At 42.4% G+C, this 144,179-nt stretch overlaps 2 protein-coding genes and 1 long non-coding RNA gene across 3 annotated transcripts; all 3 read left to right on the forward strand.

Moving 5' to 3' along the window:
* The first annotated feature begins 409 nt into the window (after window positions 1–409).
* On the forward strand, window positions 410–14,305 carry LOC130290433 (uncharacterized). The gene is made up of 3 exons (XR_008847600.1): window positions 410–576; window positions 4,655–4,675; window positions 14,044–14,305. It is a non-coding gene; the product is annotated as an uncharacterized LOC130290433 (long non-coding RNA).
* A 3,670-nt stretch (window positions 14,306–17,975) lies between these two features.
* Window positions 17,976–60,186, forward strand: LOC130291985 (serine-rich adhesin for platelets-like). Its single transcript, XM_056541417.1, has 11 exons — window positions 17,976–21,533; window positions 24,303–33,345; window positions 33,956–34,024; window positions 35,150–35,226; window positions 36,829–36,960; window positions 37,002–37,415; window positions 49,945–50,130; window positions 50,294–50,445; window positions 53,426–53,478; window positions 56,970–58,831; window positions 58,930–60,186. Exons 1-11 carry the CDS (start codon window positions 17,976–17,978, stop codon window positions 60,184–60,186), a joined length of 16,803 nt encoding a protein of 5,600 aa, XP_056397392.1.
* A 38,829-nt stretch (window positions 60,187–99,015) lies between these two features.
* Window positions 99,016–107,268, forward strand: LOC130291986 (mucin-2-like; the record flags this gene model as incomplete). The annotated part of the gene is made up of 4 exons (XM_056541418.1): window positions 99,016–101,995; window positions 103,720–103,788; window positions 105,482–105,558; window positions 105,929–107,268. Coding segments are annotated over 4 exons (3,333 nt in total), but the record flags the coding sequence as incomplete, so codon positions are not given.
* Window positions 107,269–144,179: the final 36,911 nt, after the last annotated feature.

The following is a 144,179-nucleotide window of genomic DNA, read 5'->3' on the forward strand; positions in this document are numbered from 1 at the left end:
AAACTGTATACGGGAACCGTAGGGGGAAAACGTAATGTGAACCCAGCCTGATACATACAGTGATAGGTGATGGCAGTTACCCATTTTGTCCAGCAGGGGGTTTACACTGTGTATAATGCAGATTATTAGGAAGACGCTTGGCTCTGAGCTGTACCTCACCTTCCTATAGTCACACACACTGACCGACAGCAGGGAAACCATGACAGTCTGTGTCAGAGGAGGCGAATTATCAAAACCCGTCCAGAGGAAAAGTTGCTGAGTTGCCCATAGCAACCAATCAGATTGCTTCTTTCATTTTCGAAAAGGCCTCTGAAAAATGAAAGGAGTGATCTGATTGGTTGCTATGGGCAACTCAGCAACTTCTCCTCTGGACGGGTTTTGATAAGTCTCCCCCTGCAATAATCTGCAGGCCTGCTGAGATAGAGGGTTTGGCTATGCTCACACGGCAATGTCCGCGTTAGGACCGCTCAGGAATGCGCCGTCTCATAGACAGCAGTGCATTCCGTGCAGAGTCCGCAGAAAGAATAGACATTACTCCAGAATTTTGAATTAGTGACATGTGAACATAGTCTAAGGGTACGTTCACACTGCGGTATCTCTGCTCGCTGAATTCCGCGAACCAAGATTTCGTTTGGCGGCCCGCCGAGAAAAATACTTTGGCGGTAGGACCGTGCGGCACTCTGCCGTCACCATTGACGGCCATGCAGTGCTTGCGGACTTCCGCGCAAAGAATGAACATGTTCTTTGTTTGTGTGCGACGCTGAAATTCCTCAGTGTGAACGGGTCTCGCGGAAGATCCATTCACACTGATGGTAATGTTCACTGCGCGAAATTCCATGGGAATTCCGCAGTGTGAACTTACCCTAAGGGTTCCTGCTGCCATGTTTTTAGCATGAAGTTTACCTGCAGACAGAAGTGCTCAGACCCTGTTCACACTGTAGATAACTTAATGCAGTGTTTCCCAACACGGGTGCTTCCAGCTGTTGCAAAACTACAACTCCCAGCATGCCCGGACAGCCGTTGGCTGTCCGGGCATGCTGGGAGTTGTAGTTTTGCAACAGCTGAAGGCACCCTGGTTGGAAAACACGGACTTAATGACTGGAGTTTCTTCCTTTGCGTTTTCCTGTGTGTGAGTGGGTTGGGACCATCTATGTACCATCTAGCTCTGCACATGCTGAGACTTGTGGTTCCATTGTACATTAGTTGCCGTGCCGACCATATATGCAGCCGCCATCCTCCCTCATCTGCAGCAGAGGCCTCTTTGTAATGAAAAACTAAAGTTACAATTTTCCTGGCAAAATTGTGTGGACATTGGTCAACACTTTGTGGACTTTAGCCACTTTATCTCAACCATGGGGCACACCTCAGAAAAAGCGTTTACAGTGGGAACACGACCATCCCCTATCCCCCCCACCCCCACCCCCTGTATGGAGTTTGCCACCTGTAGGCAGTTTGCCCACAGTATATAGGATCCCCTCTAGGTAGTTTGTTCCTGTAGGTAGGACCCCATTGTAGATAGTTTGTTCCTGTAGGTAGGACCCCATTGTAGGTAGGACCCCACTGTAGGTAGGACCCCACTGTAGGTAGTTTGTCCCTGTAGGTAGGACCCTACTGTAGGTAGGAGCCAGCTAGGTAGGACCCCACTGTAGGTAGTTTGTTCCTGTAGACAGGACCCCACCGTATGCAGGACCCCGCTGTATGTCGCCGCTGATCTCTAGTGAATGGATAGGCTGTATTCTCAGTGATGTCGCCGCTGATCTCTAGTGAATGGATAGGCTGTATTCTCAGTGATGTCACCGCTGATCTCTAGTGAATGTATAGGCTGTATTCTCAGTGATGTCGCCGCTGATCTCTAGTGAATGGATAGGCTGTATTCTCAGTGATGTCACTGCTGATCTCTAGTGATGGATAGGCTGTATTCTCAGTGATGTCACTGCTGATCTCTAGTGAATGGATAGGATGTATTCTCAGTGATGTCACCGCTGATCTCTAGTGAATGGACAGGCTGTATTCTCGGTGATGTCACCGCTGATCTCTAGTGAATGGATAGGCTGTATTCTCAGTGATGTCACCGCTGATCTCTAGTGAATGGATAGGCTGTATTCTCAGTGATGTCACCGCTGAACTCTAGTGATGGATAGGCTGTATTCTCAGTGATGTCACCGCTGATCTCTAGGGAATGGATAGGCTGTATTCTCAGTGATGTCACCGCTGATCTCTAGTGATGGATAAGCTGTATTCTCAGTGATGTCACCGCTGATCTCTAGTGAATGGATAGGCTGTATTCTCAGTGATGTCACTGCTGATCTCTAGTGATGGATAGGCTGTATTCTCAGTGATGTCACCGATGATCTCTAGTGATGGATAGGCTGTATTCTCAGTGATGTCACCGCTGATCTCTAGTGAATGGATAGGCTGTATTCTCAGTGATGTCACTGCTGATCTCTAGTGAATGGATAGGATGTATTATCAGGGATGTCACCGCTGATCTCTAGTGAATGGATAGGCTGTATTCTCAGTGATGTCCCCGCTGATCTCTAGTGATGGATAGGCTGTATTCTCAGTGATGTCACTGCTGATCTATAGTGAATGGATAGGCTGTATTCTCAGTTATGTCACCGCTGATCTCTAGTGAATGTATAGGCTGTATTCTTAGTGAAGTCGCCGCTGATCTCTAGTGAATGGATAGACTGTATTCTCAGGGATGTCACTGCTGATCTCTAGTGATGGATAGGCTGTATTCTCAGTGATGTCACCGCTGATCTCTAGTGAATGGATAGGCTGTATTCTCAGTGATGTCACCGCTGATCTCTAGTGATGGATAAGCTGTATTCTCAGTGATGTCACCGCTGATCTCTAGTGAATGGATAGGCTGTATTCTCAGTGATGTCACTGCTGATCTCTAGTGATGGATAGGCTGTATTGTCAGTGATGTCACCGATGATCTCTAGTGAATGGATAGACTGTATTCTCAGTGATGTCACCGCTGATCTCTAGTGATGGATAGGCTGTATTCTCAGTGATGTCACCGCTGATCTCCAGTGAATGGATAGGATGTATTATCAGGGATGTCACCGCTGATCTCTAGTGAATGGATAGGCTGTATTCTCAGTGATGTCCCCGCTGATCTCTAGTGATGGATAGGCTGTATTCTCAGTGATGTCACTGCTGATCTATAGTGAATGGATAGGCTGTATTCTCAGTTATGTCACCGCTGATCTCTAGTGAATGTATAGGCTGTATTCTTAGTGAAGTCGCCGCTGATCTCTAGTGAATGGATAGACTGTATTCTCAGGGATGTCACTGCTGATCTCTAGTGATGGATAGACTGTATTCTCAGTGATGTCACCGCTGATCTCTAGTGATGGATAAGCTGTATTCTCAGGGATGTCACCGCTGATCTCTACTGATGGATAGGCTGTATTCTCAGTGATGTCACTGCTGATCTCTAGTGATGGATAGGCTGTATTCTCAGTGATGTCACCGCTGATCTCTAGTGAATGGATAGGCTGTATTCTCAGTGATGCCGCTGCTGATCTCTAGTGAATGGATAGGATGTATTATAAGGGATGTCACCGCTGATCTCTAGTGAATGGATAGGCTGTATTCTCAGTGATGTCCCCGCTGATCTCTAGTGATGGATAGGCTGTATTCTCAGTGATGTCACCGCTGATCTCTAGTGAATGGATAGGCTGTATTCTCAGTGATGTCACCGCTGATCTCTAGTGAATGGATAGGCTGTATTCTCAGTGATGTCACCGCTGATCTCTAGTGAATGGATAGGCTGTATTCTCAGTGATGTCACTGCTGATCTCTAGTGATGGATAGGCTGTATTCTCAGTGATGTCACTGCTGATCTCTAGTGAATGGATAGACTGTATTCTCAGTGATGTCACCGCTGATCTCTAGTGATGGATAGGCTGTATTCTCAGTGATGTCACTGCTGATCTTTAGTGAATGGATAGGTTGTATTCTCAGTGATGTTGCCGCTTATCTCTAGTGAATGGATAGGCTGTATTCTCAGTGATGTCACTGCTGATCTCTAGTGATGGATAAGCTGTATTCTCAGTGATGTTGCCGCTTATCTCTAGTGAATGGATAGGCTGTATTCTCAGTGATGTCACTGCTGATCTCTAGTGATGGATAGACTGTATTCTCAGTGATGTCACCGCTGATCTCTAGTGAATGGATAGGCTGTATTCTCAGTGATGTCACCGCTGATCTCTACTGATGGATAGGCTGTATTCTCAGTAATGATGCAGCTGATCTCTTTAGTAAACGTGTACCATGAAAGTCAATGGGGCTTGAAATTTCATCGAAATTCTGCAATTCCCCAATTTTCTGAAACTCTGCCGTGTATATCAGGCTGACCTAATGAATAAAATTCTAAGGTTATTTTTACTGCACGTTGAATGGCATAAATTAAATATACAAAAAAAGTTATAGCTATTAGAATGCGACAATGAAAATGAAAAAGATGGTTTGAGCAGTATGGCCCAAATTGGCTTGGTCACTAAGGGGTTAAATTCTTAGTTTAAAAACAAACTGAGGCTTTTTATATCTATTTCATTTTACAGTGTGTGAACCCAGCCTGAGTGAGACAAAACAATTTTATGATGCTAATAATGTTTTTTTTTCTCTCTTTGTCTTCCAGGTGCACAGACTTCTACAGCAGGTACAGCAGCTCGTTTCATGTCATTATATTCCTCCTCATTCTCTTCCTTACAGATTGTTCTGGTTTTCTTTGTTTTGTTTTCTGTGATATGTTTGGCCGCCCTTCTATATATATATATATATATGCATACAATAATAGAAGAAAAGATAATACCGGCGCACTCACGTGGTAACATGTTGCCAAGGCTGGAGGGTGAACTTCCGACGCATTCTTCGGTTAGGCTGCGTTCACCCGGCCATCTAGACCCGTTCCGTTCTTCTCCCGTCAAAATGAAAAACGGACTTTAAAAAAAATGGACAATAACGTATGTTATTTGTTTGTATCCGTTTTTGTTCAGTTAATAAACAAATAAAAAATAATTTATTTTGTTCTGAGCATGCTCAAAAGTAAAAACGGATCAAAAAACGGATTGAAAAAAACGGATGCAAACGGATGACATTAAAGGCTCATCCGTTTTCCATAGACTTCAATCTTCAATTTACTGTATCCGTTTTTTCTTTCGTTTTTTGGATGGAAGAAAAAAATACTGCATGTGCCGTTTTTCTGCTGTAAAAAAAATAAAAATAAAAGTGGAAATGAGTGCAGACGGGTGCAAACAGATTGTAAAATAAAATCCCATTGACATGAATGGGGATTAAAAAAAACGGGGACAGACGGCCGTGTGACCGCACCCTTAGCGGGGAGGCGGTTGATGGAATGGGGGGAGTCTCAGACGCCGGCCACGGACTGTATCACGCCCTCTGGCGCTTCGTCAGGCCGTGTGTGAACACACGGCCTGACGAAGTGCCAGAGGGCGTGATACGGTCCGTGGCCGGCGTCTGAGACTCCCCCCGTTCCATCAACCGCCTCCCCGCTAATGGAAGAATCTGTCGGAAGTTCACCCTCCAGCCTTGGCATCATGTCACCGCGTGAGTGCTCCGTTATTTTCTTTTCTTCTTTTCTTACCGTATGCAGTTGCCATTGTGTTACAGCGCGAGCATCTCCAGGCATCTCAGCTTCCTCTACCTTATCCACACATGCGGTACTTGCAGTAGCCGTTTTCTAGGGTTTACGGTCTTATATACATATATTCTTTTAGTGATGCCAGTGCCGATTCACACGTCCTTCTTTCAGATAAGTTTTATATACACACACACATATATATATATATATATATATATATATATTAGGCTAGGTTCACACTGCCGCCAGATAAAATCAGTCTGGAGATTCTGAGTGCGGCTCAATCAGTCAGCGCTAGGACCGCACGTACATTGCCGTCCCCATAGACCGTCCCAATAACCTGTAATATATTCCAAGCGAATTCCACCTAAAGAATAACTGAGATCCTTCTTTCAGCGGTGGAAACTCTGTCACAGAAATTCCGCAATGCGCACTGTGGGCTAAGTAGTGCATTCTTAATGTGGCCGCCCCCAGGTGACTGTCACAGAAGATTACACACTGTAACAAACTCTTCTCATGGAATTAACACCCTGATAATACACACAAACCTCTTATGCCATTTCCATCACGATAACGTCCTGTAACAAACCCCCTTGTCATGAAATTATTTCACTACTGGGGTCACACATTGATAACCCATTGTAACAAACCTCCTCCTCATGTAATTACCTTACTACTGGGGTCACACATTGATAACCCACTGTAACAAACCTCCTCCTCATGTAATTACCTTACTACTGGGGTCACACATTGATAACACATTGTAACAAACATCCTCCTCATGTAATTACCTTACTACTGAAGTGACACACTGTAACAACCCCCCTCCTCATGTAATCTCCTTACTACTGGGGTGACACACTGTAACAACCACCCTCCTCATGTAATCTCCTTACTACTGGGGTGACACACTGTAACAAACCTCCTCATCATGTAATCTCCTTACTACTAGGGTGACACACTGTAACAACCCCCCTCCTCATGTAATCTCCTTACTACTGGGGTGACACACTGTAACAAACCTCCTCATCATGTAATCTCCTTACTACTAGGGTGACACACTGTAACAAACCTCCTCCTCATGAAATTACCTTACTACTGGGGTGACACACTGTAACAACCCTCCTCCTCATGTAATCTTCTTACTACTGGGGTGACACACTGTAACAAACCTCCTCCTCATGTAATCTCCTTACTACTGGGGTGACACACTGTAACAAACCCTCTCCTCATGTAATCTCCTTACTACTGGGGTGACATACTGTAACAAACCTCCTCCTCATGTAATCTCCTTACTACTGGGGTGACACACTGTAACAAACCCTCTCCTCATGTAATCTCCTTACTACTGGGGATACACACTGTAACAAACCCCCTCCTCATGTAATCTCCTTACTACTGGGGTGACACACTGTAACAAACCTCCTCCTCATGTAATTACCTTACTACTGTGGTGACACACTGTAACAACCCTCCTCCTCATGTAATCTCCTTACTACTGGGGTGACACACTGTAACAAACCTTCTCCTCATGTAATCTCCTTACTACTGGGGTGACACACTGTAACAAACCTCCTCCTCATGTAATTTCCTTACTACTGGGGTGACACACTGTAACAAACCTCCTCTTCATGTAATTACCTTACTACTGGGGTGACACACTGTAACAAACCTCCTCCAGATGTAATCTCCTTACTTCTGGGGTGACACACTGTAACAAACCTCCTCCTCATGTAATCACCTTACTACTGGGGTGACACACTGTAACAAACCTCCTCCTCATGTAATCTTCTTACTACTGGGGTGACCACTGTAACAAACCTCCTCCTCATGTAATCTCCTTACTACTGGGGTGACACACTGTAACAAACCTCCTTCAGATGTAATCTCCTTATTTCTGGGGTGACACACTGTAACAAACCTCCTCCTCATGTAATTACCTTACTACTGGGGTGACACACTGTAACAAACCTCCTTCAGATGTAATCTCCTTATTTCTGGGGTGACACACTGTAACAAACCTCCTCCTCATGTAATCACCTTACTTCTGGGGTGACACACTGTAACAAACCTCCTCCTCATGTAATTACCTTACTACTGGGGTGACACACTGTAACAAACCTCCTCCTCATGTAATCTCCTTACTACTTGGGTGACACACTGTAACAAACCTCTCCATATAATCACCTTACTACTGGGGTGACACACAGTAACAAACCTCCTTCTTATGTGATTTCCTTACTACTGGGGTGACACACTGTAACAAACCTCCTCCTCATGTAATCTCCTTACGACTGGGGTGACACACTGTAACAAATCTCCTCCTCCTCATGTACTCTCCTTACTACTGAGGTGACACACTGTAACAAACCTCCTTCTCATGTGATTTCCTTACTATTGAGGTGACACACTGTACCAAACCTCCTCCTCATGAAAGTACCTTACTACTGGGGTGACACACTGTAACAAACCTCCTCCTCCTCATGTAATCACCTTAATACTGGGGTGACACACTGTAACAAACCTACTCCCCATGTAATCTCCTTACTACTGGGGTGACACACTGTAACAAACCTCCTCCTCATATAATTTCTTTACTTCTGTGGTGACACACTGTAACAAACCTCCTCCACATGTAATCTCCTTACTACTGGGATGACACACTGTAACAAACCTCCTCCTCATATAATTACCTTACTACTGGGGTGACACACTGTAACAAACCTCCTCCTCATGTAATTACCTTGTGACTGAGGTGACACAGTGTAACAAAACTCCTCCTTATGTAATTAGCTTACTACTAGGGTGACACACTGATAACACACTGTAACATACCTCCTCCTCATGTACTGTAATTATGTTACTACTGGGGTGACCCTGAGGAGCAGAGATCTCCACACACATCAGCAGTGACTGTACAGGAAACATGTGACCTCCACTCCAGCTCAGCCCCGCCTCCTCTATGTCACCCACAGGTCCTTCGGCCACCATCTCTCCTATCCTGCACAGCTGAGCTCCGCCCCCAACATGTGATGATGACATCATCACAGGTCCTACACCTCCAGCATCTAGAAGGCCAGGTAGGGGGAGGAGGTGCTCCCTTCTGTTCTCTGCTGCAGCTGCTATGCTCTGTGTGCAGGGAGGGAAGTGAGATAAGTCCAAAGGGAGGGTAAGTGTAATTCAAGGGGCGGTCCTGCAGGAATGCCCTTCCCTTGTGTTCCTGCAGGGTTTGAGCCCTGGTTAAAATACAATACAGTGACCCCCCGACCTACGATGGCCCCGACATACGATCATTTCCCCATACGGTCACTCTCAGAGGCCATCACATGTTGAAGGCAGCATCAACATACGATGCTTTTGTATGTCGGGGCCATCGCATAAACGGCTATCCAACAGCGCAGACTGCTTCAGCTGCCCCCGGATAGCCGTTTTACGGTGCCCCGTGTTGTCCACTGACGATCACTTACCTGTCCTCGGGGCTCCGGCGCGTCCTCTTCGGGATCCTCTGCATCGTCGGCGCTCTCCATCGTCGTCATCACGTCGCCGCGCACGCCGTCCCGTCATCCAATAGGAGCGGCGTGCGTAGCGACGTGATGGCGGCGACGGAAAGCGAGGATGCCGGGGAAGCAGAGGCCTTGCCGGAGCGTCGGGGACACCCCATGGACGCGGCGACAGCGATGGAAGACGACATCCAGGTAGTGCTGGGCGGTATGACCTAATATGTATATCACGGTATTTTTTCAAGTTATGGCGGTATCACGGTATTACCGTGATACCATGGGGGAAACAGTGTATAAGCGCAGCAGTTAACCCCTTCCCCACCATGGGGACTGTGCGCACGGCCCCCATGGCGGAGAAGGGGTTAACTGTCAGCCGCAGCGCTATCCTGATTTCCCCCATGGGCGCACTGACGGCTATTCACTTACATTTTCTCCGCTGCACAGCCTATAATCCCGGTCCCCAGCTGCGGCCGCTGCAGAGCTGTCTCCACCCTGCAAGCGCTGAATGTGCAGACGCAGCGCTTTTGATCTTCGTCCCCCGCTCCGTTCTCTGATCCCCGAGCAGGGATGGGAATGTAAGGATCAGCAGAGCCTTCTCCTCCTGCAAGCGCTGAATGTACGGGGGCGGCAGAGCTTCTGATCCCCGTCCCTGCTCGGGGATCAGAGAACAGAGCGGGGAGGAAGATCAGATGTCCTGTGCCTGCCTGTCACATTTAGTGCTTGCAGGGGGAAGGAGGTCCTGCAGAGCCCGCGCCTGGGGACGGGCATGATAAACAAATAGCCTGCAGGAAGGGGAGAGGGGGGCTGAGCAGGGAGCAGGGTCGGGGCTGAGGGAAAGATCAGAGCCAGGGGATGAAGTTTCTGCGCTTTCCCCGGGCTCTGATCACTGAGAACAAGCGGCAGCTGCAGGGGGAGCGGGGATGTGTACCGCACGTGAGCTCAGCGGCTCCCGCTCCTGCACATCCCGCGGCTCCGCCACAAGTAATTCATTTAGGGGTGGGGGGAGGGGCCCGGCGGTTTGCCGGTATGGGCAAAAACTGATATCGTGCGACAAAAAAAATAAACGGTATCCGGTATGAACCGGTATACCGCTCAGCCCTACATCCAGGGCAGCGGGGACACGTGAGTATAACCTTCAATACCAGTGGTCTTCAACCTGCGGACCTCCAGATGTTGCAAAACTACAACTCCCAGCATGCCCGGACAGCCGTTGGCTGTCCGGGCATGCTGGGTGTTGTAGTTTTGCAACATCTGGAGGTCCGCAGGTTGTAGACCACTGTCCTATACTTTACATTGCACGGATCCCTCAACATACGATGGTTTCAACACACAGCGGATGGAAAGATAAAAAAAAAAGTTATATGAGTAAAACATTAAAACATAAAAAAACAAACAAGAATAGTTCATAAATAGTGTAGATATAAGTGAATTTCAATGTGCGCTCAAGTCAAGAGTGGGATTGCGCAAAACTTTTCAAGAAAAAGACGCAAAAAGTTTGCACATATTGCTGTTTGTGCAAAAATATATAAAAATGCCATGTAAACACAACGATAAATACTTCCCTATATCTCTTTATAACCTATATACGGTAATAATCAATATTGCAAATAAATTATGTAATTGTAGTGTATTGTATTGTTGTAGGTATTTTCTACACCAGAACTGCATTTACATTTTTGCTGGTTGAAGTTGGAAACAGTCTTCTGGTTAAAAACACCCCTATGGCCGTGTTCACACGAGGGAATTTCCCAGCAGAATCCGGTGAAAAAAACATTTGCTCGGAAATTCCGTTGCAGCAGAGTCCCATTGTTTTCCATGGGATTCTGCTGCACGGTGCACACAGCTGCTGCTGAAATCCAAATGCTGGTGCCCGCGATTTACAGAATGTCCACCAGAAATGTTCCGAGCTGACCTTCCACCAAAATTCCACCTTAAAGGGGTACTCCTCCCTTAGACATTTTATCCCCTATCCAAAGTGTAGGGAATAAGATGTCTGATCACGGGGTTTCCAGCACGAAGCGGACATGGCTTAAATGGGTACTCCACCCCTAGACATCTTATCCCCTATCAAAAGGATAAGATGTCTGATCGCGGGGGTCCCGACGCTGGGGACCCCCGCAATATAGCGTGCGGCACCCACCTGTTTCTGCTCCGGAAGCGCTGGAGGGTCTGGGTTCCGACCACGGGAAAGGAAGTCCGTGACGTCATGACTCCGCCCCCGTATGCCGTCACGCCCCCTCCCATAGACTTGCATTGAGGGGACGGGGCGTGACGTCACACGGGGGCAGAGTCGTGATGTCACGGACTTCCGTTCCGGTGGTCGGGACCCAGACCCTTCAGCGCTTCCTGAGCAGAAACAGGTGGGTGCCGCATGCTTTATTGCGTGGGGTCCCCAGCGGCGGGACCCCCGCGATCAGACATCTTATCCCCTATCCTTTGGATAAGGGATAAGCTGTCTAGGGGTGGAGTACCCCTTTAAGTGCTTATCAGAGCTTATACAATGCAGTGGAATAGTAACTGTATCATATCATTGTTCCTAGTGGGAAGACTACATGTCTCAAAAATGTAAATGACCGGAACAATCCAAGGGATAGGGGGAGACAAAGGAAGCTCGTCGTCTTTAAGAATATGATGCCGAACCAATCCAGTTGCCCAAACCAGAACTCAGTTTGAATTTTATTAATGAAAGAGGCGCAGATGCTTGGTGGTCACTAGGGATGAGCAAATCGAATCTGATGAATCCGAATTCATTACAAATTTCAGGAAAAATTCGATTTGCAACAACTGCGAATATCGACGCGATTCGATCGCGCAAATCACTTCATTAAACTTCATTTAGTGTGGTCCAGGCTCCAGGGCATATAAATTGGCGAATCCCCATGTGAGGACATGGGGCAAGGAATCCTGGGAAGGCGAGAACAAGGGAAGGCAGGATGACCCTGAATCACATGCAGGATGCAGCCTATCAGTAGCCAGTCACCCCTTGAATGTCACAGCCCTATATAATCGGCAGCCATCTTGCAGCCAGTCACTTCAGTCTTTTATTGTAGAGAGAAAGAGAGGGACAGAGAGCAGTGTGTGTGTTGCACAGAAAAACATTTTTACAGCAGCGATTCACCTCCCAGTCACATCAGCGTTCTATTACAGAGAGGGACAGATAGCAGTGTGTGTGTTGCACAGAAAAGCGTTTTTACAGCAGCGATTCACCTCCCAGTCACATCAGCGTTCTATTACAGAGAGGGACAGAGAGCTGTGTGGCAGTCATAACAGGATGCGCCCACTCGTCCAACGGTGCAGAAGCTGAATGTGCTCCTGTCCAAGTTGCTGGTGTTGCAGTCCCTTCCTTTTCCAACTGGTGGACTCTGCAGCTTTCAGAGAAATGATGGCTTGTGCCGAGCCGAGGTGGAGAGTCCCAAGCCGTCATTTCTTTGCGAAGAAGGCAGTACAAGCCCTGCATAAGTTTGTCCAAGAGAAGGTGGGCCAGTCCTTGAGCCTGTCGGTGTGTTCAAAAGTGCACGGCAGCGCCGACGTGTGGAGCTGTAACTACTGGCAGGGACAATACTTGTCTTTTACGGCCCGCTGGGTAAATGTGGCTCCTGCACAGCCACAACAGCAACTTGGACAGGTCACACCGCTTTCGCCTCCATGCTCTCTGGCCGTTGGTCCTGTGACAGTGTGCGACTCCGCATCCTCATCCTCCACCATGTCATAGGCCTCCACTGCCCAGACAAGTCTCAGTAGGCCAGAAATAGCGGTTTTTAATAGTGATTCGCCGCAAATAAATTCGGACCAAAACAAATTTTTCAAAAATTTGCTCATTTCTAGTGGTCATATAAGACAGAAGTCCCATCCCAGTCCTCAATACCACAAACAGGATTTGTATTTATCCCTGATTTATTTCAATGGAGTAACTGGAAAAACCCCTGAATGTTGATGGGCTTGAGGACTGTGTTGGGGACCACCGATGTAATATACAAGCAACAGTCTCTTGAACAATTCATTCCAGGTTCCCAGCATTGATTGACAGATCTCTAACTATTTGTGTTTAGGGCAGTGGTTTCAAACTGTGGCCCTTCAGATTATGCACAACTGCAACTCCCAGCATGCCCGGACAACATTTGGAGGGTACCAGTTTGAGACCACTGGTTTAGAGGGAGATCTTTTAGGCAGGGCCGGCAGTCCACCCGAATGTCCTGGTGACCTGTACTATGAATCATGGATCGTTGTCGTAACAAAACCTGTGAGTGTTTCATGCTGCCTGTGACATGGGCAGCATAAAACTAGTGACAGGTTCCTGTTAACTTTAGGAGGTGGGAAGAGGTAAAAGGTTCTTTCACAGATACCCCATTATAAGGGAACTACAATTTGTAAAAATGGTTTCCCTTATCACTACCTTCTGAGACAAACTGGTTTCGGGAGTGACGGCCCACTCTGCCAATAACCGGCTGAGGCGGGACATCACTGCAGCTGGTGATTGACCCATCACCACCAAGACCAGTTCATCTTGGAAGATGTGGTCTGGAGCGCTCAGGGAGGTGAGTCAGCTGGAGATCGCTAGTGAGACGGGGTGCCGCCAGAGGTCCCAGTGGTAGGACCCTCTGTGATCAGACACTTATCCCCCATCCACTGGATAGGGAATAAGTATATACAAACTGGAGTCCCCTTTTTAGACCGTTCTCCACTAAAATAGAAGGTTCAAGCAATGCAAACGCTACTCCCTCGCTGGGCCAAGTGGAAAGTCCAGTCACCTTTGAGGTTCTTCCATGATCAGGAACCACCTTTATGACTCTTTGAAGCTGTTGTGATACCTGTCGGTGTTTGTCGCTAGTAGTAATGTCTGCACAAAAAGTCTCTAAGAATTAGATTTTACTGATGGATTTGTTGAATTTACCCCTGCAGTAATAAAACCTCCTTAAATCACTACAGGAAGTACAAATGACCTTGTTACTAGTGAGACTACATCCACTGATTTCACTACCATTACAACATTGGTTGAAACATCAATGGCATCCACTGCAAGTACTGAAACAGATACATCTGTAATGTCCATTACAACTCCTAGTGAATTTACCAGTACAGTATCCACCGGTCAAGAAACAACATCAACTGCAGCTTTAACTACTTCTGAGGGGACAAGTACCAGTGATGAAACAACACAAACGTCTCAAACAAGTACTTTATCTCTTACAACTACAGAAACTAGTACTTCAGTTACGTTAGAGACAACACAACCTATCACTAGTGACACTACAACCGCTTCACAATCCACTGATACAACAACACAGACTTCACCTGAAACAACAAGTACATCATCTCTAACAACTACAGAAAATAGTACTTCAGTACCATCAGAGACAACACAACCTATCAACAGTGACACTACAACAACTTCACAATCCACAGATACAACACAGAGTTCACCTGAAACGAGTACATCATCTCTAACAACTACAGAAACTAGTACTTCAGTTTCGTTAGAGACAACACAACCTATCACTAGTGACACCACAACTGCTTCACAATCCACTGATACAACTACACAGACTTCACCTGAAACAACAAGTACATCATCTCTAACAACTACAGAAACTAATACTTCAGTAATAACCGAAGCAACACAACCTATCACTAGTGACACTACAACTACTTCACAATCCACTGATACAACAACACAGACTTTACCTGAAACAAGTACATCATCTCTAACAACTACAGAAACTAGTACTTCAGTGACGTTAGAGACAACACAACCTATCACTAGTGACTCTACAACTGCTTCACAATCTACTGATACAACAAGACAGACTTCACCCAAAACAACAAGAACATCATCTCTAACAAATACAGAAACAAATACTTCAGTAACATCAGAGATTACACAACCTATCACTAGTTACACTACAACCGCTTCTCAATCCACTGATACAACAACACAGACTTTACCTGAAACAACAAGTACATCATCTCTAACAACTACAGTAACTAGTACTTCAGTTTCGTTAGAGACAACACAACCTATCACTAGTGACACTACAACCGCTTCACAATACACTGATACAACAACACAGACTTCACCAGAAACAACAAGTACATCATCTCTAACACCTATAGAAACTAGAACTTCAGTAACATCAGAGACAACACAACCTATCACTAGTGACACTACAACCGCTTCACAATCCACTGATACAACGACACAGACTTCACCTGAAACAACAAGTACATCATCTCTAACAACTACAGAAACTAGTACTTCAGTAACATCAGAGACAACACAACCTATCACTAGTGACTCTACAACTGCTTCACAATACACTGATACAACAACACAGACTTCACCAGAAACAAGTACATCATCTCTAGCAACTACAGAAACTAGTAGTTCAGTAACATCCGAAACAATACAACCTATCACTAGTGACTCTACAACTGCTTCACAATTCACTGATACAACAACACAGACTTCACCTGAAACAACAAGTACATCTCTAACAACTACAGAAACTAGTACTTCAGTTACGTTAGAGACAACACAACCTATCAGTAGTGACACTACAACTGCTTCACAATCCACTGATACAACAACAAAGACTTCACCTGAAACAACAAGTACATCATCTCTAACAACTACAGAAACTAGTACTTCAGTAACATCAGAGACCACAGAGCCTATCACTAGTGACACTACAACTGCTTCACAATTCACTGATACAATAACACAGACCCTAACAACTACAGAAACTAGTACTTCAGTTTTATTAGAGACAACACAACCTATCACTAGTGACATTACAACTGCTTCACAATCCACTGATACAACACAGACTTCACCTGAAACAACAAGTACATCATCTCTAACAACTACAGAAACTAGTACTTCAGTTACGTTAGAGACAACACAACCTATCACTAGTGACACTACAACTGCTTCACAATCCACTGATACAACAACACAGACTTCACCTGAAACAACAAGTACGTCATCTCTTACAACTACAGAAACTAGTACTTTAGTAACATCAGAGACAACACAACCTATCACTAGTGACACTACAACTGCTTCACAATCCACTGATACAACAACACAGACTTCACCTGAAATAACAAGTACATCATCTCTAACAACTACAGAAACTAGTACTTCAGTTTCGTTTGAGACAACACAACCTATCACTAGTGACACTACAACTGCTTCACAATCCACTGATACAACAACACAGACTTCACCCGAAACAACAAGTACAACATCTCTAACAACTACAGAAACTAGTACTTCTGTTACGTTAGAGACAACACAACCTATCACTATTGACACTACAACTGCTTCACAATCCACTGATACAACACAGACTTCACCTGAAACAACAAGTACATCATTTCTAACAACTACAGAAACTAGTACTTCAGTTACGTTAGAAACAACACAACCTATCACTAGTGACACTACAACTACTTCACAATCCACTGATACAACAACACAAAGTTCACCTGAAATAACAAGTACATCATCTCTAACAACTACAGAAACTAGTACTTCAGTTTCGTTAGAGACAACACAACCTATCACTAGTGACACTACAACTGCTTCACAATCCACTGATACAACAACACAGACTTCACCCGAAACAACAAGTACAACATCTCTAACAACTACAGAAACTAGTACTTCTGTTACGTTAGAGACAACACAACCTATCACTAGTGACACTACAACTGCTTCACAATCCACTGATACAACAACACAGACTTCACCTGAAACAACAAGTTCATCATCTCTAACAACTACAGAAACTAGTACTTCAGTAACATCAGAGACAACACAACCTATCACTAGTGACACTACAACTGCTTCACAATCCACTGATACAACAACACAGACTTCACCTGAAACAACAAGTACATCATCTCTTACAACTACAGAAACTAGTACTTCATTAACATCAGAGACAACACAACCTATCACTAGTGACACTAAAACTGCTTCACAATCCACTGATACAACAACACAGACTTCACCTGAAACAACAAGTACATCATCTCTAACACCTATAGAAACTAGTACTTCAGTAATATCAGAGACAACACAACCTATCACTAGTGACACTACAACCGCTTCACAATCCACTGATACAACAACACAGACTTCACCTGAAACAACAAGTACAACATCTCTAACAACTACAGAAACTAGTACTTCAGTAACATCAGAGACAGCACAACCTATCACTAGTGACTCTACAACTGCTTCACAATCCACTGATACAACAACACAAACTTCACCCGAAACAACAAGTACATCATCTCTAACAACTACAGAAACTAGTACTTCAGTTACGTTAGAGACAACACAACCTATCACTAGTGACGCTACAACTGCTTCACAATCCACTGATACAACACAGACTTCACCTGAAACAACAAGTACATCATCTCTAAAAACTACAGAAACTAGTACTTCAGTTACGTTAGAGACAACACAACCTATCACTAGTGACACTACAACCGCTTCACAATCCACTGATACAACAACACAGACTTCACCTGAAACAACAAGTACATCATCTCTAACAACTACAGAAACTAGTACTTCTGTTACGTCAGAGACAACACAACCTATCACTAGTGACACTAAAACTGCTTCACAATCCACTGATACAACAACACAGACTTCACCTGAAACAACAAGTACATCATCTCTAACACCTATAGAAACTAGTACTTCAGTAACATCAGAGACAACACAACCTATCACTAGTGACACTACAACCGCTTCACAATCCACTGATACTACAACACAGACTTCACCTGAAACAACAAGTACAACATCTCTAACAACTACAGAAACTAGTACTTCTGTTATGTTAGAGACAACACAACCTATCACTAGTGACATTAAAACTGCTTCACAATCCACTGATACAACTACACAGACTTCACCCGAAACAACAAGTATATCATCTCTAACAAATACAGAAACTAGTACTTCAGTTTCGTTAGAGACAACACAGCCTATCACTAGTGACACCACAACTGCTTCAAAATCCACAGGTGCAACAACACAGAGTTCACCTGAAACAACTAGTACATCATCTCTAACAAATACAGAAACTAGTATTTCAGTTTCGTTAGAGACAACACAACCTATCACTAGTGACACCACAACTGCTTCAAAATCCACTGATAAAACAACAGAGAGTGCTCCTGAAACAACAAGTATATCATCTCTAACAAATACAGAAATTAGTACTTTAGTTTCGTTAGAGACATCACAACCTATCACTAGTGACACCACAACTGCTTCAAAATCCACTGATACAACAACACAGAGTTCACCTGAAACAACTAGTACATCATCTCTAACAAATACAGAAACTAGTACTTCAGTTTCGTTAGAGTCAACACAACCTATCACTAGTGACACTACAACTGCTTCACAATCCACTGATACAACAACACAGACTTCACCCGAAACAACAAGTACATCATCTCTAACAACTACAGAAACTAGTAGCTCAGTAACATCCGAAACAACACAACCTATCACTAGTGACACTACAACCGCTTCACAATCCACTAATACAACAACAGAGACTTCACCCGAAACAACAAGTACATCATCTCTAACAACTGCAGAAACTAGTACTTCAGTAACATCCGAAATAACACAATCTATCACTAGTGACTCTACAACTGCTTCACAATCCACTGATACAACAACACAGACTTCACCCGAAACAACAAGTACATCATCTCTAACAACTACAGAAACTAGTAGTTCAGTAACATCCAAAACAACACAACCTATCACTAGTGACACTACAACTGCTTCACAATCCACTAATACAACAACAGAGACTTCACCCGAAACAACAAGTACATCATCTCTAACAACTGCAGAAACTAGTACTTCAGTAACATCAGAGACAGCACAACCTATCACTAGTGACTCTACAACTGCTTCACAATCCACTGATACAACAACACAGACTTCACCCGAAACAACAAGTACATCATCTCTAACAACTACAGAAACTAGTAGTTCAGTAACATCCGAAACAACACAACCTATCACTAGTGACACTACAACTGCTTCACAATCCACTAATACAACAACAGAGACTTCACCCGAAACAACAAGTACATCATCTCTAACAACTGCAGAAACTAGTACTTCAGTAACATCAGAGACAGCACAACCTATCACTAGTGACTCTACAACTGCTTCACAATCCACTGATACAACAACACAGACTTCACCCGAAACAACAAGTACATCATCTCTAACAACTACAGAAACTAGTAGTTCAGTAACATCCGAAACAACACAACCTATCACTAGTGACACTACAACTGCTTCACAATCCACTAATACAACAACAGAGACTTCACCCGAAACAACAAGTACATCATCTCTAACAACTGCAGAAACTAGTACTTCAGTAATATCAGAGACAACACAACCTATCACTAGTGACTCTACAACTGCTTCACAATCCACTGATACAACAACACAGACTTCACCCGAAACAACAAGTACATCATCTCTAACAACTACAGAAACTAGTAGTTCAGTAACATCCGAAACAACACAACCTATCACTAGTGACACTACAACTGCTTCACAATCCACTAATACAACAACAGAGACTTCACCCGAAACAACAAGTACATCATCTCTAACAACTGCAGAAACTAGTACTTCAGTAACATCCGAAACAACACAACCTATCACTAGTGACTCTACAACTGCTTCACAATCCACTGATACAACAACACAGACTTCACCCGAAACAACAAGTACATCATCTCTAACAACTACAGAAACTAGTACTTCTGTTATGTTAGAGACAACACAACCTATCACTAGTGACACTAAAACTGCTTCACAATCCACTGATACAACTACACAGACTTCACCCGAAACAACAAGTATATCATCTCTAACAAATACAGAAACTGGTACTTCAGTTTCGTTAGAGACAACACAGCCTATGACTAGTGACACCACAACTGCTTCAAAATCCACAGATACAACAACACAGAGTTCACCTGAAACAACTAGTACGTCATCTCTAACAAATACAGAAACTAGTATTTCAGTTTCGTTAGAGACAACACAACCTATCACTAGTGACACCACAACTGCTTCAAAATCCACTGATACAACAACACAGAGTTCACCTGAAACAACTAGTACATCATCTCTAACAAATACAGAAACTAGTACTTCAGTTTCGTTAGAGTCAACACAACCTATCACTAGTGACACTACAACTGCTTCACAATCCACTGATACAACAACACAGACTTCACCCGAAACAACAAGTACATCATCTCTATCCACTACAGAAACTAGTAGTTCAGTAACATCCGAAACAACACAACCTATCACTAGTGACACTACAACTGCTTCACAATCCACTAATACAACAACAGAGACTTCACCCGAAACAACAAGTACATCATCTCTAACAACTGCAGATACTAGTACTTCAGTAACATCCGAAACAACACAACCTATCACTAGTGACTCTACAACTGCTTCACAATCCACTGATACAACAACACAGAGTTCCCCTGAAACAACAAGTACATCATCTCTAACAACTACAGAAACTAGTACTTCAGTTTCGTTAGAGACAACAAAACCTATCTCTAGTGACACTACAACTGCTTCACAATCCACTGATACAACACAGATGTCACCTGAAACAACAAGTACATCATCTCTTACAACTACAGAAACTAGTACTTCAGTAACATTCGGAACAACACATCCTATCACTAGTGACACTACAACCGCTTCACAATCCACTGATACAACAACACAAACTTTACCTCAAACAACAAGTACATCATCTCTAACAACTACAGAAACTAGTACTTCGGTTACGTTAGAGACAACACAACCTATCACTAGTGACACTACAACTGCTTCACAATCTACTGATACAACAACACAGACTTCACCTGAAACAACAAGTACATCATCTCTTACAACTACAGAAACTAGTACTTCAGTAACATCAGAGACAACACAACCTGTCACTAGTGACACTACAACCGCTTCACAATCCACTGATACAACAACACAGACTTCACCTGAAACAACAAGTACAACATCTCTAACAACTACAGAAACTAGTACTTCAGTAACATCAGAGACAACACAACCTATCACTAGTGACTCTACAACTGCTTCACAATCCACTGATACAACAACACAGACTTCACCTGAAACAACAAGTACAACATCTCTAACAACTACAGAAACTAGTACTTCAGTAACATCAGAGACAACACAACGTATCACTAGTGACTCTACAACTGCTTCACAATCCACTGATACAACAACACAGACTTCACCCGAAACAACAAGTACATCATCTCTAACAACTACAGAAACTAGTACTTCAGTTTCGTTAGACACAACACAACCTATCACTAGTGACGCTACAACTGCTTCACAATCCACTGAAACAACAACACAGATTTCACCCGAAACAACAAGTATATCATCTCTAACAAATACAGAAACTAGTACTTCAGTTTCGTTAGACACAACACAACCTATCACTAATGACACTACAACTGCTTCACAATCCACTAATACAACAACAGAGACTTCACCCGAAACAACAAGTACATCATCTCTAACAACTACAGAAACTAGTACTTCAGTTTCGTTAGACACAACACAACCTATCACTAGTGACGCTACAACTGCTTCACAATCCACCGATACAACAACACAGACTTCACCCGAAACAACAAGTATATCATCTCTAACAAATACAGAAACTAGTGCTTCAGTTTCGTTAGAGACAACACAACCTATCACTAGTGACACCACAACTGCTTCAAAATCCACTGATACAACAACACAGAGTTCACCTGAAACAACTAGTACATCATCTCTAACAAATACAGAAACTAGTACTTCAGTTTCGTTAGAGACAACACAACCTATCACTAGTGACACTACAACTGCTTCACAATCCACTGATACAACACAGATGTCACCTGAAACAACAAGTACATCATTTCTAACAAATACAGAAACTAGTACTTCAGTTTCGTTAGAGACAACACAACCTATCACTAGTGACACTACAACTGCTTCAAAATCCACTGATACAACACAGAGTTCACTTGAAAAAACTAGTACATCATCTCCAGCAAATACAGAAACTAGTACTTCAGTTTCGTTAGAGACAACACAACCTATCACTAGTGACACTACAACTGCTTCACAATCCACTGATACAACACAGATGTCACCTATAACAACAAGTACATCATCTCTAACAAATACAGAAACTAGTACTTCAGTTTCGTTAGAGACAACACAACCTATCACTAATGACACTACAACTGCTTCACAATCCACTAATACAACAACAGAGACTTCACCCGAAACAACAAGTACATCATCTCTAACAACTGCAGAAACTAGTACTTCAGTAACATCCGAAACAACACAACCTATCACTAGTGACACTACAACTACTTCACAATACACTGATACAACAACACAGAGTTCCCCTGAAACAACAAGTACATCATCTCTAACAACTACAGAAACTAGTACTTCAGTTTCGTTAGAGACAACACAACCTATCTCTAGTGACACTGCAACTGCTTCACAATCCACTGATACAACACAGATGTCAACTGAAACAACAAGTACATCATTTCTAACAACTACAGAAACTAGTACTTCGGTTACGTTAGAGACAACACAACCTATCACTAGTGACGCTACAACTGCTTCACAATTCACTGATACAACAACACAGACTTCACCCGAAACAACAAGTACATCATCTATAACAACTACAGAAACTAATACTTCAGTAACATCAGAGACGACACAACCTATCACTAGTGACACTACAACTACTTCACAATCCACTGATACAACAACACAGACTTCACCAGAATCAACAAGTACATCATCTCTAACAACTACAGAAACTAGTAGTTCAGTAACATCCGAAACAACACAACCTATCACTAGTGACACTACAACCGCTTCACAATCCACTAATACAACAACACAGACTTCACCTGAAACAACAAGTACATCATCTCTAACAACTGCAGAATCTAGTACTTCAGTAACATCCGAAACAACACAACATATCACTAGTGACACTACAACTGCTTCACAATCCACTGATACAACAACACAGAGTTCCCCTGAAACAACAAGTACATCATCTCTAACAACTACAGAAACTAGTACTTCAGTTTCATTAGAGAAAACACAACCTATCACTAGTGACACTACAACTGCTTCACAATCCACTGATACAACACAGATGTCACCTGAAACAACAAGTACATCATCTCTAACAACTACAGAAACTAGTACTTCAGTAACATCTGAAACAACACAGCCTATCACTAGTGACACTACAACCGCTTCACAATCCACTGATACAACAACACAGACTTTACCTGAAACAACAAGTACATCATCTCTAACAACTACAGAAACTAGTACTTCGGTTACGTTAGAGACAACGCAACCTATTACTAGTGACACTACAACTGCTTCACAATCCACTGATACAACACAGACTTCACCCGAAACAACAATTACATCATCTTTAAGAACTACAGAAACCAGTACTTCAGTTATGTTACAGACAATACATCCTATCACTAGTGACACTACAACTGCTTCACAATCCACTGATACAACACAGACTTCACCTGAAACAACAAGTACATCATCTCTAACAACTACAGAAACTAGTACTTCAGTAACATCCGAAACAACTCAACCTAATACTAGTGACACTACAACTGCTTCACAATTCACTGATCCAACAACACAGACTTCACCTGAAACAACAAGTTCATCATCTCTAACAACTATAGAAACTAGTACTTCAGTAACATCCGAAACAACACAACCTATCACTAGCGACACTACAACTGCTACACAATCCACTGATACAACAACACAGACTTTACCTGAAACAACAAGTACATCATCTCTAACAACTACAGAAACCAGTACTTCAGTTTCATTAGAGAAAACACAACCTATCACTAGTGACACTACAACTGCTTCACAATCCACTGATACAACACAGATGTCACCTGAAACAACAAGTACATCATCTCTAACAACTACAGAAACTAGTACTTCAGTAACATCTGAAACAACACAGCCTATCACTAGTGACACTACAACCGCTTCACAATCCACTGATACAACAACACAGACTTTACCTGAAACAACAAGTACATCATCTCTAACAACTACAGAAACTAGTACTTCGGTTACGTTAGAGACAACGCAACCTATTACTAGTGACACTACAACTGCTTCACAATCCACTGATACAACACAAACTTCACCTGAAACAACAAGTACATCATCTCTAACAACTACAGAAACTAGTACTTCAGTTTCGTTAGAGACAACACAACCTATCACTAGTGACGCTACAACTGCTTCACAATTCACTGATACAACAACACAGACTTCACCCGAAACAACAACTATATCATTTCTAACAACTACAGAAACTAGTACTTCAGTAACATCAGATACGACACAACCGATCACTAGTGACACTACAACTGCTTCAAAATCCACTGATACAACAACACAGAGTTCACCTGAAACAACTAGTACATCATCTCTAACAAATAGAGAAACTAGTACTTCAGTAACATCCGAAACAACACAACCTATCACTAGTGACACTACAACTGCTTCACAGTCCACTGATACAACAACACAGAGTTCACCTGAAACAACAAGTACATCATTTCTAACAACTATAGAAACTATTTCTTCAGTAACATCAGAGACAACACAACCTATCACTAGTGACACTACAACCGCTTCACAATCCACTGAGACAACAAAACAGACATCACCCGAAACAACTAGTATATCATCTCTAACAACTACAGAAACTAATACTTCAGTTTCGTTAGAGACAACACAACCTATCACTAGTGACTCTACAACTGCTTCACAATCCACTGATACAACAACACAGACTTCACCCGAAACAACAAGTACATCATCTATAACAACTACAGAAACTAGTACTTCAGTTTCGTTAGACTCAATACAACCTATCACTAGTGACGCTACAACTGCTTCACAATCCACTGATACAACAACACAGACTTCACCCGAAACAACAAGTACAACATCTCTAACAACTACAGAAACTAGTACTTCAGTTTCGTTAGACACAACACAACCTATCACTAGTGACGCTACAACTGCTTCACAATCCACCGATACAACAACACAGACTTCACCCGAAACAACAAGTATATCATCTCTAACAAATACAGAAACTAGTGCTTCAGTTTCGTTAGAGACAACACAACCTATCACTAGTGACACTACAACTGCTTCACAATCCACTGATACAACACAGATGTCACCTGAAACAACAAGTACATCATTTCTAACAAATACAGAAACTAGTACTTCAGTTACATCCGAAACAACACAACCTATCACTAGTGACACTACAACTGCTTCACAGTCCACTGATACAACAACACAGAGTTCACCTGAAACAACAAGTACATCATTTCTAACAACTATAGAAACTATTTCTTCAGTAACATCAGAGACAACACAACCTATCACTAGTGACACCACAACTGCTTCAAAATCCACTGATACAACAACACAGAGTTCACCTGAAACAACTAGTACATCATCTCTAACAAATACAGAAACTAGTACTTCAGTTTCGTTAGAGACAACACAACCTATCACTAGTGACACTACAACTGCTTCACAATCCACTGATACAACACAGATGTCACCTGAAACAACAAGTACATCATTTCTAACAAATACAGAAACTAGTACTTCAGTTTCGTTAGAGACAACACAACTTATCACTAATGACACTACAACTGCTTCACAATCCACTAATACAACAACAGAGACTTCACCCGAAACAACAAGTACATCATCTCTAACAACTGCAGAAACTAGTACTTCAGTAACATCCGAAACAACACAACCTATTACTAGTGTCACTACAACTACTTCACAATCCACTGATACAACAACACAGAGTTCCCCTGAAACAACAAGTACATCATCTCTAACAACTACAGAAACTAGTACTTCAGTTTCCTTAGAGACAACACAACCTATCACTAGTGACACTACAACTGCTTCACAATCCACTGATACAACAACACAGACTTCACCAGAAACAACAAGTACATCATCTCTAACAACTACAGAAACTAGTAGTTCAGTAACATCCGAAACAACACAACTTATCACTAGTGACACTACAACCTCTTCACAATCCACTGATACAACAACACAGACTTTACCTGAAACAACAAGTACATCATCTCTAACAACTACAGAAACTAGTACTTCAGTTATGTTACAGACAACACATCCTATCACTAGTGACACTACAACTGCTTCACAATCCACTGATACAACACAGACTTCACCTGAAACAACAAGTACATCATCTCTAACAACTACAGAAACTAGTACTTCAGTTTCGTTAGAGACAACACAACCTATCACTAGTGACACTAAAACTACTTCCCAATCCATTGATACAACACAGATGTCACCTGAAACAACAAGTTCATCATCTCTAACAACTACAGAAACTAGTACTTCAGTAACATCCGAAACATCACAACCTATCACTAGCGACACTACAACCGCTTCACAATCCACTGATACAACAACACAGACTTTACCTGAAACAACAAGTACATCATCTCTAACAACTACAGAAACCAGTACTTCAGTAACATCCGAAACAACACAACCTATCACTAGTGACACTACAACTACTTCACAATCCACTGATACAACTACACAGACTTCACCTGAAACCACAAGTACATCATCTCTAACAACTAAAGAAACTAGTACTTCAATTACGTTAGAGGCAACACAACCTATTACTAGTGACACTACAACTGCTTCACAATCCACTGATACAACACAGACTTCACCTGAAACAACAAGTACATCATCTCTAACAACTACAGAAACTAGTACTTCAGTAACATCCGAAACAACTCAACCTAATACTAGTGACACTACAACTGCTTCACAATTCACTGATACAACACAGACTTCACCTGAAACAACAAGTACATCATCTCTAACAACTACAGAAGCTAGTACTTCAGTAACATCCGAAACAACTCAACCTAATACTAGTGACACTACAACTGCTTCACAATTCACTGATCCAACAACACAGACTTCACCTGAAACAACAAGTTCATCATCTCTAACAACTACAGAAACTGGTACTTCAGTTATGTTAGGGACAACACAACTTATCACTAGTGACACTACAACTGCTTCCCAATCCAGTAAAACAACACCACAGACTTCACCCAAAACAACAAGTACATCATCTCTAACAACTAGAGAAACTACCACCTCAGTAACATCAAAGACAACACAACCCATCACTAGTGACACTACAACTGCTTCACAATCCAATGATACAACAACACAGACTTCACCCGAATCTAGTACTTCAGTAACACCAGATTATATTCAATCTATCACTAGTGATACAAAAACTACTCCAATCTCGGGTGATACAGCAACACAGACTTCACCCAAAGCAAAAAGTACATCATCTCTAACAACTACAGAAACTAGTACTTCAGTTATGTTAGAGACAACACAACTTATCACTAGTGACACTACAACCGCTTCACAATCCACTGATACAACACAGACTTCACCTGAAACAACAAGTACATCATCTCTAACAACTACAGAAACTAGTAGTTCAGTAACATCCGAAACAACACAACTTATCACTAGTGACACTACAACCTCTTCACAATCCACTGATACAACAACACAGACTTTACCTGAAACAACAAGTACATCATCTCTAACAACTACAGAAACTAGTACTTCAGTTATGTTACAGACAACACATCCTATCACTAGTGACACTACAACTGCTTCACAATCCACTGATACAACACAGACTTCACCTGAAACAACAAGTACATCATCTCTAACAACTACAGAAACTAGTACTTCAGTTTCGTTAGAGACAACACAACCTATCACTAGTGACACTAAAACTACTTCCCAATCCATTGATACAACACAGATGTCACCTGAAACAACAAGTTCATCATCTCTAACAACTACAGAAACTAGTACTTCAGTAACATCCGAAACATCACAACCTATCACTAGCGACACTACAACCGCTTCACAATCCACTGATACAACAACACAGACTTTACCTGAAACAACAAGTACATCATCTCTAACAACTACAGAAACCAGTACTTCAGTAACATCCGAAACAACACAACCTATCACTAGTGACACTACAACTACTTCACAATCCACTGATACAACTACACAGACTTCACCTGAAACCACAAGTACATCATCTCTAACAACTAAAGAAACTAGTACTTCAATTACGTTAGAGGCAACACAACCTATTACTAGTGACACTACAACTGCTTCACAATCCACTGATACAACACAGACTTCACCTGAAACAACAAGTACATCATCTCTAACAACTACAGAAACTAGTACTTCAGTAACATCCGAAACAACTCAACCTAATACTAGTGACACTACAACTGCTTCACAATTCACTGATACAACACAGACTTCACCTGAAACAACAAGTACATCATCTCTAACAACTACAGAAACTAGTACTTCAGTAACATCCGAAACAACTCAACCTAATACTAGTGACACTACAACTGCTTCACAATTCACTGATCCAACAACACAGACTTCACCTGAAACAACAAGTTCATCATCTCTAACAACTACAGAAACTGGTACTTCAGTTATGTTACGGACAACACAACTTATCACTAGTGACACTACAACTGCTTCCCAATCCAGTAAAACAACACCACAGACTTCACCCAAAACAACAAGTACATCATCTCTAACAACTAGAGAAACTACCACCTCAGTAACATCAAAGACAACACAACCCATCACTAGTGACACTACAACTGCTTCACAATCCAATGATACAACAACACAGACTTCACCCGAATCTAGTACTTCAGTAACACCAGATTATATTCAATCTATCACTAGTGATACAAAAACTACTCCAATCTCGGGTGATACAGCAACACAGACTTCACCCAAAGCAAAAAGTACATCATCTCTAACAACTACAGAAACTAGTACTTCAGTTATGTTAGAGACAACACAACTTATCACTAGTGACACTACAACCGCTTCACAATCCACTGATACAACACAGACTTCACCTGAAACAACAAGTACATCATCTTTAACAACTTTAGAGACTAGTACTTCAGGAAGATCAGGAACAACTCAACCTATCACTAGTGACACTACAACTATTCCATCCTCCAGTGACACAACTACACAGACATCACCCCTAACAACTACACATACTTCATTAATAACAACTACAGAAAGAAGTTCTTCAGTAGCATCAGGTAGAACACAACCTATCACTAGTGACTCTACAACTATTCCATCCTCCAGTGGTACAACAACTGAAACTTTGGCCAAGACAATAAGTACTTCAGTGATAGCAACTTCTGACATAAGTACTTTGGTGACATCAGATACTACTCATCCTATCACTATTGACGCTACAATTATTCAACCATCCACTGATACAACAACAGTATCTGAAACCAGTACTAACAGCACCATGTCTACTGCGGAATCTTCAGTTTCTGGGACTGTTAGCAGTACTATCACCACATCAGGAATTAGTACTACAAGCTCTGGTATGTCCTCAGATTTAACCTCTACAACAAAAAATATCACCACCACGTCCGGAACCAGTAGTTTTGTAACTCCTACTAGAACATCCTATTCTTCTGAGAGTGCTATTACTAACACCACAAGATCCACTGTTAGTGGGAGCACACTCTTTACTCCTACAACAGTACCTGGTACCAGCAATAACAGCACCATGACTACTACAAAATCCATGGTTTCTGGGACTATCAGTACTACTACTGCATCAGGACAAGATGCCACAAGCGTGGGTACTTTGTCAGATTTAACTGGTACCACAATAAATATCACCTCCTCATCTGGACCCCTTAGTTCCACAACTTCTATTGGAAGCTCCAGTTTCACTGTGAGTCCTGTTTCTAACACCACAGGTGCTACAATTAGTGGAAACTCATTTATTACTTCTGCAACAGTACCTGGTACCAGCAATAATGGCACCATGACTATTACAAAATCCATTGTTTTTGGGCCTATCAGTACTACTACAATATCAGGACAAAGTGCTACAAGCCCTGGTACTTCATCAGATTTAACTGGCACCACAATAAATATCACCTCCTCATCTGGACCCCATAGTCCCACAACTTCTATTGGAAGCTCCAGTTTCACCGGGAGTCCTGTTTCTAACACCACAAGTGCAACTATTAGTGGAAACCCACTTATTACGTCTATAACAGTACCTGATATTAGTAATAACAGCTCTATGACCACTACTGAATCCATGGTTTCTGGGACTATCAGTACTACTACTATATCAGGACCAAGTGCTACAACCGCAGGTACTTTATCAGATTCAACTGGCACCACAATAAATATCACCTCCTTATCTGGCCCCCGTAGTTCTACTACTACTATTAGCGGCTCCAGTTTCACCGAGAGTCCTTTTTCTAACACCACAAGTTCTACTATTAATGGAAACTTACTTATAACTCCTACAACCATACCTGGTACCAGCAATAACAGCTTTATCACTACTATTGAATCCATGGTGTCTGGGACTATCAGTACTACTATGATATCAGGACAAGGTGCAAAAAGCTCTAGTACTTTATCAGATTTAACTGGTACCACAATAAATATCACCTCCTCATCTGGACCCGGTAGATCCACTGCTTCAATTGGAATCTCCAGTTTCACCGGGAGTCCTTTTTCTAACACCACTATCGCTACTATTAGTGATAACCCACTTGTTACTTTTACAACAGTACCTAGTACCAGCAATAACAGTATCATGACTACTACCAAATCCATGGTTTCTGGGACTATCAGTAATACTACTGTATCAGGACAAAGTGCTACAAGCCCTGGTTCTTCATCAGATTTAACTGGTACCACAATAAATATCACCTCCTTAACTGGACCCAATAGTTCCACTTCTACTATTAGAAGCTCCAGTTTCACCGGGAGTCCTGTTTCTAACACCCCAGGTGCTACTATTAGTGGAAACTCACTTATTTCTTCTACAACAGTACCTGGATCCAGCAATAACAGCTCTACGACTACTATTGAATCCATGGTTTCTGGGACTATCAGTACTACTACGGTATCAGGAAAAAGTGCTACAAGCCCTGGTACTTCATCAGATTTAACTGGTACCACAATAAATATCACCTCCTCATCTGGACCCCATAGTTCCACAACTTCTATTGGAAGCTCCAATTTCACCCGGAGTCCTGTTTCCAACACCACAAGTGCAACTATTAGTGGAAACTCACTTATTACTTCTATAACAGTACCTGATATTAGTAATAACAGCTCTATGACTACTACTGAATCCATGGTTTCTGGGACTATCAGTACTACTACTATATCAGGAAAAAGTGCTACAACCGCAGGTACTTCATCAGATTCAACTGGCACCACAATAAGTATCACCTCCTTAACTGGCCCACATAGTTCCACTACTACTATTGGTGGCTCCAGTTTCACTGGGAGTCCTGTTTCTAACACCACAGGTGCTACAATTAGTGGAAACTCACTTATTACTTCTACAACAGTACCTGATACCAGCAATAACAGCACCATAACTACTACAAAATCTGTGGTTTCAGGTCAAAGTGCTACAAGCCCTGGTACTTCATCAGATTTAACTGGTACCACAATAAATATCACCTCCTCATCTGGCCCCAATAGTTCCACTACTACTATTAGTGGCTCCAGTTTCAACGAGAGTCCTTTTTCTAACACCACAAGTGCTTATATTGGTGGAAACTCACTTATTACTCCTACAACAGTACCCGGTACCAGCAATAACAGCTCTATGACTACTATTGAATCCATGGTGTCTGGGACTATCAGTACTACTACGGTATCAGGACAAGGTGCTAAAAGCTCTAGTACTTTATCAGATTTAACTGGTACCACAATAAATATCACCTCCTCATCTGGACCCCGTAGTTCCACTGCTTCTATTGGAATCTCCAGTTTCACCGGGAGTCCTTTTTCTAACACTACCGTTGCTACTGTTAGTGAAAACTCACTTATTACTTCTACAACAGAACCTAGTACCAGCAATAACAGTATCATGACTACTACCAAATCCATGGTTTCTGGGACTATCAGTACTACTACTGTATCAGGACAAAGTGCTACAAGCGTGGGTACTTCATCAGATTTAACTGGTACCACAATAAATATCACCTCCTCATCTGGACCCCTTAGTTCCACTTCTACTATTGGTGGCTCCAGATTCACTGGGAGTCCAGTTTCTAACACCCCAGGTGCTACTATTAGTGGAAACTCACTTACTACTTCTACAACAATACCTAGTACCAGCAATAACAGCTCCATGACTACTACTGAATCCATGATTTCCAGGACTATCAGTAATACTACTGTATCAGGACCAAGTGCTACAAGTGCAAGTACTTCATCAGATTTAACTGGTACCACAATAAATATCACCTCCTCATCTGGACCCCTTAGTTCCACTTCTACTATTGGAAGCTCTAGTTTCACCAGGAATCTTCTTTCTAACACCACAAGTACTACTTTTAGTGGAAACTCACTTACTACTTCTACAACAGTACCTGGTAGCATCTATAATAGTACCAAGGCTACTTCTGGATCCACAGTTTCTGGAACTGTTACCAGTACCACTAATTCATCAAAGCTAAGTCCTACAGGCACTAGTACTTTGGATATAACTACCACCAAAATAAATATTACCACTACAACTGGTGCAGGTACTTCTATGACTACCAGAATCAGCGATTCTACAGATTTGGCCTTTACTAGGTCCAGTTCTTCTGCAAACACCAACAATTCCATTACTACCACAAAATCTACTATCACTGAAACAAATGCAAATAATAATTCTACTGTGGTGACTTCTGGATCAGGCACAACCAGTGGTAATTCTACAGCTACAAGTTCTAAACCTGGTTCCAACACAACAACATCAAGTGCAAGCGCCTCAGCTTCAACCATCAGTAAGTTACAAAAACGTAAAGTCATTGAATGTTTTTGTGGGTGATTGGGTCATTAAAGGGGTACTCCGCCGACATCTTATCCCCTATCCAAAGAATAGGGGATAAGATGTCTGATCGCGGGGGTCCTGCCGCTGGGGACCCCCGCGATCTCGGCTGCGGCACCCCAGACATTCGGTGCACGGAGCAAACTTCGCTCCGTGCCGGAAGGCTGACATTACATGGTGGAGGCTCGTGATGTCTCGGCCATGCCCCGCTTGTGCCGTCATGACCACGCCCCCTCAATGCAAGTCTATGGGAGGGGGCGTGATGGATGTCACGCCCCCTCCCATAGACTTGCATTGAGAGGGTGTGGCCAACACATCACGAGTGGGGCGTGACCGTGAGGTTACGAGCCTCCGGCACTGCACCCGACACTCTAAACGAACGCCGGGTGCAGCAGGGAGATCGCGGAAGTCCGCAGTGGCGGGACCCCCACGATCAGACATCTTAACCCTTATCCTTTGAATAGGGGATAAGATGTCAAGGGGCGGAGTACCCCTTTAAATTATTGGTTGTTAAGAGTCAGCGTTATTGTATCCTAAAACATAACGCATTACTTTTATTTCTACAGCCCAGAATGGAGGAACATCAACCCTGAGTACGGTCATCTCCACCCAAACAACCTCTGACCCATCTAAAAGTAAATACTGTACACTAGTAATAAATATAATTCTAGAAATAAACTATAATAAACCTTAACATGTTTAAAAGGGTTAACAAGTGGAAAAAGTCAATTTACTTTTGTTCCCTGGTTGCCTGCAAAAATAATAAACACCTTAATTCACCTCCCTCCATTCCCTCGTAGCTCCAGTATTCGGGTGCCCCGCCTCCAGCCGGTCTCTGCTTACAATCTGCTTTAACAGAGCCGCCCAGAGCTGTAGATGTGACTTTACATCATCGGTCCACCAATGACTGGTCGCAATAGTGTCCTGCCTCGGCTAGAGATTGGTGAGCGCTGCTGTTCCCCCAGCAGTAGGTGCTATGCTCTGCAGCTTGAGGAAAAACAGTGTCACAGGCCTTGGGTAGGGTGCCCCAATATCAGAGCTATGAGGGAGCGGAGTTAAAGGGGTTATCCAGAAAAAAACTTTTTTTTTTAACTGGCTCCAGAAAGTTAAACAGATTTGTAAATTACTTCTATTTAAAAAAATCTTAATCCTTTCAGTACTTATGCGCTGCTGAAGTTGAGTTGTTCTGTTCTGTCTAAGTGCTCTCTGATGACACCTGTCTCGGGAACTGTCCAGAGTAGAAGCAAATCCCCAAAGCAAACCTCTTCTACTCTTTGCAGTTCCCGTGACAAGCAGAGATGTCAGAGAGCACTGTTTCCAGACCGAAAAAGAACAACTCAACTTCAGCAGCTGATAATTATTGGAAGGATTAAGATTTTTTAATAGAAGTAATTTACAAATCTGGAATACTCAGTCATAGCCCCGCCCCTTGTGACGTCACACCCCACCCCTTCAATGCAAGTCTATGGGAGGCGGCGTGATGGCTGTCACGCCCCCTCCCATAGACTTGCATTGAGGGGGTGGGGCATGACATCATGATGGGCGGGGTTATGACATCACAAGCTCCCGGCTCCAGCATTTGGAACAGTTTGTTCCAAACGCTGAGCAGCGGTGTACCCCTTTAACTTGCAATGAGGGTTGAATATTTTTGATTGATTTCTTGTGTGAAAGTCAATTGTACTTGATCAGTTGATTCATATATAGACTGAAACTTGTCAATATTTGTCTTATGCCTACATTTATTTCCGTTCTCTTTGCAGTCTCATACTGGGGAATCATTCTTCTAGGACTGGTTGCTGTCTTGGGTGTTATCTTACTAGCAGGATTGCTGTGTGGAGTAAGTACATTTCTTTGGAAAGCCAGTCCATGTAGCACTTAGATGGTAGACATCCGCAACAAAAGGACTCTAGGCAGGACAAGTGGCCTACAAGTTGTAGCCATTCACGGTTTAGCAAAAACGTCCCTCACCGTTGTGTAAAGCAATTGATAATTATGATGCATAGATACAAATGAATGTAGCCCATTACATGTGATCTAGTACCCAGTTTCTAATTCTTGGGTATGTGTATCCTAGGGGGTACATGCTATGTCCCAAGTGGGTCCTGTACCTAGCTTAGGAACAATGAAAACACTTCAGTAGACAGTGGAGAGTATTTTAAAGGAATAGTGCAGTGAAATATAACTTATCAGCAATTGAAGAAAGGAATAGTCCAGCAGTACCTTTAAAATGTTGAATTTTATTCTTTCCTTTAAAATGAAGAGCACACTCCAAACACTATCACCATGCCGGCAGGCAACTCCCATGGACGCGTTTCGAACGTATGCGCGTTCTTGATCACCAACGCGATGATCAAGAACGCACATGCGTTCGAAACGCGTCCATGTGAGTTGCCTTCCGGCATGGTGATGGTGTTTGGAGTGTGCTCTTCATTTTAAAGGAAAGAATAAAATTCAACATTTTAAAGGTACTGCTGGACTATTCCTTTCTTCAATTGCTGACACGTATGAAGCCAGGCCAGGCTTGAAGTCGGTGCAGACTGTGGCGGAGGTGAGCTGAAAGAAAATTTTTTTTCTGTAAACATAACTTATCGCCTATCCAAAGGATAGGGGATAAGTTATAGATCGCAGCGGGTCTGACCTCTGGGACTCACCATGAACTGGGCCTCAGCAGTCTGCTGGAAGGGGTGTGCCAACCCCCACATAGAGCAGCAGCCGACACGCCCCCTCTATGTATCCCATAGAGATACATGGATTGGGCGTGTCGGCCTTGGCTTCCTGCAGGGGTTGAAACGGCCACTTCTGACTGTCGGGGACCCATTCAGGAGATCGCGGGGGATTCTAGCGGTTGGACACCCCGTGATCTCTAACTCTTCCCCTATCCTTTTGATAGGGGATAAGTTATTTTTCACTGCACTTCTCCTGTACTTCACTTTTTCGCATATTCGATATATTCACGGTTATTTTCGCTTTGCGTAAGCCCATGCGGATAACTATCTACTTATCTATCTATATTGTCTATCCATCAATCTATCTATCTATCTTAACTATCTATCTATCCATCTATCTATCTCATATCTATCTATCTGTCTCCTAATATTCTTGGTCTATACAGAAGTGTTTATGGGTCTATGACATTTTTCATTTTGAATATTACCATGTCATATTCGCGAATATCGTCACTATCTATCTACCAATCTAATATTTGCGAATATTCGCATTCCACTCTAAAACAGTAAATAGTATAGGAGCCTTCTTTAGACCACAAGCTGGAAGCAGAGAGAGAGGAGATCACTGTGATGTGTTCTGTGGGGGGGGAAAAATTATGAATATTTGTAATTGCAAATATATAGCACTCAACACTATCCTTTAATAGTACGGAGCCCATTTGTATCTTTATCTTACTTAATTGACTTCCGATGTTACTTCCTTATTCTTGCAGATATTGGCTTGTTTTCGTTCTACTGCCGCAGTTGCGATAACCAGCACTCCGAGATATTTCACTCATTATCGTTGGTTCAATTCTGCAAGACCATCCATACCAACAGACCTGGAAAGAGGAGTACGACTGAGGTACTATTAGAGAAGACCATCCATACCAACAGACCTGGAAAGAGGAGTACGACTGAGGTAATATTAGAGAAGACCATCCATACCAACAGACCTGGAAAGAGGAGTACGACTGAGGTACTATTAGAGAAGACCATCCATACCAAAAGAACTGGAAAGAGGAATACGACTGAGGTACTATTAGAGAAGACTATCCATACCAACAGACCTGGAAAGAGGAATATGACTGAGCTACTATTAGAGAAGACCATCCATACCAACAGACCTGGTAAGAGGAGTACGACTGAGGTACTATTAAAGAAGACCATCCATACCAACAGACCTGGAAAGAGGAATATGACTGAGGTACTATTAGGGAAGACCATCCATACCAACAGACCTGAAAAGAGGAATACGATTGAGGTACTATTAGAGAAGACCATCCATACCAACAGACCTGGAAAGAGGAATACGACTGAGGTACTATTAAAGAAGACCATCAGCTGTATGAGAGGACGCTCCCAAGACTACAGACAATTCCCTATTGGGCCCATAGAAATACACAACGACTGGTCCCAGTCAACTGTGTATATGGGGATGATGTAAAGTCTTTGTGATGTCTCCTCCTATATAAAGACTAAAGAATGTATGAAGAAAAAATATTTAAAGGCATATTTATCCTTAAAGGCAACAATACTAACCACTGAGTCCCCATGATAAACATGAGGAGCATCACTTGTATATTTGTGTATTTACTAAAAAGTTCTATTTATTGACAATATTTATATTATTGACTATTTATATGCACAAAAATAAAGCTGCTTCTATTATGTTGTTTTTTCCATCATCATCCTTAAGAATAAGATCTGGTGACCACATCAGAGATAAGAATGACACATTGGAGAGATTATGAGGCACCATTTTAGCAGTGGTCGACACAACCCCCCACCCCCACCGGAACAGAAGAACTTGTTACATGTTTGATATAATCTCTTTCTCAGTAAATTCGAGATGAAGCCAACTTGGTATGGGTTCTATGTTACCAGGGGCTACATAACAGATGCATTTATAAGTATTTTTCTAAATTTATACTAAATGACCAAAAAATATATGTATATAGATTGTCTGTATATGCTTGTAGGCAGGGCTCGAGTCCTGCAGGAATGCACAGGAACGGTGTTTCTTTGCTTTTTCCCTCCCTCCGTCTCCTCCCCTGGCCCGGACTGCTAGATGCTGGAGATGTAGGACCTGTGATGATGTCACCATCACATGTTGGGGGCGGAGCTTAGCTGTGTACTTAGCTGGTACTGGACCTGAGGATGGGGGGAGCCCCTCTGAAACGTGTAGTACAACCCTGTATGTCACTTTTTATGATTTCCAATAAAAAGTACTACTACTTTACACCCGACTCCTGTGTCATCACACCGGTGTAGCTCTACAGTGCCACAGTCGGATCTTTACTGGAAGGAAATAGAAACTCCTGCCTGGATTTCCACCTCCCACATCTGTATTCTCCTGCATTCTAAAAACTTTTGATATGTAAGGCAGACAGACAGTTTTTTATTGGCTGAGGTCTCAATGCTGAAACGGCTTACCAATCCCTAAGTATAGGTGGAGGCACGGAAGCACGGCACGGAAGCACACTTCTCTTCTGGACTTGACGCTCAAACCAATTGGTAGCAGGAGATAGATTCCATTATTGTCTAAGGAGCTTCTCTCCCGCAGAGTGTTGGAGCGAGTGCCCAGCCAGGGAGTGATATAGCATCTCTTGGCTATATTTAGGGATCGGTAGGGATCTCAGCATTGAGACCCTGACCGATAAAAAAAACCTTTTCAGTTTTAAAGCTTTTAGAAATGACTGTAACGTTTTCACTTGAGCAATCAATGTCAGGGAGCTGCTGCCAAGACAAAGTTTATCACAGAATGCATTCTATAAATACTCATGACAAGAATATAGCATTATCCTTACGCAAACAAACCACTTGTCACTTTGTATGTGGATACTGTAATTCTGGCACCAGCGTATAAGAAGGAAATAGCTTAATATAAGCAGGTGCAGGAGGAGGGCAGCCAAAGTAACTAAGGACATGGGTGCAGTATCACTGAAGATTATTGAGCTTGTAACGTAGTTTAAGAAAGATCAGAATGAGTATAGGGATCTATTTTATGATCTAGAAGGTATCTAGACTAACATAGACATGGATCCTTAAAGGGGTACTCTGCCCCTAGACATCTTATCCCCTATCCAAAGGATAGGGGATAAGATGTCTGATCATGGAGGTCCCGCCACTGAGAACCCCCACGATCTCTCCTGCAGCCCCCCTATCATCTGGTGCACCGAGCAAACCGCTCCGTTCCTGATGACTGGCGATGCAGGGGCCGGAGGATCGTGACATCACACCCCACCCCCTTAATGCAAGTCTATGGGAGGGGGTGTGACAATCACCACGCCCCCTCCCATTGACTTGAATTATGGGGGTGAGGCATGACATCACGAGAGGGTGGGGCCGTGATGCCCCCTCCCATAGACTTGCATTAAGGGGGTGGGGCGTGATATCGCAAGGGGGCAGGCCGTGACATCACGATCCTCTGGCCCCTGCATCGCCAGTGATCAGGCACAGAGCAAAGTTTGGTCCGTGCACCAGATGACAGAGGGTGCTGCCGGAGAGATCGCGGGGGTTCCCAGTAGCGGGACCCCCACGATCAGACATCTTATCCCCTATCCTTTGGATAGGGGATAATATGTCTAGTGGCGGAGTATCCCTTTAAGTAGGGTATTGCTGAGTCTATAACAGCCGTGTAACTGCTACATCCCCCAACCTACCAATACTTTTTCCCATCCGTAATGAAACCATTCTACAAGCTGTTATTATTGGAATGAATGGCCACATGAGCCTCTAAGTGTTATTAAAATAACACGACATATAAGATATCTGTATATAAACATATGAACATGTCAACAAGGTGCAAACGCTTGGAAAGTCTAGCAGGGCACCTACTAAGCAGCGGAGGTAAAGTCCCCAGGCACACCATGCTGACTCGGGGTGACACATTTGTCCATGACACTGCATGCCATACACTATAGCCTCCAGGGACCTAACCCAGTGGAGGCAACACTCTTTATGGAATAGTCTGAGTTAAATTTACGTAACCCCTATCAATGGGAAAAGTGTGGGGGGCCTAAACACTGGGATCCCCCCACAATCTCCTTTGTTTTAAACAGCACAGTCCTCAGTTCTCTTCTGCAGCTCCATAGACAATAAATGGAGTGGTGTCCTGCATACGCAAGTCGCCACTCCATTCAAAACAAAGTAGTCAGAGCCTCGTTTTGGAGATTGTTGGAGGTCCCATTTGTTAGTCCCCTCTCTGATCTGACACTTATCTCCTGGTCACAGGAATAAGTACTTAACTCAGAATATGTAAGAACTATTTAACTCAGAAAATTTCCAACTTTAGAAGACTCCTGCAAGATCTCCCTACTGTCAGATTGTCAGGACAGACTGTAGCATCTGAAGCCCCTTCTTTCCACCAACACTGTCCCAATTGTTAGGGTGGCCACCCCCTTAATGCAAGTCTATGGAGGGGGATGTCACGACCCCACCCCTTCGTGACATCATGCCCCACCCCTTAATGCAAGTCTATGGGAGAGGGCGTGGTGGCTGCCACGCCCCCTCCTGTAGACTTGCATTAAGGGGGTGGGGCATGATGTCACGATCCTCCGGTCCCTGCTTGTGGTCCTCGTGGGAAGAACAGAGCTCCACCTCTTCCTGTTCCTCCCTAGGCCTGTTAAGTGACCTATGTTATCCCCATATCCCACCTTTACTGGTCCCTCCCATTACGCCCAGACCCTGTCCTATGCCCTTATGGTAATCTACCCTCTTACTTTCACCTCCACACTTATCATACAAGGCCTGCACCACACTGTGCTGTACTCTGTGCCCTCCCTTTACTCTCTAAAAAAAAAATCAAAAGTTATATGGACTAGATTACCTCACCCCCTATTTTGCTACTTTGCCAATGATACTTTATAGGTTCTACTACCCTATTAGGCACCATAAATGTCCCATTAATACTGTAGGAGTATAGCGTTTTTTATTCTGTAGTGGCTTGGTTGTATATATATATATATATATATATATATATATATATATATCCTTATTATACCATAAGGGATACAGTAGGGTTAAACTTTGCACAGCCCACATAGAGCAGATACGCAAACAGGTAGACTGTCTATAACAGTGGTCTCCAAACTGTGGACCTCTAGATGTTACAAATGGCCAGTGACTTTCTGGACACAGAGTTGTAGTTTTGCAACAGCTGGAGGTCCACAGTTTGTAGAGCAGACCACTGCTCTTATGGGAAAGAAATTTTTAATAGGGTACTCCACTACTTTAAAATGTATCTCTTATTTGCACAATAGGGGATAAGTGGGATAAGTGTCTGACTGCATGGGGACGAGCTGCTGACCCCCCCCCCCCCCCCCCTTGATCTCCCTGTGCATGGAGCGGCATGTCAGCTCATACTCCATGCATTCTTTATAAGAGAGCCAGAGATACACGAGCAATGTACTTAGATATCTCTGGTGCTCTCATAGACAGTACATTGATAGATAGATAGATATGAGATAGATAGATATCAGGTAGATAGATAGATAGATAGATATGAGATAGATAGATAGATATGAGATAGATAGATATATGTCAAGTAGATAGATATGAGATAGATAGATGGATAGATATGAAACAGATAGATATGAGATAGATAGATATGATATAGATATATATCAGGTAGATAGATATGAGATAGATAGATAGATACACAGAAGGAAATGCGAAGACAGCACAACCGGAGTAGTCCCACAGTGAGTGGGTGCAAGCCAAGATCAACAGTCCCAGTTGCAGACTGTATAGTCAATATCCAGAATAGGTATTAGGCAGCACACCAGGTAGTATTCAAATCAAGTGCGGTTTAATGTCCCATATCAAGATACAACGTTTCGGCAGTATCACACTGCCTTTCTCAAGCATAACATCAGAGTGACAATATATCAGGTCAACAATCAAGTGTGCTTCAATTACAATCAATCCATAATTATAAAAAAAAATTATCAAAATTCATATAAAACATAGTGATAAAATAAATACCAATCATATATAGTGTTAAAAATGATGTGCAGATAGTCATTAAAATACAAATGATAAACATCAGTGCATGTATATACTATATAAACCCATATTTAGTTAATTGCAGTGCAGGTGTAATAATTAAAAACATTATTGAGGGGGCGGGCTGTCGTGACTCACCATAGTCAAATTTCATCTTCAGTATAGAGTATATGCATTGATCACTGCCGCCATAGCGGCTTCCGGACGCCAAAATCACGTGACCCCTGCGCTCTCATGGCACAGGTGTCACATGATTGACGTGTCTCCGTCATTTAGTCATATGACGCATGTGCATTCCGGACCGGCGCATGCGCAAGCACAGCGTGAGTCCCAGCACTGTATCTGGGATAGACGCGTGCGCAATAACAGCACGGGTCCCGGGCGGACATCTTAAGTAAGGGAGTGGGGTTGGCAAAAATACTCCTGTAGATATATATGGATGTGTAAGTAAGTGAATACAGTAGGTGTGGAGCAAAAAAGGAATAAGAAATGAAAAGAGTAATATACTTAATAGAAGTAAGTGTATAATGAGTGAATGGGTAAGTGTATGAAATACAAGAAAATAATATAAAAAAATATAAAAAATATATAGTAGAATAAAATAAAGAGTAAAAATAAATATAGAACTGTGTTGGATGGCAAAATTTATTTGCCATGCCGTGTGAAAAGAACATAAAATTAAAATGGAAATTAAATAAAAATAAATAAATAAATGTAAATAAATAATAAATTATGTGATATATTTATGTCCATGCGTGCCCCACAAAATGTGTAGCGCACACATGTGCATAGCTATATCCACGAAATTTCCAAAGAATGTGAAATTGTGAAAAATATGTATTGTGTCAAATGTGTACCACCCTGTGTGGTGTACATATATGTGTATTATGCAATTGCTACACTACATAACAATAAATCATTCCGAATAGAGCTAATGTGTGGACCAGCACATACTTATGTACTGGGACACACATAACTCAATATAAAACCCCAACAAATGTCTGAATCTCAGTAAAGGGCAATAGTGTTTATTACATTAAAAAAAAGTATATTAATACAGTAGTGATTCAAATATCATAAAGCAAATATTAATATAGCCCGGAGAGTCATCACAGTGGTTCTCAAAAAGTTAAAATCGATCTAAAAGGCAAGAGAAACAAAAATTACTGATACGAATAATATACATTTAGTAATTTTAGACATTTATAACTGATATCCACTATCCGAGGTGACAATCATGTGTTGTAGATGGCTGGGGTAACAGTAAAGTCAATATTAAGACCCAATGGTCGCAGGGAGCCTAACTCGTAAATCTAATAAAGTTCTCGCCTTTTGAGGCGATTTTCCCTCTCGCCGCCTTTTTTTGGTACTGGGAACATGATCGATTAATGTGTATCTTAAATCGGATTCCGTGTGACCCGCCTCAATGAATGTTTCGACACCGGTAGGTCCATATGTCCTTTACGTATGGAGTACCAGTGTTGATTGAGGCGGGTCTGGAAATCCAATGTCGTCTCTCCAACATATAATAGTCTGCAAGGACAGGTCAAAACATATATTACATAGCTCGATTTACATGTTAGATAGAATTTTAGTTTGTACTCTTTCTTAGTTCTCGGGTGGCAGAAAACCGGCCCCTTATCCATGCGAGGACAATATATACATGTCCTGCATGGAAAGGACCCCTTTTGTGCCACTGTAAGATATTTCTTTCGGTCACCCTTATTACCAGACACATCCGCTTTAACCAACTTGTCGTGCAAGTTGGGAGATCTGCGGCATGACATCAAGGGGGGAATTTGGAATTCGGGGATATTGGTGTAACATTTTTGCACAATAGACCAGTGTTTTCTGATAATTCTAGCAATGTTGTTTGAAGCTGTATTGTAAGTAGAAATAAAACTGATACGAGGTGGTTTAGCAACTTTTTCTGTAGAGGAAATCAGGGTATCACGTTTGAGAGCAAGCGCTTTTTGTTTTTATAATGCACTTTCTTTTAATAATGCTGATGGATAACCTCTTTTAGAGAAGTTAGATGACATCTTACTGAGAGCCGGTTTTATCCTCTCCTCCAGTCCGACGACCCGATGTACTCTAGTCATCTGGCTGCAGGGGAGGGACCGGATCATGGGGCGGGGATGATGACTGTCGTACCTTAGAACTGAGTTTGAATCCGTTGGCTTGTTGTATAGATCTGTGACCAACCTTCCGCCATCGACCACGACCAGTGTATACAAAAAATTTATAGATGTGGTGGAAAAAGATAACGTAAATTTAATGTGCTCATGAATACTGTTAAGAAAAGTGGAGAAATCAAGTAATTGTTGTTACGCCGAGCGCTCCGGGTCCCCGTTCCTCCCCGGAGCGCTCGCCTCATCCTCGTTACTGCAGCGCCCCGGTCAGATCCACTGACCGGGTGCGCTGCGGTACCGCCTCCAGCCGGGATGCGATTCGCGATGCGGGTGGCGCCCGCTCGCGATGCGCACCCCGGCTCCCGTACCTGACTCGCTCTCCGTCGGTCCTGTCCCGGCGCGCGCGGCCCCGCTCCCTAGGGCGTGCGTGCGCCAGGTCTCTGTGATTTAAAGGGCCACTGCGCCGCTGATTGGCGCAGTGGTTCTAATTAGTGTGTTCACCTGTGCACTCCATATATATACCTCACTTCCCCTGCACTCCCTCGCCGGATCTTGTTGCCCTTGTGCCTAGTGAAAGCGTTCCCTTGTTTGTTCCTAGCCCGTGTTCCAGACCTCCTGCCGTTGCCCCTGACTACGATCCTTGCTGCCTGCCCTGACCTTCTGCTACGTCCGACCTTGCTTTTGCCTTTTCCCTTGTACCATGCCTATCTCAGCAGTCAGAGAGGTTGAGCCGTTGCCGGTGGATACGACCTGGTTGCTACCGCCGCTGCAAGACCATCTTGCTTTGCGGCGGGCTCTGGTGAAAACCAGTAGCGACTTAGAAACGGTCCACCGACACGGTCCTCGCCAAACCCTCTCTGACACAGAGGATCCACCTCCAGCCTGCCGATCCGTGACAGTAGATCCGGCCATGGATTCCGCTGAGGTGCCGCTGTCAAGTTTTGCCGACATTTCCACGGTGATCGCCCAGCAAGCCCTAAAGATCACCCAACGAAATCACCAGCTGGCTTACTTGACCCCCGTGACACTGCAACTTCAGTCACAGATACAGCAGCTTCAGTCACAATTTCAGTCACAGCTACAGCTGCAACAACCATCTCCTCCGCCGGCTCCTGCAACTCCTCCGCAGCAACCGGCCGCTCCTAACCCCTGCTTGTCCCTGCCGGACAAATTTGATGGGGACTCTAGACTCTGCCGTGGTCTCCTTTCTGGAAAGGCCTTGTCTTGGGCCACACCGCTCTGGGACCGCAATGATCCTGCCACAGCCACAGTCCAGTCCTTCTTCGCTGAGGTCCGTGGTGTCTTCGAGGAGCCTGCCCGAGCTTCTTCTGCCGAGACTGCCCTGCTGAACCTGGCCCAGGGTGTTTCTTCCGTTGGCGAGTACGCCATTCAGTTCCGTGCTCTTGCTTCCGAGTTGTCCTGGAATAGTGAGGTCCTGTGCGCGACCTTTAAAAAAGGCCTATCCAGCAACATTAAAGATGTTCTGGCCGCACGAGAAACTCCTGCTAACCTACATGAACTCATTCATCTTGCCACTCGCATTGACATGCGTTCTTCCGGATGGCGTCTGGAGCTCCGCCTGGATATGGACTTTGTTCGCACGAGGCGTTTTTTCCCCCCGGTTCCTCTCTCCTCTGGTCCTCTGCAATCCGTTCCTGTGCCTCCCGCCGTGGAGGCTATGCAAGTTGACCGGTCTCGCTTGACACCTCAAGAGAGGACACGACGCCGCATGGAGAATCTTTGCCTGTACTATGCCGGTACCGAACATTTCCTGAAGGATTGTCCTATCCGTCCTCCCCGCCTGGAAAGACGTACCCTGACTCCGCACAAAGGTGACACAGTTCTTGATGTCAACTCTGCTTCTCCACGCCTTACTGTGCCTGTGCGGATATCTGCCTCTACCTTCTCCTTCTCTACTATGGCCTTCTTGGATTCCGGATCTGCAGGAAATTTTTTTTTGGCCTCTCTTATCAACAGGTTCAACGTCCCTGTGACCAGTCTCGCCAGACCCCTCTACATCAATTGTGTTAACAATGAAAGATTGGACTGTGCCGTGCGTTACCGCACGGAACCCCTCCTAATGTGCCTCGGACCTCATCACGGAAAAATTTAGTTTTTGGTCCTCAGGTTCTCAGGCTCTAAGAAGAGGGGGAGACCCAAGGGGGGGGGTACTGTTACGCCGAGCGCTCCTGGTCCCCGCTCCTCCCCGGAGCGCTCGCTACACTCTCGCTACTGCAGCACCCAGGTCAGATCCACTGACCGGGTGCGCTGCGGTACCGCCTCCAGCCGGGATGCGATTCGCGATGCGGGTGGCGCCCGCTCGCGATGCGCACCCCGGCTCCCGTACCTGACTCGCTCTCCGTCGGTCCTGTCCCGGCGCGCGCGGCCCCGCTCCCTAGGGCGCGCGCGCGCCGGGTCTCTGCGATTTAAAGGGCCACTGCGCCGCTGATTGGCGCAGTGGTTCTAATTAGTGTGTTCACCTGTGCACTCCATATATATACCTCACTTCCCCTGCACTCCCTCGCCGGATCTTGTTGCCCTTGTGCCTAGTGAAAGCGTTCCCTTGTTTGTTCCTAGCCCGTGTTCCAGACCTCCTGCCGTTGCCCCTGACTACGATCCTTGCTGCCTGCCCTGACCTTCTGCTACGTCCGACCTTGCTTTTGCCTTATCCCTTGTACCATGCCTATGTCAGCAGTCAGAGAGGTTGAGCCGTTGCCGGTGGATACGACCTGGTTGCTACCGCCGCTGCAAGACCATCTCGCTTTGCGGCGGGCTCTGGTGAAAACCAGTAGCGACTTAGAAACGGTCCACCGACACGGTCCTCGCCAAACCCTCTCTGACACAGAGGATCCACCTCCAGCCTGCCGATCCGTGACAATTGTGAATCTGTACCTGTCCAGAAGAGGAAGATGTCATCGATGTAGCGCCACCACCCCAGCACATGGCTGAAGTGGTGGCACCCCTCCAGAGCCGCCATGAACACGTTAGCATACGTAGGTGCCACATTCGTTCCCATGGCGGTCCCGGTCAACTGTAAATAAAATTTGTCATTGAAAGAAAAGTAATTACAGGTAAGTATGATGTTAAGTAATGAAAGTATTAGGTCATATTTCTCTGGCGAAAGGTCGGGCACAATCGCTCTCTGCACTGCCTCCATTCCAGCATCATGTGGAATGGAGGTATACAGAGAGGTCACATCAAGTGTAGCCAAAATTACATTTTCAGGTATAGTGACAGTGTTGATCTTCTGCAGAAAATCGTCAGTGTCACGGATGAAGGAGCAAGAGTGTTCTGCATATGGCCTTAATATTTGATCCAGGAAGATTGATATATTGCTTGTTATAGAACCCCTCCCGGAAACGATTGGACGTCCGGGAGGGTCTATCAAAGACTTGTGAATTTTTGGCAATATGTACAGGAAAGGAGTAGTAGGATGCAATACAGTAAGATAGTCAAGTAATGGTTTATCAATCAAACCTGATTCAAAAGCATTGGTTAAGCAACCAGCAATCTTCCTGGCAATGTCATGTTTCGGATCCTGTCTCAGTTCAAGGTACGTACAGCCGTCATTTAGTTGTTGATTTACTTCCTGAAGGTATTTTGAACAGTCCATGACCACAACTGACTCACCTTTGTCGGCGGGTTTTAAGATTAAGTTGTGGTCACGGACAAGTTGGTTAAGTGCCGCTGCCTGCTTTTAACTCAAATTAGAACCATAGGGTCTACTATAGTTTTCTTAGACCTGTTCCAAGTCATTTTTGACAAGCTTTTACAGAAAGTATCAATTACACCAGACTCGACCTGGGGGTTAAAGCTACCGTGGATCCCAAGATTGAAATCCACAGCCCTGAAACCAGAGCAGGAGAAAATCCCCATAGCAAAAATATGCAGCTCTGGACAGTTCCTAAAATGGACAGCAGAGGTCAGCAGTGACCACTGTGGTCGTGACATCAGAGAAATCCCCCCAAAAAAGCATTTCCTCTGTAGTACACAGCCCATAAAATGTATTGGAAGGATTAAGATTTTTTAATAGAAGTAATTTACAAATCAGTTTAACTTTCTGGCACCAGTTGATTTAAAAAAAAAGTTTTCCACCGGAGTACCCGTTTAAATCCATCGGGGGACCAGGATGTTTGTTGATGCTGCGGCAGCTCAAGGAGGCCTAGGGTCTTCAAAGTAAATTAAAGCCATGGAATTAGAATGGAAGCACCATGAGAAGAGTCCCGTTATCACTTGTAGGCTCAAATCCATGTTCTCTGTAATGGAGGATCACATATACCAATGGGGGTCCCCCCCTTAAATGGCATAATAGAAAAGAAGGGCTTCAATGGAAGATCAGGCTCACACGGCGCTGACCTACCAGGACACGGTAGGGAGGATACAAATGGACTTTAATAACCAAGATGCAATGCGTTTCGCTGTGCATGTGCAGCGAAACGCGTTGCATCTTGGTTATTAAAGTCCATTTGTATCCTCCCTACCGTGTCCTGGTTGGTCAGTGCCATGTGAACTGGATCATTCCATTGAAGCCATTCTTTTCTATTCTACCTGTTGTAATTTACCGGAGGGCTTCAGATGACTCTTTTCTTATCTCACACTGGGTATTTTACATTACTACTCTATGGAGCACTTGTTTTTCTACTCCCCCTTAAGTGGACATGGTCATCTCAAAGTTGTCTATATGCACGGTCATCCCTGTTTCTCTTTTAAGGATCAGAGGAGAGCAGAGGGCCTCTGCCTTGCCTTCATTGACTATTGCAACATCAGTCAGGAAAAAGTTGCAGCAGACCTACTCGAATATTGATTTTGGAGTCCATAGGGACAAGATTCTTGGCTCCTTCAAGTCTATTTCTCTAGTATATCTCTGTGATGCTGCTACTCAGCAGCTTAAGTTTGTGCCTAAGCTTATGACCCTATCTTCTGCGGGACTTAGACCCATATGGCTCGAACCATGAGTGGCTGATAATTAATACCTCCAAATACAGTTTTTGCAGCCTCCCACTTGAGCCGGTCAGCCTTTTTGGGACTGAGTTGGAAAAGATCATGGAGGGTCATGCTACCAAAAAAGACAAGTCCCTCCATCAGTCCTTTCTAGGCAGAGGAAGACAGTCCAGAAGAGGAAGTTCCTCCTACTCCCAGTCCAGACCTCAGTAAGGTGCTGGCAATCAGCATAGGGGTTCCATTCGACGCCATCCCTCTAAGACGAAATCCTAGGACCTCTGACTCTTGGAGTCGCAGGTCCGTATCCCCTCCCATGTCCTCTGTAGGTCTCCTCAGTGCAGAGTTCCCATTCTTTCAAGTTGGAGGAACATTGTCCTTCTTCCAAGCTTTTATGAAGGATCTTTCTCAATGTAGTAACATACGGATACTCCGTGTCTCTTCTGTCATCTCCGCCAGACAAGTTTATTGTCACAGGCTCCTCTGACTTGCGTGAGGAAAGAATTTCTGGAGACCTTGGTCCAGGAAAAGCTTTCCATAGAAGCATTGGTAGGAGTTCCTCTTGCACAATGGGGGTTCAAGATATACTCTGGTCTTTCTGTTACAAAAATCCACAATACTGTAGATTAGAGGATGATTATCAACCTGTGCTACCTATATCGCTGTATAAGGAAAAAACTTTTTGTATGAAGACCAATCAATCTGTTATAATTATCACAAAGCCAGGAGATTTTATGGTAACATTAGACTTAAAGGATGCCTATCTTACAGGAGATGTTTGAGGATCGATGTACACCTCCAAGGGACTCTGGAGCACCTTCAATTTGCAGCTCTTCCCTTTGGTTTATCTTCTGCCCCTCACACTTTTACCAAGGTGTTGGTGGCCATGGTGAGAGCTATAAGACTCCAAAGCCTCAAATTGTCCCAGATCTGGATGACTGGTTCATAAAGACATCTGTAGATCCCACCCTCCTCCAACATCTTCATCTGGCTTGCTCCTGTCTCCAAAGTTTAGGCTGGTCAATAAACTGGCAGAAATCAAGCATCCAACTCTCAACATCCAAAAAGTTTCTAGGGTTCATTCTGCATTTGACTCAGATGACATTGTATCTGTCTTCAGAGGCAGAGTGATAGAAAAGTCAAGTATGTTTGCTTTCTGTATTGGGAAGACAATCTAATGGCATTGGATGCACTGTCCATACCATGGAGGTTCAGGCTGGCCTACATATTCCCTCCAATTACCTTAATACTGAGAGCATTGCTGAAAATCAGGCAAGGCCAGACCTCAGTGATCGCTGTCATTCCAGTCTGGCCAAAAATGTTGTGGTTCACCCAACTCATTCAGATGAGTTTCAGAAAAATTGGCTATGCCCGTCTTTGCACAGATTCAACTTGACAGCCTGGAGGCTGACCAGTCCCTCTGGTTGAAATTTGGTTCAGTGGCATGCAAGAAAAGGTTTTAGATCCTCCTCTCCCATCATTCCTTCAGTTCTAACAGGATGGCCTGAATCCTGGCCTTAGCATCTCTACCATGAATGTCCCATTGTTCCTTTTTTCAAAACTCTGCCTCAAAGGTACATCAAGACTGAAGCCTACCATGCTACTTCCAATTCCTCAATGGGATTTGTCCTTTGTGCTTAGGGGTTCAACCTCTCCCCCCCTTTGAGCTGTTGGAAAAATTTGACTTAAAATCTCTATCTTTAAAGTTAATATGTCTTCAGTTTCACCAACACGAACCTGTCGTACAAACAGGCAATGCAGGTGACACTCATGACAACCATACATACCTGATCTCGCTCAATGCTCCGGTTCTCCCACTATCTTTCGCTCTACCTTCCTTTCCAGGGTTGATTTGGAGCATGGGTGGAGCTTCGTGATGTCACCGCTCTTGCTTCCCTGCTGGGTCCAGCTACTAGCAAACAGCAGTGGTTACTTCACGAAGTTCCGCCCATGCTCCAAGTCGGAACGTTCCGCTGCTGAAGAAAAAAACGAGGAAGGTTTTGAAACGCGTCCAGCAATTCAGACATTGCGATATTGAGCCTGTTATTAAAGAACACTCTCCTGAGAGAATAAGCAATCATTCGCCAGATCCAAGGCATTCATCACAGTGAACCATCTCCCGAGCGCGCGAACTTTGCACGAGGAACGCCGCCGGGTTATTCACTCTGCTTATCGCATATAATAACTACCAGTGAGAAGCCAATTGGACCATCTGCAATAAGGACTTGAGGTCTATAGACCACCATCATTTCAAGTTGGTCAGACCAAGGGACTCCGCTTGACAGCGCTGCAGTCCCCCAAACGGTGCCCACCACCGAGTGCTGCGATTTTAGGAGTTGGCCGAGACTCCAGCAGCACGATCCCTGATAGAGGCAAGGCACCGGCCATAAGACGCTTAACAGCCGGCCCCCAGGACTATACTGAAGGGAGATCCGTGACATTTCGGAGTGGTGAGCATTATATGTAATATATTGCCAACTGGCTTCTTTGATGTATGTCATACGCAGAAATGCTTAAAGAGTGATTTTGAATGACTGTCCACTGTTCACAAAGTGCCACATTGTATCACTGTGTCGGTGAAATTAGTTGCCAAGATTTGGACGGATACAGCACTACCGCATCAATTGATTACTTGTAGCGGTTACATTTTATTTTTTCTATATTGAAGATCTCCGGAAACAAGAGTTTTTGAATGAACATTTATACTGTGCTGTTCCTCAAGATCAGGAGATCTTTATATTGATATTACAGGCTCAAATTGCATATCAATTTTATAGTTGTTATTAGTTTTTATATTGGGATTATTATATTTTATCGTTATTTAATTAATTAGGGAGGTACAAGGGCCCTGTACATCCCTATTTGGTTCTTTTTTACATTTTATATTAATAAATACTTATCAATTAAACCAGATATCTTTGACCCTTGAGCCCCATTTATTATTTTTAATATACAAATCTGTTTAACTTTCTGGCACCAGTTGATTTAAATTCTTTCATATATGAGTTATAGAAGTCAATGTTGTTTTGCTGAGCAACCATCCTTCCACTATTTGTACAAGCTCATTTTACACCACAAAACTCTTATTTTAGAGACAACGTACACACCCCATCTCATGTCGTATTCTCAGCATACCTGGTAAATCTGCCTCAGTGCAGCACGTCACTTTTCTGCTTTATTCACGTATTATTTGGTATGAATTGCATATCTGCACAATGTGTCACCGGATCAGACTGGGTGCATATCTTAACCACTTGAAGTAAGGTATAAATATTTTTCTTGAATAGAACAATTGATAAAAGTGTCATAGGGTGTCACCTCTCTACCTATCAGCAATGACACACATGGGCTGTCACCTCGTCAGCATAAAACCCCCAGCACAGAACCTTCAGGAGATACTAGTATTTGGCTGAGACTGACGGACAATAATACCAGACATCATGAAGACTTCACCGCTTCACCTTCTTGTGTTTCTTCTTGCGTTTTTTGACAGTACAGGTAAGAAAAATATGGATGACTAAAAAAAAAAACAATAAAAAACTTACTCATTGTTAACTCATAATAAATCATGGGGATGGGGTGGGGGACCCTTTTAATCTGGGCATATAAATTGTTTTATCTATTGTATCATAGTAAAACAAATATGAAACGTCTGGGTGAATCTAATGATAATACTGTAATAATAATAATAATAATGTTATAATTATAGTGGAGACTAACACAGTACAGTGGAGAGGGAGTCATTATACAGTCACAGTATAATGAATACTCTGCACAGTCATTCTGCTCACTTTATATATATATAGCTCCTAGACATGGTTATTTTGCTATATTCTGATTTTATCTTTGTTATATGTATATACTACATAAGAGAGTTTTTCAACAGTGGTGGTAGATACTGTGTGTTTTTGTTATATTACTACTACTACTACTACTACTACTACTACTACTACTAATAATAATAATAATAATAAATATTACTGTTATTGTTAATTATTATTTTGCTGTCTTCTAGTTTTAAATCTTTGTAACTATGTGAATATTAAGGAGCTTTACAACAGCTTTGGCAGATGTAGTGTATTTATATTTATTGGTATCATTTAATTACTAGATGTAGTGGTGGGACTGATTTGCTTCTATTAATCAGCATTAATTATTAGTTATAATACTAATAATAATAGAAGTAACAGTAGTTATAGAGATAAAAGTAGTAGAAGTACTGCTAGTAGTAGTCACAGTAATGGAAAAATAGTAGTTGTAGTAGACATAGCAGTAATAATGACAGTAGTAGTAGTAGTAGTAATAGTACTATATGTAGTAGAAGCAATAGTAGTAAAACAGTAGTGTTAATAGTAGTATAAATGGTAGTATAGTAGTATAAGTCATAGCAGACGTATTAATCTTAGTAGCAGTAGCAATAGGGGAAATAAAAGTAGAATAAGTAGTAATAAAATGTAGTAATAAAAATAGTATTAGTAGAAATACTAGTGGTAAAAGTAGTAGTAGAAGTAGTAGCAATAGTAACAGTAGTAGTAATAGAAGTTCTAGTAGAAGTAGTATTAGTGATGGTATTAGAAGTAGTAGTAGTAGTAATAGCAGTAATCATAAAGTAGTAGTAATTGTAGTAGAAGTTGTAGTCATAATAGTAGTAATAGTAGTAATAATAATTGTAGCAGTAGTAGTAGTATAAGTAGTTGTGACAGTAGTAATAGTAACAGTATTAGTAGTAGTAATGGTGTGATGTGAACAATGCCAACTTTTGTGCAGCCCTGCAGAACACATTCACAGAATTTGTTTAGAATGTACTTTATAAGCAACAAGAAGCATATATTTTAATGAGTTATAATTAATGTTATTAGCTGTAGTAGTAATAAAAACAGTACTGCTAGAAGTAGTAGTGTCAGTAGAAGTAGTACTATTAGAAGTGGCAGTAGTAGCAGAACTTGTAGTAGTAGTATTAATAATAATGGTTGCAGTAGATGTAGTAGTATTATCTGTTGAAGATGTAGTAGAAATAGAAGCAGCAATAGTAGTAGTACTAGTAGTAGGAGAAGTAGTTATATTACTAGAAGCAGTGACAGTAGTAGTAATAGAGTTAAAAAGTATTAGCAGTAGTAGAAGTCCTAGTAATATTAGGAGAAGTATTAGTTTTAGTAGTAGCAGTAGTTGAAGAATAAGTGGTATTAATAAGAGTAGTAATTGAAGCATAGTAACAAAAGTAGTAGATGTAGAAGTATTAGTAATAGTAGTAGTGTTAATAGCAGCAGTAGAAGTAGTAGTCATAGTAGTAGAAATAGTAGTAGTAGTAGCAATAGTAGAAGTCATAGTCATAGTAAAATAAGTAGTCACATTATTAGTAGTAAAATAGTAGCAATATTAGTAATAAAAGTAGTAGAAGAAGTGATAGTAGTAATGGCAATATTAGAAGTAGTAGTAATAATAGTACTAAAATAGTGGAGGCAGGAGTAGTAATAGTAATAGTAACACTAAAAGTAGTAGATAAGTGTTTGTGTAATTTTCAAATTCCCCGGGCTACGAGTACTGACACTTGCCTTTGTTTGTCTTCCAGGTGCCCAAACATCTATTACAACAGGTAAAGTAGATAGATACGGCTTAATCTTCTTCCTTCCATCAGTCACATCATTACAATAAATTAGGTGGTCTGCCCTCTGGGACCCCCATCAGGGATAACAATGAGGATCTCCAAATCCCTATTCTCCGCAGGATTAGCATGTGCTGCCCTGTCGATAAGTATGAATAGGAATGACAGAAATAGTCAGGCTGATCCCTATACTTCATTAGGCTCTATGGAGATATTAGATAATTTTTCTCTCTACTGAGAACGGAGACCCCCCATTCTAAATAATTGTGGGGGGTCTCAAAGGTTAGACACCTGCATACATCTTATGACCTGTTTGAATAACAGGTTATGAAAGTATATCTTGTGTTGAAATGTATAGGTACAGATGAGGTCGGCACTCACTGAGGGCGTGGTGCCTGAAGATACAGTATAATATCAAGAAAAATGTCCCTGAAGGTTCCAGGGAAAAGTTATCAATAACAACCTTTAAGAGGTTGCCCCTAGTGGGGAAAACCCTTACTAAGAACCCATCATAAAACTTAATTATTTTATTATAATTGCTTAAAAAAATCTTATCCCCCCCAAAAAAAGTTTCAAAATTATCAGTGGCAATTTCAGTGTTACGTTAAGGGAAATATATTCTGCTTTCCTCTCTGTAGGTCATTATGCAGACTGGGTCATTGCCCCTTGTCTGTGCGTGGAATGCATACTACGCGCGATCGCTCCGAGTACTACAATCCTACTTATATAATTATGCCACCCTTATGGCACTGTATTAAAACAGAGCACTGCTAGCCTCCCCGACGTTTTGCTGAACGAATCAGCTTTGTCAAGGGCTAGCCTATCAGCTTTGTCAAGGGCATTAGCCTCATAGCCCTTGACAAAGCTGATTCGTTCAGCGAAACGTCAGGGAGGCTAGCAGTGTTACATTTTAATATAGCATAACGGTGGCATAATTATATGAGTCGGGTTGCAGTACTGGGAGCGATCGTGCGTAGTATACATTTCAGGCACAGACAAGGTGCAATGACCCAGTCTGCGTAGTGACCCACAGAGAGGAAAACTAAATATATTTCCCTCAACTTACCACTGAAATAGTCACTGATAATTTTTAAACTTTTGTTGGGGGGTATGATTTTATAAAAAAAATTATAATAAAATAATTAAGTTTTATGGGGGGGGGGGGGTTCTTAGTAAGGGTTTTCCCCGCTAGGGGGCAACCCCTTAAAGGTTGTTATTGAAGATACAGTAATCCACAGGTAAGTAGAAAATTCTCGGCACTCACTGTTGCTTGAACAAACGTTTCTTCTCTGTTTATTCAACACATCGAGGAAAATCACGTACAATAGCATGCAGAGCGCGTTTCGGCAAAAGCCGTTAAACGGCTTTTGCCGCAACGCGTTCTGCATACTATCGTAAGTGTTTTTCCTCGATGTGTGAATAAATACGGAAGAAACGTTTGTGCATTCAACAGTGAGTGTCGAGAATTTTTTACTTACCTATCTTGAGTTCATAAAACAAAACTTGTCAGGCTATTACTAATTGTCTTCTCAAGGGGTTGTACCTTTCTCCTTTGTCCTTTGAGATTTAAGCTCGGGATAGCTGACAGGCTGTCTTCATTTTTCTGTCATCTGTTCATTGTACAGAACTTGTTGTTCTTTTTTCTGTTACATTTGGACAGACATCACGGCCACACCTGCTCTACTGTGCCAATTGTATTGTAGTCTCTCCCATTCCTGGGGCTTCAGTCCCCAACAAAAAGGCTGAGCCATTACAAGCCGAATTATAGACAGGGTGAAGTCTACTTTAAAATACAGAAAAATAGTTTCATGACTTCTATTACATTATTGTCATATGTGATGTCCTAACTTCAATGCTTCAATATGCTACAATATATATATATATATATATATATATATATATATATATGTATATATATATATATATGTCTAGTCCTGCCTTTCCTTAAATTTAGTTAGGGGCAATTCAACACATGTTTATGACAAACTATCCGAATACTCAAAAGGCTTCATATACATAATGATCACTGGGTGTCCGCACAGAAAAACACAGTATATACATCTCCCGACAGGGTCATCAACTCATGTTGTAGTGAAAATCTGGTAATCTTACACCATATATCTTTGAATCTATTGTGTTTAGTTAAGAAGGACAAATAAATTTTTTCCCTAATTACTGTTGCTTTTTCTATCAGGCAGCACTAATCCTACAACAACTAGTGCCTCTAGTTCTACAACTAGTACAACACCCACTTTAGCTACTTCTTCAGCAAGTTCAACCACGTCAAGTACTGTTTCAACTGCTTCAACAACATCAACCACTGGGGTAACGACATCCACTTCAGCCACTTCTTTAGGAAGTACAACCTCCCCAACAAGTACTAGTTCCACTGCTTCAACCACATCCACCACTGGTGTAACAACATCTACTTCAGCTACTACTTTGACAAGTACATCCACACCAACAAGTACTGATTCAACAACAACAACCATAACCACTCAACCTTCAACCACCACATCAACCACTGGTGTAACAACATCCACTTCAGCTACCACTTCGACAAGTACATCCACACCAACAAGTACTGATTCAACAACAACAACCATAACCACTCAACCTTCAACCACAACAGCAACCACTGGTGTAACAACATCCACTTCAGCTACCACTTCGACAAGCACACCCACACCAACAAGTACTGCTTCAACAACAACCACAACAACTCCACCCTCAACCACATTAACCACTGGTGTAACCACACCCACTTCAGCTACCTCTTTGACAAGTACACCCACACCAACAAGTACTGATTCAACAACAACAACCATTACCACTCAATCTTCAACCACCACATCAACCACTGGTGTAACGACACCCACTTCAGCTACCTCTTTGACTAGCACACCCTCACCAACAAGTACCGTTTTAACAACAACCATTACTACTCAACCTTTAACCACTACATCAACCACTGTTGTAACAACGCCCACTTCAACTACTTCTTCAATAAGTACAACTTTATCAACAAGTACTAGCTCAACTGCTTCAACAACCATTACAACTCCACCTTCAACCACCACATCAACCACTGGTGTAAAAACATCGACTTCAGCTACCTCTTCGACAAGCACACCAACAATTACTGTTTCAACAACTATTAATACCACTCAACCTTCAACCACTTCATCAACCACTGGTGTAACAACGCCCACATCAGCTACTACAGTAAGTACACCCTCCCCAACAAGTACTGGTTCAACTGCTTCAACAACATCAATATCAACTTCAACTAGTACTTTAGCAAGTACATCCACACCAACAAGTACTGGTACGACTGCTTTAACAACACCCATTAATACTCAGCCTTTAATCACAACATCAACCACTGGTGTGACACCGTCCACTTTAGCTGCTTCTTCAGGAAGTGCAACCTCATCAACAAGTACTGTTTCATCTGCTTCAGCTACATCAACCTCTGTGGTAATATCATCCACTCCAGCTACCTCTTCAGCAAGTACAGCACAAACAAGTACTGGTTCAACTGCTTTAACAACAACCATTACAACTCCATCTTCAACCACTGGTGTCACAACACCTACTTCAGCTACTTCTGCAGGAAGTACAATTTCACCAAGTACTGGTTCAACAACAACCCCTACTATTCAATCTATAAACTCAACATCAACCATAGGTGTAACAACACCCACTTCAGCTGGTTCTTCAGCAAGTACTACACCAATTACTGGTTCAACTGTTTCAACAACAACCACTACTATACAACCTTCCAACTCAACATCAACCACTGTGGTGACAACACCAACTTCAGCTAGTTCTCCAGTAAGTACAACACCAAGTACTGGATCAACTACTTCAACAACAGCCACTGCTATTCAACCTTCAAACTCAACATCAACCACAGGTGTAACAACAACCACTTTAGATAGTTCTTCAGCAAGTACAACACCAAGTACGGGTTCAACAACAACCACTACTATTCAACCTTCAAACTCAACATCAACTACTGTTGTGACAACACCCACTTCAGCTGGTTCTTCAGCAAGTACAACACCAAGTACGGGCTCAACAACAACCACTTCTATTCAACCTTCAAACTCAACATCAACTACTGTTGCGACAACACCCACTTTAGCTAGTTCTTCAGCAAGTACAACACCAAGTACGGGTACAACAACAACCACTTCTATTCAACCTTCAAACTCAACATCAACTACTGTTGCGACAACGCCCACTTCAGCTGGTTCTTCACCAAGTACAACACCAAGTACGGGTACAACAACAACCACTTCTATTCAACCTTCAAACTCAACATCAACTACTGTTGCGACAACGCCCACTTCAGCTGGTTCTTCACCAAGTACAACACCAAGTACGGGTTCAACAACAACCACTACTTTTCAACCTTCAAACTCAACATCAACTACTGTTGCGACAACACCCACTTCAGCTGGTTCTTCACCAAGTATAACACCAAGTACGGGTTCAACAACAACCACTTCTATTCAACCTTCAAACTCAACATCAACTACTGTTGCGACAACACCCACTTCAGCTGGTTCTTTAGCAAGTACAACACCAAGTACTGGTTCAACAACAACCACTACTATTCAACCTTCAAACTCAACATCAACTACTGTTGCGACAACACCCACTTCAGCTGGTTCTTCAGCAAGTACAACACCAAGTACTGGTTCAACCACTACTATTCAACCTTCAAACTCAACATCAACTACTGTTGCAACAACGCCCACTTCAGCTGGTTCTTCACCAAGTACAACACCAAGTACGGGTACAACAACAACCACTTCTATTCAACCTTCAAACTCAACATCAACTACTGTTGCGACAACGCCCACTTCAGCTGGTTCTTCACCAAGTACAACACCAAGTACGGGTTCAACAACAACCACTACTATTCAACCTTCAAACTCAACATCAACTACTGTTGCGACAACACCCACTTCAGCTGGTTCTTCACCAAGTATAACACCAAATACGGGTTCAACAACAACCACTTCTATTCAACCTTCAAACTCAACATCAACTACTGTTGCGACAACACCCACTTCAGCTGGTTCTTTAGCAAGTACAACACCAAGTACTGGTTCAACAACAACCACTACTATTCAACCTTCAAACTCAACATCAACTACTGTTGCGACAACACCCACTTCAGCTGGTTCTTCAGCAAGTACAACACCAAGTACTGGTTCAACCACTACTATTCAACCTTCAAACTCAACATCAACTACTGTTGCGACAACACTCACTTCAGCTGGTTCTTCAGCAAGTACAACACCAAGTACTGGTTCGACTGCTTCAACAACAACAACCACTACTATTCAACCTCCAAACTCAACATCGACCACTGTGGTGACACCAACTTCAGCTAGTTCTTCCTTAAGTACAACCACACCCAGTGGTTTTATAGCTACTGGTTCTAATCCAGGATCCAACACAGGCACAAGCTTTTCCACAACAGTCACAAGTAAGTTATCAAAGGATTTTATTAGATGTTGCAAAAAAACATTAATAAAATTTTTGGCTCCGTCCTCAGCATCCAATATATAAGGTAAAAAATTAAAATTGGCCCCCTCCCTTCTTACCTAAACTGGTGATTTGAAAGTGCAGGCATTGCTTACATATATCTCCAACTATGCTGCCCCCTTCTGCTATGGAAGGCTGCCAAATACAGCATATTTTCTGATTCAGTGAGGACCAATATATCTTTAAGGGGTACTCTGCCCCTATACATCTTATCCCCTATCCCAGTAGTGGGACCCCCATGACCTCCCTGCTGCACCCAGTATTCGTTTAGAGCATCAGGTGCAGGTCCGGAGGCTCGTGACATAACTGCCATGCCCTGCTTGTGACATCCCGCCACGCCCCTTCAATGCAAATCTATGGGAGTGGGCGTGACGGCCGTCACGCCACCTCCCATAGACTTGCATTGAGGGAGCATGGACGTGACGTTATGAGCCTCCGCCCCGCATCGCAAGTCATCCAGCATGGAGCAAAGTTCACTCCGTGCACCAGATGTCTGGGGTGCTGAAGCCAAGATCACGGGGCTCCCCAGCGGCGGGGCTCCCTGCGATCAGACAGTCTGGGGCAGAGTACCCCTTTAACTTATACTTCAGATGCATTAATATTTTAGATTCTCACTGAAGTCATTGCATATCATAAGTGGTAGCCGAACTATCATTTTTACCAATGCAATGTCTTTATTATTATAGCTTTTTTTTTTTTTTTTTTAAAACATTGCACATTTATTTTATCTCCATAGCATCCAATGGATACACATCAACCATGAGTACTATCTCCTCCACCCAAACAACCTCAGACCCATCTGCAAGTAAGTATTTCCTATTTAAATCTGTTTAATCTGTAGAATAGAAATGATGCATGAGTGACCATATTGCAGATACTCATGTCTTCCTTTCTGTATGACAGTGCGGTAGCGACGTAAGAGCTACATATGGGGCCTTATGTGTGTCTAGAGTGTTTGTCCAGAAGCACATCTGAGCTGTTAATAATTCATCCAACCTCTAATAATATTGAGATAACTCTGTTTATTCTGTCCCAGTCTGTACAGCAAAGCTTACTAGGGAGTTACAGAAAACAAGTGGCAGCCTATTGTGACTACTCTAGTAGCCTGAACTTTTGCCCAAAATACATAATTATATGGTATAGAATTTTTTTTTTTTTAAACAGACATTTATAACAGTTATAGTCAGTGTATAGAGCTCCCATAGCTCCTTGGCAAGCTGGAACATTCCATATTTTTTCATGAATTTTGCAAGAATCCCAGAAAAAAGCTCCATGTGCTTCTCTTCAGCAGATCATTATTGATATTGTAGATTGGTCTCTTCTTCATTGTCATGTTCCTCTATACCATGCCACCGAGTACGTATATAGGATTATCATATAATATAGATTGTTGTTAAGTGAATGGACTTCATAATATGGACATTAACAATACAGAATTCTTTTTTTTTTTTTGTAGTTCCATACTGGGGAATTATTCTTATTGGATTGGCCTCTTTATTGGGTGTAGGCCTCATAGCATGTCTATTGTATGGGGTAAGTACCTTTATTTCTGTTTAAAGTGTTTTTTCTCTAATTTATCTATATGCATAGTGAGGACGTGACTGATAAGATGCTTACCAGTAAATAAATAGGGTCTAAAACATAGTTTTTATTAAAACAATATATAAAAGATGGTTTCAAGAAATGAATAAACAAAAAAAAAATGTAAATTAATGGACCACTGTAGCTACAATTTTAAATGTAGGTGGGTGGTGTCAGTTGAGGAAGTAAAACCCACTGCTTGTCTTCACCCATTTTTCCCCTGACCCTGCCTCTTGGGGACCCGCAACTCCTTAACAGTCTATCATTGGTCTGCTTTTTTGGTCAAGGTATTTTCTGATTTTGACCTCTGACATCTATCATTGTTGGTTTTGAACCCTCCCTTATTTTATTTCCAACTTCCAGATTTTGTGATTTCTGTAGAAGATTGGAAACAACTGTTCCTTTCATATAGTGCCCATGCTCATATATGTCTCCATTATAGATGAGCAAACCAAACCTGTCAAACTTGGGTTCTGTCTGAACTTTGGTGTGAACAAGTGTTAGGAGAAGATCTCTGTGAGGGACAGTGAGCAGCAAACAACACAGATAGGAGTAGGAGCACAGATATAATTATTCATTGAAGTAAAGTGGTAAAAAGTGTTCTGTATCTGTTCTGTCAGTGCAAAATCTGTTTTATTGCAAGTTATGTGTGCCAGTTATTCTTTGTGGTACACAAATTGTAGTAGGAAAGCAGAGCATAGATGATTTTGTGTCACTTTTGTGCGCTACCTTGGATGCCAATCCTGTTTCTACTTCCCAAAATTAAAATCATTATTTCGTGGTTTAGCAGCACCACTTTTCCTCTACACTGGTTTTGATAAATCTCCCCCTATATAATTCTTCCTTATTGAAGTTGCCTTGGTGATATATATTAGGACCTCTGTTATGGTGATTGTGGTTTTGCCAATGTTCAGACCCCTATACATCATTTTATACTATTCAATACACAATACAATATAAGAATTTTTCATGTTTAACACGCTCTATCTTTTTCCTGTAGATAATATCAAGCTTTAAGTCTTCTTCTGCATATGCTGTGTCCAGTTATCCCAGTTATTTCACCCATCGTTGGGTAAATTCTGCGAGACCTTCCCTGGTGAGAGACTCTGAAAGAGGAATGGAACTGAGGGAACCTGAGAGGAGACCATCGGCTCCAGGGGCCAACATTTACTATAACTAAGAATTGTGCTAGTCATAAAAAGAGTAACATGCTGGTGTAAGCACATAATCATGGACCCTGAGAGTCAAAGCTTTTATTGTATTGCACATTCCACTCAAAATGTGCCATATAACAGTATTTAAAGGGATAGTCCGCTGCTCAGCGTTCAGAACAAAATGTTGTGATGTCACGGCCCCTCCACCTCGTGGCATCACGTACTGCCCCCTCATGATGAAGTCACGAGCCCCCGCCGCTGGCTGTAAGCGTTCAGAACGTGTTGTTCCGAACGCTGAGCAGTGGACCCAGAGGAAACTACACGCAAACAAGGGGAGAACGTACAAACTCATAGTAGGTCTTGCCTGTTGCCTGGTGGAGTCTGAACCCAGTGTTACCCACTGAGCCATCATGCCGCCCATGGTGTTGCTTCTGAAGTAAAAGCAAACCCTAAATTGTGTTTGTATTTCAGACCAGAAGCTTCAAGTTACTGTATATATTTGCTTATTACTACTGTTATTATACTTGTATATTTGCATTACTATATATTTTGTATTCTTATTTATGGATTTTGTTTACCGCATACTTTTAATGTTTGCATGAAAAATGACGCAACACTGTGGGCTACTGTTTTCTAAATTACCTTTTTTTATTTTTATTCGGCACCTAAATACTTTAACGGACGCACCCTTGTGCTTCGCCCACCGGGGGCCTGTTGTGCCCCGACGCTCTTCACCACTCGTAGATGTGCAATAGGTGACAGCGCTTCCTGCCCTGCACACAGCACTCATGTCTAGAATGAGACCCAGTGTAACGGCACAGGGTCTCTAGCGGGAGATGGGAACTATGGCGGTGGAGCGGGAAACTCTGTCACCTAATGCACAACTATGAGTGGTGGGGGCATATAGTCATTTCTCATAAAAACATTACAGGAACACTTACGGAAAAGGCAATTCTCTTATTGTACATTTGTATATATAGCAATTGTAATGTTTTGTATTTATTAAGATATCTGTTTTGTATTATATTTTATATACACAAACAAATGTTTGCTTAAGCAACATGAATAAATTATAAATAAAATATAGATTTTTAAACTATCAATAAAATTTTTCTTTTTTATTTCATTAAAGGGGTAAGATGTTAGGGTTATAAGATGTTAGATAACGGGGGTCCCGCAGCTAGGGACCCCGGGTTCTCCGGGTCGGCAGCAGCGGCGTCCAGAACACGGCAGCTTGCAGCTTCTGCGTTCGTGACGTTACGCCACACCCCCTCCATTCATGTCTATGGGAGGGGGCTTGATGGCTAGTACATAGCCGTAACACCTGCTCCCATAGACATGAATGGAGGGAGCGTGGAGGCTTGCATTGCCAGTCATCAGGCATAGAGCGGAGTTTGCTCCATGCACCGAATGACGGGGTGCCGCAAAGGAGATCGTAGGGGTCCCCAGTGGCGGGACCCCTGCGATTAGACATCTTATCCCATATCCTTTGGATAGGGGACAAGATGTTTTCAGTAGAGTATCCCTTTAAGATTATTTTTAATGAACTGGTATGAGGTACAAAAAACATTAAGAAATTAAAAACATATAAATAATTGAATTTGTAAATAAAATGATCCAGCAATGTAAAATGCAATAGTTGAAAACTTGGTCCCCAACAAACATGACCGACCATTTCAGTTTCATACAAGTTACAAACTATAAAAAAAATTCCACTAATAGAAGAAAATTGGCCCATACCTTACCCTACACATATCCGTGAGAAATAATTTTTGCCATGTTTCATTGACTTCCATAATGTGCCATTGTCAAGAACTGTCCGAGCCAGGGATTTGCTCCTGCTCTGGACAGTTGCTGACACGGACAGAGGTGGCAGCAGAGAGTACTGTAGTCAGATTGAATTAAAACCTTTATTTATTTCAAGCCACAGATATCAGTGCAGACTGATTATTATAATGATAATAATAATAATAATAATAAAATCCAAGTGGACAAACCACACAACAGGGAAATATGTAGGTACAAATGTGAAGATATGGAGTATAGGGAGGGAGAAGGGACCAGGGGACAGGGAAGGGCCTATTGGATGAGCAGCTCCTACTTGTAATGCCCTATAAATTACTTCTAAACCTAGGAAGGGTGGACGCCCTGATAAGGGCGGCCCTGCACTGGAACTTACCCCTACATACCCCATACCCTAGTTAACTCTTAGAAGAGGAAGGAAAGCTCTCTGTCTCTATTACTGCCTAGTTGGTTTGGAATGGAGATGGGAAGATTGTGGGCCTTTTGCCAATTACAGTAGGTAATAACCCCCTGACGGTGTTGATCCCTGATACAGTATATATATATATATATATATATATATATATATATATATATATATATATATATAAACCAAAATCTGATGTGTCAGAAAATTCTGAATAGATGGTTAGCTTCTTTTAGCATGAAGTCATTATAATAATCTTGTGGACAGGTAGTGGTGTCCACTGCCTAGTATAGACAACTCCCAAAAATAAACAAATGTATAACAGGGGGGAGAAAACTTTATAAGTGCTAATAAAACATAGCTTTTAATAAATCGTCTAAAACACACTGATTCAACAAAGTGATGTATGAATAGGTGACAAGGCAGATGTCAGCCCTGTGACCTAAGGATAGACACTAACAAGGCTGTTAAAATTGCATGTAAAGGGATTGTCCCACAAATGCAATAGCCCAATATAATTGTATGCTGCTAATAGATAATATAGATATAGCTACTAGCTATGCCCAACGCGTTTCAGCACATGGTTACATGTGACCTCATCAGGGGCTAACTGGCGTAGAACAATACAGTTATTGCATATGAAAATTATTATCGGGGTAACTAGATACAATAGCGACCCCTACAAAGAGCGTGCTGGATGTAATGCACAAATACTCTGTACAGCATATGAATGACAGGACCCGGACGCAACCTGCAAGGAAGCACATAAGAACAATGGTCCTCAGTAAGCATATCGTTACCATAAAGAGTAGGGTACCTGTAAAGCAAAAGAGATAGTTACTCACGGTTATGGCGTCTATCTGGGATAAATCCTGACGATGTGTGTGTAACCCGCAGTGGCGGGGAGCCTAGCATCCGAGCCGGCTACTCACACACATGTCAGAGAAGAGCGTCGTCTGACGACTTACCCGCTTCCGGTCTGGGTGGGCGTGGCCCGGCTAATGACGCCGTCTCCATGCCAGCGCCAAAACACTGGAGAGCGCGTCATCCGTCCCGCTGATATCGCGGGGCGGTAGCACAGGCGTAGTTAACCCTAGCCGACCCGAAGGTAAGTCAGTTACACGTGCTTCTTTTACAGCGTGAAGCACGTTGGATCTTTAATCTAGAAACTGTCACACCTAAAGGACTGAATAAGCTACTCTGCTATGGGAGTTTTCTCTAAGAGTGTCCGTAAGGGTATTCCAATTAGGGGTGTTTATTAGGCAGTTAGGGGTGGCTGTAGTCAGCCAATCAGCTAGTACACCCCCTAGTTAGGGATTACTAGGGTACACTAGGCTTAGGTTCCAGAGCGGGACTGCCCTTTTTAGGGCGGCCACCCCGCCTAGGCATAGGGCTCAGTATAGGGACGCCTAGGAATATCTATAGGCTCACTAGGCCCCTGCTTATCCCGCTCCACCTCTTATCTAGGGCTCCCCCTTGACCACAATACCCTTCGGACACCTTTGATACGGATACCCCAATTTGAGGGTATCGGGTTTCATTACCCTTTCTCATCCACCAGAGTTGCTATTGGTTATTATTATTTTTATCCGGTATCTTTCTCTGTTATATTCTGGGTCTCTGATCTCTAGCCTGTTTACTTTTATTTATTAAAATTCAAATATTTAATAATTCAACTCTATCTGTACTATCTGGATGTGCCAATCCATATGCTGTTCCCCTGTTATACATTATTCAATGTCTAATACCGGACTCAGTATATATAAATGTCTGGCTAGGTCCTCGCCTACCCTAATCCACATATCCAGAGTGTATTTTTGGGCTGCCATAAGAAGCTAATTTCTCCACCTGTCCTATCATTGGACAGTGTAACTGACTTACCTTCGGGTCGGCTAGGGTTAACTACGCCTGTGCTACCGCCCCGCGATATCAGCGGGACGGATGACGCGCTCTCCAGTGTTTTGGCGCTGGCATGGAGACGGCGTCATTAGCCGGGCCACGCCCACCCAGACCGGAAGCGGGTAAGTCGTCAGACGCCGCTCTTCTCTGACATGTGTGTGAGTAGCCGGCTCGGATGCTAGGCTCCCCGCCACTGCGGGTTACACACACATCGTCAGGATTTATCCCAGATAGACGCCATAACCGTGAGTAACTATCTCTTTTGCTTTACAGGTACCCTACTCTTTATGGTAACGATATGCTTACTGAGGACCATTGTTCTTATGTGCTTCCTTTCAGGTTGCGTCCGGGTCCTGTCATTCATATGCTGTACAGAGTATTTGTGCATTACATCCAGCACGCTCTTTGTAGGGGTCGCTATTGTATCTAGTTACCCCGATAATAATTTTCATATGCAATAACTGTATTGTTCTACGCCAGTTAGCCCCTGATGAGGTCACATGTAACCATGTGCTGAAACGCGTTGGGCATAGCTAGTAGCTATATCTATATTATCTATTAGCAGCATACAATTATATTGGGCTATTGCATTTGTGGGACAATCCCTTTACATGCAATTTTAACAGCCTTGTTAGTGTCTATCCTTAGGTCACAGGGCTGACATCTGCCTTGTCACCTATTCATACATCACTTTGTTGAATCAGTGTGTTTTAGACGATTTATTAAAAGCTATGTTTTATTAGCACTTATAAAGTTTTCTCCCCCCTGTTATACATTAGCATGAAGTCATTTCCATGCCACAAATGTACGACTACGACGACAAAGAACAATAAAGTATCCAACTACTGCTGCACAGCTGGAAATATTGAGACGCAATGTGGCAGAAAGATGATATGGGTGATCCCAGGGAGACTGACCAGATATGTATCATGATTAGTCTTCCATAGATCTGATTGATAGCCATGGAGCTTGCCCATATATACAATAGTCTCAACAGTGAACTGTATTAATGCACAGAACATGTAAGTTTATATTACTTATTTGTTTTCCTGTTGGGGATAACATCCCAATGTGTTTTGGCCCCTTGATCATCAGGGGGTCACATGTAGGGCTACAAAGATGAAGATAAGCAGGTATGGTGATGGTCAATGTACGTACAGTGACCCTGAAACTGCAGTGAGGACCATGATGATTATGATCATCCTCTCTGCAGTTCTCTTGGCTATCGCCATATTCCTGCGCCTACTGGTTTGGCTTATATGGGGTAACTGAGCCCTCTCCCTGATATTTAAAAGGCTAATGTGTGCATTGCTGGATCTTCACCCCTCTATCAATGCTTGGCATCTTCTAAAACGGTAGGATTCTTGTGTCCACCGTAAAGGTGTGCTATCCTGCATTTTTTGGATTCTAATGCTGCCTGACTCCTGTACTGTACTGACTCTCCTGTTGCTGACCCTGATTGCTGACCTGAATGAAATAGTGCCTCCTGCTGACTACACTTACCGTACTTGCCTAACTCCCTGGTACGACATAGTGGTTCCATTTTGTCTACTGGATCTTACCAGGTCAATGTTTCTCCAGTGACCTGGTATCCTCAAGCAGATGTGCACCTTCCACCTCCTGAAGCAAGATAGTGTAAAAACCTTGTGGGTACATAGACTCAGTATCCAGGTATGCTCCAAAGAAACCGGTTTGAAAGCACAGTGGGTCTACACCAGGGCTCAAGTCCTGAAGGAACACGTGGGAACTGAGTTCATGCACTATTTCCATATCAGGAACACTGTTCCCATTAGCAGGAGTCCTGCAGGACCAACCCTTATGAGTTCCCACACTTTTTTTTCCATGACGTGACCCCTGGCCTACACCCATTGCCCTTTCTGGCCCTGTTCTGGCTTATGATTCTATGGCTTAAGGTTGGACTTTATGGAGGAGATTTATTAAAACCTGTCCAGAGTAAAATTTGCTGAGTTGCCCATAGCAACCAATCAGATCGCTTCTTTCATTTTTGGAAATGCCTCTGAAAAATGAAAGAAGTGATCTGATTGGTTGGTATGGGCAACTCAGCAGCTTTTCCTCTGGACAGGTTTTAATAAATCTTCCCCCATGAGTATACATCTTTCCTATATTTTTCTGTGTTACTATTTTACTTTATAATATCCAAGTGATGTGTTAAGTTTTATTCTGGAAATGGGTGGCTCAAATATAAAATGGCCATTGTTGCCATGACCTTAAGGGTATAGTAGGGTCATAGCTTAAACTATAGGGCAGGGCACTTTTAGCTGTGACTCTCCATCATGGTTTAGGAGATCTCCATTAACACTTTGTCAAGTCTCTCTTGTCACCATTTCCAAATCTCTGAAGCTCGACATCATAAAATGTGTGTAATTCTTACGCTTCCCGTTCTGTCACTATGTTCTCTCGTTTTACAAGTTTATATTTGAGTCAACTCAGAGATTAAGAGATTTATTCCCTTTCAATCATTATCTACAAATCCTAGTACAAATATGTCACTGGTAGATTATCTAAAACCGTACAACATATATATGACCATTGTACAGCCCCTGATGTACAGAACCATGGGCCATAAAGTTGGATACTTTATCTTGCCCATTGACTACTATTGTAAAAAAAATTGTATATTGCAAAAATGTTCTATTTTTTTCTCTGCTCAACTCCTTTAAATTACTAGACACTTGACTGACCCCATTCAATTCAAAAAGATTGGTGGGGATCCAGTGGTGTCAGTTGAGCTCCAACCAGTCCAGGATCCGTTCAGCACGAAAAGAGCTAAACTGTCTCTGAACGGGTCGAAGCACACTGACCATGTGAACTTAGACTTTCTATTCAACATTATGGAAATTTAGAATCTTGTGTCAGAGGTTCCTCTTAGTGGATAAGACTATGAGAATAGTGCAAAAAAGGATTGCAAAAAAATTGGTCTGCGGTGGCGCTGCCTTGTAGAGATCAGAACGAAGGTTCAGTCTTATAATTAAAATCTCATTTTTTGTAACATAAACTGAGATATGGACATGCAAAACGCGTTTCGAGGGTAAGTTCCCCCTTTCTCAATTGCAGGAATTACAGTATAAGGTGCATACAGTGAGGCGCCATTTATACAGGAAAAAAGGGCACTAAAACCAAACTCAGTACTACCCACAAAGGGGCATTGCAAATAAAATAACATAAACTGTTAGAATTGCATATGAGCAATTCCCTAAGCATATTTTACAAAGACATGTATAAAAACAAAGACATGTATAAAAACCATGTAGTTAAACAGAATCATGTCTATATTGTGTAGGTTTATATAGTCTTTTTTGAGCGTACATATATTACAGTATACAGGTCCAAAAAACAGGGTTGGACTCTGGAATAACCAAGACGAGGCTTGGAGTCGGATGTGTACGTCATACTTGGTGCTGGTACACTAGTTCATTCACAAATTATAGTGACCAATCAGCGGAGAGCCGTCACTATTGCTAGTAGCCAATGGAGCATGTTATCGGCTGGGGGAATGTACGTCGTAGTAGTCGCTCTTTGCTTGGTAGGTACGACGACCAATCAATATGAAGTACTGGGCGAGGGGGCCAATCAGAATCACTTGTGTCATGTCAATGGAGAAGGACGCGAGTAATCGTGGAGATGCTGGTACGAGATCTCCTAGATGGTGCGAAATTCAAAAAAGCCCAGAGAGGGGCTATTGAGCCAATCAGATTTTGCGCCATAATCTGGCACAAAATCTGATTGGCTCAATAGCCCCTCTCTGGACTTTTTTGAATTTCGCACCATCTAGGAGATCTCGTACCGGCATCTCCACGATTGCTCGCGTCCTTCTCCATTGACATGACACAAGTGATTCTGATTGGCCGCCTCGCCCCGTACTTCATAGTGATTGGTCGTCGTACCTACCAAGCAAAGAGTGACTACTACGTCGTACATTCCCCCAGCCGATAACATGCTCCATTGGCTACTAGCAGTAGTGACGTTACGAGCGGCTCTCCGCTGATTGGTCACTGTAATTTGTGAATGAACTAGCGTACCTGCACCAAGTATGACGTACACATCCGACTCCAAGCCTCGTCTTGGTTAATCCAGAGTCCAACCCTGTTTTTTGGACCTGTATACTGTAATACATGTACGCTCAAAAAAGTCTATATAAACCTACACAATATATACATGATTCTGTTTAATTACATGGTTTTTATACATGTCTTTGTTTTTATACATGTCTTTGTAAAATATGCCCCTTTGTGGGCAGTACTGAGTTTGGTTTTAGCGCCCTTTTTTCCTGTATAAATGGCGCCTCACTGTATGCACCTTATACTGTAATTCCTGCAATTGATAAAGGGGGAACTTACCCTCAAAATGCATTTTGCATGTCCATATCTCAGTTTATGTTACAATAAATGAGATTTTAATTATAAGACTGAACCTTCATTACGATCTCTACAAGGCAGCGCCACCGCAGACCAATTTTTTTGCAATCCTTTTTGCTATATTCTCAAGTCTACTGCCGACCTCTTATCGAGTACCCGGCTGGATCCTGCAGGCTGCAGCCAGAGACCATCTGACCCCACACGGAGGGGTGATATGCACATACGAGCTATACCCCAGGTGAGTACCACTAGCATTGGGGTTGTGGACCGGGATTATCCCACTGAATTACGCGAGGCGCTATCCTCTCCCTGTCTCTTTTTCTCTTTTCTACATGGATAAGACTATGCCCTGCCTATTTGGAGCTCTTAAAGCAACACCTAAAAATCGATAGTCAGTGCTTATAGGTAATGTTTTATTTGCTTTTTATTACCTTTAGTTCTTGCTTCCCAGCTGATTTTTAGAAAAGCGCCATTAGGGTAGAGCTGTTATTCTGATCGCCCTATATGGAATTGGAAAGGATTTTTTCCCCCTATTATGGTGCAATTGGCATCAGCCTCATAAGGTTTTTTTTGGTTTTTTTGCCTCACTCTGGTTCAACTCAGTAGGGCCACAGTAGGGTTATAGGTTGAACTTCATGGACTCTGATCTTCTTTAAACCTTAACAACTATGTAATTATGAAACTATGTATCGATGCTTGACATCTTCTAGAAAAGTGTAATCCTTGTTCCACTACAAATGTAATCTAAGGAGGTAAATATTGTGTACTGGAAAGGCGCTAAATCCGCTTGGATCCCAAAGAGTATGCAGGACTCATGGATATTGGCAAAGCGTCAATATATTTATTGACATCAACAAAGTATACATACAGGACAATGAAGAAGGGGGACGGAACCCCGAAACGCGTTATTGTCCTGTATGTATACTTTGTTGGTGTCAATAAATATATTGACGCTTTGCCAATATCCATGAGTCCTGCATACTCTTTGGGATCCAAGTGGATTTAGCGCCATTCCAGTGCACATTTTTCCTTCTTGCATTTTATTACCTGCCTCTGTCTCATCCCTGGGTACCAATCTGACTCTCCAGTTTATGACCAGGCCTGTTGACTACATTTATCTGCCCGACTCCTTGGTACCATGTAGTGGTTCCATTTGGGCAATGTTTCTGGAGTGACCTGGTATCCTCTACCAGAATAAGTACACTTTCTGCATCCTGAAGCCAGATAACCAAGAGGACTCCAACAATGTAATCTGATGACAAGGATCCAAGGTAGTCACTAGATCTTTTTTGCTGGAGTTTTCCTTTACTAATCTGGTAGGGTTCATGATGTTTCAACATTCTAACCCATTTGGACAAAATGTTAGTCTTTCTCACTGTGGTAACTTTTAGATTCTGATTTTAAAAAACAATTAGGAAAATTCAGACTAGCCAAATTTGAGAAGCAAAATGATGAATTTCAAGCTATCCCCTTTGCTGCTGAGCCGCACCACTTGTCAAAGTGAGAAAGTGAAGACAAGCTGGGCACCGCTAAGTTCTATTTTTGATGAATTTGTTAAGAAATATTATTAAAAAATGTGGTGCAGCCATTTGTGCCATGAATGCACTCAATTATGCCCCGTTTTACATCAGTTTAGAAACAAAGACATAAGTATAGAGTTGTGTTTTGCTGGTGCAATGAATTGAGTACTGTGCGGGGTATCTGGACTACTACAATTTACCAGTTTTTAAGGAAAAAGCTTTTTCAGAAATCAGGGAATTTTTTGGAGATGTTTCTTAAAGATCTGCCTCAGTTGTCTATTTACAGTATCTGATAACACAATGGTGGACTGTATTCCAGTGATGTTGTATCTACTGTATCTAACATAGAAAACCAGAAATAGGTCAAACTGCAAATGGGGATCAAAAGCTAAATATCAATATTCTAAGTTACTTTTGGATTGGTACAATGGATAACAGCTGTGACTCCCAATCTTGTTACTGTGGAGGAATCCTGAACATTTTCCTGCTATTTGGGATCCATTTACAGGATTATGCATCCAAAAGGTTGTATGTTGCTGGAGCAGGGGGAAAAAAAACAACATATTACCTATCTCTGATCCCCTGCTGGCCTCCACCGCTCCCATTTTTCTCTGTCCATTCCCCTGCTCTTTTCCCTTATTTCTGCTATGAGCATTGGGTACAGGACCAGCCTACTCTGCCAAATACAGGTTGAGACAAGACACTGATGTGGCCAGTGATTGGCTGATTTGGCAGGTCCTGCTCAAAGTGCTTGTGTCATAAGCAGAAAGAAGAGAGATCAGCGGACTGGATAGAGGTGGGTGGGAGCTGTAGGGGGCCGGGGCTAGGTAAGTATGTTTTGTTGATAGTTTTTTTTTTTTTTTCATTCATCTCCCCCCCTCCCCAGCAGCATATTTAACCCCTTAAAACCTAAGCTATTTTTCATTTTTAATTCCTTGCCAACTAATAGCTATAACTCAAGCTTAAAGGGGTATTCCAGGCAAAACCTTTTTTTAAATATATATCAACTGGCTCTGGAACGTTAAACAGATTTGTAAATTACTTCTATTAAAAAATCTTAATCCTTCCAATAGTTATTAGCTTCTGAAGTTTTCTGTCTAACTGCTCAATGATGATGTCATGTCCCGGGAGCTGTGCATGATGGGAGAATATCCCCATAGGAACTGCACAGCTCCCGGGACGTGAGTCATCAGAGAGCAGTTAGACAGAAAACAACAACTCAACTTCAGAAGCTAATAACTATTAGAAGGATTAAGATTTTTTAATAGAAGTAATTTACAAATCTGTTTCATTTTCCGGAGCCAGTTGATATATAAAAAAAAGTTTTGGCCTGGAATACCCCTTTAATTTTCCACCTACAGACCCATATGAGGCTTGTTTTTTGTGCCACCAATTGTACTTTGTGATGACATCACTCATTTTATCACCAAATCTATGGCAAAACAAAAAAATAAAATGAGTGAGACAAAATTTAAAAAGACCCGCACAATTTAGAAAATTTTGGGTGTGATTGTTCCTACGCAGCTAATTTTTTGGAAAAATTAGACATTGGGGGTAATTTACTAACGTGTTCCCGACTCTTTTTTCTCGGGTTTTGTGCCCTAATTGTATCGCAATCGCAAGTATTTTTCCTTGATATTCACTATTGTATCTTGCATTTGGCCATTTTCCCTAGGTTTTGCAATTTTTACACATGCTCTGAGCTGTCGGGTTTTTCAGAGGTAAAATCCACAACATTTTATGTGGAAACATTAGTAAATTTGTAGGCTTCTTCAGAAAATGTATTTTTTTTTTTTTTTTGGGGGGGGGGGGGGAGACACGCCTCTTTTCTCTAATGACCACGCCCCTTTTTAGGGTTTTCTGAGTGAAGTGGAGAGTTAGTAAGGTTTTTAGGATTTTATGTCTGAAATTCTTGGAAAATTTAAACATATTTAATAAGGTTTAGTGATGGATTTGAGCTGGGAAAAACCCAACAGATCAGAACAGTTGTAAAAAAAAAAAAAAAAGCAAAACGTAGGGAAAGTAAAAAATTTAGGGAAAACTTTGTAAATACCTTGGGAAAATACCTGTGGGGAATCAAAACCCACTAAGAAAACAATACTCCACTAAGTAAATAACCCCCATTGGGGTTTATTTACTAAGAGTGGAGTGTAGTTTTCTTTGTGGGTTTTGATTTCCGACAGGAATTTTCCCAAGGTATTTACTAAGGTTTCCCTACATTTTGCACTTTACCCTATGTTTTGCTTTCTTTTACAATTGTTCTGATCTGTAAGGTTTTCCTCAGCTCAAATCCACCACATTTTCTGTGGAATCCTTAGTAAATATGTTCTACACCTCTATAGGGGTGTAGAACACTTTGCCTTGCCGTAACACGCATAGGGAGTAAGCTGTGTTAGTGAAATGATACTGTTATTCAGTATGACATGCAGATTAGAGGCATCGTTATTAGAATCACTGTCGCAGAGTGGCAAAATGACAGAGCCTGGAGGTGGCATCAGTATGAGGAGACCATATAGTGGCTGAATGACAGCGTGGCGGTGACGGCAGCATGAGTAGACCATATACTGCCTGAATGACACAGGGTGGAGGTGGCAGCAGCATGAGGAGACATATAGTGGCTGAATGACCCAGCCTGGAGGTGGCAACAGCCTGACGAGACCATAGGGCCTCGCAATTGAAAGGATTAAAGATATTTTTTACATTTAAATTGAAGATTTCAAATAGATGAACCTAAAAAGTTTTATTTAATGTGCCAGCAGCATGAGGAGACCACATGGTGGCACAGTGACACAGCCTGGTGGTGGCAGCAGCATGAGGAGACAATAATCTGGCAGAATGACACATCCAGAAGGTGGCAGAAGCATTAGGAGACCATATAATGACTAAATGACACAGCCTGGAGTTGGCGGCAGCAATAGGAGACCATATAGTGGCTGAATGACACAGCCTGGAGTTGGCGGCTGCATGGAGAGCCCATATAGTTGCTGAATGACATAGCCTGGAGGTGGTGGAAGCAAGAAGAGACCATATAGTGGCTGAATGACCCAGCCTGGAGCTGGCATCAGCATGAGGAGAACATATGGTGGCAGAATGAGACAGCCTGGAGCTGTCATCAGCATGAGGAGAACATATGGTGGCAGAATGAGACAACTTGGAGGTGGCATCAGCATGAGGAGAACATATGGTGGCAGAATGAGACAGCCTGGAGCTGGAATCAGCATGAGGAGAGCATATGGTGGCAGTATGAGACAGCGTGGAGGTGGCATCAGCATGAGGAGAACATATGGTGGCAGAATGAGACAGGCTGGAGCTGGCATCAGCATGAGGAGAGCATATGGTGGCAGTATGAGACAGCCTGGAGCTGGCATCAGCATGAGGAGAACATATGGTGGCAGAATGAGACAGCCTGGAGCTGGAATCAGCATGAGGAGAACATATGGTGGCAGAATGAGACAGCCTGGAGCTGGAATCAGCATGAGGAGAGCATATGGTGGCAGAATGAGACAGCCTGGAGCTGGAATCAGCATGAGGAGAGCATATGGTGGCAGAATGAGACAGCCTGGAGCTGGCATCAGCACGAGGAGAACATATGGTGGAAGAATGAGACAGCCTTGAGGTGGCATCAGCATGAGGAGAACATATGGTGGCAGTATGAGACAGCATGGAGCTGGCATCAGCATGAAGAGAACATATGGTGGCAGAATGAGACAGCCTGGAGCTGGCATCAGCATGAGGAGAACATGTACTGGCAGAATGAGACATCCTGGAGGTAGCATCAGCATGAGGAGAACATATGGTGGCAGTATGAGACAGCCTGGAGCTGGCATCAGCATCAGGAGAACATATGGTGGCAGTATGAGACAGCCTGGAGGTGGCAGAAGCAGCATCAGGAGTCCTGAAAGCGACCTGGTGATAGAGTGAGCGGTGGGTGGCAATACCAGTACCAGGTGACAAAGGTGGCTAAAAAAAAGGACTTGGCATCAGATGTGTGGCATCAGGCAGGTGGCAGAATCAGAACAGTAGCTGAGGCAGGTAGGCAGAAGAATACAGTCTCTTTTGTAAAAGTAAGTATTGAGGATATGCATTACGTAAAAATCTTATATTCTTAGGTAAAATATTTGTACCCAAAATGTTTATTTATATTTAACAAAAAAAAAGTTGTGCAAAAAACACCATGTGCCAAGTATTGATGTGATGCAAAGACTTCTAAAAGGTGGAAGGGACCAATGTAAGGTCCATATAACCAGTGGGGGTAAAAACTTCCCCTGTAAGGCCCTACTCTCGCACTATTAATTCCCTTCTTGGCAAGTGTTACTTGCCCTAAAAAGGGCGGCCCCACACAGGAACTTCTCCCTATTTCCACCTAAAAACTCTGGGAAATGGCAGTGTTTGTAGGTGGAAATAGGGAGAGGTTCCTGTGTGGGGCCACCCTTTTTAGGGCGAGTAACACTTGCCAAGAAGGGAATTAATAATGCGAGAGTAGGGCCTTACAGGGAAAGTTTTTAACCCCACAGTTTACAATGGACCAAAGGTTGTTCCCTTCCACCTTTTAGATGTCTTTGCATCACATCAATATTTGGTGGTGTAGGTGGCACATGATGTTTTTTGCTTTCCTTTTCTTAGACATTAAAAAAAATTGGGCTCCATATATTTTATCCTAAGAAAAGTTAAGTTTTAGCTAATTTATATCCTCAATGCTTATTTGTGGTCTGATGTGGAGGAATTTCTGTAACTGGGGAGCAGCACCTTAAATCTGTTTGGCACTATCCATATTTGTGAAGTGTCGGTGTGGCACCATGGTCAATCTACTCATCACCAATTCATCTGGCATTGGTGGGTGGCTGATCCATGCCTGATTCATCTTCACAAAGGTCGGTCACTCCACATTTTTCGTGGTCAGACGAGTTCTCCTTGGGGTTACTGTGGCCCCCGCTTCACTAAACACCCGCTCCGATGTCACAATACTGGCTGGGCAAGGTAGCTTTTACAGGGCAAACTCTGCTAGTTGTGGCCACAAATCAAATTTGGCTGCCCAGAAATCCAGTGGATCTTCAAAGTGTGTTGGCAGGTCATGCTCCAGGTCTACCTGCTACTGATGAGTTGCTTCACTATGCGGGTGAAGAAAACTACTCATCAGCGACTGTATACTCACTCTGCTGCTGATGGAGCTGGTACCGCTCCTGCCACCCCACCCCTCCCCAGAAGCCATGGCAGTGGAAGGTGAGCACACAGGGCCCCCCAAGTCAGACCTGCAAGAGGATGGACGATGGCCCAGATAGCCATCGGCCAACTGACAACATAGATTGTCTCTGTAGTAGGTCAGTTTGTCCTCCCTCTTGGTGGGCATAAAAAAGGCCCCCATTTTGTGCCGGTAGTGAGGGTCCAATAAGGTGGAGAGCGAGAAGTCATCCAGCTGCCGAATGGTGAGAAATCGGCAGTAACTATGCAAGCAAGCAAGCATGTATTGTGCCATTTGTGCAAGTGACTTGGAGGGACTCCCTGCCTCCATCTCCACTGCACACTGCCACGGTGTGTCTGGGTCCTCTGTTTCACATTCCTCATAACCCTCTAGCTCTTCTAGTTGCTCCTGCTTCTCCTCTTCTATCAGAAAAACCACCCATCTCGCAAAACCTTAACTGTGCTCCACTGTGCCCCTCCTCCTCCAGTTCAGCCCCCACAGGGCTCATGTGGCCATGAGATTTAGGCGCCACGTCTCCAGTGCCCCGACCAGCCATCGTTTCCAACACCTGTTGTAGTAAATGATGCAGTGGAATGATGTCTTTCATCCCGTAATCCTGGCAACTGACTAATAATGTGGCTTCCTCAAAGGGCCTGAGCAAACTGCATGTCATGTATGAGCTGCCACTGGTTGACATTAAAGTTACACAGGGGAGTCCCCTATCTGCTTGGATCATCAAGAAATAGGTGATGGCTTTTCTCTGTTCATATAGAGGGTGGAATTCCAATGTGTGGAGACGTCGCAAATCAGACAATGTTGGGGGATACCATTCTGACTCTGCCACTCAAGGAGGGTGTGCTTTGCGGTGTACGAGTGGCTGAAGTGCATGCACAGTTTCCTTCCCATTGTTAGGATGTCTTGCAGATGGGGGGAACACTTCAGGAACCACTTGATAACCACATTGAACACATGTGCCATTCAGGGCGCATATCTCAGGCTTCTTTGTCGCAGCACAGACAAGATGTTCTTGCCATTGTTGTCACCATGGTTCCCATTTCCAGTTTTTGCAGAGTAAGCCATGATTCGATTTCTTGATGAATGACTTTTAGCAGTTCCTCCCCTGTGTGACTCCGTTCGCCAGGGCAAACCATGTGAAGAACAGCATGACACCGCCGTGCCCTGCACACATGGCATGCTGGAGGGGCACTGACACTTGTCCGTGAAGTGGAGGCTGAGGACACGGTAGAGGATAAGGAGGCGGAGTCGCACACTGTCACAGGACCAATGGCCTGAGAGCGTGGAGGCGGAAGCGGCGTGACCTATAAAAGTTGCTATTGTGGCTGTGCAGAAACCACGTTCACCCAGTGGGCCATAAAGGATGTGTATTGTCCCTGACCATAATAACAGATCCACACGTCAGTGATGCCATGCACTTTGGTACACTGCGACATGCTCAAAGACTGGCCCACCTTCTGTTCCACAAAATTGTGCAGGGCTGGTACTGCCTTTTTCGCAAATAAATGACATCTTGGGACTCTCCACCTTGGCTCGGCACAAACCATCAGTTCTCTGAAAGGTGCAGTCCACCACTTGAAAAGGGAAGGATTGCAGAACCAGCAACTTGGGCAGGAGCCCATTCAGCGCATACTGTTGTCCCTTGGACATGGCTTCGCCGATGGATTGCTGGCGTAATTACTGACTCAAAGTAGGAGGAGCAGGAGCATCTGGAGTGACATAAGATGGGTATGACACACAGCTCCCTTTGGCTGAGGTGGTGGAGCCTTGGCTGGCTGAAACAGGGAGCGGCGTGCCACTGGGTGATGCAGCAGGCTGGACCCCTACATCGGAGCCACGGTTCTCCCAGGTCACTTTATGGTGACACTGCATATGTTGACACAGGGCCATGGTGCCAACATTGGGACCCTGGCCACGCTTCACCTTCTGCCGCAACATCTTGCATCTAGCCATGTTATCATCGTCCGGATGCTTGATGAAATATTGCCACACCGCCGAGTAGCTGATTTTCCCTCCAACAGTCCGCACTGATTGACTGCTACTGCCGCCGTCTCCAGTTCCACTACCTCCCGGGAAGGTAGGCTGCCGCAAAGCAGGTGGTCTACCCCGGGCACGTTTGGCTCCAGACTTCCCACTTCTGCCACCATGCTGACTGCCAACCGTGCTACCACCTTTCTGGCTCAGCTGCTGCCTCACGGACAACCTGCAACCTTCTTCTCTTAATGATGATGAAGCCCCTTCTGCACCCGGCACCCAATTGCGATCGGCTTCATCATCACCAAGGTGTGTCTGCACATCACTGATGTCCTCCTCAGGTTCCTCAACAGTGTCGGCTTCAGGAGCCTGAACGCTCATAACACCACCTCCCAAGTCACTCTAAACTCTACTTGCCTGCCTAGTGGAGGAAGCGGCAGATGTCTCCTCCACTTCTTGGCAGTAGTTGCTGACTGTCCTCTAGTAGATCATCCTCAATGAATGGTGGAGCTGAACCCACAGCATACGACACTTCTGTGGTGGAGGAAACAGCAATTGGAGGACAGGGACTGCTCCCGGGCCATGCCACTTGAGGGTTGTGTCTGATGAACCCACCGACTGTTGACTGGGGGTGTCAGATGTCACTTGTGATGAAGTGGACGACCGAGTTAACCAGTCGATGACGGCAGATGAGTTGCTGATTGAGACACGACTGCTAACTTATACCAGGAGCTCAGGCCTCTTGCTGCGACTCCTGCAGCCACTCGCCTCTAGTCTGCTTAAACTTGTGCCTGATGAATTTAGGCCTCTGCCACTCCTCTGTGCACGTCCTGGCACTTCTCTGCCTGACAAAATTGGTGTGTATATGAGAGGAGGACAATACGGTCCACTACGCTTAAAACAGTATTTGTCTAGAACAGCAGCAGGTGTGTACTTTTGGATGACCTTCCACAGTAAAAGGCCCGTAAGACTTTAATAGGAACAAAATGGTACACCACGTAGATGTACGACGTGGTATGCACTTTTGAGGGGAGTACAATATGCTCCACTACACTTAAAACAGTATTTGTCTACAACACCAGCAGGTGTGTACTTTTGGCTGGCCTTTCATAGTAATTAGGCCCTTAAGACTATAACTGGAATAAAATGGTACACCACGTAGATGTACGTACATAGTATGCACTTATGAGGGGAATACAATACGCTCCACTACACTTAAAACAGTATTTGTCTACAACACCAGCAGGTGTGTACTTTTGGCTGGCCTTTTAGAGTAACTAGGCCCTTCAGACTTTGACAGGAACAAAATGGTATACCACGTAGATGTACGTAAGTGGTATCTACTTATGAAGGGAGCACAATATGCTCAACTCTGCTTAAAAGAGTATTTGTCTACAACACCAGCAGGTGTGTACTTTTAGCTGGCCTTTCACAGCATCTAGGCCCTTAAAACTTTAACAGGAACAAAGTGGTGAACCCCGTAGATGTACGTATGTGGTATGCACTTATGAGGGGAGTACAATACGCTCCACTACACTGAAAACAGTATTTGTCTACAACACCAGCAGGTGTGTACTTTTGGCTGGCCTTTCACAGTAAATTGGCCCTTAATACTTTAACAGGAACAAAATGGTAAACCACCTACGTACGTACAGGTTACACTTAATAGTGGACAATACGCTCCACTACGCAACCTATATTAGGCACTAATAGAAGGTTATTATGGCTTTTAGTGCTCTGCTCACCCTAACTAGCTGGCTACTATTAGCTTTTCAGTTGTTGTACACACCAGTGCTGCAGCACACAGTCGCTGTTTAGTAAACCCAAAAGTGCACTCTCTCAATCTCTCTCCCTTCCCTATCAGTGCTGCCAGCACGGGGTCTTCTTCTCTGGTCTGCAATCAAGCAGACCAGAGAAGTAGATCTAAAGATTGCAATATATAGTCCCCTGTGGGGACTATAAAAGTGTTAAAAAAAGAAAAGTAAAAAAGTTTAAATAAAAGTGAATAAGCCCGTCGCCTAATTGAAAAAAAAAAATCCCCTCTTTTCCTATAAAAAAGTGTAAAAAATGTAAATAAAACATATTTGGTATCGCCAGGTGCGTTAATGTCTGGTTCATAAAAACATTATGTTAATGACCTTGACGGTGAATGATGTAAGCATAAATAAAATCTAAATGCAAAAATATGGATTTTGATCAAAAAATATTATTAAAAGTATTTAAAAATAAATAGAACTAGAATGGTACCAATAAAAACTACAGATCACAGCGCATAATATAAGCCCTCATATATCCCAGTATATGGAAAAATAAAAAAGTTCTATAAAAACTATCTTAAAAAAAAAAGTGGCCGGAGCAATGCATTTTCGGTTTCGGTTTTCGGCCAAGTACAGCCTAAACTTTCAGTTTTGGTTTCAGCCCAAAATTTTCCTTTCGGTGCATCCCTAATGATATTATAATACATATATATATATATATTTATATATATGCATACACAGTATATATATATATATATATATATATATATATATATACACATACACATACCGTATATATACAGTAACCCCCCGACCTACGATGGCCCCGACATATGATAAAATTGCATGTCGATGTCAGCATCGACATACGATGCTTTTATATGTCAGGGCCATCGCATTAACTGCTATCCGACAGCGCAAAATGCTTAAGCTCCTGTCGGATAGCAGTTTAAGCATCCCTGGCAGGTTCGCTTACCTATTCCCGCTCCGGGTCCACTTCGCGATCCTCCGGTGTCTTGCGCATCTTCTCCAGGGTCCGGGCCTCGCTTTCCGGCGTCGTTGTTACGTCACTGCGCCGGCGCAGCAGCGTAATAACGTCACCAGAAAGCGAGGCCCGGACCCTGCAGAAGATGCGCAAGAAGCTGGAGGATCGCGAAGAAGACACCGGAGCAGCGGGACAGCATCGGGAGCCCCTGGGACAGCATCGGGAGCGATGAGGACCTGGTCCGGAGCGGCGGGGACAGGTGAGTACAGCTTCCTATACTTTACATTGCACGGATCCCTCAACATACGATGGATTCGACAAACGATGGGTCGTTTGGAACGAATTACCCTCGTATGTTGAGGGACCACTGTATATATACATATATATATATATATATATATATATATATATATATATATTATATATAAATTATATATAAATATATAAATTAACAAAAACATGTACATAAATGTGTGTGTGTGTGTATATATATATATATATATATATATATATATGTGTGTGTGTGTGTGTGTGTTAGAGTAAAGTAGTCAATAAATAAATAAATAAATAAACTAATTTAAAAAATCACACATATATATATATATATATATATATATATATATATATATATTAACATTTCACTGTTTATTTTCCTTATACACTGTATACTGTATACTTTTATACCTATACACTTTTGATAATTTTTTCTATTATTTTGGAGGCAAAATGTGCAAAAAAATTAAATAAAATAAAAAATACCCTAATTTCGGAATGGCTTTTTTTTAAATTGTTTTATATGGTGTTTTCAGTGCAGTTTTATATGGTGTTTTCAGTGCAGTTTTATATGGTGTTTTCAGTGCAGTTTTATATGGTGTTTTCAGTGCAGTTTTATATGGTGTTTTCAGTGCAGTTTTATATGGTGTTTTCAGTGCAGTTTTATATGGTGTTTTCAGTGCAGTTTTATATGGTGTTTTCAGTGCAGTTTTATATGGTGTTTTCAGTGCAGTTTTATATGGTGTTTTCAGTGCAGTATAATTGTCACATTCACTCAACTCTGTGGCTCAGTATGATTGTTTATAATAATTTTTTTTTAAACTTTTTTTTTAACTTTTTTTTTGTTAACTTTTTTTTTTTTTAAAGACTTTTTCTTTGCATGCCATATTGTGATAGTCACATAACTTCAAGGATAAGCAAAGACCCCCCTGAAGCTTTTCGCAAATATAAATGTTCATGAATTTTAGAAGTCAATGTTATTTTCCTGAGCAACCATGATTTTTCTCATATTTGGAGAAGCTCCTTTACATCACAATATTCTTATTTTAGTGACAACGTACACACCCCGTCAGTATTCTTCACATACCTGGTAAATCTGCCTCGGTGCAGCACGTCACTTTTCTGCCTTATTCACGCATTTATTTGGCATGAAGTGCATATGTACACAATGTGTCATCAGACCCGACAGGTCGAATATCTAAACTACCTGAAGTAACGTATAAATATTTTTCTTCAACAGAACAAATGATATTAGAATCACAGGGTGTCACCTCAATGACACACATGGGCCGTCACCAGCTCAGCATAAAACCCCCCTCCACAGAACCTTCCGGAGATCTGATATGTGGCTGCTGTGTCCGGATATTATACCTCATATTGGATGATAGGAGACACCATGAAGACTGCCCGGATTTATTTGTTTCTGCTCCTTGTTACATTATTCAGCCATGCAGGTAAGCCACATAGGGATTCCGGAAATAATAGAAAATTTAATACCAAGTGCATTTTCATTTCCAGAAATAGAACACTAAGTCTGGGTTCACACAACATTAATTTTATATTGTGCATCTGTTTTTCTGCGCTGATTTTCTGTGACAATGTGGGCGCATTTTATTTTGCGAACAATTAGCGTCTAAAATAAAATTGCCACCAAATTTTACGCCGTGTGAACCAAGCCTAACTAATGATTTGCTAAAAAGTGTTAGCATCTTGTACGATGGGGTGTGGGGTTATCTAAACACATGTTTTACAAATATGATATGTCAGGGGGAATCGAAATCTACTACTATCACCATTACTACTACTAATACTACTATTACCACTACTACTACTACTAATTCTAATTCTAATACAACTACTACTGCCACTAATAATACTAGCAATATTACCACTACTACTACTACTACTAATTCTAATACAACTACTAATACTTCTACTACTACTGCCACTAAAAATGCTAGTACTATTACCACTACTACTACTACTAATTCTAATACAACAACTACTACTACTACTACTACTACTGCCACTAATACTACTAGTACTATTACCACTACTACTAATTCTAATACAACTACTAATACTTCTACTACTACTTCCACTAATAATACTAGTACTATTACCACTACTACTACTACTAATTCTAATACAACTACTAATACTTCTACTACTACTGCCACTAATAATACTAGTACTATTACCACTACTACTACTACTGATTCTAATACAACAACTACTACTACTATACTACTACTACTGCTGCCACTAATACTACTAGTACTATTATCACTATTACTACTAATTCTAATACAACTACTACTAATACTACTACTGCCATTAATACTACTAGTACTATTACCACTATTACTACTAATTCTAATACAACTACTACTAATACTACTGCCACTAATACTACTAGTACTATTACCACCACTACTACTACTACTACTAATTCTAATACAACCACTACAACTACTAATACTACTACTACTGCCACTAATACTACTAGTACTATTACCACCACTATTTCCCCTACTACTACTACTACTACTACTTCTAATACAACTACTACTACTATCACCATTATATACTAATACTACTGTTAAATCTACCACCATTACCACTACTACTACTACGACTACCAAGACTACTACTTCTACTATTACTAATACTACTATTCCTACTTCTACTACTATTAATACTACAATTACTTCTACTACTAATAATATAACTACTACTACTACTAATACCACTACTAATACTACTACTACTGCCACTATTACTAATAGTACTAGCACTACTACCACCACTATTACTACTACCACCACTATTACTAATACTTCTACTACTAATATTGATATAAAGGTAGAAACTTATTATATTAGCACACAAAATAACACAGTACAGAGAGTCATTATACAGTCACAGTATAATGAATACTCTGCACAGTCATTCTGCTCACTTTATATATAGCTCCTAGACATGGTTATTTTGCTATATTCTGATTTTAATCTTTGTTATATGTATATATTACATAAGAGAGTTCCTCAACAGTGGTGGTAGATACTGAGTTATATATGTTTGTTATATTACTACTACTACTACTACTACTAATTATTATTATTATCATTTTTAGTAGTAGTAGTAGTAATAGTAGTTATCAATAATAATAATGACAACAAAAACCATAATAATAATTTTAATAATTTTGGTGTCATTTATTATTCTTTTTTTTTTTTACTTTTTAATTTTTTATTGGTATTTCATCATATACAGTTAATTATTAACATTCTCCGTATACATATTATCATTAGTGTTGAGCGGCATAGGCCATATTCGAATTCGCGAATATTCGCGAATATATGGACGAATATTCGTCATATATTCGCGAATATTCGCATATTCGTTATACCCTCGCTTTATTTTCGCGTATGCGAAAATACGCGTATGCTAAAATGAACATATGTGAAATTTCGCATATGCGAATATTAACATATGCTAATTTTCGTATAGCGAATTTTCGCATATGCGAATTTTTGCGCGCCAGTCTCACACAGTAGTATTACATCCTTCTTTACACCACACAAGCTGGAAGCAGAGAGGGGTGATCACTGTGATGTGTACTGTGAAGAAAAAAACAAATAAAAAACGAATATTCGTAATTACGAATATATAGCGCTATATTCGCGAAATTCGCGAATTCGCGAATATGCGATATTCGCGAATAATATTCGAATTGCGAATATTCGCGAGCAACACTAATTATCATCATATACTTCCATACATATAAACCTCCTTCCATCCTCCCATTATCTCCATCCCCCTCCCCCCATGGCGTGTTTCGCTATTTGCTCTTTCTACCTTTTCTGTATTAGATGATAATTTTACTTTCCATCTTTTTCTCCCCTGAATGTCCTCCATGGCTCCCATTTTTTATAGAAAGATATACTTTCATCTCTTACTATAGCTATTATTTCCTCTAATTTATAACAATGATGTTATGTGATCATATTTAGTATTTCATCAATTTCCGGAGTTTCTGCTATAGCTTCCAGTATCTACAAAGAGCTAATTTCGCCATTTATTATTCGCCAATTTTGCTAATTTTGTCATTTATTATTCTAATAATTTATAATAGCACATGTTGAAGTATTTTGTATTATTATTATTATTATTATTATTATTATCAGTATTCTTTTACTAAGTTAATTGAATATATTTCTATTCAGATGTGTTACACTTTACAAAAGTTAAAAGAAATTGTACAATTTACACAAGTTTTACACATATGATATGTCAGGGTGAATCGAAATCTACTACTATCACCATTACTACTACTAATACTACTATTACAACTTCCACCACTATTACCACTACTACTACTACTAATTCTAATACAACTACTACTACTAGTACTACTGCCACTAATACTACTACTACTACTACTACTACTACTACTACTACTACTAATAATAATAATAATAATAATAATAATAATAATAGCGACAACGACAAAAACTATATTAATAATTTTAATAATTTGGGTGTCATTTATTATTCTAATCATTTATTTTTATTATTATTATTACCAGTATTATTTTACTAAGTTAATTGAATATATTTCTATTCAGATGTGTTACACTTTACAAAAGTTAAAAGAAATTGTTCAATTTGGTGATGATGTGTATAAATGGTAGGTCACACGTGAATAGGATAAGGATAAAGTCATTTATAAAGTATATACATCAATAATGATAATAAGTGGTAACCAGGAGAAACTGAATATATGTAGAAGGGATGTTACTAGTATGGTGGATACCATGAGGAAAATCTGATGAACCCCATTATTGGGTGTCCATGTGTTCATTGGAAGGTGTTGGTACCAGGGATGCAGAAGATCCACCACTTTTGTTATTTTCATTGTTCTTCCCCTATAACAATTCAGAAAACTGTAGAAGTTTAGTAGCAGTATGAATATAGCCTTATTTAGTTATTATTATGAATTTATTGTTATTGAAGTTATTTAGTTTTTATTATTATGAATATAATTATTTAGTTGTTATTATTAGAAATAGTATTATTAAGTGATATTACTTTTATTTATTATTGTTGTTGTTATTATTGTTGTTAATATTAATGTTACAATTAATATTACTATTACCAGTAGTAGTAGTAGTAGTAGTAGTATTGCTGCTATTGTTATTATTATTCTCCTTCTTATTTTTTATAATTCTTTATATAATTTGTAATTGTGTAACGTTATTCTTAATAGCTCTGTTTTATTATTACTAGGGATGTCCCGATATGATTTTTTTAAAGATTTTTTTCAAGTACTCACAGATACCAATTACCTTTTTTCTCTGTCAAGTGACAGCAAAGACCTAGATCTTGTGAAGCCTTAGTCAAAACTAACATAAGATATGCCCCCAGGAATTAAGTAGATACAGAATCCCCCCCCCACAATTATGTAGACGCTCCAAGTAGGAAGGTAGATAGGGAGTCCCCCCCTATTATGTAGAGGTCCCCAGTAGATAGGAAGGTATGGAATCCTCTATTTTATGAAGAAGCCCCCAGTAAATAGGTAGGGAATCCCCTTATTGTGAAGAAGCCCCCAGTGGGTAGGGAATCCTCCCCCCCCCCCTTATTATGTAGAACCCACCAATAGTTAGATAGATAGGGAATATAGGCAAGCAGAAAATCAGAAGATGTTAGAATTGACCAAGTCTTATCTTTGTACTCTATGTATAATTAAATGTTTTTCTTCCAGGTGCCCAGACAACTAGTGAAGCAGGTAAAGTAGATATTTTCTTCTTTTTAACGACAAATCATTAAAGTAAGCTAGAAGGGGGGGGGGGGGTGCCCTCTATTTTCCAAACCTCTATTTTCAACAGGGTTAGTATGTTCTATTCTATCTATAGACATGATGGGAACGACAATACAGTATTACTTGGCTATATCCCACGCTTTTAGTAATCTCTCTGAACATACTGGGTTTAAGTACTACCCTTTTCCGTTTTTTTCCCTTTTGGGTATTCATTTTTATTCACTTTCCCCTTATACACATAAAAGTGTTAAAAAAAAAAATAAATACACACACATATATATATATATATATATATATATATATCTCATGAAACGTTGGCAGTTAACATTTATTTCACTGAAAAATCACAGCCTCAATAGACGTCAAAAACAGGATGAACAATTTAATAAATTAATCAATAGTATATAGTAAATAAAGGGGAATGCGTTTTTAATGGAACTCCAATAGTAAGTGTAGACAACTTATCTTCTCTTGCTCTTAAAGGGGTACTCCCGTGGTAACCTTTTTTTTTTTTTTTTATCAACTGGTGCCAGAAAGTTAAACAGATTTGTAAATCACTTCTATGAAAAAATCGTAATCCTTCCAGTACTTTTTAGGGGCTGTATACTAAAGAGAAATCCAAAAAAGAAATGCATTTCCTCTGATGTCATGACCACAGTGCTCTCTGCTGACCTCTGCTGTCCATTTTAGAATCTGTCCAGAGCTGGAGAAAATCCTCATAGCAAACATATGCTGCTCTGGGCAGTTACTAAAATGGACAGCAGAGGTCAGCAGAGAGCACCGTGGTCATGACATCAGAGGAAATGCATTTATTTTTTGGATTTCTCTTTAGTATACAGCCCCTATAAAGTACTGGAAGGATTAAGATTTTTTAATAGAAGTGATTTAAAAATCTGTGTGACTTTCTGGCACCAGTTGATTTAAAAAAAAAAAAGTTTTCCACGGGAGTACCCCTTTAAGTGATATCAGGGGCTCCTCAGCAATGGTGGGAGTCTTAGAGAATTGTGACCCACCAAGCATACTGTTATGACCTGTCTGATTAATGGCATATAGTATAATCCCTTCTTTCGCCTCTATGACAGTTCATCCCTGGATATTTGACAAGTTGTCTTCATTCTCAGTCCTTAACCTGCTTATTGTACACAGCATCAAATTCTTTCTCTGTTACACTTGGACAGACATCACAGCCACACCTGTGCTACCGTGCCAATTTTATATTAGTCTCACTGCCACTCCTGATACTTCAATCCCCGATACATCACTAATACTGTACACAAAAAGACTGACGCACTGCAGTCAAAATGAATTATAGACTGGGTGAAATCTGGTTAAAACGTTTGTCATATGTGATGTCATCACTGTTAAGGTTCATTATGCTACAATACTCTAACATATTATTTTACACTTTTTCCATTTTTTTTTCCATAGCAGTAAGTACAGGTACTACTGTTTCAGAATTAACAATTACTACAACTGAACCTACAACAACATCAACTACTGAGTTAACAACAACCACTTCAGCTACTACTTCAGAAAGTACAACCTCTCCAACAAGTACTGTTTCCACTGACCCAACAACCATTACAACTGAGCCTTCAACAACATCAACCACTGAGGTAACAACATCCCCTTCAGCTTCTACTTCAGAAAGTACAACCATACCAACAAGTATTGATTCAACTGCTCCTACAGCAGCCATTACAACTGAACTTTCAACAACCACATCAACCACTGAGGTAACAACATCCACTTCAGCTACTAGTACAGAAAGTACAACCTCTCCAACAAGTACTCTTTCAACTGCTCCAACAACAACCATTACAACTGAACCTTCAACAACATCAACCACTGAGGTAACAACATCCACTTCAGCTACTACTTCAGAAAGTACAACCTCTCCAACAAGTACTGTTTCCACTGCTCCAACAACAACCATTACAACTGAACCTTCAACAATAACATCAACCACCACTGAGGTAAAAACATCCACTTTAGCTACTACTTCAGAAAGTACAACCTCTCCCGCAAGTACTGTTTCAACTACTCCAACAACAACCATTACAACTGAACCTTCAACAACAACATCAACCACTGAGGTAACAACATCAACTTCAACTACAACTGTAGATAGTACAACCCCACCAATAAGTACTGTTTCCACTGCCCCAACAACAACCGTTACAACTGAACCTTCAACAATATCAACCACTGAGGTAACAACATCCACTTTAGCTACTACTTCAGAAAGTACAACCTCTCCAACAAGTGCTGTTTCCACTGCTCCAACAACAACCTTTACAACTGAACCTTCAACAACAACATCAAACACTGAGGTAACAACGTCCACTTCAGCTACTACTTCAGAAAGTACAACCTCTCCAACAAGTACTGTTTCAATAACTCCTACAACAGCCATTACAACTGAACCTTCAACAACAACAACATCAACCTCTGAGGTAACAACATCCACTTCAGCTACTACTTCAGAAAGTACAACCTCTCCAACAAGTACTGTTTCCACTGCCCCAACAACAACCATTACAACTGAACCTTCAACAATAACATCAACCACCACTGAGGTAACAACGTCCACTTCAGCTACTACTTCAGAAAGTACAACCTCTCCAACAAGTACTGTTTCAACTACTCCAACAACAACCCTTACAACTGAACCTTCAACAACAACATCAACCACTGAGGTAATAACATCCACTTCAGCTACTACTTCAGAAAGTACAACCTCTCCAACAAGTACTGTTTCAATTACTCCTACAACAGCCATTACAACTGAACCTTCAACAACAACAACATCAACCACTGAGGTAACAACATCAACTTCAACTACAACTGTAGATAGTACAACCTCTCCAACAAGTACTGTTTCCACTGCTCCAACAACAACCATTACAACTGAACCTTCAACAACAACATCAGCCACCACTGAGGTAACAACATCAACTTCAACTACAACTGTAGATAGTACAACCTCTCCAACAAGTACTGTTTCCACTGCCCCAACAACAACCATCACAACTGAACCTTCAACAACATCAACCACTGAGGTAACAACATCCACTTCAGCTACTACTTCAGAAAGTACAACCTCTCCAACAAGTACTGTTTCCACTGCTCCAACAACAACCATTACAACTGAACCTACAACAATAACATCAACCACCACTGAGGTAACAACGTCCACTTTAGCTACTACTTCAGAAAGTACAACCTCTCCAACAAGTACTGTTTCAACTACTCCAACAACAACCATTACAACTGAACCTTCAACAACAACAACATCAACCACTGAGGTAACAACATCCACTTCAGCTACTAGTACAGAAAGTACAACCTCTCCAACAAGTACTGTTTCCACTGCTCCAACAACAACCTTTACAACTGAACCTTCAACAACAACATCAACCACTGAGGTAACAACGTCCACTTCAGCTACTACTTCAGAAAGTACAACCTCTCCAACAAGTACTGTTTCAATTACTCCTACAACAGCCATTACAACTGAACCTTCAACAACAACAACATCAACCACTGAGGTAACAACATCCACTTCAGCTACTAGTACAGAAAGTACAACCTCTCCAACAAGTACTGTTTCAACTGCTCCAACAACAACCATTACAACTGAACCTTCAGCAACAACATCAACCACTGAGGTGACATCCACTTCAGCTACTACTTCAGAAAGTACAACCTCTCCAACAAGTACTGTTTCCACTGCCCCAACAACAACCATTACAACTGAACCTACAACAATAACATCAACCACCACTGAGGTAACAACGTCCACTTTAGTTACTACTTCAGAAAGTACAACCTCTCCAACAAGTACTGTTTCAACTACTCCAACAACAACCATTACAACTGAACCTTCAACAACAACATCAACCACTGAGGTAACAACATCCACTTTAGCTATTACTTCAGAAAGTACAACCTCTTCAACAAGTATTGTTTCAACTACTCCAACAACAACCATTACAACTGAACCGTCAACAACAACATCAACCACTGAGGTAACAACATCCACTTTAGCTATTACTTCAGAAAGTACAACCTCTCCAACAAGTACTTTTTCCACTGCTTCAATAACAACCATTACAACTGAACCTTCAACAACAACATCAGCCACCACTGAGGTAACAACTTCCACTTCAACTACAACTGTAGATAGTACAACCTCTCCAACAAGTACTGTTTCCACTGCTCCAACAACAACCATTACAACTGAACCTTCAACAACAACATCAACCACTGAGGTAACAACATCCACTTTAGCTACTACTTCAGAAAGTACAACCTCTCCAACAAGTACTGTTTCCACTGCTCCAACAACAATCATTACAACTGAACCTTCAACAACAACATCAACCACTGAGGTAACAACATCCACTTTAGCTACTACTTCAGAAAGTACAACCTCTCCAACAAGTACTGTTTCCACTGCTCCAACAACAATCATTACAACTGAACCTTCAACAACAACATCAACCACTGAGGTAACAACATCCACTTTAGCTACTACTTCAGAAAGTACAACATCTCCAACAAGTACTGTTTCCACTGCTCCAACAACAATCATTACAACTGAACCTTCAACGACAACATCAACCACTGAGGTAACAACGTCCACTTCAGCTACTACTTCAGAAATTACAACCCTACCAACAAGTAATGTTTTCACTACGCCTACAACAGCTATTACAACTGAACTTTCAACAACCACATCAACCACTGTGGTAACAACATCCACTTCAGCTACTACTTCAGAAAGTACAACCTCTCCAACAAGTACTGTTTCCACTGCTCCAACAACAACCATTACAACTGAACCTTCAACAATATCAACCACTGAGGTAACAACGTCCACTTTAGCTACAACTTCAGAAAGTACAACCCTACCAACAAGTACTGTTTCCACTACTCCTACAACAGCCATTGCAACTGAACTTTCAACAACCACATCAGCCACTGAGGTAACAACATCCACTTCAGCTACTACTTCAGAAAGTACAACCTCTCCAACAAGTGCTGTTTCCACTGCTCCAACAACAACCATTACAACTGAACCTTCAACAATAACATCAACCACCACTGAGGTAACAACGTCCACTTTAGCTACTACTTCAGAAAGTACAACCTCTCCAGCAAGTACTGTTTCAACTACTCCAACAACATCCATTACAACTGAACCTTCAACAACAACATCAACCACTGAGGTAACAACATCCACTTTAGCTATTACTTCAGAAAGTACAACCTCTCCAACAAGTATTGTTTCCACTGCTCCAACAACAATCATTACAACTGAACCTTCAACAACATCAACCACTGAGGTAACAACATCCACTTCAGCTACTACTTCAGAAAGTACAACTTCTCCAACAAGTACTGTTTCCACTGCTCCAACAACAACCTTCACAACTGAACCTTCAACAACAACATCAACCACTGAGGTAACAACATCCACTTTAGCTACTACTTCAGAAAGTACAACCTCTCCAACAAGTACTGTTTCCACTGCCCCAACAACAACCATTACAACTGAACCTTCAACAACATCAACCACTGAGGTAACAACGTCCACTTCAGCTACTACTTCAGAAAGTACAACCTCTCCAACAAGTACTGTTTCAATTACTCCTACAACAGCCATTACAACTGAACCTTCAACAACAACAACATCAACCACTGAGGTAACAACATCCACTTCAGCTACTAGTACAGAAAGTACAACCTCTCCAACAAATACTGTTTCAACTGCTCCAACAACAACCATTACAACTGAACCTTCAACAACAACATCAACCACTGAGGTAACAACATCCACTTCAGCTACTACTTCAGAAAGTACAACCTCTCCAACAAGTACTGTTTCCACTGCTCCAACAACAACCATTACAACTGAACCTACAACAATAACATCAACCACCACTGAGGTAACAACGTCCACTTTAGCTACTACTTCAGAAAGTACAACCTCTCCAACAAGTACTGTTTCAACTACTCCAACAACAACCATTACAACTGAACCTTCAACAACAACATCAACCACTGAGGTAACAACATCATCTTTAGCTATTACTTCAGAAAGTACAACCTCTCCAACAAGTACTGTTTCCACTGCTCCAACAACAACCATTACAACTGAACCTTCAACAACATCAACCACTGAGGTAACAACGTCCACTTCAGCTGCTACTTCAGAAAGTACAACCTCTCCAACAAGTACTGTTTCCACTGCTCCAACAACAACCTTTACAACTGAACCTTCAACAACAACATCAACCACTGAGGTAACAACATCCACTTCAGCTACTACTTCAGAAAGTACAACCTCTCCAACAAATACTGTTTCAACTGCTCCAACAATAACCATTACAACTGAACCTACAACAATAACATCAACCACCACTGAGGTAACAACGTCCACTTTAGCTACTACTTCAGAAAGTACAACCTCTCCAACAAGTACTGTTTCAACTACTCCAAGAACAACCATTAAAACTGAACCTTCAACAACAACATCAACCACTGAGGTAACAACATCCACTTTAGCTATTACTTCAGAAAGTGCAACCTCTCCAACAAGTACTGTTGCCACTGCCCCAACAACAACCATTACAACTGAACCTTCAACAACCACATCAACCACTGAGGTAACAACATCCACTTCAGCTACTACTTCAGAAAGTACAACCTCTCCAACAAGTACTGTTTCCACTGCTCCAACAACAATCATTACAACTGAACCTTCAACAATCACATCAACCACTGAAGTAAAAACATCCACTTCAGCTACTACTTCAGAAAGTACAACCTCTCCAACAAGTACTGTTTCCACTGCTCCAACAACAACCATTACAACTGAACCTTCAACAACAACATCAACCACTGAGGTAACACCTTCCACTTCAACTACTACTGTAGATAGAACAACCCCACCAACAAGTACTGTTTCTACTGCCCCAACAACAACTGTTACAACTGAACCTTCAACAATATCAACCACTGAGGTAACAACGTCCACTTTAGCTCCAACTTCAGAAAGTACAACCCTACCAACAAGTACTGTTTCCACTACTCCTACAACAGCCATTACAACTGAACTTTCAACAACCACATCAACCATTGAGGTAACAACATCCACTTCAGATACTACTTCAGAAAGTACAACCTCTCCAACAAGTACTGTTTCCACTGCTCCAACAACAACCATTACAACTGAACCTTCAACAATAAAATCTACCACCACTGAGGTAAAAACGTCCACTTTAGCTACTACTTCAGAAAGTACAACCTCTCCAGCAAGTACTGTTTCAACTACTCCAACAACAACCATTACAACTGAACCTTCAACAACAACATCAACCACTGAGGTAACAACATCCACTTTAGCTATTACTTCAGAAAGTACAACCTCTCCAACAAGTACTGTTTCCACTGCTCCAATAACAATCATTACAACTGAACCTTCAACAACCACATCAACCACTGAAGTAAAAACATCCACTTCAGCTACTACTTCAGAAATTACAACCCTACCAACAAGTACTGTTTCAACTACGCCTACAACAGCTATTACAACTGAACTTTCAACAACCACATCAACCACTGGGGTAACAACATCCACTTCAGCTACTACTTCAGAAAGTACAACGTCTCCAACAAGTACTGTTTCCACTGCTCCAACAACAACCATTACAACTGAACCTTCAACAACAACATCAACCACTGAGGTAACAACTTCCACTTCAACTACTACTGTAGATAGAACAACCCCACCAACAAGTCCTGTTTCTACTGCCCCAACAACAACTGTTACAACTGAACCTTCAACAATATCAACCACTGAGGTAACAACGTCCACTTTAGCTACAACTTCAGAAAGTACAACCCTACCAACAAGTACTGTTTCAACTACGCCTACAACAGCCATTACAACTGAACCTTCAACAACAAAAACATCAACCACTGAGGTAACAACATCCACTTCCGCTGCTACTTCAGAAAGTACATCCTCTCCAACAAGTACTGTTTCCACTACTCCTACAACAGTTATTACAACTGAACTTTCAACAACCACATCAACCACTGAAGTAACAACATCCACTTCAGCTACTACTTCAGAAAGTACAACCTCTCCAACAAGTACTGTTTCCACTGCTCCAACAACAACAATTACAACTGAACCTTCAACAATAACATCAACCACTGAGGTAACAACATCCACTTCAGCTACTACTTCAGAAAGTACAACCTCTCCAACAAGTACTGTTTCCACTGCTTCAATAACAACCATTACAACTGAACCTTCAGCAACAACATCAACCACTGAGGTGACATCCACTTCAGCTACTACTTCAGAAAGTACAACCTCTCCAACAAGTACTGTTTCCACTGCCCCAACAACAAGCATTACAACTGAACCTTCAACAACAACATCAACCACTGAGGTAACAACGTCCACTTTAGCTACTACTTCAGAAAGTACAACCCTACCAACAAGTACTGGTTCAACTACTCCTACAACAGCCATTACAACTGAACCTCCAACTACAAAAACATCAACCACTGAGGTAACAACATCCACTTCCGCTGCTACTTCAGAAAGTACAACCTCTCCAACAAGTACTGTTTCCACTACTCCTACAACAGCTATTACAACTGAACTTTCAAAAACCACATCAACCACTGAGGTAACAACATCCAATTCAGCTACTACTTCAGAAAGTACAACCTCTCCAACAAGTACTGTTTCAACTACTCCAACAACAACCATTACCAGTGAACCTTCAACAATAACATCAACCACTGAGGTAACAACATCCACTTCAGCTACTACTTCAGAAAGTATAACCTCTCCAACAAATGCTGTTTCCACTGCTCCAACAACAACCATTACTACTGAACCTTCAACAACAACAACAACATCAATCACTGGGGTTACAACATCCACTCTAGCTACTACTTCAGAAAGTACAACCCCACTAAAAAGTACTGCTTCAACTACTCCTACAACAGCCTTTACAACTGAACCTTTAACAACAACATCAATCATGGAGGTAACAACATCCACTTCAGCTACTACTTCAGAAAATACAACCCTACCAACAAGTACTGTTTCAACTGCTCCAACAACCATTACAACTGAAACTTCAACAACCACATCAACCAGTGGGGTAACAACATCCAGTTCAGCTACTAATTCAGAAAGTACAACCCTACCAAGAAGTACTGTTTCCACTGCTCCAACAACAGCCATTACAACTGAACCTCCAACAACAACATCAACCACAGAGGTAACAACATCCAGTTCAGATACTACTACAGCAAGTACAACCTTCCCAACAAGTACTTTTTCAACTACTCCAACAACACCCATTACTACTGAACCTTCAACTACATCAACCACTGAAGTAACAACCTCCACTTCAGCTACTACTTCAGCAAGTACAACCTCTCCTACAAGTACTGTTTCAACTGCTCCAACAACCATTACAACTGAACTTTCAACAACATCATCAACCATTGAGGAAACAACATCCACTTCAGCTGGTACTTCAGCAAGCACAACCCCACCAACAAGTTCTGTTTCCACTTCTCCAACAACAACTATTACAACTGAACTTTCAACAACCACATCAACCACTGGGGTAACAACAGCCACTTCAGTTACTAATCCAGCAAGTACAACCTCTTCAACAAGTACTGTTTTAAATGCCTCAACAGCTATTACAACTGAACTTTCAACAACATCATCAACCACTGGGGTAACAACATCCACTTCAGCTTCTACTTCAGCAAGTACAACCTCTCCAACAAGTACAGCTTCAACTACTCCATCAACAACCATTACAACTGAACCTTCAGTAACAACATCAACCACTGGGGTAACAACACCCACTTCAGCTTCTACTTCAGCAAGTACAACCCCACCAAGTACGGTTTCCACTGCTCCAACAACAACCATTATAACTGAACTGTCAACAACCACACCAACCACTGGTGTAACAACACCCACTTCAGCTACTGCTCCAGCAAGTACAACCTCTTCAACAAGTACTGTTTTAAAAGCCTCAACAGCTATTACAACTGAACCTTCAACCACAACAACCACTGGGGTAACAGCATCCACTTCAGCTTCTACTTCAGCAAGTACAACCTCTCTAACAAGTACGGTTTCAACTACTCCATCAACAACCATTACAACTGAACCTTCAATAACAACATCAACCACTGAGGTAACAACACCCAATTCAGCTACCACTTCAGCAAGTACAACCTTTCCAACAAGTACTGATTCAACTGCCCCAACAACCATTACAACTGAACCTTCAACAACAACAACAACAACAACATCAACCACTGGGGTAACAACACCCACTTCATCTACTACTTCAGCAAGTACAACCCCACCAAGAAGTACTGTTTTGACTACTCCTACAACAACCATTACAACTGAACCTTCAACAACCACATCAACCACAAGGGTAACAACACCCACTTCAGCTACTACTTCAGCAAGTACAGCCTCTCCAAGTACTGTTTTAACTGCCCCAACAACCATTACAACTGAACCTTCAATAACATCATCAACAACTGAGATAACAACATCCACTTCAGCTACTACTTCGGCAAGTACAACCCCACCAACAAGTACTGTTTCAACTAATGCAATAGCAACTTTTAGTACTCAACCTTCATCCACTACATCAACCACTGAGGTAACAACATCCACATCAACTGCTTCTTCAGCAAGTACATTAACACCAACAAGCTCAGGTTCAACTGCCTCAGCAACAACCATTACAAGTGAACCCCTAACAACCATATCAACCACTGGAGTAACAACACCCACTTCAACTACTACTTCAGAAAGTACAACCTTTCCAACCAGTACTGGTTTAACTTCTCCAACAACGATTACAACTGAACCTTCTACAACCACTTCAACCACTGGCTTACCAACATCAACTTTAGCTACTTTTTCAGCAAGTACAACCTCCCCAACAAGTACAGGTTCAACTTCTACAACAACAACCATAACAACTGAACCTTCAACAACTATATCAGCCAATGGGGTAACAACATCAACTTTGGCTACTTCTTCAGCAACTACATCAACACCAGCAAGCACTGGTTCAACTGCCTCAACAGCCATTACAACTGAACCTTCTTCAACCATTTCAACCATGGGGGTAACAACATCCATTTCAGCTACCTCTTCAGCAACTAAATCAACACCAGTAAGCACTGGTTCCACTGCCTCAACAACCATTACAACTGAACCTTCTATAACCACTTTAACCACTGGCTTAACAACATCAACTTTAGCTACTTCTTCAGCAAGTACAACCTCCCCAACAAGTCCAGGTTCAACTTCAACCATAACAACCATAACAACTGAACCTTCAACAACCATATCGGCCACTGGGGTAACAACCTCCACTTCAGCTACTTCTTTGGCAACTACATCAATACCAGCAAGCACTGGTTCAACTGCCTCAACAACCATTACAACTGAACCTTCTACAACCACTTCAACCACAGGGGTAAAAACATCCACTTCAGCTACTGCTTCAGCAAGTACAACCTCTCCATCAAGTACTATTTCAACAATTGCCACAACCTCACCTTCAACCACTTTAGTAATGTCACCCACTGTGGCTCCTTCTTTAGTAAGTGCATCTACCTCAACAAGTACTTTAACTTCTTCAACAGTAACTACTCAGACTACAACCACTTCATCAACCCCTTCAACTGCTTCAACAGCAGATACTACTTCACATTCAACCTCTTCGTCCGTTACTGGGGTAACATCCACTTCATCAAATTCCCCAGGAAGTACAACCATCCAAACAAGTACTGGTTCAATAGCTTCAACAATAACCATTATTAATCCCCCTTCAGCATCTATATCAAACACTGAGATAACATCAACAACTTCAGCTATTTCTTCAGCAAGTACGACCTCCCCAACAAGTACTGTTTCCACTACTCCATCAATTGTAACTATTATACCTTTGACTACTACACCAAACACTGAGATAAAAACACCCACTTCAGCTTCTTCTTTGGCAAGTACTGCAACACCAACAAGTGCTGGTTCAACAGCTTTAATAACAGCCAATACTACTCAACCATTGAGTACAATGTCAACCACTGTGGTAACAACATTTACATCAGCTAGCTCTTCAGCAAGTACAACCACACCATCAAGCAATTCAACTTCTTCAACAACCCTTACTACTTCATCAGTTACACCTGGTACTACCATCAGTTCCTCCTCTTCATCAAACAATATTAGCAACATTGGAACCACTGCGAATTCTATGGGTAATACAAACAGTACTAATACTGTAACCATAGCTGTAGGTACTGGTACTACTACAAGTAGCAGTACTTCTGTAGGATCTGCTTCAACTGGGACCACAATAGGTAGTACTGGTTTGTCTGGGTCTACTCTTGTTAGTACTAATACTACTGCAATCACAGTCTCCACATTCAGTGTGAGTACTATTTCTAACTCAACCGGTTCCACAGTTAATCCAAACATTGTTGGTACAGCTTCATCAGGATCCAGTACAGCTTCCAGTACTTCTAACACATCAGGACTAAGTACTACAAGCATTTCTACTTCTTCACCTGCTTCCACAATAAATAGCAATGCCACAACTATATCCAGTGCTTCCACAACTACTACTGGAAGCTCTTCTACAGATAAAGCCCTTACGGAATCCACTGTATCAATCTCTGGGTCAACTAACACTAATAATCCGTCTTCTGCAACATCAGGATCAACCGCATCAAGCTCAAATGGGAATAATTCTACAGCTTCAGGCTCTAATGTAGGATCCAGCACAGTCACAAGCTCTTCTACAACAGTCACATGTAAGTTACCAAAGTTTTCATTGTGGCATAAAAAGATCAATTTCATTTTTTTCGTTCTGTTCTCAGCATGTTATGTTTGTATGTATCTATGTAAGGCTGCATTCACACTACATTTCGTCCATATGGGGACTGGATCCAGCTGGGTGATGGGAAAATTGTGTGCTCCCGTGTCCCAGCCAGCCCCAACCCCCATCTCATTCATTTGAATGAGCCAACCGGAGTCAGATAGTGACTCCGGTCGACTAATTTTTGCCCCATATCCAGTTTTCTGGCTGGACTGAAACCCCCAGCATACCATGGGATACTGGAGCAGCCGGTTTTCCCATCACCCAGCTTAATCCGGTCACCGTATGGACGAAATGTAATGTGAATGCAGACTAAAAGTGAAACGGTGCTCATTCCCCCCTACCTAAACTGGTGATATGAAAGTGCAGGAATTTATTATAAATCTCCAAATTTGCTGCAATGCTGCCCTCTACTGCCAGCAAAGGCTGCCACTTTGGGCATCTTTCTGTCAAATAGTGAGGTCAAATGTACCTTAATCCCTAAATGACCCATGGTGCACAGGTTACGCCCTGTGTTGCAATCAGGGTGTATGAAGCGAGATCAAAAGCTAAGCAAGCTTCATACCCGGTAAGTCCTGGCTGCTATCGACAGCTAGGACTTACCACAAATGTTGGGCTTTGGTGAACTTGCGATGCTTGACACTAACCCTTCAGACGGTGCAATAAAAGTTGTTCATGGCATCTAAAGTGGTTATAAATTTGCAGTCGGCCCCTGGGGGGGGGGGGGGGGTTTGCCTCCTTTGCATGATTGGGGGGGGGGGGGTCCAATCAGCCTACATGATTACTGGAGGGTCCTTATCAGCCTTTTCTCCATTTTTCAAATAAGCTAACATAAGAAAACAAAAACAAATATTTTGTCCGAACTATTATTATGTTATCATAAATATAATGTTGATGACACTGCACAATCAATAGCCCAAATGTAAAAAGATATACCAAATTCCAGAATTGCTGAATTTCAGTCACTTTATATACCAGAAAACAAAATTATAAAAAGTGATCAAAAAGCCCTTGTACCAATAAAAACCATAGATCACGGTCCAAAAAAATAAGCCTAATTCAGCTTTGTATATAGAAAATCTAAAAAGGGTTATAGGGGTCAGAAATGTAAGCATACTACTTTTGTTGTAAAAAAAAAAAAAGTTATATATATATATATTTTTTTTTAAGTAATAAATTAATAAACCCTATATCAATTGGGCATACTTGTAATTGTATAGACCTTACAGAATAAACATAATGTGTAATTTTAACCATAAAGTGCACTCCTTAGAAACAAAAAAACTCCAAAAGTTGTAAAATTGCCTTTTAATTTTTTTCATTTCGCCCTACAAATAATTTTTCTTTGGCCTCATCCTTTATTAAAAATTGAGTGATGGCATTACAAAGTACAATTGATCCAGCACAAAACAAAACTCATATAAGTCTTAGGTGGAAATTTGAAAGACTTTGAAAGAGGAATAAATGAAACGCAAAAATAAAAAAAATTGCTGCGTCCTCAATGGGGTTAACTTATCCTTCAGCTATAAATATATATTTTTTTGTCCTCCCTCAAGTAATTGCACTACATTTAGGTGTGGAAGAATTGCTTTCCTTACTAAATAAAAAAAATATTTCTTTAGTATTTCAATATATTGCACATTTTCTTTATCTCTATAGCTTCCAATGTCTACACATCAATCCTAAGCACCATCACCTCCACCCAAACAACCTCGGACCAATTTGCTAGTAAGTATTTTCTATTTAAAGGGGATGTGTTACCTATTTATTATTAGTTTTTGCAATTAAAAATAAATCTGTAGAAGAAAAATAATGTATAGTGGCCATCTTCCTTCCTGTATATTGCATCAGGGTGTGTGTTCTTACTTAAAGGCGGCTGAAATAAATTCAGTCAATTAATAGAAAACATATATGGACTAATAAAGACATGAAGTACTTCCTGATATGTTTTATGATTAAGCATTTTTACAATTTTTGAAATCCATCTTGGGACCTTTTTTGTTTTTTGTAGTTGAGGTCTCCAGAACTTAACACAGTATTTTAGTATTTTAACTTGAGTATAGAGCAGAGTTTTCCAATCAGTGTGCCTGCAGCTGTTGCAAAACTACAACTTCCAGCATGCCCGGACAGCCGAAGGCTGTCCGGGCATACTGGTAGTTGTAGTTTTACAACAGCTGGAGGAACCCTGGTTGGGAAACACTGGTCTAGAGTGTGAACAGTTATGTAAAAAAAAGCATACCTGAAACATAAAAATGTGTTTCTGATTCCACATTGCTTTAAAGGGGTTATCCAGTATTTTAAAACGTATCCCCTATTTACAAATCTCCCAATGCACAGGGCAGGGTCAATGCCCCTCCATGCATTCCTCCTGGGTAAAGCAGGGTTAAATACGGCCCTAAACTGACCCAAACCATCTGTCTCTGTATTTGGGGTGCAAATTCTCCTTAATAGGGTGGCCCCCCAACCATGGTGCAGGTCCCATCACTACTAAGTTGCATGGCTTGAGAAGTCAAAGTAACAAACAACAAGACAGTATAGAAGTCAGGGAACAGGTCAGGGTAAAAAAGGGTTACGAAAGAACTGAACAGCAATAGGAGCATTTACAGAAAGCACAAGCAAATTTATAATCAGGGTAAAAAAATGTCTAGTTGGTAAGAGAGAGGGTGGTGCGGTACAAAATCAGATTGTAATAGAGTAGTCAGGAAACAGACCAAAACTATACACAAGACACACAGGTAATAGCAAAGCAGAGCTAGAGGTAAGGAAAAGATCCTGTATTACAAGCAAGAACATGGAGTCTGATATATATATATATATATATATATATATATATATATATATCTATATATATACACACAAATATGAACAGCACAACCAAATTCCAAGTAGTTGAAAGAAAATGGGGTGCCCGCATTCCTGGAACCTGGGTTCACCTGTTCCTCAATCCAGACAAGCAAATACGAAGCAGCACTCCGCAGGTTGCAAATAAATGGTGTTTATTCCATCATGTGCATTGGCAACGTTTCACCAGTCTCACACTGGCTTTTTCAAGTGACTTGAAACTTGAAAAGTCCATTGAAAAAGCCAGTGTGAGACTGGTGAAACGTTGTTAATGCACATGATGGAATAAACACCACTTATTTGCAACCTGTGGAGTACTGCTTCGTATTTGCTTGTATATATATATATATATATATATATATATATATATATATATATATACCAACTCAAGAGGGTGTGGATGCTAAGGCTGGACATGATTGGCAGATTGTCTATGTCTCCTAATTGGTCCGGTGTTGTCATGGCAAAGGGAGAAACTGCAGGAGAACAGGAAGGACTGGAGCTGCTGCCAGAACCCAAAACAGACACACCCATTACAAAGGACAGCAACAACACAGAATTTTTTTTTTTCTTTTTGCAGTGCCATACTGGGGAATTCTCCTTCTTGGGCTGATTGCTGTATTGGGTGTGGCCCTTCTTGCAGGTCTATTATGTGGGGTAAGTAACTTTATATATGTTAAAGGTGTTTTCCCTCAGCTAACATTCATCGTCCTATTTATAGTGTAGGATTGACCAAAGAGACATCCACCAGTCAATAGAATGGGGACCCTCTAGCTGTATAAACATGTGCTATACAGGAGATCAAAGTCAACTATATCTGGGTCTTCCTTATAGTGCCCATGATCTTCTTTTTCTCATATGACTTTGTAGCTGTCTTGGTAAGGGGGTAAATGAGGCCCTCATAGTGGTGATCGCGAGGGTACCAACAGTCAGACCCCCCTATGGATAACTGCATGCTCTACAAATTACCTTTTAATATATTACAATAATATTTTCATATTTTACATGCTTCATTGTTCTTTTGCAGATATTAGCGTGTTTCCGCTCTTCGGCGTATGCTGTATCCAGTTATCCCAGTTATTTTACTCATTACGGTTGGCTTAACACTGCAAGGCCATCCTTGGCGACAGATGCAGAAAGGGGACTAGAAATGACCAATCATGGAAGAAGACCATCAAAGGTTGACCGTAACCAACAAGTTCGCCAATCCCAGAGACCTCAGCATCAGAAGTAACAAGCATGGACCCTGACAGTTCTGATGGACAACACTTTTTTTTGCACTTTTTTGTATACTATAACAGTATTTTATTTATAAAGAAGGTTTCTGGCCTAATTGAATCTTCGCACTGATCAGCGGGGCACATCTGAGGATCAGCTGTTTGGTGCCCACTCTACACATTAAATGGGGCAATTTTGAATTGGCCAAACAACTTCAGGACCCATTAACTGAGTAGTGAGGGGTCCAAAACCAATGCCTTAGCTTGTAGACAAAATTGTCTCAGTTTTTGGAATATAACGTGATCCTATTGACTCCATCCTTTATTATGTAGACATGCAAATTAATTATCTATTAGACTATGGGAAACACTTATGATTGTGTATTCTCTCTTCATACCTTGCACTTTATTTATTATTTGCTTTCTTATATAGTATTCTAACAATACATACCTATGCCTACTTATTTATAGCATAAAGTGTTTTGTACATTTTTGCACCTATTTTAAAGGCTTCTAGTTCACCTTTTATTATTTCTGTGTTCTGGGTGAAGAGGGTAACAGTCGCACCTGGGCCCATGTTAGCAAGTGGGGGGCTGCATTTGTATTGCACTTCTGCTTGTTACTGTTATTTTATAAGCATATCTGCACTAAGAATTATAAGTTTAGAACAGTGTTTACGCTTTTATAGCAGCGATAGGGGCTTGTATTCTGTAGCGTTCTTGACAGCTTTTCTGTATAGGTTGGGCTATGATGAACAGAGCCATCTCATTTTGTGCAGCTGGACAAACACTCTATACACTGTAGACCATTGTATTCCAACCTGTGTGTCTCCAGCTGTTTTAAAAGTACTAGTCCCAGCATGTCCAGACAATCTTCATCTGTCCGGGCATGCTGGGAGCTTTAGGTTTGCAACAGCTGGAGGCACCCTGGTTGGGAAACACTGGTTTAGAATCGCACTTATGGATTTTGCTTAATAAAACGTCTGCTATGATTGTACATTTGTACATATAGTAAATTGTAATATTTTATATTTATTAAATTTGCTGTTTAATATTATATTTGATATGCAAAAATATACTGTGTCATCTTAAGCTTACTGCTGTAGTTTTTGTTAATTTTTACTTGAATTAAAGTTAAATAAATTATTCATTTTTAAGACATCAAAATGTATTTCAATACTCCAGTGTGTGTTACAGATAAACATTGAAGGGGTAATCCACTACTTTAAACGGGTTATTTACCATAAGGTGATTTTAGTATGTACCTGCCAGACAGTAATGGACATGCTTAGGAAGGTTGCGAGCACCATAAAGCCGCAGCTATCTTTTTTTGAACTGGCTATTTCTTGTTGGAGTTCCCTCCCTCCAACTGCAAGTCCCATGATTCCTTGTTTGTAAGTGTGAGGTGACTTTTCTCCCGCACACACATCAGCCACCACAGCCATTGCAGAATGATCTCCCTCCCAACGGTCGCTCCACCAATTGAAGCAAAGACAGGCTCTCTCTGATCACCTGACTAGTGATGTAATGTCTCAGAAAGCACTGCAACCTGGGAAAAACTGAGCTGACAGTCATTTTGTATGCTGTTAAAAATAAACATGGGGGCACAGATCACAGAAGAATTGTGAGACCACCATCACACACAGGTACAGACACCTATAGCATGTACTACACTAACTTTACAGCCCCTGTAGCATAGTAAAATAAAAAAAAAAAAAAAATGGAATACACCTTTAACCCATTCCCTACTCAGAATGCATGGGTGCGTCCTGAGGGGGGGGGCGAAGAGGGGCAGCTTTGAAGTGGAATTCCGCCAGGGACCACAGCTTATATGCATAGCACAAAACAGATAAAGCACTCAATAGACTGTCCCCTAATAAATAACTTCCCCTAATAAATACTTAAATCACCCTTTTTTCCTATTTTATGAACCAATTTTTTTTTTAAACTTTGGTTTCACAGTGTGTAGAAATGTCTGTACCATCAAAATACAAAGTTAATGATCCTTATACGGTGAACAGCGTAAGTTAAAAACACAAAAAGCAAAGTCACATCCCAGAAAAAAAATGCAATAAAAAATGACCAAAAAGTCCCATGTACGCAAAAGTGATAAAACTTCAGATTACGCTGCAAAAAAATAAATAAAAAAAATTATCCATCTTACAGCCCTGTATAAAGAAAAATAAGAAAGTTTTAGGGATCAGAAGTGGAAAATTTTAAACACACTTTTCTAATAAAATAAGTTTGACCTTTTAAAAGTATTACAATATATATATATATATATATATATATATATATATATATATATATATATATATATAAAATTCAATGGCCCTGATTTACTGAGTGTTATGTAGGTTTCTTTGTGGGGTTTTATTCCCTACAATTTTTTTCATGGTATTTACTAAGGTTTCCCTACATTTTCCTCTTTCCCTACATTTTGCTTTTTTTTTACACATGCTCTGATCTTTCGGGTTTTCCTCAGCTCAAATCCACCACATTTTATGTGGAAACCTTAAAAAATATGTAGAGTTTTTGTGAAAATGTCAGGAGCACGCCCCTTTTTGGTTACCACTCCCCCTTTTCTTGATGACCACGCCCTCTTTTTGGGTTTTCTTAGTAAAATGGAGAGTTAGTCGGGTTTTTTCAATTCTGGCATAAATTCTGGCGCAGACAGAATTTATGGTGCACAACCCGACAAAACATTCCGGGTTTGCAATAGTAAATGAGGGCCAATGTGTGTGTGTGTGTGTGTGTGTGTGTGTGTGTGTGTGTATGTGTGTGTGTGTTCTAGCATCACCTCCAAACAGCTAAAGATATTAACATGAAACTTGGCACACATGTTACTTTGTTGTCAAAAACAAACATAGGACAGGTGATTTAACCCTTGACTACCCCCATTTGTGAGGTTCGGGCTTTTTTTGTTTAAAGTCCCATGCAAATCTATGAGAAATGTATGTTCCCACATAACTTCCATACGGCTGGAGATGTTTCAATAATACCTGGTACACATATTACTTAAATGTCAAACAAAAATATGTGATAGTTAAATTAACCCTTAACTTTACCCTTATATAAAAAATGGGTTTTTGTTTCAAGTCCCATGCAAGTATATGGGACTTTCAGTACCTTACTCCACAAGCTCCACTCTGCATGTCCTGGTGAATGTGCCAATCCGGCTCGCAAGCCACACCCCATCTCACAAAGACACGCCCACTGTTTAGGTCCCACCCCTTTTATTATCTACACTTTTTGTGCATCGGTCTGGCTTGCAAATCAGGCCCAGTCCCACAAAGCCAAGTCCCCTTCTATGTTCAGCTTACAATATCTTCATCACAAATCATTCCCACCTAAGGAAAGGATATGAGGATGGTACCAAAAACAGCTGCCACTGAAACCAGAATGCACACCACTAAGTCATCTGCAATATCTTTATTAATGTACAAAACAACAGATCACGTTACAAAATATTTTTAAAAACCATTTAAAAAGGCTCCCTGGAGAGCCACAACACAACCTCAGAGTAAGGCCATGACCTTTTTCTCTGAGTAACTGACCCCGTCCTACTGAGAATACAAAGGTAATTGATGTCAGCTCTATGTGGCCGTACAAGATACACTCCACAAAGGCCAACGACACAGATACTGAAACAGAGGACGGGGTCAATGAACCCCACTCGTTCCGTCGCAACACCCCTGAGGAAGTAGTTTTGCGATGGAACGCGTGGGGTTCCTTGACCCCGTCCTCTGTTTCAGTATCTGTGTCGTTGGCCTTTGTAGAGTGTGATCTGATCTGATTTGTGGCATTGTATATGATATTATGGCAGAAGTGTAGTATCCTAGGTTTTTACTATATCACTAGATAGGATATATTGAGTATTGTTATACCATACTGTGGTGCTCACTTTGCCCTTGTATTATTTATATCTTGTACAGCCACATAGAGCTGACACACATTACCTTTGTATTCTCAGTAGGACGGGGTCAGTTACTCAGAGCAAAGGGTCATGGCCGTGCTCTGAGGTTGTGTTGTGGCTCTCCAGGGAGCGTTTTTAAATGGTTTTTAAAAATATTTTGTAACTTGATCTGTTGTTTTGTACATTAATAAAGATATTGCAGATGACTTAGTGGTGTGCATTCTGGTTTCAGTGGCAGCTGTTTTTGGTAGATTTATGTATTGCACTGAGTTGCACCCAACCGTATGTATTACATTGCAGTGAGCCCCCCATACTGTATTTGCTGCAGGATATGAGGATGGGACATAAGGAAGGGATATGAGGACAGAATACGAGGACGGGATATGAGGACAGGATATGAGGACAGCACATGAGGACGGGATATGACGTCGGGATATGAGGACAGCACATGAGGACGGGATATGAAGTCGGGATATGAGGACAGCATATGAGGACAGGATATGAGGTCGGGATATGAGGTCAGGATATGAGGTCGGGATATGAGGACAGTATATGAGGATGGGATATGAGGTCGAGATTTGAAGATGGGATATGAGGTCGGGATATGAGGACGGGATAAGAGGCCGGGATATGAGGTCGGGATATGAGGATGGGATATGAGGACAGGATATTAGGACGGGATAGAAGGACGGGATATGAGGACGGAATATGAGGACGGGATATAAGGACGAGATATGAGGACGGCATATGAGGTCGGGATATGGGAACGGGATATGGGGTTGGGCTACGAGGACGGGATATGAGGACGTGATATGAGGATGGGATATGAGGTTAGGATATGAGGACAGGATATGAGGTCGAGATAGGAGGACGGGATAGGAGGTCGGGATATGAGGTCGGAATAGGAGGACGGGATATTAGATCAAGAGAGGAGGTCGGGATAGGAGGCCAGGATATTAGGTCGGGATATGAGGACGGGATATGGGGACAGGTTATGGGGTTGGCATATGACAAAAAATATATGAGGACGGGATATGAGGTCGAGATATGAGGACAGGATAGGAGGTCGGGATAGGAGGTCAGGATATGAGGTCAGGATATGAGGACAGGGTATGAGGTTTAGATATGAGGATGGGATATGGGGACAGGTTATGGGGTTGGGATAGGACAACAATATATAAGGATGGGATATGAAGTTAAAAGCTTCCTCCTTTGTGGATTTTCCTCCCCAACAAGGATTAGGAAAGAAAAACCAGGCAACGCCGGGTACTCAGCTAGTAATAACAATAAAAAAAGCATGTAAGCTTTGGCATCATTTAAGAATAAAGAAATCATGCCAGTTTTACCATTAAGTGCACTGCATAAAATATGGAATTCCGAAAAATTAGCAAAATGGTGTATGTGTGTGTGTTCTGGGGGGGGGGGGGGGCGGGGGGGTTTGATATGGTTCTGCCACAAATAATAATTTTTTGGGTTGTGCTGCACATCTTATGGTAAAAAGAAAGGTGTTGTTACAAAGAACTATTGGCTATGCAAAAAACAAGCCCTCATATGGGTCTGAGGATGAAAAATCTAAAGTTAGGTCTCTAATAAAGGCAAACAGGAATTTTACAATCAATAATATACTAATAATTGTCTAATAATAATACTTTATAATAATCCTGAAGTATTGCAGTTACCATACTGGCCACTAGGGCTAAAACTAAGCGCGGAGACTTCCTGATCTTTACAGATTATTTCCCAGTAATGTGTTTCTTCTCAGGAGTACAATTAAAGGTGACACCAGTAGATATATAAAACTGGATCAACCACCATTCAGAGCAGAGATCAACCTCCCTGTATATAGATTTATTCCCTGTATTTACAACGTATTCACCACCATTTATAGCAAAAATCAGCCTCCCTTCTTCCTGTAGAATGATCTCTGTAAAGGTCACAGAGAATGCCCAGTAGCGTCTTCAATTTATCTGAATGGGACAGGTCCAGTCCATTGTTGTCTTTGTCTATGGGTCCTACAGTACTACAGTAAAGCATATCATTAAAGTATATCAAAAACAGCTCAGACAGGATGGCAGCCCCCCATAATAATGTATGAACATTTAAATAAAATGACAATCATAAAATAGAAACAGATTGGGAAAAAAAGAACATGTTTGAGAACATGTTTCATTATTCAGTAAATACTATCTATTAAAGGGGTACTCTGCTGCTCAGCGTTTGGAACAAACTGTTCCGAAGGCTGTAGCAGGCGTTGGGAGAGTGTGACGTCATAGGCCCTACCCCCTCATGATGTCACGTCCCACCCCCTCAATGCAAGTCTACGGGAGGGGGCGTGATGGCTGAGGCGGCATGGCGTGACATCATGATGGGGCGGGGCTATGACATAGGAAGGCTGAGGGGTATTGGAGAGGACCAAGGATGGGGGGCAAGGGTGAGGAGAGCAAGGATGAAGGGGGGTTTGAGGTAACCGAGGATGGGGGTAAGGGTGAGGAGAACAAGGATGGGGGGTTGGGGAAGATGTGAGGCTGAGGAAACCAAGGATAGGAGGGGGGGTTATATGTGTGATTGATAGCTGTGTGGTTCTTAGGGCATCAAGGCTAAGACTATTAACTTTTTAGCATCAATATACAAAGGTACAGTCATTGGCGTACCTACCGTTTGGGCAGGCGGAAGGCTGAGGGTGTTGGTGAGGATCAAGAATGGGTGGGACGAGGATGAGGAGACGAAGGATGAGGGTGGGATTGTATATGTATGATTGATATAGATGCGTATAGGAGTATATGTATGATAAATGTGTGTAAATATGTATTATATATGTATGTACATGTGTATGATAGATTGCACATTTATCATTCATCCATCTATTCTACACACATTCATCTATCATACACACATCCATCATACATGTCTATCATGCATACCTACATCTATCATACATTATTGCATATACTGTACATTGGTGCGGAGGGGTGGGAGGACTTAGGGGTCTGCGGAGGTGGCAGAGGAGTCTGGAGGAGAAGGACACATGGATTTGGGAGAGGACAGTGCAAGGGTAGGATTTAGCTAAAGAAGAAACAGCATGAGACAATATCAATATGGGCACAGTGTGCCGCAATTTTATATTCAGTGGGTACAGTGTGTGGCAGTATTATATTCAGGGTGAAGTGTATGGCAGTATTATTTTCAGTGGGTAACATGTGTGGCAGTATTATATTCAGTGGGTACAGTGTGTGGCAGTATTATATTCAGTGGGTATAGTGTGTGGTAGTATTATATTCAGTGGGTACAGTGTGTGGCAGGATTATATTCAGGGTGCAGTGTATGGCAGTATTATATTCAGTGGGTATAGTGTGTGGTAGTATTATATTCAGGGTGAAGTGTATGGCAGTATTATATTCAGTGGGTAACATGTGTGGCAGTATTATATTCAGTGAGTACAGTGTGTGGCAGTATTATATTCAGGGTGAAGTGTATGGCAGTATTATATTCAGTGGGTAACATGTGTGGCAGTATTATATTCAGTGAGTACAGTGTGTGGCAGTATTATATTCAGGGTGAAGTGTATGGCAGTATTATATTCAGTGGGTAACATGTGTGGCAGTATTATATTCAGTGGGTACAGTGTGTAGCAGTATTATATTCAGTGGGTATAGTGTGTGGTAGTATTATATTCAGGGTGAAGTGTATGGCAGTATTATATTCAGTGGGTAACATCTGTGGCAGTATTATATTCAGTGGGTAACATGTGTGGCAGTATTATATTCAGTGGGTATAGTGTGTGGTAGTATTATATTCAGGGTGAAGTGTATGGCAGTATTATATTCAGTGGGTAACGTGTGTGGCAGTATTATATTCAGTGGGTAACATGTGTGGCAGTATTATATTCAGTGGGTATAGTGTGTGGTAGTGTTATATTCAGCTTGCACAGCGTCTGGCAGAGTTATAATGTCAAGCATTAGCCACGGGTCCTGGCTGCTGAGAGCAGATGGGGCCATCCAGCTATGATGCGTGCTCAGCTGCCTCATTGTGCTTAAGGTGTTAAATACAGCTCAGACAAGATAAGAATGTTAGACTTACGTGTATAGGCTGACGTTTATTATTGTCTTTAGACTGTTTTTGTGTCTACAAAAGGTGCAAAAAAGGCGCAAGCATGGTTTATTTCCTTTTGGTTTACACATTTCTGCTGATTTTGAGTTGTAATTCACTGATTTTGGCAATACATATGATATGGAAGGGTTTTATGAACTGCGCCTTTTTGTGAATATGCGCAAAGCCCCTGAAAAGTCTTTAAAACTACACCAGCCCAGACTTAGCTTTTTGGTGTATGTGAAGAGAGAAATTTCAGGAAATGTGACCTGCACAAAATGTATCAAATGCTCTGTGACCATTTAATACATTTGATGCTCCTACACATTACAGCACACAAAAAATAGGTGTAGAAAAATGCTTCAGTTACACCTACAATGATAAATGCTTCACTTACACCTACAATGATAAATGCTTCACTTACACCTACAATGATAAATGCTTCACTTACACCTACAATGATAAATGCTTCACTTACACCTACAATGATAAATGCTTCACTTACACCTACAATGATAAATGCTTCACTTACACCTACAATGATAAATGCTTCACTTACACCTACAATGATAAATGCTTCACTTACACCTACAATGATAAATGCCGGCCATAGTTTTTTGCTAAAATAAGTGGCACAAAGAGAACGAGGTATGCTTCTGTCCATAACCACAGCTTTTAAGTTACTATAAAATTGTTTATAATAACTCAACTTGAGTTCTGAGACAAATTAAACTTCTTTTCAACCCCAAAAAAAGCAGGTAAATCTTTTGATAAATTCCTGCCATTGTCATGGGTGAAGGTGACCCCCCCTCCCCCCCCCCCCCACCAAAAAAAAATAATAATTCAAAGTTGGATTTTTTTTCCAATTTCCCCCCAAAAATTAATAAAATTTTTTGTTTTGCTGCACATTTTATGGAAAAATAAAAAGGTACCATACTTACAGCGACAAGTTATCCTCCTATAGCAGTGATGGCGAACCTTTTCGAGCTCGAGTGCCCAAACCGTAATGCACGCCAACTTTTTTTTCCCCTCAAAGTGCCAGCACAACAATTAAATCAGAATACTGAGGTTTAGGTTTACAAAAAAAAAACAACTTAATACCACACTACGAATGTAAAGGGCGGAAAGGGTACTTGTAATTTATTACCACACTGCAAGGTTTGGCAGTCGTAGCGTGTTGTTGAGTGACACCCTGAGTGTGGTAATAACTGATGTACTCAGTAGTCTGTGTGTGTATTTAGTAGACAGCTTAATACACACACACACACACACACACACACACACTGTTGAGTACACACACACAGCCTGCTGAGTACACACAGTCAACTGAATACAGGCACACATTCCGTTAAATATACACACAGTCCACTAAATACACACACACACACACACATACGGCATTGAGGGGTACAGTGTGTGTGGAGGGACGTTTGTGTGTGTGAGGGGTGCTGTGTGTGTTTGTGTGAGGGGTGCTGTGTGTGTGAAGTGCTGTGTGTTTTAAGGGGTGCTGTGTGTCTGAGGTGCTGTGTGTGTGCGGTGATGTGTGTTTGAGGGGTGTTGTGTGTGTCTTTGGGGTGCTGTGTGTTTGTATGTCGGGTGCTGTGTGTTTTTGAGGGGTGCTGTGTGTCTGAGGTGCTGTGTGTGGGGGTGATGTTTATGTGTTTGAGGGGTGCTGTGTGTGCGTTTGAGGGGTGCTGTGTGTGTGAAGTGTTGTGTTTGAGGGGTGCTGTGTGTGTGAGGTGCTGTGTTTGAGGGGTGCGGTGTGTGTCTGAGGGGTACTGTGTGTCTAAAGGTGCTGTGTGTGTGTCAGGTGCTGTATGTGTGTGAGGTGGTGTGTGTGTGAGGTGCTGTGTGTGTGGGTGATGTGTGTGTGTGTGTTTTAGGGGTGCTGTGTGTTTGTCTGTGGGGTGCTGTGTGTGTTTGAGGAGTTCTGTTTGTGGAGGGTGCTATGGGTGCTTTGTGGGGATCTGCTGTGTTTATGTGGGTGTGTGGGGAATGGGGTGTGTGTGGGGGTAGGGGTGCTGTGTGTGTGTGTGGGGGGGGTGTGTTAGGGGTGGTGCAGATTATTTATTTGTAATACATTTAGAAATGCTAATTTATTTATTTTTAACAGTTATCCCCCCCCCTCCTCTTCTTTTTACCTTTGGAGAAGAAGGGAGGTGGACACAGTCAGCCCTGGCGGTCCAGTAGTAAGTATGGTTTCTTCCATGCAGAATGCTGTGCAGCGCAGCGACGCTCCACACAGCTTGCTCGCAGGAGGACGGATCTTTTCCGATTCCACCTCCAGTCTTCCAGGTAGCATAGCGGAAGTCCGGCGCCGGCGGAGCCCACAGAGGGGGCTCGGCATGCCATCTGTGGCACGCATGCCATAGGTTCGCCATCACTGTCCTATAGTGTCGAGCGCTGTCCTGTCCCGGCCTTATTTACTTATTGTTTCACCTGCTGCCTGTGCTAAGACAAACTACAGGACGTACGGGTGGGGATAGGAGGGCTCTATGCACACTCCCAGGATGTCAATCATCATGTTCGGAGTGAGTGCTGGGAGCGTGTCAAAGAGCTGGCTTTAATGCGTACTTTAGAGCGATGTCCCTTCCTCCTCCGAAAATGGCAGGAACGATGAGCAGCAAAAAGGGGGAATTTGGGAGCCAAAAAGGGATCAAAATGTGACAAAATGGTGAGTGTTGCTGAACATATTTTATAAAATTTAAGGTCACAACATGTACTCTTTAAAGAGTACCTGTCACCAAACTAAACTTTTAATATATTGTTCCTTATGAAATTATAGGACACTGTGCTATTTACTTGCTGTTAAAATTCTCAACCTTTATATGTTTTTAATGTAATTGAAAAATGGCCACTAGGTGGCTCTGTTCTGTTCCCTGCAAAAGTCAATGTTAGTTTGGTCTCCTCCCGGCCTGGCAGGAGACCAAAGTCAGGAAGTGCGTGCGGGACATGGCGAGGCTCAGCTCTCACAGGCTTCAGTGACATCACGCCTGCAGGGAATGCCCACTTTCTCCTGCTGGGAGCTCACACAATGCAAGCAAGGGAAAAGGTATGATAAAGAGCGTTTTAAAGCTTGGGAATATTTTTTTAAGGGCAGGAAGGATGTTAGGAATAATTAGGGAAAATTATCTGAGTTAGTTTAGAAAATATAGTTTGATGACAGGTACTCTTTAACCTCACTAGGACCCAGGGCGTACAGGTACGCCCTCGCATCCTGGGACTTAAGGACCAAGGGCTTACCTGTATGCCCTCTGTATTTCCATTCATCACCAGTGTACACCGGGCAGTGTACAGAATGGGATGCCTGCTGAAATCGTTCAGCAGGCATCCTGTGCCAACACCTGAGGAGGTCCTGAGACCCCCCATGTCAGCGATCACCGCAAATCGCCGGTCAATTCAGAACGGCGATCTGCGGCGATTCCGGATCATATAGCAGATCGGGTGGGGGGGGGGGTTAAAGTTCAGTTCCTCCGCTCTGCCCACCCACAATAGTCCAGGCAGAGCGGGGGCACTGTGAGGAGAGTGGCGGCAGCGGTGGATGTGGCTTACTGGGCGGCGATCGGTGTCGGGAAGCGATGCTCCTGCTGGTGCGGAGGGCAGTGATCCTGCTGCAGGAGTCAGGAGCTGAGTAGTTGCCTAGCAACATCTGGAGGGCCACAGTTTGGAGACCACTATGCAGTGGTCTCTAAACTGTAGCACTTCAGCTGTTGAAAAACTACAACTCCCAGCATGCCCAGACAGCTGTTTGCTGTTGTCTGGGCATGTTGGGATTTTTAGTTTTGCAACAGCTGGAGGCCCCCAGCTTGGAGATCACTGTGCAGTGGTCTCTAAACTTTGGCCCTCCAAATCTTGCAAAACTACAACTCCCAGCATGCACGAACATCAAACAGCTGTCTGGACATGCTGGGAGTTGTAGTTGCATACCTCCAGCTGTTGCATATCTACAGCTCCCAGCATGCTCTTTGGCTATCAGTACATGCTGGGAGTTATAGTTTTGCAACAGCTGGAGACACTGGGGTTGAAAAATACTGGGCCTCATTTACTAAGAGTGTCGGGTTTTTACTAGTGGGAAAAATTGTTTCAGATGCAGGATTCCTCTCTATTCACTATTGGGAAAAGTTGGGAACATTTTCTGGCCAGTTTTTTCTAGGTCGATGGCCCTCATTTATCAAAAAAGTCGGGTTGGTATTTTTTTGGGGGCTTTTAACCCGACCATCTTTTTCCCTATCAATTTATTAATTAATTTGTCGCAAGTGTTGTCGCTGTCGGATTTTTTCGGCGCTGTCGGATTTTTTGTCGCAAAACAACAACAACAATTATGAAGATTCCAAAATAAGGGAAATGGCAAACAATTTTTCCCACTGCTTGAAGCAGTGGGAAAAAAGGACACTGAAACCCTAAAATTCGGGTTTCTTAATAAATCAGTGGGAAACCAAGGTTTTAGTCGGGAAACGCCCCCTTTTTAGGCTTTCAAAATCCCCGAGTCGGGTTCGAAGGAAAGGCTTATCGCAGTTTGTCGCATGATATCTGTGCCTTGTCGCAGACATCTTGCGCCAAAAAAGAAAAAAAAAACGACAAAAACTGTTGCGTTTCCAATGATAAATGAGGGCCGATATTTCCAGCCATTTACCCACAGGATTTTATGTGAATTCAATAGTAAATCGGTCGGGTTGCGAAACCATGCCCCTTTTCGGGCCAATCACGCCCCTTTGCGACAGACCATGACCCTTTTTCGGCTTTTCACAGTGCAATGTCGGATTTGTCGGATTTTCCAGACACTCTGCGGCAAAATAACTAGACTAGAACTGGTCGGTTTCAGCTTAGTAAATGATACCCACTGAATTAGGTAACAGAACCTAACTGAAGGTTTTCCAACCAGTGTGCCTTCGACTGTTGCATAACTTCAGCTCCCAGCATGCATGGTCTATCAGTGCATGCTGAGAGTTGCAGTTTTGCAACAGCTGGAGGTTCGCAACTACAACTCCCAGCATGTCCAGACAGCCGTTTGATGTTCGTGCGGGGATGTTAGGGTACATTCACATGGGCGGGGTTTACAGTGGGTTTCCTTCTACAAGTTTGAGCTGCAGCTCAAACTCCCAGCGGGAAACTTACTGTAGACCCCCGCCTTGTGAATGTACCCTAAAAACACTACACTACACTAAACTAAAACAAAATAAAGGGTAAAACACTACATATACACATACCCTGCACAGTTACCCCCCCCCTCCCCAATAAAAATGAAAAACGTCTCGTACGGCACTGTTTCCAAAACGGAACCTCCAGCTGTTGCAAAACAACAATTCCGGCCACTAACTGTCCAGGCATGCTGGGAGTCTAGCAACAGCTGGAGGCATCCTGTTTGGGAATCACTGCCTTAGGGTATTTTTGGTGGAGGACGCAAATGCTATGCTTGCATCTGGGTCCACCCCTATGCAAATCCCTATCACATTTCAAGGCAACAGTTTAGGGCCACATATGGGGTATTTCCGTTCTCCGGTGGCTTTCTCTCCTTTTACCCCTTATGAAAAGGAAAAGTTGGGATCTACACCAGCCTGTTAGTGTAAAACAAATTTTTTTACACTAACATGCCGGTGTTGCCCAATACTTTTTATTTTCACAAGAGGTAAAAGAAAAAAAAGACCCCCAAAATTTATAACAATTTCTCCTGAGTACGGAAATTCCCCATATGTGGACGTTAAGTGATCTGCGGGCGCACAACAGGGCTCAGGAGTGAGAGCGCACTATGTACATTTGAGGCCTAAATATGTAATTTGAACAGGGGTGGCTGATAGTTACAGTGTTTTTTACATAAATTCCCAAAAAAAAACACATGTGACCCCATTTTGGAAACTACACCCCTCACGGAACTAAACAAGGGGTACAGTAAGTCTTAGCACCTCACAGGTGTTTGATGATTTTTTTTGTTAAAGTTGGACATGAAAATGACAAAAGAAAAAATTCCACTAAAATGCTGATATTACCCAAACTTTTTCATTTTCACAAGAAGAAATAGCCCATATGTGAATGTAAAGTGCTCTGCGGGAGAACTACAATGCTCAGAAGAGGAGCGCCATTGGGCTTTTGGAGAGAGAATTTGTCTGGAATTGAAGGCCATGTGTGTTTACAAAGCCCCCGTGCTGCCAGAACAGTGGACCCCCCAACATTTGACCCCATTTTGGAAACTACACCCCTCATGGAATGTAACAAGGGGTGCAGTGAGTATTTACACCCCACAGGTGTCAGACAGATTTTTTGAACAGTGGTTTTATTTTTCATCTGCACAGCCCACTGTTCCAAAGATCTGTCAAACACCAGTTGGGTTTAAATGCTCACTGCACCCCTTTTTACATTCTGTGTAGTTTCCAAAATGGGGTCACATGTGGGGGGGTCCACAGTTCTGGCATCACGGGGGGGGGGGGGGGGCGCCAACTTCCATTCCAACCAAATTCTCTCTCCAAAAGTCCAATGGTGCTCCTTCTCTTCTGAGCCCTGTAGTGCACCAGCAGAGTACTTTACATCCACATATGGGGTATTTCCATACTCAGAAAAAACGGTGCTACACATTTTGGGGGGCTTTTTTCTCCTAATACCCCTTGTGAAAATCAATTTTTTTATTTTCTAGTCCAACTTTAGCAAAAATTTGTCAATCACCTGTGGGGTGTTAAGGCTCACTGTACCCCTTGTTACGTTCCTTGAGGGCTATAGTTTCCCAAATAGTATGTTAGTGTAAAAAATGAAGATTTAGAATTTTCTCCTCCACTTTGCTGCTATTCCTGTGAAACACCTAAAGGGTTAACAAACTTTCTGTATGTCATTTTGAATACGTTGAGAAGGAAACAAAAAAGGAAAAGGTGCACACCAGGGATTGGTGTACTTAAACTCCACTTATTCTATGTATGTTATGCCTGACGAAGAGTCCAGCAGAGGACTTGAAACTTTTGTGTTGCATTAAAGAACCATTATTTTACTACACCTCTGACTCTTGATATCATCCATTTGGGAGGACCAGCGCCTGGACTATATCCTTATTTTTACGGCTTGCATAAGCCAATATCTTGCATTTTGAATATGTTGAGGGTTGCAGTTTTCATAATGGGGGCCATTATGGGGTATTTCTAAAATAAATACCCTCAAATTCACTTGAAAACTGAACTTGTCCCTAAAATATTCTGATTTCGAAATTTTCTTGAAAAATTGGAAAATTGCTGCTAGACATTGAAGCCCTCTAATGTCTTTAAAAAGTAAAAACATGTCAACTTTATGATGCAAACATAAAGTAGACATATTGTATATGTGAATCAATATATAAATTTATTTGGAATATCCATTTTCCTTACAAGCAGAGAGCTTCAAAGTGAAAAAAAAAAACATTTTCAAATTTTTCATGAATTTTTCACCAAGAAATTATGCAAGTATCGACAACAATTTACCACTAACATAAAGTAGAATATGTCACTAAAAAACAATCTTGGAATCAAATTCATAATTTAAAAGGGATACTCCACTGGAAAAATTTTTCAACTGGTGCCAGACAGTTAAACAGTTTTGTAAATTACTTCTATTAAAAATTCTTAATCCTTCCAGTACTTCTCAGCTGCTTTATGAATTTATTTTCTGTCTGACCACAGTGCTCTCTGCTGACACCTCTGTCCATTTTAGGAACTGTCCAGAGTAGGAGCAAATCCCCATAGAAAACCTATTCTGCTCTGGACAGTTCCTGAGACAGACAGAGGTGTCAACAGAGAGCACTGTGGTTAGACAGAAAGGAAATTCAAAAAGAAAAGAACTTTCTCTGTAGTATACAGCAGCTGAGAAGTACTAGAAGGATTAAGATTTTTTTATAAAAGTAATTTACAAATCTGTTTAACTTTCTGACACCAGTTGATTTAAAAAAAAAAAAAAAAAAATTTCCGGTGGAGTAGCCCTTTAAGGTCAAAATGGGTTTGGTCCTTAAATGGGCACTGTCATGAAATCTAAAAATTGATATGTTGTAGTACTTAAGTACTACAACATATCTCTAATATACTTTAATTTAAAAAAAGTGATTTTAAACAAGTTTAACCCCTTAAGGACCAGGCCATTTTACACCTTAAGGACCAGAGCGTTTTTTTGCAATTCTTGTTTTTTCGTGACATATTCTACTTTAACTTAGTGGTAAAATTTTATGGTAACTTGCATCCTTTCTTGGTGAAAAATTCCAAAATTTGATGAAAAAAAGGAAAATTTTGCATTTTTCTAACTTTGAAGCTCTCTGCTTGTAAGGAAAATGGATATTCAAAATAAAACATTTTTGGGTTCACATATACAATATGTCTACTTTATGTTTGCATCATAAAATTTATGAGTTTTTACTTTTGGAAGACACCAGAGGGCTTCAAAGTTCAGCAGCAATTTGGAAATTTTTCACTAAATTTTCAAAATCGCTATTTTTCATGGACCAGTTCAGGTTTGAAGTGGATTTGAAGGGTCTTCATATTAGAAATACCCCATAAATGACCCCATTATAAAAACTACACCCCCAAAGTATTCAAAATGACATTCAATAAGTGTATTAACCCTTTAGGTGTTTCACAGGAATAGCAGAAAAGTGAAGGAGAAAATTCACAATCTTCATTTTTTACACTCGCATGTTCTTGTAGACCCAATTTTTGAATTTTTGCAAGGGGTAAAAACGAGAAAATTTTTACTTGTATTTGAAACCCAATTTCTCTTGAGTAAGCACATACCTCATATGTCTATGTTAATTGTTCGGCGGGCGCAGTAGAGGGCTCAGAAGGGAAGGAGCGTCAAATGGTTTTTGGGGGGCATGTCACCTTTAGGAAGCCCCTATGGTGCCAGGACAGCAAAAAAAACCACATGGCATACCATTTTGGAAACTAGACCCCTCAGGGAACGTAACAAGGGGTAAAATGAACCTTAATACCCCACAGGTGATTCACGACTTTTGCATATGTAAAAAAAAAAAAAAAATGTTTTACCTAAAATGCTTGGTTTCCCAAAAATGTAACATTTTTAAAAAGGATAATAGCAGAAAATACCCCCCAAAATTTGAAGCCCAATTTCTCTCGATTCAGAAAACACCCCATATGGGGGTGAAAAGTGCTCTGCTGGCGCACTACAGGTCTCAGAAGAGAAGGAGTCACATTTGGCTTTTTTGAAGGAAATTTTGCTCTGGGGGCATGCCGCATTTAGGAAGCCCCTATGGTGCCAGGACAGCAAAAAAAAAAACACATGGCATACCATTTCGGAAACTACTCCCCTCGGGGAACGTAATAAGGGGTAATGTGAACCTTAATACCCCACAGGTGATTCACAACTTTTGCATATGTAAAAAAAAAATAAAAAATTTTACCTAAAATGTTGGTTTCCAAAAAATTTTAGATTTTTAAAAAGGGTAATAGCAGAAAATACCCCCCATAATTTGTAACACAATTTCTCCCGAGTACGGCGATACCCCATATGTGACCCTAAACTGTTGCCTTGAAATACGACAGGGCTCCAAAGTGAGAGCGCCATGCGCATTTGAGGCCTGAATTAGGGACTTGCATAGGGGTGGACATAGGGGTGTTCTACGCCAGTGATTCCCAAATAGGGTGCCTCCAGCTGTTGTAAAAGTCCCAGCATGCCTGGACAGTTAGTGGCTGTCTGGTAATACTGGGAGTAGTTGTTTTGCAACAGCTGGAGGCTACGTTTTGGAAACAGTGGCGTACCAGACGTTTTTCATTTTTATTGGGGAGGGGAGGGGGGCTGTGTAGGGGTATGTGTATATGTAGTGTTTTTTACTTTTTATTTTATTTTGTGTTAGTGTAGTGTAGTGTTTTTAGGGTACAGTCGCACGGGCGGGGGGTTCACAGTAGTTTCTCGCTGGCAGTTTGAGCAGCGGCAGAAAATTTGCCTCAGCTCAAACTTGCAGCCGGATACTTACTGTAATCCTCCGCCCATGTGAGTGTACCCTGTACGTTCACATTGGGGGGGGGGAACATCCAGCTGTTGCAAAACTACAACTCCCAGCATGTACGGTCTATAAGTGCATGCTGGGAGTTGTAGTTTTGCAACAGCTGGAGGCTCCGTTTTGGAAACGGTGGCGTACCAGATGTTTTTCATTTTTATTGTAGGGGTATGTGTATATGTAGTGTTTTTTTACTTTTTATTTTATTTTGTGTTAGTGTAGTGTAGTGTTTTTAGGGTACAGTCACATGGGCGGGGGGTTCACAGTAGTTTCTCGCTGGCAGCTTGAGCTGCAGCAGAAAATTTGCTGCAGCTCAAATTTGCAGCCGGATACTTACTGTAATCCTCCGCCCATGTGAGTGTACCCTGTACATTCACATTGGGGGGGGGGAACATCCAGCTGTTGCAAAACTACAACTCCCAGCATGTACGGTCTATCAGTGCATGCTGGGAGTTGTAGTTTTGCAACAGCTGGAGACACACAGGTTGTGAAACACCGAGTTTGGCAACAAACTCAGTGTTTTGCAACCAGTGTGCCTTCAGCTGTTGCAAAAGCTACAACCCCCAGCATGTACGGACAGCGGAAGGGCATGCTGGGTGTTGTAGTTATGCAACAGCGGGAGGCATACTACTTTGGCTGGGGATGCTGGGGATTGTAGTTATGCAACAGCTGGAGACACACTGGTTTGCTACTTAACCCCTTAAGGACACATGACGTTCTCATACGTCTCCATTTCCGAGTCCTTAAGGACACATGACGTATGAGAACTTCATGTGTTTTACCGGCCCCCCGCAACCATCTGGAGCGGAGCCGGTCCCCGATGCCTGCTGAAATTGTTCAGCAGGCATCGGGGCATATCGCCCAGTGGGGTCATGATGACCCCCCATGTCGGCGATGGCCGCAGATCGCTGGACAATTCAGTCCAGCGATCTGCGGCGGATTCCGGGTCAATCGGGTCTCCAGTGACCCGGTGACCCGGAATTATTGGCTGATCGGGGCCGTCAGAGACGGCCCCGAACAGCCAGAGCCAGCAGGGGTGAGGTGGCACTGGTGCCACCTCACGATCGCCCTGATTCGTCGGCCGGATTACCGGCCGACCAATCAGGGCGCCTGCTGCGGGTGTCACTCCCGCAACCCGCTCCGCCCCTCTTCCGGAGGACGTGAGCGGGTTCGGGACGTGCACCCCGGGTGCTGGGGACCCCGATCCCCGGCGTCCATGTTGGGATCGGGGCCCCAGGAGCAGCGGCGGCGGCGGAGACGACGAGGGACTGACCTGTGCGGCGAGGATCGTTGGAGGTGAGTGACAGCCTCCTATTGTTGCTTAGCAACAGCTCCCAGCATGCAAAAAGGGCATGCTGGGAGCTGTAGTTATGCAACAGCAGGAGGCAGACCACCACAACTCCCAGCATTCCCTTATGGGCATGCTGGGACTTGTAGTTTTGCAACAGCTGGAGGCACATTCTTTCTATGGAAAAGTGTACCTTCAGCTGTTGTGTAACTACAACTCCCAGCTTGCACAATCAGCTAAAGTGCATGCTGGGAGTTGTAGTGGTGCATCTGGTGGTTGCATAACTACAACTCCCAGCATGCCCGTTGGCTGTCGGTGACTGCTGAGAGTTGTAGTTTTGCAACAGCTGAAGGCACACTGAGTTAAGTAGCAAACCAGTGTGTCTCCAGCTGTTGCATAACTACAATCCCCAGCATCCCCAGCTAAAGTAGTATGCCTCCAGCTGTTGCATAACTACAAGACCCAGCATGCCCTTCCGCTGTCCGTGCATGCTGGGAGTTGTAGTTTTGCAACAGCTGGAGACACACAGGTTGTGAAACACCGAGTTTGGCAACAAACTCAGTGTTTTGCAACCAGTGTGCCTTCAGCTGTTGCAAAAGCTACAACCCCCAGCATGTACGGACAGCGGAAGGGCATGCTGGGTGTTGTAGTTATGCAACAGCGGGAGGCATACTACTTTGGCTGGGGATGCTGGGGATTGTAGTTATGCAACAGCTGGAGACACACTGGTTTGCTACTTAACCCCTTAAGGACACATGACGTTCTCATACGTCTCCATTTCCGAGTCCTTAAGGACACATGACGTATGAGAACGTCATGTGTTTTACCGGCCCCCCGCAACCATCTGGAGCGGAGCCGGTCCCCGATGCCTGCTGAAATCGTTCAGCAGGCATCGGGGCATATCGCCCAGGGGGGTCATGATGACCCCCCATGTCGGCGATGGCCGCAGATCGCTGGACAATTCAGTCCAGCGATCTGCGGCGGATTCCGGGTCAATCGGGTCTCCAGTGACCCGGTGACCCGGAATTATTGGCTGATCGGGGCCGTCAGAGACGGCCGCGAACAGCCAGAGCCAGCAGGGGTGAGGTGGCACTGGTGCCACCTCACGATCGCCCTGATTCGTCGGCCGGATTACCGGCCGACCAATCAGGGCGCCTGCTGCGGGTGTCACTCCCGCAACCCGCTCCGCCCCTCTTCCGGAGGACGTGAGCGGGTTCGGGACGTGCACCCCGGGTGCTGGGTGGTTGCATAACTACAACTCCCAGCATGCCCGTTGGCTGTCGGTGACTGCTGAGAGTTGTAGTTTTGCAACAGCTGAAGGCACACTGAGTTAAGTAGCAAACCAGTGTGTCTCCAGCTGTTGCATAACTACAATCCCCAGCATCCCCAGCTAAAGTAGTATGCCTCCAGCTGTTGCATAACTACAAGACCCAGCATGCCCTTCCGCTGTCCGTACATGCTGGGGGTTGTAGCTTTTGCAACAGCTGAAGGCACACTGGTTGCAAAACACTGAGTTTGTTACCAAACTCGGTGTTTCACAACCAGTGTGCCTCCAGCTGTTGCAAAACTACAACTCCCAGCATGCACTGATAGACCGTACATGCTGGGAGTTGTAGTTTTGCAACAGCTGGATGTCCCCCCCCCCCCAATGTGAATGTACAGGGTACACTCACATGGGCGGAGGATTACAGTAAGTATCGGGCTGCAAGTTTGAGGTGCGGCAAAATTTCTGCCGCAGCTCAAACTGCCAGCGAGAAACTACTGTGAACCCCCCGCCCGTGCGACTGTACCCTAAAAACACTACACTACACTAACACAAAATAAAAAGTAAAAAACACTACATATACACATACCCCTACACAGCCCCCCTCCCCTCCCCAATAAAAATGAAAAACGTCTGGTACGCCACTGTTTCCAAAACGGAGCCTCCAGCTGTTGCAAAACAACTACTCCCAGTATTGCCAGATAGCCGTTGACTGTCTAGGCATGCTGGGAGTTTTACAACATCTGGAGGCACCCTGTTTGGGAATCACTGGCGTAGAATACCCCTATGTCCACCCCTATGCAAGTCCCTAATTTAGGCCTCAAATGCGCATGGCGCTCTCACTTTGGAGCCCTGTCGTATTTCAAGGCAACAGTTTAGGATCACATATGGGGTATCGCCGTACTCGGGAGAAATTGCCTAACAAATTTTGGGGGGTATTTTCTGCTATTACCCTTTTTAAAAATGTAAAATTTTTGGGAAAACAAGCATTTTAGGTAAAAAATAAAATATATTTTTTTACATATGCAAAAGTCGTGAAACACCTGTAGGGTATTAAGGTTCAAATTACCCCTTGTTACGTTCCCCGAGGGGTCTAGTTTCCAAAATGTTATGCCATGTGGTTTATTTTTGCTGTCCTGGCACCATAGGGGCTTCCTAAATGCGGCATGCCCCCAGAGCAAAATTCGCTTTCAAAAAGCCAAATGTGACTCCTTCTCTTCTGAGACCTGTAGTGCGCCAGCAGAGCACTTTTCACCCCCATATGGGGTGTTTTCTGAATCGGGAGAAATTGGGCTTCAAATTTTGGGGGGTATTTTCTGCTATTACCCTTTTTAAAAATGTAAACATTTTGGGAAAACAAGCATTTTAGGTAAAATTTTTTTTTTTTTTACATATGCAAAAGTCATGAAACACCTGTAAGGCATTAAGGTTCACATTACCCCTTGTTACGTTCCCCGAGGGGTCTAGTTTCCAAAATGGTATGCCATGTGTTTTTTTTTTGCTGTTCTGGCACCATAGGGGCTTCCTAAATGCGGCATGCCCCCAGAGCAAAATTTGCTTCAAAAAAGCCAAATGTGACTCCTTCTCTTCTGAGACCTGTAGTGCGCCAGCAGAGCACTTTTCACCCCCATGCGAGGTGTTTTCTGTATCGGGAGAAATCGGGCTTCAAATTTTGGGGGGTATTTTCTGCTATTACCCTTTTTAAAAATGTAAAAATTTTGGGAAACCAAGCATTTTAGGTAAAAAATATATATATTTTTTTTACATATGCAAAAGTCGTGAATCACCTGTAGGGTATTAAGGTTCACTTTACCCCTTGTTACGTTCCCTGAGGGGTCTAGTTTCCAAAATGGTATGCTATGTGTTTTTGTTTTGCTGTCCTGGCACCATAGGGGCTTCCTAAAGGTGACATGCCCCCCAAAAACCATTTGTCGCTCCTTCCCTTCTGAGCCCTCTACTGCGCCCGCCGAACAATTAACATAGACATATGAGGTATGTGCTTACTCGAGAGAAATTGGGTTTCAAACACAAGTAAAAATTTTCTCCTTTTTACCCCTTGCAAAAATTCAAAAATTGGGTCTACAAGAACATGCGAGTGTAAAAAATGAAGATTTTGAATTTTCTCCTTCACTTTGCTGCTATTCATGTGAAACACCTAAAGGGTTAAAACACTTATTGAATGTAATTTTGAATATTTTGGGGGTGTAGTTTTTATAATGGGGTCTTTTATGGGGTATTTCTAATATGAAGACCCTTCAAATCCACTTCAAACCTGAACTGGTCCCTGAAAAATAGCGAGTTTTAAAATTTTGTGAAAAATCGTAAAATTGCTGCTGAACTTTGAAGCCCTCTGGTGTCTTCCAAAAGAAAAAACTCATAAATTTTATGATGCAAACATAAAGTAGACATATTGTATATGTGAACCCCAAAAAAATATATTTTGAATATCCATTTTCCTTACAAGCAGAGAGCTTCAAAGTTAGAAAAATGCAAAATTTTCTTTTTTTTCATCAAATTTTGGGATTTTTCACCAAGAAAGGATGCAAGTTACCATAAAATGTTACCACTATAATAAAGTAGAATATGTCACGAAAAAACAATCTCGGAATCAGAATGGTAACTAAAAGCATCCCAGAGTTATTAATGTTTAAAGTGACAGTGGTCAGAATTGCAAAAAACGCTCCGGTCCTTAAGGTGTAAAATGGCCTGGTCCTTAAGGGGTTAACTCAGTGTGCCTTCAGCTGTTGCAAAACTACAACTCTCAGCAGTCACCAACAGCCAACGGGCATGCTGGGAGTTGTAGTTATGCAACCAGCAGATGCACCACTACAACTCCCAGCATGCACTTAAGCTGTTTGTGCAAGCTGGGAGTTGTAGTTACACAACAGCTGAAGGTACACTTTTCCATAGAAAGAATGTGCCTCCAGCTGTTGTAAAACCATAAGTCCCAGCATGCCCATAAGTGCATGCTGGGAGATGTAGTGGTCTGCCTCCTCCTGTTGCATAACTACAGCTCCCAGCATGCCCTTTTTGCATGCTGGGAGCTGTTGCTAAGCAACAGCAGGAGGCTGTCACTCACCTCCTGCTGCTGCTTGATCGACGCACAGGTCAGTCCCGCCGCCGTCGTCGCTCCTGGGGCCCCGATCCCAACATTAACGCCGGGGATCGGGGTCCCCAGCACCAGGGGTGCACGTCCCGCACCCGCTCACGTCCTCCGGAAGAGGGGCGGAGCGGGAGTGACACCCGCAGCAGGCGCCCTGATTGGTCGGCCGGTAATCCGGCCGACGAATCAGGGCGATCTTGAGGTGGCACCAGTGCCACCTCACCCCTGCAGTCAGAGACGGCCCCGATCAGCCAGTAATTCCGGGTCACCGGGTCACTGGAGACCCGATTGACCAGGAATCGCCGCAGATCGCTGGACTGAATTGTCCAGCGATCTGCGGCCATCGCCGACATGGGGGGACATAATGACCCCCCTGGGCGATATGTCGCGATGCCTGCTGAACGATTTCAGCAGGCATCGGGCACCGGCTCCCCTCCGGCTAGCGGCGGGGGGCCGGGAAAGGACAGGACGTACTCCTACGTCCTCGGTCCTTAAGGACTCGGAAACGGGGACGTAGGAGTACGTCCATTGTCCTTAAGGGGTTAAAATCACTTTTAAATTCGGCCACTAGGGGTCGCCCTCCTAGTGGCCGAATGCATTCTGCAGTGACGTCACTACTGGATTTCGACTCATTTCAGCCTGGCAATGAGTTGAAATCCAGTCACTGCGGTGCTCGCTCCCGCCTGTCCATCAGACAGGCGAGAGCGAGCACGCTGATAGCTGGGGCTGCGCGCATTGGCCAGCTCCACTGGCCTCGCGTGGCCCCGCCTGCCCCCGTTACCCTGTCTGGAGGCCGTTACCCTGTCCGGAGGCAGCTCATTGATCCTCCGGTAAGTCTTCACCACTGGAGGAATGGGGTGGGGGAAGCGGGGTTCGGGGTAGCGCCGCCGCTCAGCACTAGAGGTATGGGGGTGGGGAGCGGGGTTCGGGAGAGCGCCGCCACCGCCGCTGCTGCTGCTCCCGAAGTAGCACTGCTGCGCTAATAAAGTTATTGTTTTCACCACAGGGTGCCTCCAGCTGTTTCAACACTACAACTCCCAGAATGCCCTGACAGCCAGTAGATGTCAGGGCAAGCTGGGAGTTTTAGCGGTGAAACAGCTGGAGGCACCCTGTATAGCGAGCTAAGGGCGGAAGTGCCGGCCCCAGCAGGCATCAGTGACGTGGTGCCTGCTGGGGAAGTCTGCCTGGTAGTGAGCACACTACCAGGCAGACAAAAAGGGATTTTAATATAGTAAAAAAAAATGTAAAGGGAGGGAGGGGGTTAGGGAGAGATGGGCAATAGGCAGGGACAGAAAGAAAGAAAAAATGGATGGTGGGAGCTACCCTTTAAGAGGTTGAGGGAGTAAATGGGTAGTCTGGGAACTGACCTTATCAGACACACAGGATAGGGGATAATTGTCTGATGGCTGGAGTGGGGGGGGGGGTCGTTTAACTTAAGGGACCCTCCATGATCTCCTATATGAAGCCCCTGTCTAGTTACTGCCCCCACCTTCCTGGATGAATGCAAGTGACAGCCCGCTTAGCGAATCACCGGTTGAATCGATGTCCCACCGCTGACGGTGATTGGCTGAACGGGCCATCACTTGCGATTGTCCCCCCCATGATCAGAGTCAAACAGGCGCTTGAGACCAAGATAAAATCTAAATGTTTTTTTATTCCCACAATGCTACGCGTTTCGCGGACGTTACGCTTCATCAGGCATAAGGGCTGAGACAAGGAGTGTGGATTTTATAGGGAAAATCCTTAACCCCTTCAGGGTTCAGGTACCCCTGAAGGGGTTAAGGATTTTCCCTATAAAATCCAGACACCTTGTCTCAGCCCTTATGCCTGATGAAGCGTAACGTCTGCGAAACGCGTAGCATTGTGGAAATAAAAAAACATTTTGATTTTATCTTGGTCTGAAGCACCTGTTTGACTCTGCTAGGTTTGGAGGAGTTTTCCCATTATATCTACATTTTGCATAAGGTGAAGTGGCTGCAGAGACCCCAATATACCACACCTGTATCCATGGTTATACTTGGACGGAGTACAACCACTTCTGGTAAGCGCTTATTCATATGTTGCGTTACCATTATATCCTGAGATATCACACTACGGAGCGCATCCCGTTGTTCTTTTATGTTTTACCCCCCCCCCCCATGATCAGACACTTTTCCCCTATGCTGTGGATAGGAGATGAGTGTCTGGTAAGATCAGTCCTCCAGAGTAACCCTTTAAAGGCACAAAACATTACTTTGTAAGAGGGAAAGTAAGATCTGTCTGCGGTTCCCTCCCCTTCCAAACTTATGAGCGCTTTCATTTTCATAGCTACAATAAATCTAACCTGAATTAAATCGTCCCGGATCTGGTTGAAGCCAAAGTGATGATGACATATGATTATTTATGGGCCGACTCATTTAGGTGTCACCATCAGTCACTGTTGTAAAGATCAGAGATAACATCCACGTCAACATGTATGCAATGTTCTAAATATATGTTTAACTTACTTATACATTCTTCTTTCTCTTTAGGACTTTTATTTTTCGAATGAAAACCTTCCCTTCTACCTATTCCATATCTGGTTTCACACACGTATTAGTCACAACATTAACCCTATGAGGTATCAGGCGATTTTAAAGGGGTACTCTGCCCCTGGACATCTTATTCCCTATCCAAAGGATTCCGAGCTTCTTTATTTTTGACACATCGCACTTCATGTTAGTGGTAGTTTATGGTCAATATATGTTTGTGTTTATTTATTTAAAAACTTAACAGAAAAAAAAAGTTAGAGGTTTCAAAAATCTGAATTTTTCTACTTATAAGAAATCATCATAAGACACAAATCATTTCCTTTACATTTGCATTGGGGATTTCATTAGGAACCGCCTTCGCAAAAACATTTACCATATATACTCGAGTATAAGCCGAGGCCCCTAATTTCACCCCAAAAACCCAGGAAAAGTTATTGACTCGACTAGAAGCCTAGGGTGTGAAATACATCATCCCCCCATGTCATCATCCAGACCGCAGACATTATGAACCCCATCATCATCACCCCGTCATCATCCCCCCCCTTCATCATCACCGCCTGTCAATCCCTTCATCAGGGGTCTTCAACCTGCGGACCTCCAGATGTTGCAAAACTATAACTCCCAGCATGCCCGGACAGCCATCCGCTGTACGGGCATGCTGGGAGTTGTAGTTTTGAAACCTCTGGAGGTCCGCAGGTTGAAGACCACTGCGCGAGCCTTCGTCATCATCCAGACCCCCCCCTTTAGTTTTGTACTCACCTCCCCTCGGTGGGAAGGAAGGGTGAGCTGGTGCAGGCCATCTATGCTGCAGGGACCGTCTGGTGGGGAGGGTTAGTCTTTCCGGGCTGTCCATTTTCACCAGGGGGCCCTCTTCTCCGCGTTCTGGGCGTGCCCCGGACTAGTGACGTTACCTTGACGACGACGCACAGGGACGTTCATGCACGTCCCTGTGCAACGTCGTCAAGGCAACGTCAATAGTCCGGGGCAGGCCCTGAGCGAGCGGAGAAGAGGCACCCCCGGAGAAAATGGACAGCCCGGAACGACTAACCCTCCCCACCGGACGGTCCCTGCAGCATAGATGGCCCGGACCAGCTCACCCTTCCTTCCCACCGAGGGGAGTAGAAAACTAAAGTGGGGGTCTGGATGATGACGAAGGCCGCAGTGGTCTTCAACCTGCGGACCTTCAGAGGTTTCAAAACTACAACTCCCAGCATGCCCGGACAGCCGATGGCTGTCCGGGCATGCTGGGAGTTGAAGTTTTGCAACATCTGGAGGTCCGCAGGTTCAAGACCACTGAGAAGGGATTGACAGGCGGATAGTTCACTCTAGTATAAGCCAAGGGGGGCGTTTTCAGCACGAAAAATTGTGCTGAAAAACTCGGCTTATATTCGAGTATATACGGTACCATATGTTTACTGTCAATTTATATTTTCAAAGCTTATGGATATAGCAGCATTTTATTCAAATTTGCGTGAAAAAATTCAAAACCTATATTTTAAGGGGTCATTTTAAATGTGAAGTGATTTTGGGGTGTTAATCTCTTACAAACCCTCTAGCCAACCTGTGTTACAAACTGCACCCCTCAAAGTATTCAAAGCTTGTTATTCATTTTTGGGGCAGCCATATTGACTGAACCTCTGCTCTTTTAACAGCATTTATAGAGATGCTTTACAGCAGACACGTGGGCTATAGGAACCAATAATCTGAGGCTGAATCATTGACTTCTAGGAGAGAGACTAGGAAGAGTCTTCAGGGCAAGCTCTGCGACCTGTGCCGAGGTCATTATTGGGGGAGGGAGCTGTTCCTGTTACCATTACCTTTAATGAATGGTGTCATCCCTAGTAAGGCGGAATCACAAGATATATAATTGAAGAGGAGACTATACAGAACAAAGACTGTCAGCTTCTTGTTAGGTTCAGTGGCTAAAACGAAAATTGCAATTTTCAGGATTATTTCAAAATATAGATAGTGAAATGGAAAACTTGATGAAAACATTACCAGTTAACACATTCCTAAAAAAATATGTTTAAAATAAAAAAAACTAAACATGTCCTAAAAAAAAATCTGTAATGCCGCAGGTGTTTAATACATTTTCCCAGGAGGTACAAATGTCCTTTAAGAAAATATAAAAATAAAAACAAGAATCCTCACTTTCCTAATGTTGTTTTGATGGTGTCCACTCCCTATTGCTCACCATGTCCACTGACGTGCTAACATTGAAGGAATGCCCACTCAACCAAACACTGGCTGAGACAGGTCACCATTGTGGTCAGTGATTGGCTCAGTATAGGAGGAATCTGCAATCATGTTGGGTGGTGATACAGACAGTGGAATACCTCTCTTGGTAACCACCTTGCTACCATGATCACTATTGACTATGGCCTCTAAGCAGCCAGGATTAGGGTTAGTTCCACCGTACACGATGCCGGCACAGCTCCTTTGTACTATTCATCTACTATGACCATCCTAATACTATACCATTATGTCCGTTCATGTTTGCTGCCACCTGGGGTAAAGAGGAACTCCGATACAAGAGTACTTATGCCCTATCCACACAGAATCCTGTAGATAGGGGATAAGTGTCTGCTGGCGAGAGGTCCGACTGCTGGGACCCCGAAGGATCTCCTGCCCAACTCAGCTCTTTCCATGCATGGATTACTGTGGCCCACAGCACGAAGAGACGGTTGACATACCCCCTTCATGTATCTCTAAGGGAGAGCGTTGGTGTATCTCGGACTTTTCCATAAAGATACATGGAGGGGCGTCTCAGCTATTGCTCGCTTCATGTTGTGGTTGACAGTAATCGCTCCATACATGGAGAGAGCTGGGGTGTCGGGCAGGAGATCACAGGATTCTGTGGAAAGGGGTACTCATGTATTGGAGTTCCCCTTTAAAATCACCTGCCTAACACTGAGTGTTCCCCGCCACCTTCCCCTCCTCATACCATGAAAATAGCTATATACCATCAAGGCATAGTCTCCACAAGATCTTCTAAGGTGTCCGGTAGTTTCTGGCACCAAGACGTTAGCAGCAGATTATTTAAGTCCCGTAAATTGTGAGGTGTGGCCACTATGGCTCAGACTTGTTATTCTAGTACATCCCACAGATGCCCGATCAGATAGAAATCTAGAATTTGTAGGCCAAGTCAACACCTTGAACTGTCATTTGTCATGTTTCTGATGACATTCCTGAGGAAGTTTCTTTTTTCTGTGTGGCACTAAAAGAAGCCACTACTATTAGACAATACCACAGCTAAGAAGAAGTGCACTTTGTCTGTAACAAGGTTTAGTTTGGTGTTTTTGTCAAAGTAACAACCATGCATCTAGCCGGTAATCAGACTACACCCTTTGCTTCCATTGTTCCTTGGTCTAGTACTGACGCTTACATGATCATTTGGACATACGTCAGAATACACAGTTTCACCAGTTTGTGGCTATGCAGTTCTATATACAGCAATAACGTTTTCAACAAATTGTGCTATAGCAGCTGCCATTTGGATCCAACCAGATGACAACCATAAGAACCCATGAACACATCACTAGTTCACCAGTTTTGTTGTATTTGACCAATTTTAGTAGGTGCTACTGCATACTAGGAGCACCTGTCTTTTTGGAGTCATTCTGACTAGAGATAAGCAAATTTTTTGAAAAATTCGATTCGGCCAATCAGCCAAATTTTCTGAAAAAATGTGGTTCTGTCCGAATTTATTTGAGGTGAATCGCTATTAAAAAATGGCTATTTCTGGGCTACAGAGAGCCTCAATAGGGGTGCAGAACACTTTGCCTTGTCATAACATGCATTGGGAGTGTGCTGTGTTAGGGAAATAATACTGTTATTCAGTATGACATGCAGTTTACAGGCATCACTATAAGAATTACTGCCGCAGAGCGTCTGGATGTGGCAGCAAGGTCGGGAGACCATATGGCGTTACAATTGAAGATTTTTTTAAATGTAATTGTAATTTAATTTGAATTTATTAAACATTTTTAAAATACTTTTTTGAGGACCCATTCTGGTGAGCATCGAGCTGGTGGTCCGCCGTGAGGTGAGCTACCACCTTATCCAGCCCCTGCCTCTCAGCGCTCCCACCCCCCGACTGTCTTACTCTGTGTGGAACTGCGAATGTTTCATTTTATCCATTAAGGTTCATTGTTATTGCTCCAACGAGTTTCATTGGACTCTTGTGGTAATTCCACAGGTAATATATGACGACGACCATAGGGCCTCACAATTGAAAAGATTGAAGAGATTTTTGTTTTATTTAAATTGAAGATTTTGATTAGATTCACAAGTTTAATGTCCTGGGTGCCTGAACCATTTACGTTGAACTAATACTGTATGACCACAAAACCCAATATAACAAGGAGTCACATGGCGGCACAATGACAGAGTCTAGAGGTGGCAGCACCCCGACAAGACCATAGGGCCTCACAATTTAAAAGATTAAAGATGTTTTGTAAAATTTAAATGAAAGATTTTATATAGATAACATTTTTAAAAGTTTCATTTAATGTGCCAACAGCATGAGGAGACCATGTGGTGGCACAATGACAAAGCCTGGAGGTGGCAGCACCATGAGGAGACGTTAATATGGCAAAATCACACAGCCTGGAATTGGCATCAGCAAGAGGAGACCATATAGTGGCAGAATTACCCAGCCTGGAGGTGGCAACAGCCTGACGAGACCATAAGGCCTCACAATTGAAAAGATTAAAGATATTTTTTTAATTTAAATTGAAGACTTCAAATAGATGAACCTAAAAAGTTTCATTTAATGTGCCCGCAGCTTTAGGAGACCTCTGTCTTGTCTTCCTCATCACTCTGTAGCTCCACAGCCTGCTCCTGCTCCTCCTCTCCTTTCAGATGACTAGAAAAACGACCCATTTCACAAAACCTTGCCTTTGCTCCACTCTCCCCCTCCACTTCAGCCCCCACAGGGCTCATGTGGCCCTTACCAGCCATTGTGTAAGAAATGAAGCAGTGAAATTATGTCGTTCATCCCATAATCCTTGCGACTGACTAATAGTATGGCATCCTCAAAGGGCCTGAGCAAATGGCAGGTGTCACGTATGAGCTGAGCTGCCACTGGTTGACATTGAAGTTACACAGGGGAGTCCCCCTATCCGCTTGGATCATCAAGAAATCTGTGATGGCTTTTCTCTGTTCGTATAGTCGGTCCAACATATGTAGAGTGGAATTCCAACGTGTGCAAACGTCGCAAATCAGACTATGTTGGGGGATGTCGTTCTGACGCTGCAGCTCAAGGAGGGTGTGCTTTGCGGTGCATGAGTGGCTGAAGTGCATGCAAAGTTTCCTTTCCATTGTTAGGATGTCTTGCAAATGGGGGGAACACTTCAGGAACTGCTTGACAACCAGACTGAACACATGTGCCATGCAGGGCTCATATCTCAGGCTTCCTTGTCGCAGCACAGACAAGTTGTTCTTCCCATTGCCGGTCTCCATGGTTCTCATTTCTAGTTTTCGTGGAGTAAGCCATGATTTGATTTCTTGATGAATGACTTTTAGCACTTCCTCCCCTGTGAGACTCAGTTCGCCAAGGCAAACCATGTGAAGAACAGTGTGACACTGCCATGCCCTGCACACATGGTATGATGGAGACTTGTCCGTGCATTGGAGGTTCTGGACACAGTGGAGGATGAGGAGGCGGAGTCGCTCACTGTCACAGGACCAACAGCCTGAGAGCGTGGAGGCAGAAACGGTGTGACCTGTCCAAGTTGCTGTTGTGGCTGTTCAGAAACCACATTCACCCAGTGGTCCATAAAGGACATGTATTGTCCCTGACCATAGTTACACTTTTGGCACACTTTGGTAGAGTGGGGTTGGGGGTGTTAATACCAGTACCCGGTGACCAAGGTGGATGAAAGAAGGAGAACTTGGCATCAGAAGTGTGGAATCAGACGGTTGGCAGGATCAGAATAGTAGCTGAGGCAGGTAGGCAGAAGAAAATGATCTCTGTTGTAAAAGTGTTAGTGTGCACAAGTAAGTATTGGGGATATGCATTACGTTTAATTTAACTTTTGATATTATTCTTAGGATAAAATATATGTCCAGAGCAGGAGAAAATCCCCATAGCAAACATATGCTGCTCTGTACAGTTCCTAAAATGGACAGCAGAGGTCAGCAGAGAGCACTGTGGTCATGACATCAGAGGAAATGCATTTCTTTTTTGGATTTCTCTTTAGTATACAGCCCCTAAAAAGTACTGGAAGGAAAATTTTAAAAGTGATTTACAAATCTGTTTAACTTTCTGGCACCAGTTGATTTAAATAAAAAAAGTTTTCCATGGGAGTCCCTTTTAGTTTGCCTTTTTTTTTTTTCATTTTAATCACATCAACTTCAAAAACTGACAGTGAGACCCTCTTCTATGTACGAAAAGAGAGCTTTTCTGTAAGAGTTGCTAGCAGACCCAACATTTTCATGCATCTCATGAGTGGCTATGGGGCAATTGTGTGGCTGGTCACAACATCCCCCCAAAATTATAGCTGATCATCTATACATATATACTCAGAGTATGAATGATACATACCTTAGATAAGAAAGAAAAAAACATTTCATAGGAGTTCACATTCCAGTCAAACAGGATTTGGTGACACCATTTGAGTTTCTTCTAGGATTGATCCAGAGATAAAACAGTTTCTATAAAGAATCAAAAGGACTAAGAATATACTATGGGAATGAACTACTAGCTACAGGTTTGAAGCCCTAATATTGTACCACTAAGTAGTAGAACATTGAGCAGAGGTCCTCAGCCCTCAAGGCCACCAACAGTCCAGGAATTGATTTTTTTAATCTGCTGTATTCCAATGAAGTAACTGAGAAACCCCGGAATGTTGGTGGACCTTGAGGACTTGGTTAAAGACCAGTGATTGAAAGTACTCTTAGGTTTTATAAAATGTTTTCCTTTCCACAAGTTCAACATTTTCTTTTGCGTTGTTGACATTATTGAACTTCTATAGTGTTTACATAATTACATTTTAGGATTGTAAGTCATTGCTCACTCAGAAGTGATATAAAGATAAGATAACCTTAAACCATAGCAGAAATGTACTTGGCCATCATCGCTTTTGTCATTGCATTTAACAAGGGTTCACAGGTCTCACTTGAAAATATGAGTATGAAAAGCAAACTAATGTGACCCCCCCCCCCAAAAAAAAAAAAAAATTCAGAAGGGTATTCTGGTGTCCTTCAAAATGCCATATGATGCTGTGGCCTTCAGGAAAAAATAAAAAATAAACAATACTTACCTACCAATGCAGATCCCTGATAAGCCTCCTTCTGGTTCCCCGATGCTCTTCTCTTTTACCTGCTAAGATAAGATGTACTAGAAGCAGGACCTTCTAGCTCAGCCAATCACTGTCCATAGCGGTGTCCCATCTTAACCAGTGATTGGCTTTAAATGCAAGTTCTGCTCATACCTCTTGTCTTGTAAGCAGGCGGAAGAGAGAAACAGCAAGGGCCTGGAAGGAGTTGCAATGGGAGCAGGAGAGGTGTGGGGGACTAAGAGTAGGAAAGTATCTTTTTTCTTTCTACAGCTCCAGCAACATTATAGGAACTTTTTTGAGACAACAGAATACCTCTTTAAATATAAAGTTTTTTTTAAGTAAAATTCTTTAGAGCAAAATATTTTCTTTCCTTAGAAGGTGTCCACATTCCCTAATAAAGTGTATGGACAAGGGTCAGCTTCATGAGAAAATCTATTCAACATGAGATGAGCAAACTTTTAAAATGTTTGGTGCAGCTGGTTCACCGAGCTTTGGCAACAAGTTTGGTTCGGACTGAACTAGTACTGTCCAAACCCAAACCTAGGAGGGTGTCTATGGACTTCTGAGCTATTTTTAGGGAAAAGTTGATGTCAACGTTACGGCAACATGTATATGGCTATGGGTAAAATACGAAATTCGGTAGTGGCTTACAGCTGAAAAGGGAAGTCTAAAAAATATCCCTATTTGGTGGCAGATGACTCCTGGTGTTCACCAGATTCTCACAGATATCAGAAGAGGTAATAGCTTTTTTCCAAGCGGTTTAAGAATGAACACTTCTGTAGCAACCGATTTTGCACCTGGAAAGTAAAAAGGCAATGGCTTTTCAAAAAACAATTTGGGAAGTAGCAACAGGACCGACCATTTAAAAAATGTACAAAATTGACCTAAAAGCCTCTATAGACTACTTGTTCACAAAAATGGTGTACCCCAACAAAAACTAACATGCTTAATTTGCGATTAAACAGATTGTATGTGAAAAGTGACACAAAACCCTCTATTCAAAGAAGCATAGAATGTGTCGGCAGATAAAAATAATTTGGTCCATCTGGTCTACCCAATATCCTAGATACTATGAATAGTCCCTGTTCCTATCTTATATGAAGGATAACCTTATGCCTTATTCCTATACAAGGCATGCATAAACTCCTTCACTGTATTTGCAGCAATCACTTCTGCAGGAAGGCTTTTCCATGCATCCACTACTCTCTCAGTAAAGTAATACTTCCTTATATTACTGGACAAACCCTCCACTCCAATATAACACTATGTCCTCGTTTTGTAGTTTTTCTTCTTTTAAATCTCCTCTCCTCCTTTACCGTGTAGATTCCCTTTATGTATATAAAAGTCTCTATCATATCCCTCTGTCTCGTCTTTCTTCTATACATGTTAAGGTCCTTTAAAGGAGTACTCTGGAGCAAAGTTATTTTGGGGCATTGCACAGCTTGCAAGAAGTTATATAAGAAAGTCAATTACCTCTGTAGTCTCACTTGCACGCATCCCCGACTTTTCTGATATCCGGAAGTACAGCCTGTCTGGCAGAATTATGAATTTCGTTCAGCCGACAGCAGCCATCTTGTAACGAAACGTCACCGCTCTCATAGTCCTCCCCACTCTCAGCCAGCCCCTCTCGCCACGATCCGGTCACTCCCATCCTTTGCATATTCATCTGGTCTTTGTTTGCACAGCCGTCATTGGCTGGGCTATGCAAACGCGTCAGAATACCCTGCACCTATCAGCGCGATCGGGCCGCGCATGTGCACATACCATCTCCCCGGAATCGGACATGTGATTACTGTAGGCCAATGATATCCCTGATAGTTACTCTGGTTTAACTATCAGGGATATTCTACAAACTACTTAGTAACTTTTGTAGCGTAGCCTCAATTCAGAGCGCATGCGCTACTTGAATACAGTAAAAGAAATCCATTACAAACTTCTCAGGCACCACGGGAGATGTAGCTATGAGAGCAGCGTGTGCCCGCATAGCTATATCTCCACCGGGAGCCGAGTGCAGCCGCGGAGCTCCCTTTCATTGGTGCGGGGGAATGGAGGGGGAGGGAGACAAAGATAATAGGGGAGTGTTTAGGGGCATGGGCGGCAGCGGGGAGGGGCATTTTTATTAAAATTAATAGGGAGGGGAGAGCAGGAGGGAGGGGAGTGGTTGAGGAGGAAGGAGGCACGGAGGGACCAGAAATTGTAGCAATGCAGCATGGGGGATGACGATTTTTACGTCATCCTCCACACCACCATAACCAGGAAGTGGTAGAAAATACGGGGCCCCGCACCGGGAGAATGGCAGCACCGATTTCAGAAATAAGTACATGTGCAGAGAGGTACAGCCATGGGGAACATTTGGGGGTTAAACATTTTAAAATCAGAGTACTCCTTTAACCTTTCCTGGTAAGTTTTATCCTGCAACCCTTGGTCTAGTTTAGTATCTTCTCTGACTCTCTGTACTTCAAGTGAGGTCTCACCAGTGCTCTCTACAATGGCATGAGTATTTCTATATTTCTATTGCTAATACCTTTCCACTATACACCTATGAACACTTCCCTCTACTGCTAATACCTCTCCCTATACACCCATAAGCACTTCACTCTTTACTGCTTATACCGATCTCTATACACCCATGAGCACTAGGCCCGTAACCAAGGCAGGGCAGTCTAGAGGAAAGAAGGTTTCCCCATCATCACAGAAAGAGATTATTTAATGTAAGAGCAGTGAGACTATGGAACTATCTACAACAAAAACAGAGAAACAGAGCCGCACATCCACCATTTGTATTTTAATCTACTTGCTTCTCAGCATAATTTCAAAAACTTACAGGTTGTTAATATACATTTTGATTAAAAATTACAAGCCCACTCGCCATGTTAAGGCCACCTAGTCAGAGTGGGTCCCTAACCTAACACTTGCATAACGCTGGGCGGCGACCACCACCTCCGCGACACCAAGCCCACAGGGGGAATGACCCAGTGGCCAGGCAGCCCCACTGCTGCCCGACCAAGCCCCTGGCTCCGGGGCACGCCACCCAACAGACAAAGCATCACAGCAACAATGGCTGCCACCGAGCACCACACCATTGTATACACCTACCATATGCTTCCTACAAGAGGGCTGGGAGAATGCTAGGAGGAAACCCATGTGCAGTCTCCTACTAATTAAAAAAAGCCTGGGCCAAATGGGTGGAAAGGAATGCTGGCTATGAAAGAGGGGAGAAACTAAAAATGTACAACAAAAATAGAGAAACATAGCCGCACATCCACCACGTGGCGAGTGGGCTTGTACTTTTTGATCAAAATGTATACTAACAACCTGTTCGTTTTTGAAATTATGCTGAGAAGCAAGTAGATCAAAATACAAATGGTGTATATGCGGCTATGTTTTTCTGTTTTTGTTGTACAATTGTAGTCTCTTTCCTCTTTCATAGCCAGCACTCCCCTTCACCCATTCGGCCCAAGCGTTTTTAATTAGCAGGAGACTGTATATGGGTTTCCTCTTTCCATTCTCCCAGCCCTCTGACAGGGAGCACATGGTAGGTGTTCACACTGGTGTGGTGCTCAGTGGCGGCCATTGTTGCTGTGATGCTTTGTCTGTGGGGTGGTGTGGCCTGGAGCCAGGAGCTTGGTTAGGCAGCAGTGGGGCTGCCTAGCCACCGGGTCTTTTCCCCTGTGGGCTTGGTGTCGCAAAAGAAGTGGTCGCCGCCCGGCGCTACGCCAGTGTTATGTTAGGGACCCACTCTGTCTAGGTGGCCTTGACGTGGCGAGTGGGCTTGTACTTTTTGATCAAAATGTATACTAACAACCTGTTAGTTTTTTTAATTAAGCTGAGAAGCAAGTAGATCAAAATACACTGCTCAAAAAAATAAAGGGAACACTTAAACAACACTATGTAAATCGAGATTTTCCTAGCTTGTGACGGAAAATATAAGTTATATGAAGACAGGAGGCGAGTATCTTATGCATTAATCTTTCTTTCTTTAATGCTCATAGCAGAAACATCATGCAATTTTTTCAAAACAAAAAAAACTACAATTCCCAGCAGTCCCCTGTACACTCCTCCCCTCCTAGCCTGACTGGCTGCTATAAAAGGGGGCTGCTTGTAGATCCTCTTCCTCTTTCTTTATGCAAATTTCTTGAACGGCAACCGAACCATCGAACACCGGAACCGTGCCGCTTGGACCCTTCCGAACTGCCGGCCAACAGGACCGCAAAACTGTTAATGAACAATGTCGACAGAAAACATCAGTCTTCTACAATACCAGGACGTCTTCACCGTCTCCATTCAATACCCTGGAAAGACAACAAACAGTATAATAGGGTTGGGTCGGGAGGGAAGATACTCGCCTCCTGTCTCCATATAACTTATATTTTCCGTCACAAGCTAGGAAAATCTCAATTTATATATCAGACAGGAGGCTCATATCTTATGCAAGTTTAAAGCTAACTTCGAATAAAAGAAGACAAAACATAACAGTTAAAGAACAGATACCGACACATGTTCTTCTGGCCTGAAATAGAAATGGCGAAAAGTCGTCTCCGACGACCAATCAGCCGCCAACAAGAGGTCTGACAAAGAACCTCCTGAAGTAACCACTTTCGTGGCCATTGCTCCTCTAGACGAGTGAGCACCGAATAGGGAAATATCAATCCCTGCTAAT

Source organism: Hyla sarda, chromosome 9 (genome assembly GCF_029499605.1).
Source record: "Hyla sarda isolate aHylSar1 chromosome 9, aHylSar1.hap1, whole genome shotgun sequence".
Classification (NCBI taxonomy): Eukaryota; Metazoa; Chordata; class Amphibia; order Anura; family Hylidae; genus Hyla; species Hyla sarda.

Excerpts from the sequence above, each read along its gene's own strand:
- LOC130291985 (XM_056541417.1), top strand. The coding sequence starts at position 17,976 with ATGTTAGAGACAACACAACCTATCACTAGTGACATTAAAACTGCTTCA. Across the intron at positions 34,025-35,149 it reads AACCTCTGACCCATCTAAAA|TCTCATACTGGGGAATCATT; the intron begins GTAAATACTGTA and ends TTCTCTTTGCAG. Across the intron at positions 35,227-36,828 it reads TAGCAGGATTGCTGTGTGGA|ATATTGGCTTGTTTTCGTTC; the intron begins GTAAGTACATTT and ends TTATTCTTGCAG.